Genomic DNA, 144179 nt, shown 5'->3' with positions numbered 1-144179 from the left:
AACTGTATGTTTGTGTTGTCATTTGTGAGCGGAGCACCAAGGCACATTCCTTGTATATGCACATACTTGGCCAATAAACTTGTTCATTCATTCATTCATTCATTATTGACTATTCACACAGAATAATATCCCAAGATAATCAACAAGGATTATTTAAAATAAATCAAACCTCTGCAACCTTCCAATGTTTCTAGATATCAGAAAGCTTTTCAGTGTTAAATGAAATACATTTGAGATATGATCATTGCTGCAATACAGAGATGCCAGGCTATTACAAGATGTGCCTGTAAACAGCAAATAAGATAAATGTGCAGGTAATTGGCTCTGGAAATGTTGAAGAGTGTGATGGATATTTGGTTTCTTCTTCGAGATTGCAGCATGGGGCTTTTCACATACTGGTAAATAAAGCAGATACAGTCTAGGTTCAATGCCTCAGCAGACCTTCCAACAGAACCGCACTCTGACGTGGCACGTGGTGTAGACTAACTAGATCCTCACTAACATTTTACTTTTTGAAGATAGACATAAAATGCTGGAGTAACTCAGCGGGACAGGCAGCATCTCTGGAGAGAAGGAATAGGTGACCTTTCGGGTCAAAACCCGTCTTCAGACTGAGTCTGGGGAGGGAAGGAAACTCGAGGTAAGAAAAGGTTCAGAACAAGGTAGAAGGTTTAAAGTTGGCTCCTCTGGATCATTGTGGGCTCCATCTTTCCTTGGTCTTTTCTACAGAGATGCTGCCTGGCCCGCTGAGCTACAGCATTTAGTGTCTATCTTCGGTGTAAACCAGCATTTGCAGTTCCTTCCTACACACTTGGCTTCTGGGCCAGTTTGTATAGTTTCATCTGTCCTTTATGGTGCAGGGAATCACGAGCAAGGCCACCATTTCATGACCATCACTAATTTCCCTTTAACTAACTGGCCCGTGGGGCTATTTCAAAAGGAATTTAAGATAATCCCACATTGTTATAGGTCTGGAGTCACATGTAGGCCACACTGACAAGAACAACAGGTTTCCTCCCCTGAAAGACATTAGTAATTGTTTGGCTGTAGCATGTATGGCCTCCTCTAGACATGTCCTTTGTCCACATACAACAAGCCGACTCACTGCTGTTTGAATCTCAATTTGTGACAAATCCTATTGCTGATCTTTGAAACTTTCCCATCCAACAAAAACTCCAAAAAGAAACCCCCCACTAAGTGCTGGAGTAACTCAGTGGGACAAGCAACAACTCTTGAGGACATGGATAGGTATCATTTCAGGTCAGGACCCTTCTTTAGACTGATAGGACCTGACCTAAAACATCCTATTCATATCCTCCAGAAATGCTGCCTGACCCATTGAGTTTCGCCAGCACATGGTGTTTCTGATTATAAACCAGCATTTGCAGTTCCTTGTTTGAACAAAAGTCCCATCCTGGTTCAAGTCCCTCTGTGGTGTCAAGGCCCGCTACCTCTATAAACTCCACTGGCACTACATCCCACCGCAAATAGGTATACCCTCTTGGGAACTGTCGGGGCAGAAGACGTTTCCAGTCCGAGTGGCGGACCGGTTGGCAAGGATACTCGACAGGGGAGACCGAAGTCAGGAAGAGCCGTAGCGGTCGGTGACTCCATCGTCCGAGGGACGGACAGAAGATTCTGTGGCAGCAGGAGGGACTTGAGGATGGTCTGTTGCCTCCCTGGTGCCAGGGTTCAACACATCACGGACCGGCTTCTGAAAATCCTAGTGAGGGAAGGCGATCAATCTGAAGTCGTTGTGCACGTGGGCACGAATGACGTCGGGCGGAAGAAGAAGGAGGTGCTACAGCGGGAGTTTAGAGAGTTGGGAAAAGCACTGAGAAGTAGGACGTCGAAGGTGGTTATCTCTGGACTGCTACCGGTACCTCGTGCTGGTGAGGCCAGGAACAGAGAGATAGAGGGTATGAATTTATGGCTGAGGGGCTGGTGCAGAGAGCAGGGATTTAGATTTCTGGACCACTGGAATCTCTTCTGGGCTAGGGGTGACTTGTACAAAAGGGACGGGTTACATCTTAACAGCAGGGGGACAAACATTCTGGCAGGCAGGTTTGCTAGTGTGACACCTGTGGCTTTAAACTAAGTAGTGGGGGGGAGGGGTTAACAAATTGTGAATATGAAGATGAGGTAAAAGGGAATACAGGAGATATTGCAAAAGACTGTCGGAAGTATGGGAACAGAAGTTCTAGAGGGGAAAAGAAATTAAGGGCAGGGCCAATTGTGACCGATGTGAGAGGGGAGGTAAATACAGAAGTTAAAGTGTTGTACTTAAATGCGCGTAGTATAAAAAATAAAGTGGATGAGCTTGAGGCTCAGTTAGTCATGGGCAAGTATGATGTTGTAGGGATCACTGAGACATGGCTACAAGAGGACCAGGGCTGGGAACTAAATATTCAGGGGTACACAACGTATAGAAAAGACAGACAGGTAGGCAGAGGGGGTGGGGTTGCTCTGATGGTAAGGAATGATATTCATTCCCTTGCAAGGGGTGACATAGAATCAGGAGATGTTGAATCAGTATGGATAGAAATGAGAAATTGTAAGGGTAAAAAGATCCTAATGGGAGTTATCTATAGGCCCCCAAACAGTAGCCTCGACATAGGGTGCAAGTTGAATCAGGAGATAAAATTGGCGTGTCAAAAATGTAATGCTACGGTGGTTATGGGAGATTTCAACATGCAGGTAGACTGGGAAAATCAGGTTGGAAATGGACCCCAGGAAAGAGAGTTTGTAGAGTGCCTTCGAGATGGATTCTTAGAACAGCTTGTACTAGAGCCTACCAGGGAGAAGGCAATTCTGGATTTAGTGTTGTGTAATGATCCTGATCTGATAAGGGGACTAGAGGTAAAAGAGCCATTAGGAGGCAGTGATCACAACATGATAAGTTTTACTCTGCAAATGGAAAGGCAGAAGGGAAAATCGGAAGTGTCGGTATTACAGTATAGCAAAGGGGATTACGGAGGCATGAGGCAGGAGCTGGCCAAAATTGACTGGAAGGAGGCCCGAGCAGGGAAGACGGTAGAACAGCAATGGCAGGTATTCCTGGGAATAATGCAGAGGTTGCAGGATCAATTTATTCCAAAGAGGTGGAAAGACTCTAAGGGGAGTAAGAGACACCTGTGGCTGACAAGGGAAGTCAAGGACAGCATAAAAATTAAGGAGAGGAAGTATAACATGGCAAAGAGGAGTGGGAAGACAGAGGATTGGGACTCTTTTAAAGAGCAACAAAAGTTAACTAAAAAGGCAATACGGGGAGAAAAGATGAGGTACGAGGGTAAACTAGCCAATAATATAAAGGAGGATAGCAAAAGTTTTTTTAGGTACGTGAGGAGGAAAAAAATAGTCAAGGCAAATGTGGGTCCCTTGAAGACAGAAACGGGAATTTATTATGGGGAACAAAGAAATGGCAGACGAGTTAAACCGTTACTTTGGATCTGTCTTCACTGAGGAAGATACACACAATCTCCCAAATGTTCTAGGGGCCGGAGAACCTAGGGTGATGGAGGAACTGAAGGAAATCCACATTAGGCAGGAAATGGTTTTGGGTAGACTGATGGGACTGAAGGCTGATAAATCCCCAGGGCCTGATGGTCTGCATCCCAGGGTACTTAAGGAGGTGGCTCTAGAAATAGTGGAAGCATTGGAGATCATTTTTCAATGTTCTATAGATTCAGGATCAGTTCCTGTGGATTGGAGGATAGCAAATGTTATCCCACTTTTTAAGAAAGGAGGGAGAGAGAAAACGGGTAATTATAGACCAGTTAGTCTGACATCAGTGGTGGGGAAGATGATGGAGTCAATTATAAAAGACGAAATTGCTGAGCATTTGGATAGCAGTAGCGGGATCATTCCGAGTCAGCATGGATTTACGAAGGGGAAATCATGCTTGACAAATCTACTGGAATTTTTTGAGGATGTAACTAGGAAAATTGACAGGGGAGAGTCAGTGGATGTGGTGTACCTCGACTTTCAGAAAGCCTTCGACAAGATCCCACATAGGAGATTAGTGGGCAAAATTAGGGCACATGGTATTGGGGGTAGGGTACTGACATGGATAGAAAATTGGTTGACAGACAGAAAGCAAAGAGTGGGGATAAATGGGTCCCTTTTGGAATGGGAGGCAGTGACCAGTGGGGTACCGCAAGGTTCGGTGCTGGGACCCCAGCTATTTACGATATACATTAATGACTTAGACAAAGGGATTAAAAGTACCATTAGCAAATTTGCAGATGATACTAAGCTGGGGGGTAGTGTGAATTGTGAGGAAGATGCAATAAGGCTGCAGGGTGACTTGGACAGGTTGTGTGAGTGGGCGGATACATGGCAGATGCAGTTTAATGTAGATAAGTGCGAGGTTATTCACTTTGGAACTAAGAATAGAAAGGCAGATTATTATCTGAATGGTGTCAAGTTAGGAAGAGGGGATGTTCAACGAGATCTGGGTGTCCTAGTGCATCAGTCACTGAAAGGAAGCATGCAGGTACAGCAGGCAGTGAAGAAAGCCAATGGAATGTTGGCCTTCGTAACAAGAGGAGTTGAGTATAGGAGCAAAGAGGGCCTTCTACAGTTGTACCGGGCCCTGGTGAGACCGCACCTGGAGTACTGTGTGCAGTTTTGGTCTCCAAATTTGAGGAAGGATATTCTTGCTATGGAGGGCGTGCAGCGTAGGTTCACTAGGTTAATTCCCGGAATGGCGGGACTGTCGTATGTTGAAAGGCTGGAGCGATTGGGCTTGTATACACTGGAATTTAGAAGGATGAGGGGGGATCTTATTGAAACATATAAGATAATTAGGGGATTGGACACATTAGAGGCAGGAAACATGTTCCCAATGTTGGGGGAGTCCAGAACAAGGGGCCACAGTTTAAGAATAAGGGGTAGGCCATTTAGAACGGAGATGAGGAAGAACTTTTTCAGTCAGAGAGTGGTGAAGGTGTGGAATTCTCTGCCTCAGAAGGCAGTGGAGGCCAGTTCATTGGATGCTTTCAAGAGAGAGCTGGATAGAGCTCTTAGGGATAGCGGAGTGAGGGGGTATGGGGAGAAGGCAGGAACGGGGTACTGATTGAGAGTGATCAGCCGTGATCGCATTGAATGGCGGTGCTGGCTCGAAGGGCTGAATGGCCTACTCCTGCACCTATTGTCTATTGTCTAATATCTTCCATCCATCTCCACCCCCAAACGTGGACCTTCTGATTATCCTCAGATTTAATCACGCAACACTGGAAGCGCTGGCTTCAGATAGTTAGGATCTAAGCTCTGGAATTCTTTATTTGGATATCACCTCCTCTCCATCTCCTATAACATCCATGTGAAGCCACTAGGCCCAACCCTTCCTCTCAACAGCCCTCCCCGACTCCCTATCCCTCTCTCCTGGCTACACATTTGTACCAAAAATGTTAAGCTTCTAACCTTTCCCAGTTCTAATGGAAGGTCATTGAACTGATTTATCAAATTTTCTTGCTTCTTCCTACAAATGCTGAGTGCTGCTATCAATTCCTGTTTTTCATTCCAATAAGATAACCACTTATGAGGTGCTTACGCAGTAATCAACCAGAACCAGAACAGATCCCAACTGAGGAGAATATGCTTATGTTTCACAATGCTCCGGCTAATGGTTTTGTTCGTCTGGACTGCCTGTTCAACACTGCCATCTGCTGCCTACTTTGAGAAGAGCAGCTTTGGGAAACACAAAAGCAAAATGGTGGAAATTTGGGGGGACAAATTATTGACGATTAGAATTTATATTTACATAAGCTTCTTTTTACAAGCTTAGCACATCACAAGACACTGTGGTCAATGCAGTGAGTACTTTTGGAACATAGCAATTTGCTGAAATAAAGAAATAAATTATGCCCCCACTTGTAACAATTATAATAACTAAATAATTTATTTTAGACAAAAAATAAATATAGGCCAGGTCTCTGAGTAAATACAAAACTCTTTGTGCAACATAGAAAATTGCAACAGCTGATGATATTAAAGAACGCCTACTCCTCCAAAAAGAATTTGACCTACTAACTACACTAAAAGCGGAGAACCTCTTGGTGAGGACCCGCCATACTTACTATGAGCATGGCGATAAAACAGGGAGGAACCTTGCACACCAACTTCGCCAAAAAGCAGCAAGTCAGGCAATCCCTGAGATCCGGGATAAATCTGGTATGATCTGTATGGATCATTCTCTCACGCTTTATGAGGTTTAACCGTAACTTGTATTCATCTGAATCGCTGAAGGATGATCAATTAATTAAATCATTTGTTGAAAGTGTTGAGATCCCTCACATGGACCCTGTGTCAGCAGCCGAGCTAGAGTCTCCGTTTTCAACAGGGGAAATTGAGATGGCCATTAGGAGTATGCAGTGTGGAAAATCCCCTGGTCCAGACGGATATATATTTTTTAGATTTAGAAATACAGCGCGGAAACAGGCCCTTCGGCCCACCGGGTCCGCGCCGCCCAGTAATCCCCGCACATTAACACTATCCTACACACCCTAGGGTGAATTTTTACATTTGCCCAGCCAATTAACCTACATACCTGTACGTCTTTGGAGTATGGGAGGAAACCGAAGATCTCGGAGAAAACCCATGCAGGTCACGGGGAGAACGTACAAACTTCGTACGGAAGTGGCGGCGCCTAACGGCTGCGGCTCGCTAGCAGTCTGTTCGTCTTTTTTCCTTTTTTTTTGTTGTGTGTCGGTGTTGGGATGTTTTTTTGTTTTTTTTTGGTTGTGTATGTGTGGGGGGTGGTGGTGTGGGTGGGGGGGTGATGGTGTGGGTGGGGGGTGGGGGAAACCTTTCTCTTTTAGGTCTCTTCCTCACGGCGCGGGGTGCGGCTCGGCCGCGGAGCCTTCCATCGCCCGGTGCGGCTCGGCCGCAGGGCCTAACATCGCCCGGCGCGGCTCGGCCGCGGGACTTTTCATCGCTGGTGCGGCTCGGCCGCTGGACTTAACATCGCCCGGTGCGGCTCGGCCGCTGGACTTAACATCGCCCGGTGCAGCTTGGCCACGGGGCCTTCCATCACCCGGTGCGGCTCGGCCGCGGGACCTAACATCGCCCGGCACGGCTCGGCTGCGGGACTTAGCTGCGCACGGCTCGGCCGCGGGGCCTTCCATCGCCCGGCTCAGCCGCGAGACGTTTCAGCACCCGGTGCGACTCGGCCGCGGGGACTGTGCGGGTCGGTCGGGGACGAGCTGTCTGTCCGTGGGCGTGGGGAAGAGAGTGGAAGTTTTGTTGCCTCCATCACAGTGAGGGGGTGTTTGGAGTCACTGTGATGGACGTTTGTGTTGGGGTCATGTGTCTTGTGTTCTTTTTTTTTGTGTGACTGCTATGTAGTTTCGTTCGGTACCTTGGTACCGAATGACAAATAAAGCTCTGTTGACTCTGTTGACTGTACAGACGGCGCCTGTAGTCAGGATCGAACCTGAGTCTCCGGAGCTGCATTCGCTGTAAGGCAGCAACTCTACCGCTGCGCCACCGATATCCAACAGAATTCTTTAAGAAATTTTCTAATCAATTGGCTCCCATTTTAAAATCTGTGTATAATGACTCCTTGTCAGTTGGCTCACTGCCTGAAACATTGCACAAGCTACCATTTCACTTATTCTGAAAAAGAACAAAAATCAACGGGAATGTGGCTCCTATCGTCCTATCTCTTTGCCCAATGTGGACAGCAACATTTTTGCAAAAATGATCGCTCGCCATCTTGAAATAATCCTTCCAACAATAATCTCACCAGACCAGACGGGCTTCATAAAAAGTCGGCAATCCTCCTTCAACGTTAGGCGCCTGTATAACATAATTTATAGCCCTTCTCCACGGAAGTGGTTGTATGTCTAGATGCTGAAAAGGCTTTTGATCGGGTGGAGTGGGACTATTTATTTCATACTCTTGAAAGATTTGGATTTGGACCAATTTTTTTTATCATGGATCAAAATTCTATATAGCTCGCCAATGGCGGCAGTACGTACTGATAATAATATATCACCTTATTTTTCACTGACTCGAGGGACAAGACAGGGTTGTCCATTGTCCCCCCCTCCCTTTTGCGATTACAATTGAGCCGTTGGCTATAGCCTTACGTAGCAATAACGATATTAAAGGTATTACAAGGGCAGGGTTGGAACATTAAGTCTCGCTATATGCAGACGATATGTTACTTTATTTGTCTGATCCATCCTCATCTCTGCCAAATTTACTTAAGAGATTAAGAACTGCAGGAAAAATCTCTGGCTACAAAGTTAACACACAAAAAAGTGAATTGATGCCCTTAAATCTGGTGGCAAGAGAATCCCTGTTTATATGTATGGTGCCGTTTAAAGTGTGCATGGACAAAATAAAATATCTTGGTATCTGGGTCACACATAAATTTAATTACCTTTTCTCAGCAAATTTCCCCCCTCTCCAGCCCTCTATTAAAGAAGATATTGACCGTTGGTATCTGTTACTTCTATCTCTGGCAGGTAGGATTAACACAATAAAAATGAACATATTGCCCAAGCTTCTTTATATGTTTCAGTGTATACCAGTTTTTTTAACTAAAACGTTCTTCATTTCTCTGGATAGAAAGCTCTCTTCCTTTATTTGGAATAAAAAGATTCCACGTATACGCAAAGCTATACTACAGAGACCTCACCAGCAGGGAGGGCTTGGACTGCCAAACTTTCAGTTCTACTATTGGGCAGCAAATATTAAAAGTATTTCTTATTGGATGGAAAGAAATGTATTAACCACTGTACCTGACTGGCTAATTCTAGAGAGAGACTCTTGTAAGAACACTTCATTAGCCGCCTTATTATGTTCAGGTCTGCCATATCCAGAGCCTATTACCAAATACACTTCCAACCCAGTTGTTATTAATTCTTTAAAAATATGGAAGCAATTCAGACAATCCTTTGATATCTGTAAATTCTCAATACTCGCTCCCATTGTAAAGAACCATGCATTCCTGCCACCTTCGACAGATGCTTCATTCAGTGCTTGGCTCAGTCATGGGGTCTGTTCATTTAAAGACATGTTTATAAATGGTTTGTTTGCATCTTTTGCGCAGATTGTTCAGGAATTCAATATCTCTAGGTCACACTTCTTGAGGTATATGCAAATTCGCAGTTTCATATCACTCAATTCCCTTCACAGCCCTCAGACACACTCCTAGACTCAATCAATGACATCACATCATTCACAAAGGGAAAGATAGGTGACATATATTCTTTATTAACGAGAGAAAACATGACAAGTCTTAACTCCCTAAAAGAGCAGTGGGAAGGGGATCTGGGTATGAAAATTTCAGACTCCATCTGGTCAAAGATGATTGGGGGTATATACACATCTTCGATATGCAGGAAGCATACTGTTATGCAGTTTAAGATTTTCCACCGACTACACTGGACCAATGGTAAGCTAGCCCAATTCACATCCAATATAGACCCCATGTGTGACCGCTGCAGGCAGAACCAAGCCACTTTAATTCATATGTTTTGGGATTGTCCTAAGTTATCTAATTTTTGGCAATTAATACTCGATATGCTCTCCCAAACTACTAATGAATCCTTAGAACAATCAGCTTCCCTTGCTTTATTCGGTGTGGTAACACAAAATCTTGCATTAAATAATAATAAACTACATCTTTTGTCTTTTGCCACGCTGGTGGCCAGACAACAAATCTTAATCAGATGGAAAGATTGTAACCCTCCAACATTTGCACAGTGGATTAGGGATATGTTGTATTTTATTAAATTGGAGAAGATTATGTGTACTGTTAGGGAATGAGCTGACAGGTTTACATTGATATGGCAACCTTTTCTTAGTTGTATTGATGCTTTAGGCTTTGATAATTTTATGGTTGAGTCGAGTCTTTGATATGTGTGTATGTAATTAAGAGTGGAATTGAAGTATTAGAATGGTTCCTGATATGTCGTAACATTCCAATTTTTCTGCTTCCCTCTTCTGTTTTTATGCGTGTTAGTGCCCTGGATAATATGGTATACTGCTTTAAACCTCTAACAATTTATCTTTTTTTTTAATTATTTTTTATCTATCTATCTATCTATCTATCTATCTATCTATCTATCTATCTATCTATCTATCTATCTATCTATCTATCTATCTATCTATCTATCTATTTGTCTATTTATCTATCTATCTATTTATCTGTTTATTTATATTATTTATTTTGTCTTTTTTTTTAATGCTTATGTTTATGTTTACATATTTTCCTTGCATATCTTAAGTTGTGTACCCTCTGAATGGTATTGTGAGTGGGGGGTGGTGGGTGGGGGGGATATCTATCAGCACTAATGTATTCATGCATTGAATTGTCAAAGCTGTATTAATAAAAAAATCAGAAATAAAATTTGTTCAAAAGAAAATTGCGGAGCATACTATCCTTCCAGCTGGATCTGTCTTTCAATAGGCCAATGCTGTTTCCATGCTGTACAACTCTATAGTTTTAGAGATACGGCACGGAAACAGGTCCTTCGGCCCAACTTGCCCACACTGACCAACAAGCTCCATCTACACTAGTCCCACCTGCCAGTGTTTGCCCCATATCCCTCTAAACCAGTCCCATCCATGTACCTGTCTAATTGTTTCTTAAATGTTGCAATAATCCCTGCCTCAACTAACGCCTCTGGGAGCTCGTTCCATATACCCACCACCCTTTTTGTGAAAAACATACCCTTCAGATTCCTATTACATCATTCCCCCTTCATCTTAAACCTATGTCCTCTGGTTCTGGATTCCCCTTCACTGGGCAAGAGACTGTGCATCTACCAGATCTAGTCCTCTCATGATTTGATACACCTCTATAAGATCACCCCTCATCCTCCTGCGCTCCAAGGAATGGAGTGCCAGCCTGCTCAGCCTCTCCCTATAGCTCAGATCCTCGAGTCCTGGCAACATCCTCGTATATCTTTCTGTACCCTTTCCAACTAGACAACATCTTTCCTGTAACATGGTGCCCAGAACTGAACACAATACTCTAAATGTGGCCTCACCAACAAGTCATAAAACTGTAACATGACCTTCCAACTTCTATAAATATTCTGACTGATGAAGGCCAATGTGCCAAAAGCCCTTTTAACCACCCTATCTACCTATGACACCACCTTCAAAGAACGATGTACCCGCACTCCTAGATCCCTCTGCTCTACAACACTCCCTAGAGCCCTACCATTCACTGTGTAGGTCCTGCCCATGTTAGACTTCGCAAAATGCAATATCTCATATTTCTCTCCATTAAATTCCATCAACCATTCCTCAGCTCACCTGCCCAACTTATCAAGATCCTGCTGCAACTTTTGACAACCATGTTCACTATCTGCAATAGCACTCACTTTTGTATCATCTGCAAACTTGCTAATCTTGCCATGTACGTTTTCATCCAAACTACTGTTATAGATGGCAAACGGTAATGGGCCCAGCATCGAACCCTGAAGCACATCACTAGTCACAGGCCTCCAGTACGAAAGACAACCTAACACCATCACCCTCTGCTTCCTTCCATGAAGCCAATTTTCTATCCAGTGACTGATGGACAGAACTGTGCCCACCACTCCCTTCATGTTCAGACAGTCAAGGGCAGAGCAGTTGCCATTCTAGGCTGAGATGCATCCAGTGCAGAGTGGATAGCCACAAGATCATATCTACTATAGATCTATTGTGGTGGTAGGCAAATTGTAATGCTTCCAGGTTCACGTTGAGATAAGTGTTGCTATGTGGTATAGCCAGCCTCACAAAGCACTTCATCATTACGGGTTAGTGCCACTGGTCAAACGTCATTGAGGCATGTCACCTTACTCTTCTTTGGCACCAGTATTATTGCTGCCAGTTGAAAGCAAGTAGGAACCTCAGACCTCATAATGAGAGTTTGAAGATGTCTGCAAACATTCATAGAAACATAGAAACATAGAAAATAGGTGCAGGAGTAGGCCTTTCGGCCCTTCGAGCCTGCACCGCCATTCAATATGATCATGGCTGATCATCCAACTCAGTATCCTGTACCTGCCTTCTCTCCATACCCCCTGATCCCTTTAGCCACAAGGGCCACATCTAACTCCCTCTTAAATATAGCCAATGAACTGGCCTCAACTACCTTCTGTGGCAGAGAATTCCACAGATTCACCACTCTGTGTGAAAAAAAACGTTCTCATCTCGGTCCTAAAAGACTTCCTCCTTATCATTAAACTGTGACCCCTGGTTCTGGACTTCCCCAACATCGGGAACAATCTTCCTGCATCTAGCCTGTCCAACCCCTTAAGAATTTTGTAAGTTTCTATAAGATCCCCCCTCAATCTTCTAAATTCCAGTGAGTACAAGCCGAGTCTATCCAGTCTTTCTTCATATGAAAGTCCTGCCATCCCAGGAATCAATCTGGTGAACCTTCTCTGTACTCCCTCTATGGCAAGAATGTCTTTCCTCAGATTAGGAGACCAAAACTGTACGCAATACTCCAGGTGTGGTCTCACCAATGCCCTGTACAACTGCAGCAGAACCTCCCTGCTCCTATACTCAAATCCCCTCGCTATGAATGCCAACATACCATTCGCTTTCTTCACTGCCTGCTGCACCTGCATGTCTACTTTCAATGACTGGTGTACCACGACACCCAGGTCTCATTGCATCTCCCCTTCTCCTAATCGGCCACCATTCAGATAATAGTTTGCTTTCCTGTTCTTGCCACCAAAGTGGATAACCTCACATTTATCCACATTATACTGCATCTGCCATGCATTTGCCCACTCACCTAACCTATCCATGTCACGTTGCAGCCTCCTAGCATCCTCCTCACAGCTAACACTGCCCCCCAGCTTCGTGTCATCCGCAAACTTGGAGATGTTGCATTCAATTCCCTCGTCCAAATCATTAATATATATTGTCAATAGCTGGGGTCCCAGCACTGAGCCTTGCGGTACCCCACTAGTCACTGCCTGCCATTCTGAAAAGGACCTGTTTATTCCTACTCTTTGCTTCCTGTCTGCCAGCCAGTTCTCTATCCACATCAATACTGAACCAACAATACCGTGTGCTTTAAGTTTGCATACTAATCTCTTATGTGGGACCTTGTTGAAAGCCTTCTGGAAGTCCAGATATAACACAACCACTGGTTCTCCCTTATCCACTCTACTAGTTACAGCCAGTTGGTACACGCAGGTTTTGAGAACATGACCAGGTACACCATCAGGTCCAGGTGCTTTCCAAGGGTTCACAAAGTGCTGGAGTAACATAGCAGGTCAGGCAGAATCTCTGGAGGACATGGACAGGCAACATTTCATGTCAGGACCCAATATATGTTGCCTATTGATGTCCTCTACAGATGCTGCTTGAATCCAGCACTTTGAGTTCTACCCATTCCCTGAGATTGTAAACACTTGTTCTAGATTCTTCAGACAAGGGAATTACCCTCCCTGCATTCAGTCAATAGTCAAATCAGAATGTTGTCATTTTCATAGAACATTCAACAGTACAGCACAAGAACAAGCCCTCCGGCCCACAATGTCTGTGCTGAACATGATGCCAAGACCATCGCATCGACCTGCACCTAGCCCATATGCTTCCATTTCCTGCATATCCAAATGCCTATCCAAAAGTCTTTTAAATACCACCAATGTACCTGCTTCAGTGACTATCCAAGGCACTCTCCACTTAACTTGCCCAGCACATCCCCTTTAAACTTTGCCCCTCTCACCGTACAGCATTGGAATTTTCCATCCTGGGAAAAATATTTTACTGTCTACCCAATCTATATTTCTCATAATTGTATATGCTTCCATCAGGTCTACCCACAACTGTCAGCATTCATGCAATCTAAGTCTATCCAACCTCTCCCTGTTGCTAATACCCCCTAATACAGGCATCATTCTAATTAAAAGGTAGGCACAAAATGCTGGAGTAACTCATCGGGACAGGCAGCATCTCTGGAGAGAAGGAATGGGTGAGGTTTCGGGTCGAGACCCTTCTTCAGACTGATGTCAGGGGAGTTCAAATAGCCCTTGCTTTCTTCCCTCTCTCTCCATCCCCTCGCCCTTCCCAGTTCTCCCACCAGTCTTACTGTCTCCGACTACATTCTATCTCTGTCCCGCCCACTCCCCTGACATCAGTCTGAAGAAGGGTCTCGACCCGAAACGTCACCCATTCCTTCTCTCCAGTGATGGTGCCTGTCCTGCTGAGCTATTCCAGCATTTTGCGTCTACCTTCGATTTAAACCAGCATCTGCAGTTCTTTCCTACTAATCATTTTAATAAACCTCTGCTGCACCCTTTCCAAAGCCTCCACATCTTCCCTGTGGTGGGGCGACCAGACTGTACATAATACTCCAAATGCAATCTAACCAAAGTCCTATAAGGCTGCATCATGACTTCCTGACTCTTACTGTATACTCAATGCCCTGACCAATGAAAGCCAGCATACCATATGCCTTCTGTCCATCAATTCCTCTACTTCCTTAGAAGATTGAGGAGATTCAGTATGCCAACGAATACTCTCCTGGGCTTCTACAGGTGTACATTGAGAGCAGATTGACTGCTTGACTGGTTCAGCAACTCAGACTGCAAAAAAAAAATGGTGAAAACTGCTCAGTCCATCACGGATACTGACCTCCCTACCATTGAAGGCATTATTGGAGTTGCTGCCTCAAAAAAGGCAGCTGGCATCATCAGAGAACCACACCACCCTGGCTTCTCTCTCATTTCACTTCTGCCAGTGGGAAGGGGATATAGGAGCATCCAAAAACAGCAGTGTCCAGGTTCAGGAGCACCTTCTTCCCTAGAATCATCAGGCTATCAAACACTACAACCTCCACACACACACACATATATATATATATATATATACACACACACACACACACACACACACACACATACACACAGACGCATATATGCGTGTACATACACGCACATATATACACGCGCATATATTATGCACACATTTTCTATGCACATATATATATACGCACGCATATATATAAACGCACACATACACCGATGAGCCAAAACATTATGGCCACTTACAGATGAAGTGAATAACATTGATTCACTTCAATCAATGTTACTTTGTAAAAAATAATGCAAATATTTGGTGCTATAGCACCTGTCAAGGGGTGGAATATATTAGGCAGAAAGTGAACAGGCAGTTCTTGAAGTTGATGTGTTGGATGCAGGAGAAATGGGCAGGAGTAAAGACCTGAGCAACTTTGACAAGGGCCAAATTGTTATGGCCAGACGACTGGGTCAGAGCATCTCTGAAACGGCAAGGCTTGTGGGGAGCTCCCGGTCAGCATTGGTGAGACAGTGGTCCGAGGAGGGACAAACCACAAACCGGCGACAGGGTGTTGGGCACCCAAGGCTCATTGATGCGCGAGGGTAACAAAGGCTGTGCCAGTCTGGTCCGAAGCGAGAGATGGTCTACTGTGGCACAAGTCACAGAAAATTTTAATGGTGGTCATGGGAGGAATGTGTCACAGTCCACAGTGCATCGCACCCTGTTGCGTATGGGGCTGCGTAGCCGCAGATCAGTCAGAGTGCCCATGATGACCCCTGTCCACTGTCGAAAGCACCTATATTAGGCACGCGAGCATCAGAACTGGACCTTGGAGCAGTGGAAGAAGGTCGCCTGGTCCGATGAGTCCCGTTTTCTTTGAGATCACGTGGATGGCCGTGTACGTGTGCACTGTTTACCTGGGGAAGTGATGGCACCAGGATGCACTGTGGGAAGACGACGAGCCGGTGGAGGGAGTGATGCTCTGGGCAATGTTCTGCTGGGAAACCCTGGGTCCGGCCATTCATGTGGATGTCAATTTGACACACGTCACCTACCTAAACATCATTGCAGACCAGGTACACACCCCTTCATGGCAATGGTATTCCCTGATGGCAGTGACCTCTTTCAGCAGGATAATGCACCCTGCCACACTGCACACATTGTTCGGGAATGGTTTGAGGAACATGATGAAGTGTTCACGGTGTTGCTCTGGCCTCCAAATTCTCCAGATCTCAATCTGATTGAGCATCTGTGGGATGTGCTGGATCGTCAAGTCCGATCCACAGCTGCTCCACCTCGCAATTTACAGGACTTGAAGGATCTGCTGCTAATGTTTTGGTGCCAGATACCACAGGACACCTTCAGGGGTCTTGTAGAGTCCATGCCTCGGTGGATCGGCATTGGTTTGGCGGCACACAGAGGACCAACAGCATATTAGGCAGGTGGTCATATTGTTTTGGTTCATCAGTGTATATATACGCATATATATATATATATATATATATATATATACACACTCACACATATATATATATACATACATACACGCACACACACACACACATCACACACACACGTATATATACACATATATATACACATATAGATGTGTGTATATTTACATATATATTGTTATACACACCCATACATATAAAAATATACACATAAATATATATATGCATATACATTGTTATATACACATATATATATATGCATAAATATACACAATTGTTAATAATAATCGTTTCATTTTGGGACATATTACAATAAAACACTCGACCTCTCAACACAGTAAACAAAATGATGTATGAGACAGGTGCAGGAGCAAATAGTTGGGTGTGTACACCTACGAACCTGAGAAGGTTGTTGATAGGCAAACAAGATTCTTAGCTCTCCACAAATAGAAGGCATACAAAGTAAGGAATAAATGCCAAATCATCATAGCTCATGGAACACATGTCAAGCCTTTATAGCTCATGGAACGTTGTCAAATCTTTACAGTTCACCAGAACTTATGCCAAACCTTTATAGCTCATTGGAATTGTTGGTAGATCTTTTGTACACACTGCAACTGCTGCCAAACCTTTATAGCTCACTGGAATCTTGCCAAGCCTTGATACCTCACCAGAATTTGCCAAAACTTTATAGCTCACTGGAATTTTGGCAAACCTTTAGAGCTCACTGGAATTATGACAAACCTTTATTCACCAGAATTTTGCCAAACCTTCAGAGCTCACTGGCTTTTTGCCAAAGCTATAGAGCTCAGCAGATCTAAGGAAAAATGCAACTTCAATGCAAAAATCAAGCAACAATTATAATACAGTATATACATGCATCTATATACTATATTGTTGTTTGTTTGTTTGTTTGTTTGTTCCTGAACTACAGCCAAAACGGTACATGATAGCGCAGCAATTTTAGTCCCACTTTACTCACCGTCATCCCTTTGGTGCTAATGGAAGAAGTTTCATTGAAACCGGTGTTACATTTTAAAAGTTATTCACATTTTAAAGTTTAAATCTATCTCCTTGGGAGGGAGGGGGGGGGGGGAGGGAGGATAAGGGGGGTTGAGGGGGGTGGAGTGGGAGGAGGGGAAGGGGTGTTGGAAGGAGGGGGTGGAGGGAGGGGATGGAGGGGGAGAGGGGGGAAGAAGGGAGAGGAGAGGGTGCAGGAGAGGTTTGGGCCCATTGGGTCCACGGTCTAGTCATACACTAAATCTCTATCTAAATTCACCCATTAAGATACAAGATTAATAACTATGAACAGATTTAAAATATTACACAAATGTGGTTAATTTATTTAAGTTTAGTTTAGTTAAGTGAATTGAATATCATGTTTGCTTGTAAATCACAGTACACAATCCCAGGGGCAACTGAGGGCCTGGCAGCTTTACTGTATGAGTGATAAAGTATTGTGGATTGTGGATTCTGTGTGCTGAGGTGGGATTTGAACTCTCCTTCAGATTTTTGGCTCAGAGACAAGTATGTCTAGAGGCAGCATTTTGCAGGTAATCTGCAACCAACTACCTTTTGTCTCATGTCACGCTTTTATCCTGAAGCCACACCTCCACTCAGTCCACCTAAACCTACCTGATCTCCCAGTTGCTAAACACTTTAACTCCTCCTCCAATTCCCATACTGACCTTTCTGTCCTGGGCCTCCTCCATTGTTAGAGTGAGGCCCAGCGCAATTTGGAGGATCAGCACCTCATATTTCACTTGGGCAGCTTACACCCCAGCGGTATGAACATTGACTCTCTAACTTCAAGTAACCCTTGCTTTCCCTCTGTCCATCCCTCCCCCTTCCCAGTTCTCCGGCCAGTCTTAATGTCTCCAACTACATTTTATTTCTGTTTGCATTGTTGTTACCTTCTCCCAGCTAACAATGATCTATTCTACATTTTCCTTGATCTCTATTCCCGTTGTCCTATTTTCACACCTTACACTTCCTTATCTATGTATCTCCCTCTCCTCTGATATCAGTCATTGACCCAAATCATCACCATTCCTTCTCTCCAGAGATGCTGCCTGTCCCGCTAGGTTACTCCAGCATTTTGGATCCATGTTCTGGAGGGAACAGTCACTTCTTGTATCCCGCCCAGCAAAGTAGTCACTTACCGTGAACCCTGGGTAAAAACATTAAATTCTTCTTGTTGCCACGCCCAAATGATCGCATCATGTTCTTTCTTAGATAAAGGAAAAATGTAAAAATATTAGGTGCATTAAACCTTAAACTCACTAATCTCATCCCTTTAATATGGCAGTGTCCCAAGGCAATCCATAGAAACACTCATCAACAAAAATCCAGAAATATTCATCTACTTGAGATAATAAAACCATCTGAAAGCAGAACAGAGGGGTAAAAGAGGTTAGGGAGGGAGTAACTAAGGATAAGTCATTGGCAGCTGAAAATACAGCCAACTATAGCTGTGTTGGGTAGAGAAGACTGCAAAGTCGGAGAAGTGCCGTGATCTCCAGTTATGTTTCACTTCTCACAGATGCGGCATAACCTACTGAGTATCTCCATATTTTCTGTTTTTTAGATTTGTATAAGTATTTGGATAGGAAAGGATTAGATGGATATTGGGCAAAAGCGTGCAAATTAGATTAGTAAACAAGCATTTTGATCAGCATCGAAGGTGTTTATTCACAAAATGCTGGAGTAACTCAGCAGGTCAGGCAGCATCTCAGGAGAGAAGGAATGGGTGACGTTTTGGGTCGAGACCCTTCTTCAGACTGACCTTCAGACTGACCTTCAGTCTAAAGAAGGGTCTTGACCCGAAACGTCACCCATTCCTTCTCTCCTGAGATGCTGCCTGACCTGCTGAGTTACTCCAGCATTTTGTGAATAAATACCTTCGATTTGTACCAGCATCTGCAGTTATTTTCTTATACTTTTGATCAGCATGGACGAGTTCGGCCAAAGGCTCTGTTTCCATGCTGCATAATTGTCTGAATCTCAGTGAAAGACAAAGCGTACTCAAGCCTCTGAGGTGGATTGTGAAGCTCAATCTTTCTGACTGAGGCAATCTTGTTTCAAGGGGCTGCAATCACCTTTATACATGGAAACTTCAGTTATTTTTTGAGGATATTCTGCCCAAAATAGTTAATACAAATAAACAGATCAGTCTGAAGAAGGGACTCGACCCGAAACGTCACCCATTTCTTCTCTCCAGAGATGCTGCCTGTCCTGCTGAGAGACTCCAGCATTTTGTGTCTATCTTTAATACAAATAAACATCGACCTAACATTATTGCTGCCAAGCAATTTCCTCTGAATACCACCAGGGGCCAGCAAACCCTTGTTAATGAAGAACACTAGTATCGGCACAACTCACTGACTGAAGCCTCACAACCCGAAATAGAGTCTGTCTATTTCCAGCTGAGTTCCTCCAAAGCTTTTTTCCTAGATTGCGGCATTTGCAGTATCATGTGTCTCTCACTGACAGTTTATCCATGTGTTAAGGTTAGGCCTTCCAGATTTGGAAGAACTAAGTATCACGGATTTGGAAGAGTTGCAACAGGGGGTGGTGAGGGTAGTGCCTCAGAGAATAAAGCCTGCAGTAAATAGCAGATGAAACCAAGAGAGCCGAGTGACTAGTATTCAAATCCTCTCTTGGCCAGCACCTCCATCTCCAATTACATGCAAATTCAAGAACAGGAAGTCCTAGCATGAACAATATGCTCCTTTAGAAGTAGTTGGCCCTGCCTGCCGTATCTGTTTAACCTTCACTAAATGTGCGTCGTGTAAGTCACCCATTTTCTCCGTGCTATTCATATTTCACATTTGGTACCACTGGAGAATACTGACCCCCAAGACAAAGGCCATTACTAGATAGAGCTCTTAAGGGTAGCGGAGTCAGGGGGTATGGGGAGAAGGCAGGAACGGGGTACTGATTGAGAATGATCAGCCATGATCACATTGAATGGCGGTGCTGGCTCAAAGGGCCGAATGGCCTACTACTGCACCTATTGTCTATTGTCTATTGTCAAGGAGTCATTTGACATCACTTTGCTTTAATGGAGATAAAGATCCCTCACCTGGAGGTACTGGTTCTGAACAGCTGGGCATGTGGCAAGAATTGGTTGGAAAATAGCCACGGCAAAACAAAAATTGGGACTGTGGGGAGCAACAGTGGGATTACTCTTGATGGCGGGCAAGAACTGGGTGCCAGGTTCTCGCTGTATTACTATATGTGGCATTGATGTGGCCCATACCGCTTGACCAATGGCACTCACACAAACAATTGTCTGTTTCATTGATATATCCAAGACTGAGCACACATTGTGCAAATTTCCAGCGAATAAGGGAAAAACTGTACCCAACGTCGGTCTTTTCCTGAAGAAAGACAAAATGTGCTGGAGTAATTCGACAGGTCAGGCACCTCTGGAGAAAAAGGTTGAGTGGTGTTTTGGGTCGGATCCCTTCTTCAGACTCTTGCCCTGATGGCTACATCCTGGTCTTCTCGTGATGGTTACATTTCTGTGTGGTTACCGCAAGCTGTGTGTGGAACCAAAGAATATATACACCAAATGCCATTACGTACAGGGGTTCTACCTGTCCTCGGTGTTGCAAAGAATGAGTCTGGCCGTGACCGGACCTTGCAGCATAACCCATCCTTCATAGAAAAGTTCCAGTGGAGAAACACCTTTGACCACAAGTCCATGAGGCAGCGGTCAACATGAATGTCCTGCAGAAGGACACAATGGATTCCCGTGGGATGGTTCCCTAAGCTGACTGCCAAGGCCTGGCTTGGTGGTGGTGCGAGGGATGTCCCCGCCACATCCTGCATGCACTGCCAGAGTCTCACGCCCAATGCATGCTGCCCTCGGAATGGCTGATGTGAAGATGAGATGATTGTCCACCTTAGTTAACCATGCTTTTACCAAGAAGGTCTGAAAAGGTGCCAAAGTCCTTGCATAACAGGACTCTCTGATTAACAGACTGTACCCATGGGCTCACACTGAAACAGGCATCAAGTGTTGCTGGAAGGTGTCACAAAATGCTGGAGTAACTCGGCAGGCCTGACCTGCTGAGTTACTCCAGCATTTTGTGATACCGATTTGTACCAGCATCTGCAGTTAGTTTCCTACACAAGTGTTGCTGGAAGGTTATCAAAGATGCACTTCCATCCATCTGAAACTTGTTGGACTTCCAGAGTCAGGAGATATCTGTAAGAGAATAGTGCTGACTGGCACATTCAAAGCTGCAGGAGTTCGTGCTGAGGGATGCACTGGAGCTTGGTGCAACCAATGCAAAGGCTTTGTGAGGAAGGACCACAGTTTAGGGTCCTGCTGCCACTGAAAATGTGGGGCTGGGTTCAGTGTGACAGCCTCTCAAACACTTGATTGAAGGAGGAAACACAAGCAACCGTGACACATCGTCGTAGAATGTACTGGTCTAATAGCGCAATGAATGTATGGATTTGATGATACCATGATGTAAAGATTTGATGATACCATGATGTACCCTCTCCTTCGACAAACACATCAAACACATCACCAAGACAGCCTTCTTCCACCTCAAAAACATCGCCCGTCTCCGTCCATCCCTCTCCTCCACAGCTGCAGAAACCCTCATCCACGCCTTCATCACCTTCCGTCTGGACTACTGCAACAGCCTCTTCTATGGCTCACCCTCAAAAATCATCAGTAAACTTCAATACATTCAAAACTCCGCTGCCCGTCTACTCACCCACTCCCCGATCCGTGACCATATCACCCCCGTCCTTTACAAGCTCCACTGGCTCCCCATCCCCCAGAGAATCCAGTACAAAATCCTCCTCATGACCTACAAAGCCCTCCATAACCTGGCCCCATCCTACCTGACTGACCTCCTCCACAGACACACTCCCATCTGCACCCTCCGCTCTGCTGCTGCCAACCTCCTGTCCCCCCCCCCCATCCGGACCAAACTCAGATCCTGGGGGGACAGGGCTTTCTCCATCGCTGCTCCCACCCTCTGGAACTCACTACCCCAAACCGTCAGAGACTCCTCCTCACTCACCACATTCAAAACATCACTGAAGTCTCACCTGTTCAGCACTGCCTTCAACCACTGACCGTCACCTCACCTTCTGTCTCCTTTTTCTGTTTGTTTACTTATTTATCTATTTATTTTCTTCTCTATGTTCTAGTAATCCCTGTAAAGCGTCTTTGAGTGTTTGAAAAGCGCTATATAAATGTAATGCATTATTATTATTATTATTATTATTAAAGAAAGAATTGTACTGATTGCATTGGAGATTTTGTACATATTTTTTATGAAATAAGTTTATTTTTGAAATTTTAAAAAAGCATTATAAAACCAATTTCTGGTGCCAGGCATAGAGATATTAGAGCAGGTGAGCAAATACTTAGACAAAGGGGTGGGTTCTAAGGACCATCTTAAAGTATGAAAAAGAGACAAAGGGTTTTAGAAAAGGAACTGAAGAGCTTAAATCAAGCCAGCCAGCAGACTACACCACAATAGTGGAGCTATTAATATCACAGATGATCAAAAGGCCAGAATTCGAGAAAGCTAGAGACCTCAGAGGTTGAAAGGACTGGAGGAATTTATGGAGATAGAGGATGGCAAGGCGATGTATGGGCTACAGGGAGACAGGGATGAAGTTTTGAAAATGGAATTATCAGCCTGGGTGTAAATGCAAATCTGGGATTGATGAGGGTGATTGGTGACAGGGATTTGGTGAGGGTGAGGATCTTTCAGATGAATTCAGGTTTGCAAATGGTGCAACACCAGTGAAGGGAAAGGAGAGCAACGGAATTGCCATTGCCTGCAATTGCATAGATTCAAACAGTTTACGTCCAACATCATCCCCAGAAGGAACTCTGAAGAAGGGTCTTGACCCAAAATGACACCCGTTCCTTTTCCCCAGAGATGCTGTCTGACCCGCTGAGTTACTCCAGCTTAATGCGTCTGCGCTCCCTGATGGCATCAGTCCAGAAGTTGCTGCTGGAAATTACACATGATTTCTTTGCTGAGTGGTTGTTAAGCTTTCTGAGGTCAAATAATGGTGTTGATAATAATCATTGAGGTCTGAGGTTGAATAAACTGACTTTCGTTAAAACAGAGCTCACCAGAGGATTCATCAGTGCCCCTGGTCATTAAATGATTTACTTTGATTGATAAGAACACTTGACAATCCAAACTGATCATTAATCAAACAAATTGATCTGACCTACTCAAAGCATAGAGCAAGAATATGTCTGCATGCTACACGTAAGGTACACATAGGATAGGGAATTAAATGCACAGGATCAATGCGTTAGGGGTTAGGATGAATCGATTCTTGATTAGTACAGGTGTCAGAGGTAATGGGGAAAAGGCAGGAGAATGGGGTTAGGAGGGAGAGATAGATCAGCCATGGCAGAGTAGACTTGATGGGCCGAATGGCTTCATTCTACTCCTATTCCTTATGACCTTATTTGTTCATTCGGCTGAGATGATAACATGCCTTTCTCTTGTTCTTTGTTTCACTGGCACAGCCTGTTGTGCGAGTCAGTATGCTCCTCATCCTGGATTCATTAAGTTGGCTTAGACTATACCTTACGCACTAGAAAAGTAGTGAAGAGCAATGATAGAAGCGTGAAGAGAAAATGTCTTTAGAGTGAAGAGTCAGATAGGAAGAAGTGAGAAATGAGAGCTGAACTCAGCCAACTTGGTAGGAAAGAAAACTGCAGATGCTGGTTCAAATCGAAGGTAGACACAAAATGCTGGAGTAATTCAGCGGGTCAAGCAGCATCTCTGGAGAGAAGGAATGGGTGACGTTTCGGGTCAAGACTCTTCTTCAGACTGATGTCAGGGGATGGGGCGGGACAAAGATAGGATGCAGTAGGAGACAGGATGTAGGAGGAGACAGGAAGACTGATGGGGAGGGGATAGAGAGGGAAAGCAGGGACTATCTGAAGTTAGAGAAGTCAATGTTGATACACCGGCACCTCCTCCAACCTCTCTCTGCATCCGCTGTTCCAGGTGTCAACTTCGTTACATCGGCAAGACCAAGCGCAGGCTCGGCGATCGCTTCGCTGAACATCTGCTCTCAGTCCGTCTTAACCAATCTGATTTCCCGGTGGCTCAGCACTTTAACTCCCCCTCCCATTCCCAATCTGACCTTTCTGTCCTGGGCCTCCTCCATTGTCAGAGTGAGGCCCAGCGCAAATTGGAGGAACAGCACCTCATATTTCACTTGGGTAGTTTACACCCCAGCGGCATGAACATTGACTTCTCCAACTTCAGATAGTCCCTGCTTTCTCTCTCTATCCCCTTCCCAGTTCTCCCACCAGTCTTCCAGTCTCCTACTGCATCCTATCTTTGTCCCGCCCCATACCCCGAGATCAGGCCGAAGAAGGGTTTTGACCCGAAACGTCACCCGTTCCTTCTCTATAGAGATGCTGTCTGGCCCGCTGAGTAACTCCAGCATTTTGTGTCCACCTTCAGCCAACTTGGTATTGTTCTTATTGGGGTTTAGTTTAGAGATGCAGAATTGAAACAGACCCTTTGGCCCACTGAATCCATGCCAACCACCGATAGATAACTCATTCACACCCATTCATTCATCCCATTTACGCATCCACTCCCTACACACTAGGGGCAATTTACAGAGGCCAATTAACCTACAAACCCGGACGTCTTCGGGATGTGGGAGGAAACAAGAGCACCCGGTGTAAAACCACACGGTCACAGGGAGAACGTGCAAACTCCACAAACACTCAATGTCAGAATCAAACCCAGGTCTCTGACGCTGTGAGGCAACAGCTCTACCCACTAGGCCACCATGCCACCCATAACAAGTATCATCTTAATCTATTCACTTAAAAGCTAATAAGACAATGTTAGATTTCATTTTAATCTTCAATAAGAAACGCTAAGTAAATTTACCCAGGCTGGTGATTAAAGCAATAGTTCATGTAAAGCCCCAACTAAATCCCATACATCAAAATCATGCTGCAAATGGCACTGTGATGATATCCTATCCTTACAGATAAGGCAATGACAATCTTATAGTCACTGACTAGCTACGGGCCACCTGATTAAAAAATCCCCCAGGGTCTTTCCCCTCTGCTCCCTTCTCCCACTCTCTCTGGAACCGCCTACACCACTCAAACCTGAGGGTTCTCCGGTCTCATCCAGTTCTGGCCTCCTGTGACTCTCTCGGAGAATATCACTATCAAAAGCTCTACATTTAGGTTTTGAGCATTTTTTTTCTCCTTCTCTATCTTGAAGTACCTTCGGGCGTTTTAACTACATTGAGTGTAAATAGTTGTGCTGTTTGGTCGAGGAGAGTTTGTTGCTCTTTTGGAGTTCTTATCTGACATTGCTAGTTGAGTTTGTAATTTCAAAGAGGAAACAAGCCAATGGCTAACTTTTATTTGAAGCAATGGTGATCATTCTGCCTGTCCCTAAGTACTCAGACTTCTCCGTGCTCTACATCAACTGTGGGTTCTTAAATGCACTCAGCATCTCCATTCCCCACTCTCCCTGCCACCCACTGTGTGGTGCTCGAGAGAACATACAGCACAGAAGGCCATTCAGCCCATTATTTCAGTCCTGAACAATTCGTTCCATTTCCCTGTACTGCAGCCCAAAGTTTCTCCTCATTTTGCATCCAGTTCCTCATTTCAAGTTGTTGTCAGGAGTGTTTCCAACCTTTCAGACAGTTCCAGATCATGACAATATCTCCATTGAATTATTAAGCCAATTATTTTTAATTGGCATTGACCGTGCTACTCTGAAACAGCTTTCCCTGATTACTCCATCTATTAAACTTCCCATTAACCTTCTTTGCTTTATGGGCATTCTAAGTTCTTTAGCCTCGTTATTTCCTCATCCCATACTACTTTAGTTAATCTCATTTTAAACCTCTGCACAGCTTTGACATCCTTCTCAAGATAAGGTGTCTAGAAATAGATACAATGCAGCAGTAAAGGTGCAATCAATGGGTCAGTAGAAACCTTGAATCAACTGCCTCCAGTCCTTTTCCTAGATCCCGTCATCTTAGTTAGAGTCGTACACCACAGCACTTCCATGCCGACCATTTTGTCCATCTACACTCATCCCTTTTTCCCACATTAGGTACATCTTCTGCTACGCTTTCCCCAGTTAAGCACCTGTCTAAATGTCCCTAAACGAGATGATTGTACCCGATTCTACCACGTCCACTGGCAGCTTATTCTAGAAATCAACCATTCTGTGTAAAAGAATCAGAATCCCTTTAAAACCTCTTCCCCTCACCTTAAATATCTCCCCTTCTGTCTTTGATATCACTACCATGTGAGAATGATTCTCAATATCTACCCTATCCATGTCAATCCTTGGCCACCACTGTACCAGGGAAAATAAGTGTAGCCTATCCAATCTCTCCCCATAACCAGTGTTCTTGAATCCAGGCAACATCCTGGTGAATCTCATTTACACTCTCCCCAGCACAACAGTCTTTCATTAATGTGGCGACCAGAACTGCATGCAATTCTCTAACTGCAACCTAACCGGCATCTTGCCGCATAACATCCTAGAGTTTATTTTCTATGCCCTGACCTATGAAGGTAAGCATGTCATATGCCTTTCTTCACCACCCTGTCGATCTGTGTTGCTACTTTCAGGAAACTATAGACCCGATTCCCAAGATCTCTCTGCTCATCAACATTCCTTGGTGCCCTATCATTTATTGTCCATGTCTTACCCTGTCAATGATTCCTCCCAACTTTCCATCTGACCCATATGCCAATGTAGTCCGGGACAATTTTGTCTGCTGATCACAACTCCACCAACACTCGTGTCATCACTAATGTAGGTGGTATTCATTGTACCTCCTACATTCACATCCAGGCTGCTAACGTATATCACAAGCAACAAAAGTCCCAGCACTGATCCCTGCAGAAAATCACTAATCACAGACTTCCAATCACAAAAGTATCATTTCACCATTTAGCCTTGAATCCAATGTGCCTCAACCTTCTAGACCAGCCTACCAGACAGGCCCTTGTCAAATACTTTACTAAAATTCATGTACATAACATCTATCACCATGCTTTCATTGATCTTTCTAGTCTTCTCTTCAAAAAGTTCCATCAAATTAGCGAATCAAGATTTTTCCTTCCCAAAGCCCCGCTTGCTATCTCTAATCAGTACCTGCCTTTCCAAATAAATCCTGTTCCTTCGAGCTTTCTTCAATAATTTCCCTACTGTGGGCGTAAAGCTCATTGGCCTGTAGATGCCTAGCTTCACCCTGCAGCCCTTCCGAAATAAAGGAACAACATCAGCTATCCCCCACTCTTGATGCACAGACAGTAATAGTAAATACACCACATTTATCTTTCATATTTAATGTACTTTCTCCACTGCATCTGCAGTAGATTAAAAGCATGACCAACATGAACCAAATTAAAAATCAAGTAATTACACCCATGAATGAGCAAATGGCTTGTTCTGCACAATATGCCAGGCTATACAGAGAATCCTTTATTTTTTACTATAAAACTGGTGCAGCAAAATTATTCTGCCTTTCCCAGATGCCTTCACTTACAAAGAGATAACGGGCTACTCCTACATTCCTGGGTGGGCATAGACAGGGTTTTCCTATTCCACGGTGCCTGTGGATCATTCCAAGCGCAAGTCCAAAAAAGCTCAGGACGCGAGGATGGTTGGCACTCAATATGTGAAATCGACAGTCGAGGCGATCACTGAGTCACCTTCATTTTGAGAAGACCAGAGCCAGTATTCCATCGGATTACAACCTTTTCCTCATAAACAGATATGAAGGAATCACTGTTTGTTAAAATGGTGGTCGGGTTTCCTCCAACAAGCTTCTGATCCTGTTTCCATGTGGGACCACCCTTAGGGATTGCACTATACTGGTGCAAAGGAGACCGTGTCTCTGTTGTTATTGTGGCTCCTACTTCTTCTCCAGCTTTAGAAGATCTCCAAGTTCTTTTTGCAGCCACCTGCGCCTCACAGGGGGCATCTCCTCGTACATGTCGAACCCTATGGATGACTCCACATTGGGTAGCTTGAAATGAAGTAGATGCCTTCTCAGCACCTGACCACGAGAGGGAAGGAGAAAAGAACTATGGTTATATCAGTAATTTTCATGAAGTTATTGCCTCAAAGCACTTTGCAGTCAACTCTAGAGTGTATTCACCACTGTAATGTTAAAAATGCCAAAGTACACTTTTCGCCCAACATCCTTGCACAAATAGCAATACAATAATGATCGTGTCAGTGAAACTGAGTGATGGATAAATTCTGGCTTGGATAAGGTGAGTAATCACAGTCTTTTCCCCAGGGTAGGGGAATCTAACACTAGATGCCAGAGGTTTTAGGTGAGAGGTGAACGATTGAAAAAGAACCTGAGGGTCGCCTTTTTTTATACATAGGGCGGTGCGTGTCTGGAACAGGCTGCCAGAGGAAGTGGTAGAAGTAGATATAAACACAACATTTAAAAGACACTTGGATAAGTACATGGATAACAAAGGTTTGGAGGGATATGGACCAGGCATAGGCAATTGGGATTAGCTCGTATAGACAATTTGGTCAGCATAGATGAGTTGGGCAGAACGGCCTGTTTCTGTGCTGTTTAGCTCTATGTCTCTGAGATATAACTTCCTTGTCCTTTCTATGAAAAATGCCAAGGGATCAGTACATTCACTGAGGGAGTACACTGGGCCTTGGTTTACCATCATACCTTCAATAGTGTGGCACTCCATCAGCGCTGCACTAAAATGTCAAATAAGTTGTTACATCAGGTCTTGCACTTGAATCTATAACCTGACTCACAAAATAAATCTAAAGGTCCTCGACCCGAAACGTCACCCATTCCTTCTCTCCAGAGATGCTGCCTGCCCCGTTGAATTCCTCCAGCATTTTGTGTCTGTCTTCACAAAATAAGTGTTATTGCTGAATCCAGCTAATTAGTAAGTGGTACATCGCAAAATACTCTCATCAATGCCCCATTAAGGATTCTTGAGGGCAGGCCTTTCTTGCATCCAGACCAAAGATCAAAAGCAGAGGCCTCACTCCATACAGTGGTCAGATATTCCACCCCGCTACGTGAGAGGATGGAGTTCGAACACACAAACACAAGGCAGCATTTACTGTGTAAACTGGCTCCAAACTCACGATTCTCTCAGATCTAATATAGAGCCATCTTTACGCAATTCACAAAATTGTGACACGCTGCTCCACTCCAAGCAGTTTAATTGGAGCAAGCTGCCTCTTCTCGTCATCATATCATGAACTCAGGAGCTTGAAAGTGCTGCTGTGCTCTCCACCCTTTCCCAAATTGCAGTATTGCCCACCTTGTGATGGAATCAGAACTGAACTAAGTTTCAGGACTAATTTCATTTGTACAAGGAGAAAATTATATCTATCAAGAAGAAATTCATTCCTCCCAACAGTTCTCCAATTACAGGCATAGCAGTTGAACTCAATTTAACAATACCAGTTTGAGGGCGGCACAATGGTGCAGCTGATAGAGCTGCTGCCTAACAGTACCAGAGACCCAGGTTCAATCCTGACCTCGGGTGCTGTCTGTGTGGATTTGGCACATTCTCCCTGTGACCACGTTGGTTTCCCCTGGGTGATGCGATTTCTTCCCACATCCCAAAGATGTGCTTATTTGTAGGCTGATTGGCCTCTGTAAATTGCCTCTAGTGCGTAGGGAGTTAATGCGAAAGTGGGATAAATAGAACTAGTGTGAACAGCTAATCGATGGCGTGGACTGAAGAGCCTGTTGACATGCTGTATTTTTCAACCAATTCAATCATAACCTTGTAGCTCATGGCAGTCAATACTCATGTCACCACTTCACACCTCGACCTCTACAAAAGCAATCTAGAATTCCAGTCTACTTTTCCTTTGCCTGCATGTCTATGGCTATTTGAGGCTCGCAAACCAAGATGGAAGCCCAGAACTTCCATCCTCTAACAACAGTTCTCTAGACAACCAAGTCCCAGGAGTCTTGTAGGGGAGCATGCACTTCTGCAGGTTTCTGAAGGGGAAATCTGCCTGACACATCCAGCAAATCCATTCGCTTGAATGGAAATGAATTGCTATAAAGGGAACGGGAAATGAAAAACTCAATTGATTTGACTGACATTATTAAACTGTGCTTAACTGTTTAACAGTGTATGGCCTTATAAAATGTCAGGAGTTATGTAAATTTTAGTAGTATTTTTAAATTTTAAATATTTGTGAATGTCAAAGGCAGGCAAGCTTGTGTTGCCAATTAAATGAATTATCCTGTACCTCATCTAACAGGTCAGCTGAGAACTGGCTTCAGAGAGTCCATGCCTGGTGACCCATTGCAGTAATCAGCAGATACCTGATGAGCAAGGCAGCTTGGAAATATCGAGAACAATGCATGTACTCATCACAGATCCCTTCTGTTTTATACTGGGATGAAGTACTGGGATTTATAGCCAGGGGGTGCATGTACATTTCATTAAACAGATACCAACTGCAACGTAAGCATCGTCCAGAGATGGGAAAAATATTCTGTGGAGACCATTTTGAAGAGGATTTTTCTCATCAAGTGCTGGGTAAACATGTCTGAATATCCATTTTGGGAAGTGTGTCCAACAGGATTTTTATTGCCCATTTGTAGATATCCTCAAAAGTTGTCTTGTTGCACTGCTAACAAATCACCGTGCTATTCCATGATCCCAGCCGGGAAAGGAAATTTACATTGACAAATCGGGATTGGGTGTTCCTGGGACATGGTGGCTCCAAGTGAATTCCGTAGGGAGAACAAAGGTTGGCAGGTAAAGGCTTAAGTCAGAGTCAGGCCGGGTAGTACATTTGCCAGTAGCCACAGGTGAACACACATCTGCAGGATTGGAGACGTAGGCATGAATAGTAACTTAGCAATTGGTAGATGAAGAACGGTTCACTTAGTTTGCTTTTGCCAGTATCCTAATTTTATTATATTATCCCTCTATTTTAATAGAAGAACCACAAATCCTGGTCAGGCATTCTTAAGAACCCTCAATCCTGATATTATCCCCAGTAATCTTTGCTGCCCCTTCCTCTGTGGTTCGAAACCCTACTCGTAAGATTCAAGTCACAATGACACAGTGCCCACATTTAGTCAAAGTCTTTGATTCCTCCCTAATCCCACCTGCAATTTTTTTCTGTTGAGGTTTTGGAACAGGCTTATATTTTTTACATCATCTAGTTGAAAGCATGCATTTTGAAGTTTACCATGGTTCAAGTCAAGTTTAATACAATCTTTTGATGAATACCTACCTTGTCTGCTAACAAGTACGATTTTCGCAGCATACTCCTCCTGGCAGCATCAAACTTCTGCAAAACGACAAGACATCAAAGAAAAGGTGGGAACCATTATTACGATGCATTCTGTTTTGATCTAATATTAAGCAACAGGTCTCCACTCAGAGTTGCATGGTGCAAACTACTTTCACTGTACCTACACACAGAAGTTTGTCATATTGAATTAAACTGCTGGTTTAATCAGACTTTAATATTCCTTGTGAACTGGCTAAGCCAACTTAATTTCATATTCAGTTCCGATAATGTAGCCCAGTGGTGTGGGTAATAGCTGGCAAATAATTGTATTGTAAAATGGATAGCAATTCCAGTGCAGCTTTTTTGCATTATAAACACATATGCTCTTGTTGGAGGGGCTAAACCGTAACCTCTTACCAAGCAGTGCACAAAATCTCAGTGGATCAGAACTGCATTTCTAACAAATCCCACAGAGAAACAACAAATCAGGCACTTTCCATAGAATCCAATGGAAATTTAAGTGAATCAAACCAAATTTCTGGTCCCTTATTTAGGATTTATTAACCATTTTATGGCGAAAGTAATGGTTTGCATACAATGCACAATTCAAAACAGGCATCTGGCCCAAAGAACAACTCCTTCCATTGCCTTTTCCCTTGTGTGGTTATCGTTTCTCTCCTTAGATGTCCATGCTTTAAGCTCAACTAATTCTTGCAATGGCAAGTTTCATATCCTCACCATTCTTTAAGTAGCTTTGTTTCTTCTAAATTCCTTTCTGTGTTTATCACAGGTTATTTCTGGTCCCAAACTGACCCGCTTCGAGCAACTTCACCCAAGTGGAAATACATTTTCTCTGCTGATAATTTGAATCCTTGACCTACCTGTGATATCTCCTCAAACCAAGGTGTATTTTACGAATTCAGGCAATTATAACAATCTCTACTTATTTCCCTGCCAACACTGGCAATGATAACCTCAAAGCTAGTCATAAAGCTCTGGAATGCTTTTTCTAAACTTTGCTGCCTCTTTTAAGGTACTGTTTTAAATCCATCTCTTTGAGCAAGTACCTTTTACACTTTACTGTACTCAAGGCTCTTTATAAGAGATGAGGTTGTGGTACTTGAACCCCATTAAGTGCCCTGAATTTTTCAAGAACCCTATTAATTATTTCTTATTTATCATGTAACACATATATATAGTTGGGAATGGAAAATATTCTGCTTCAAGATTCCAATCAACATTACTTCGCATTATGAAATCAAGCATCGTTAGATATAGGGAAAAGCTCTGTTAATATATCTAAATTCCAAATGCAACTCTGATGTACTGGTGTGATAATTCTCTAAGTCCATTGCCCTTTTAGGCTTCCTGAACAGTGTAGTCAATGAGACCACACTACTTCGTAAAATCTACCAGTTGAATTGAGACCTCACAAATGTATTTCATATTGTGTGTCCAAAGCTACCATTGCTGCACTGTTTCCTACTGCCACATTCATGAAGTTGGTCCCATTTTTGATGAGGTTGAGCCATGAGACTATGGCCATTGAGCTGAAGAATGGAGCGCTGCTGCATGGAACAATGTCAGGAGTGGACGTCAGTATGATCACACACCCGAAGGCAGTGAAGAGGACAATGAAAAACCTGTACAGGTTGAGACCCTCAATACTCGAGGAATCAAATTCTGTTACTTTGTTCTCCCACACAGCTTAGCATTCGACACATTCTTAGTGGATATTAAGCTAAAAGTCAAGTAAAAAAAGGGAGAAGGAATTGCTGATTGAGACTGGGCAAGAGTTTGAGGCAGAGAGCTGAACCAAGGTCTTGATATCCCCATGGAGCCAGATGCATTTTGATGTTTGTAAAAGTTTTGTTTACTCAAGAATTCGTGCATTATTTCTGTCTCTAATAAATTGGTTCACATCAAACAAAAAGCAAACACGACAGAAGATTTTCAACTACCAGTTCAAATCCAGGCATTGGAGGTGAAAAGGTGCCATCTACCTAATATTTCAAGGTGTTTTTCTTTTCAAGGGGGTGGTCAGTGAATTCACTCATTTCTATGGTACCAATGGTGAGGAAGTGAACATGGATCAAACAAGAAAGAACTGCACTTGTATCATGGTGATGCCAGAAACAAGAACAAGCATTTATATATCACCTTTCACAACTGAAGATGTCCAAAAGAGTGTTCCAGCCAATACAGTATTATTGAAGTGCAACTGCTTTTATAACCGACTAGACCAGGTGGACCCGTTGGGCCCAAACCTCTCCTGCATTGGTGCAGCACCCTCTCCTCCCCCCTCCCCCTCCCCTCTCCCCCCTCCCGTCCCTCACCCTCTCCCCTCCCCTCCACCCCTTCCCCCCTCCCTCCCTAAGAGATAGATTTAAACTTTAAAATGTGAATAACTTTAAAAATATACCACCAATTTCAATAAAGCTACCATTTTTATCATTAAAGCAACGACGCTGAGTGAGGTGGGCCTAAAATTGTCGCGCTGTCATGTACCGTTTTGGCAGAAGTTCAGTCACAAAGAAGATAACAAACGAGAGTTTTAGTATATAGATGGAAATGCAGCAGTTATTTTATGCACAGCAAGATCCCATTAAGTAATGAAACAATGGCCAAATAATCTATTTAATGGTGTGTGTAGAGGGACACATACTGTCCAAGGGACAGAATGAATTTTCATAACCAGTGTAAAACATCAACTGAAAAAATACCGACATCTCAAACATTCACAGTTGCATCTCATATGTGCTCAATATTCAGGAGTACAAGACACACATCTTTCTGATTCTGATAACATATCTACTGATTGAAAATGCCATCACACTCCATCAACTCCACAAGATCAAACCTTTAAATGGCAGCCCTAGTTCCGCATGACCAAGCGTCAGGGAGGAATTAAAATAATCTGTTGACCATCAGGGAAATTCTATTATTGACCTTCACCAATGGCATGGTATGGCTAAAGTGCTTTTGATTCATATCATTAAATTATTTTTAAAGTGACAATTACAGGAAAAGACCCAGACCTTGTGGTGTAGACATAATGTTAGAAAAGAAGAGGGATTAGTGCAAGGCAACTTGGATAGCTGTGGTTTGGTAAATGCCAAATTTTACTCCTGAAAGCTGATGGCACCCAAGGGATTGTGAGTACTAACTCTAGGCTATTTAAAAAGAATAGAGGATGAAAGGTGACATCCTATCAAAGTAGACTTGGAGTAGTAGCAAAATGCATTATGAAGAATACATGCATTGAAAGAGAGCAGATGAGTTAAATCAGGATGATCCAACATGAAACTTGGATTACAAAACAATAGTTTTCATTAATATACCACTTTTAATCCAGTAAAATGTTTTGAAATGCATCCAAATCAGACAAAAATCTGACCTAAGGCCAGGGAAACTGATCATAGTTCAGGTGATCAAAAACTTGTCTTCAGAGGTAAAACTTAATGAGAGATTTGATCAAGATGTAGAGGCTTACATAGGGAATTCCAGAACTGAGGACCGAGATGGATGAGATGTGGCCATGGCTATAACTGGTAGAGAAGCCCAGAACTTTGTGCTCCCATATAATTTAAGATTGCACACGCACCAGTGTTGCCCCAGATCCTTCAAAGATTAAAATCTAATCTCCAGGACAACCTTGTGAGTACTAGAAGATAATTCATTGTCTCCATGTGATGTTTTGTGTGATTTAAGGATGGTTGATTTGAGGATGGTTGCAACGGCAGCTCATGTATTGCTCACGTTGTTAGAAACATAGAAAATAGGTGCAGGAGTAGGCCATTCGGCCCTTCGAAAGTGGTTCTGTTCCCATTGAGAAATGGAAATGTTGCACAAATAGCAAAGAAATGAGGCATGTTTGATTCTTGAAAAATGTAAACAGTAGTGGTAGTCTCTGGTGCAACTTCACCCAGATCACCAAAGCAATCTTACCCAGACTAAAGCCTCCATATACATTAGCTGTGCCACCATGCCTCTCAAACTTCAGATAGTTCCTCTGTCTCTCTCTTTCCCCTCCCCGTTCCCAGTTCTCCCATTGTCTTCCTGTCTCCTACTACATCCTATCTTTGTCCCGCCCCCTCCCCTGACATCAGTCTGAAGAAGGGTCTCGACCCGAAACGTCACCCATTCCTTCTCTCCTGAGATGCTGCCTGACCCGCTGAGTTACTCCAGCATTTTGTGTCTACTCTCAAATACTCAAAGTGGGCTTGCACACCAGTTTCTATTGTATTTCTTTGCAGTTCTCATGACAGAGGGGACCAGTTGGGTCATTGTGCCTGTGCTTGTTCTCCAAAGCATTTTCATTCATTCCATTCCCCTGCTTATTGCCTGCAATCTATTCCTTCTCACTAGCCCATCTACTCCATCACAATTCTCCTACTATGCACACACCATTCGGGTAGAGTAATCAACCAGCATCCTTTGGAAATTGGATGGAAATCACAGCACCTGAGGGAGATGCGGTTGAAGGAAAAGCGGCAGATTCCCCGCAGACAGCACTAGAGACAAGGAATGGTCTCAGATCGCTGGACCTATGAGGCGGTATCACCCAGCTGCACCACTGTGAAGTTCAATGGCACTAACCGCTGCTAGTGCTGTGAGTCTCCAGCTAACAGTCACACACTGGTACCCTGCCCAACATTAATATTCACTTACCATTTGCCAGGCTTTGTCACGACCCACCTCTTTTCCACCTTTCTCCCCGCTATTACAATCAGTCTCAAAAAGAGTCCCTGCAGGAAATGATACCTATCCATTCCCTCCACGGATGCTGCCTGACCACTAAGTTACTCCAGCACTTTGTGTTTTGCTCAAGAGTCCAGCATCTGCAGTTCCATGTGTCTTCGTTAAGTCTCAGGTGGCTTTCGTCTCGCTCAAACATTATCTTTTTGCTCTCACATCAACAGTCACACCCTGTCCTGAAGAGCCTTAAATTTAAATTAATTGAATCTCACCGTTCGCTCAACCTTCCCTATTGTCCTGACACCCATCCATAACCACGGCACCTATCAAGATCTCTGCCCTTTTCCTTTTTTGCCTCCCCAGACTTCCTTCCCCTGACCACCCGCCCCCTGCCCTTATCTCTATTAGTGCCATGCATCCTGCTGCCAAATTGCTAGCGATGGAGTTCCCTCCATAAATCTTTCTACCTTGACCGTCCTCATTGACGTGATATTACAAACTGCTCCTTTAACAAGATATTTGATCACTGCCATGGGTATCTCTTTATGCTGCTTATCGTCAAATTATGCTGAGAAATTTTCATTAAGTTACATTAGTGATTATAGTTGTTGTTGACTGGGAAAAATCAATTGTAATCCTCATATCATTTCATATTTGGACTCTCCATAACAAAATCAGACCTTAGTCATGCTACCAGTTCCACTGCTCGCATCCTTGTATCCCTCGTGTTATCACACCTTCTCCAGATAACAATTGGCCGTATGGGCTGCACCCTTCCTGAGATCATCTATCGCCGGTCGATTTGTTCTGGCCTTTGCTCACCTCCAGTCCCCCCCCCACCCCTCCCCAACCTCTACTTTCAATCTGAAGAAGGGTTCTGACCCAAAACATCACGTATACTTTTACTCCAGAGATGCTGCCTGACCGTGATGAGTTAATCCTGCATTTTGGTCTATATTCGGTATAAACCAACATCTGCATTTCCTTCCTACTCATAATGTTACCCATTCAGCCAAAAATAGTACTGTTCACAAGTCTTGATTTGTTTCTTGGTATCGTTAGTATCACATCAAGGCCTGCTGAGCACGAGTTCAAAACAGGCCTATTGCTTCTGCCTTGCATCTGCCTTTGAATAATTGAAGGAGATGCATCCCAGGATACAGCAAGAAGAACTAATCAGGCAGGCGTTTAAGTGCACATGTGCAATCAGGATCAGCTCTGACAAGTCCTTAGGGTGTTTATAAGCAACTGTCAATCGCTCAGTTCAGAGCTTCAGCTCCTTGTGTGGAGTAGAGAAATGCCGGGCAAGCTTGCACTTGTAAGGCACTTCCCACAGGACATCACAAAGCCCTTCGTATTGAATGAAAGTTTTGAAATGCAGTTATTATAGTTTTGTGAGAAACACTACAGATTATTTGCATCAGGAAGATCTCACAAACAGCAATGTGACAATGACAACGTAATTTGTTTCCGTGCCGTTAGTCAGTACCAGACATTGGTCTGAACAAGTAGGTCAAGGCATTGGGGATGGGTTGGGGATGTGGAGAAAGAGCGTTGTGGCAGAAGAGTGACTTGATTTTCTTTTACAGTATGGTTGGGGGAATCCTTCAACCTAAGAGGGTATGTGACACTTTAGAAACATGCCATACAAATAATAATATAAATGCAAGTTATGTTTTCTTCCTGCTATCTTGTGAACAATTCTCCAACATGCCACTATCACCTATATAGTACATTTAGATAAAGCTGTGTATTTGTAACAAAAGGTGTGGGGAAAAATTAAAATTCCAAAAAATGTTTTGAAACAAACCCCCTTCAAATTTAGCTTCATTATGTCATTGCAACAAAAGTATGGCTTGGAATTTATTAAATTAAGATCATGAGGAGAATGGGGGGGGAGTTGAGATGAGCACACTGTTCAGTGTTTTCTGTCTTCACCCTGTCTGGCCAAAGTTGCTGTATCCTGACGTACAATAATAACCATTACCTTACTCAAGCGCCTGTCAACTATTCCACCGTGAGAACACTTGTGTAAAGTCACAGTTGTTGTTGTATCTCAGGGTACAGCAACTTTGGCCAGGTAAAACATAATCTCACTCTCCCAGTTTTTTTTCCCCTCCAGCAATAATATTTTGCCAAACACAATGCTTCTGGGATTACGCAATTGCACGTCAAAATTACAATCTCCTCACTCTGAACGTTGCAAAGCATTCTAATTGTGCGGTATATTATCTCCAATTCATTGTGGGGTAGAAGCTTACAAAGGGACATGCCATTCAGCCCTTGAATAGTCTGCATTCCAAGTGGATCAGCTATTTCCCCATCTCATTTCCTGCTTCGTTTCAAATTCCTCAATACCCTTGATGAGGTATTTATACAGAACAGTAATTATAAATTGGAAGCAGGATGCTAGTGCGAACTTTGCATGGTTTAAGTGAAGGGTTATGGAATTTAGGACAAGCTGAAGATTGCGGAGAAAGGGAAGCCTTGAGAGCTCAAAGACAAAGTCAAGTGCTCAGCATGAAAGAAGCTGAAACAAATAATAATCTATCCTTTCCACATTTGTGCTAATGGCAAGGAATTTTTAGCCAGAAAAAAAATTTGTACCTCATCAACAGCCACCTGAGAGAAGATGAAGCTGTTGACTTGAGCAACAGCCACCACATAGAGCACAGGACACCAACTGAGGCGTAGGGTGCAGGTCACCAAGGTCTTGAAATACTGGCGCAGAAGATCCAATGAAGTCTCCATGGGTTGGGTGTAGTGTTCCAAGGGGATCGGCAGCTGTTTCAAGACAGATAAGATTACAAGGTGTGAAAACTCCGGCAGAATATTTTCATCCTCAGTGACTTTAAGGGGTTTACCAATCACTTTAGATCTCAAGGACCTATCATGGATCTTGTGCAGGACCCCAATTTTCAAGTTTTCATGGTACTTTTCAACCCCTCCACATCCTTATCACTACAATCTCCATTCATTACTTTGTCCTATTCAATTTTGGATTTCTAGTGTAAGGCTGCCTGTAATTGCCTCATCTGTGTAACGACTCAGGCTACATGTTCTGGAATTCCATTATTAATCCTCCTTGTTTCTCTGTCTCTCGCATCTCCTGCATCAATCGTAAAAATTGCCTCATTTTCAAGTGTTTTCTCAACTGACCTGGTACATTTCCACATTGTTTGCTGTAAACTTTGTTGAATTACACTCCTGCGAAGGGCCTTGGGATATTTTATGCTTCAAAGGCATTATATAAATACATGTTGTTCTACCACTTTATATAGAATCACACAATATGGGAAGAAGCCATTCATCCCATTGTGCCAGTGCTTTGAAGTAGCTCTTCAATTAAACTCACACCTCTGTCTTTTCCTCACTGTCCAATACTTTTTCCCCTTCTAAACTCATAATTGATTCGGTTTTCAATCATTGGTGGTTGTGGAATAATGTTGATTCAAGAGAACAGCTAGTCATTTGGTCGGATGGAAATCATAAAAGAAAACATTGATGGAATGAGTTTAAAGACTACATAATTAAAGATGGTTTTAAACAAAAAAACAAGGAGAAATGGTATTGCAATAATCAAGGGAGTTTTTAATCTGTAAAACAATCAAATGTCAAAATAATTTGGAAGACTACTTCATAAAATGGATTTACCATGGTTTTCTGGAGCAGTATGCCATTGGACCAACTAGGGAATTAGTTTTTTCGAGTTTAACTCACAGAAAGAGATCCAATGTGAAAAATTATCAAAATGTGATCAATTTTGTGCAGAATTCAAGAGTGACAAAATAGTCTTTTGATTACCTCAAGCAGATGGACCAAGTTGACGAGACCAAAAGATTTGCCATGACATAAATAAAAAGATGTAGAGAAATATTGCATAACTGTGTAAGAATATTCATGCCATTGAGAAATACTAACTCCATACATTACAATGTGAAAGGTGTAGTGGTCTGCACAGAATTACACCGGATTAGTGGTGACCATTCTTTCATTCCTCAAAGGAGAGGTCTGGCTTTTTCTTACTTCCAGTTCCCTGCCGTATACTTTCAGGCTGAAGACGGGTCTCAAACCCAAACGTAACCCATCCTTTTTCTCCAGAGATGCTGCTTGACCCGTTGAGTTACTCCAGCACTTTGGGCCTATCTTCGGCATTTGCAGTTCCTTTCTACACATAGTTAAAATCTTGCTCCTCCCTCTGTTCTAACATCACCATTTATGGTTCAGTATCAGTGACTTGATAATGGTTCGATTGAGCACTTTCCTATGTTTTGCTACTTTAAATTCAAAGGGCTTGTGTGTAATATATCTGGACTTTCTAAAGTATTTAATAGGATGTTTATACCTTTTGGTCTGTCAAGAGCTCCTAGTGTTTGGTTATATTCGTAAATATTTATATATTAGTATATAATATTAGTTTATGGTTCGTAAACAGACATAGAATAAATGAGTTTTTAATTATTTTTAGGTTTGCAAATTGCTACCAGCCTCAGGGATCAGTCTCAGAATTTTAACAATTTATAATACATTTTAACAATGTAGATGACAGGGAGAAAGTTACCCGACCCAAGCGACCTGTGAAGAGGACACTAAAGTGTCTGCAACGAATATAGTGGACTGACTGAGAGAGTAAAAAAAAGAGCAGATTAAGGTTTTTTTTAAGATGATCTTCCCTTTTGCAATTTTTTAATGGTGATTTAAGTGATGAATAACAATTGGTAGCAGAAAGAATGTTCTTTGGGGTAAGAAAGATATCAGTAAAAATACACACATTCACACTAGTCCACTTTGCATCTGCCCCAGTCACCTCTGAATAACATTAAACGGTGTGTTGTAGTGTCATGCCCACTAGCATTCAGCATGAAGTTCTTCAAAATCATTTAACCTACATTCACAGCCAGCAGGTAGAATACTTCCATCTCTGTTTGGATTGCATTGGAGCTTCCTGGAGGATAGAGTCCAACCCACTAAGCTGTGTTGGCAAGTGAATCTAATCACTAACGATTTCAACACATGGTTAAGCTGTCGTTGGTTGTGTCATCAACCGACACTACTCATCTGGACCACACTGAGGATCCAAAATGAAAGCAGAAATCGCTGGAAACATTCAGTAGGTCAGGCGGCATTTGTGGAAAGAAAAACTCTCTAGGACCCTTCTCTAATTCTAATACAGGGACCCAATAGACAATAGACAATAGGTGCAGGAGGAGGCCATTCGCCCCTTCGAGCCAGCACCGCCAATCAATGTGATCATGGCTGATCATTCTCAATCAGTACCCCGTTCCTGCCTTCTCCCCATACCCCCTGATTCCGCTATCCTTAAGAGGTCTATCTATCTCTCTCTTGAAAGCATTCAGAGAATTGGCCTCCACTGCCTTCTGAGGCAGAGAATTCCACAGATTCACAACTCTCTGACTGAAAAAGTTTTTCCTCATCTCCGTTCTAAATGGCCTACCCCTTATTCTTAAACTGTGGCCCCTTGTTCTGGACTCCCCCAACATTGGGAACATGTTTCCTGCCTCTAACGTGTCCAACCCCTTAATAATCTTATATGTTTCGATAAGATCCCCTCTCATCCTTCTAAATTCCAGTGTATACAAGTCTAGTCGCTCCAGTCTTTCAACATATGACAGTCCCGCCATTCCGGGAATTAACCTAGTGAACCTACGCTGCACCCGGACCTGAAACGATAACACTCCTTCTTCCACAGATGTTGCCTGACCTGCTAAGTGTTTCCAGCCTTTGTTTCAGATTTCCAGCTTCAGCATGGTGGTGTATTTTCTTTTAGTGATGGCAAGTACTGGCTTGTGGAGGCTCCAGTATTTAAAGTGGTGTGAATGCTTGTGAGTACCTGCTTCAGCGGCACTCCCAGTGCCCGCAACACGCTAACATGCTCCCCAAAGACAGCCCGGCGCAGCTGGGCATCAAACCTCCTCTGCAAGGGCAGCAGGAGAAAGCTGCCAAAAAGTTGGTCCCCGAACGAGACGCTCTCGAACTGTTCCAGGAGGCTAATATACAGATCGTGAAAGGAGACCAGTCCTGGGAGTGGGGTGCTGAGGTCCAGGGAGTCCATCCTCTTCCGCTGGCAGTAGATGGACAGGAGGGCGGACAGGTTGTCACGGATGGCTGGCTCCAGGAACAGGTTGTTGCCGGTGAGGAACACACAGGAGAGCCGTGCAAACTTGGCAGCCAGGGGGAGCCCTTGCAGGAGTCCACCTCGCCACGTCTCCAGCAGCAGCACCCACTGGAGACTGCTGCTCACCATTTCCACAAGGTTCTCGGGAAGAGAGTCCACCGTCCTGCCCTTCATTTCCTCCCTGCTCACTTGGTCATACAAGTTGATCAGGGGCAGGAAGGCCCAATCAGCCGGCAGAAGAGGACCAGTCATTTCAGGGAGCTGCACAGATTGGGTCAGGTGGTTCTGGCCAGTGTAGAAGTTCCGGGACCGCAAGACGGACGTTTGGAGGTGAGCAAAGTGAGCAAGGTAACGGGCACGGATGGTGGGAAGCTGGTTGAAGGCTGCACCCAGCAGCGTACCACGTGTCGGGTTTGCACAGGCTTTCTCTGCAGTGTCCCTTGTGGCTCCCAGCTGGAGTATGTACAAAAGGTCTTCTGCTTCAGGCCCACCGAATTTGCCTTCCCTGTGAACGTAGAAAATAAATTAGTTTATCATATCATATCATATATATACAGCCGGAAACAGGCCTTTTCGGCCCACCAAGTCCATGCCACCCAGCGATCCCTGTACATTAACACTATCCTACACCCACTAGGGACAATTTTTTTTTTTTTTACATTTTTACCCAGCCAATTAACCTACATACCTGTACGTCTTTGGAGTGTGGGAGGAAACCGAAGATCTCAGAGAAAACCCACGCAGGTCACGGGGAGAACGTACAAATTCCTTACAGTGCAGCACCCGTAGTCAGGATCGAACCTGAGTCTCCGGCGCTGCATTCGCTGTAAAGCAGCAACTCTACCGCTGCGCTAACGTGCCGCCAAACCAAACCAAACCAAACCAAACCAAAATGAAACAAAGTATCATTGAATTGAAATATCAAAGCCCACAAGCAGTCCCACTCTAAATGCTAAGAACATTCACTACAGGTGCTCCTCAACCTACGATGGGGTTACGTTCTGACAAACCCAGCATAAACTGAAAATATCGTAGGTCGAACATGCATTCAATGCTCCTAGAAGCCTCCTCGCTAACCGGCGCATGCGCCCAGGAAGCCGTTTGCGTGACGCTGCTGCAGCCGCGGTGGCAGGTAAATGTTGATCCTGTGGCCGGGCTGAGGAGATAACGGGGCGGCTGCGGCGACGGAGGTCGGCGAGTCCGGGAAAAGATCAAAATTCAAAGTATGGTTTCTAATGAACGTGTACGAAAATTTTGCACCATCGTAAAGTCGAAATATCAGAAGTCGAAGCATCGTAAGTCGGGGAGCGTCTGTACTAACGTTGTCTGCAAGAGGAGGTTTTCAATGTGCAGCCCAGGTTTAGAAGCAAGTCAGTGAATAAAAAGAATGAGTCTTTTTGCACTGGATTACTTACGGTATCAACGCCTGGTTAAAGGCCACCCCAGACAGGAGATCGCGGGCCAAGAACTCACTTCCTGGTAGCAGCAGGCTTAGCAATGCCAGCACAACGTGGTGATAGAGAGGAGCTTGCTGTGCAACCTGAGGGTTCAGAGCAACCTGAAATCGATAAAAAGCATTAGATCTTTTTTCATTAAGGGATTCCGATTAATGTTATTGAAAGTGGTAAAGGGATGGGAAAGGGGAGAGGGAATTGGAGCATTTGGGCACTTTGGGGAAATGAAGGGGCATAAAAGTTGCGGTATGTCTTGAAACTCCATTAGGAAGCGAGTCTGGAAGAGGGAGGTGAGGGATAAAAAGTTGGAAGGAGCAAGGGCAAAGCGGCACTCGCTGCGAAAGACTTAGAGTGCAGCCTATATTATGGGGTCAGATCTCCATTCGAAGTCAGGATCATCTGCTGTCAGGGAAATGAAACACCGGGCAGCCTACAAATCCAGTGCCTGCAGTACTCATGAAGCAATGAACCTCCTGCTGGAGAACACCACTTACCGTCTTGGATGCCAATTTAAGCACAAAGTGCTGGAAGTGGAACTCATGTCGCAGCAACCAAGCGGACTTGTGGTTTATCGGCGGCCTCCTCTTGCAACTGTGGACCAAGTAATCCTTCAGACCTTTACTGTGTAAAATGGTAGAGCACTGCAATCAAAGCAGGCAAGGGAAAAAGATTAGTGGAAGTTCAGGTTAGGAACTGGTTAACAGGTCACTACTTATGGACATGAAGACATTCATGCCCTTGAGTCCAGTCCATCATTCAATTGTATCTTAACCCCAGATGTTTCCTAATTCCCAAGTGTCAGATCCTTATTCTATTATTTTGCATTCCTTGTTTAATTTTTGAGGATGGGAGGGCAGGATTAAGCCAGCTCTTCCACTCAGTGAGATGGAGTGTGATCTGTGGGCTAACTCCAAATACTTATCTTTTCTCTGTAATCCCTTAATACCTTTGGTTAGCAAAATGACAAAATAAGTATGTTCAGAGAAGCAAGTGAACGAAAACTGTCTGCAAACCAATATCAATTACCATATTGATCGTGCTGCTGCACAGTGGGGAGATTTGTCAAGTGGTGTCTCTTGATCTGATTGCAAATAGTTGCATTCATTAATAAATTATTATCACTGATGAAGCATAGTAAATTTAGAACCAAACTTTACTGAACGGTCAATAGATACAAAGAGTTGAAGGACAAACTGTGAAAAATCTGTGTGTGCAGGGGTGTGGGGGCTCTGGGTCTGGTGAACACTCCACAAAGGTGGGCCCATGCAACCCCTTTTTAGGAGTTCTTTGGCATGGCAGGTAAATACAGGGCACAAGACGACTGAAGCCATAGTTTGTTGTGATTGAAAGTGGTATTCCAAGAGATAAGTTGGCAGTATTTTCCTGTTGACATTTTGTTAAGTTGCTACCACATCTCCAAGCCAAAGGGCAGAAACTCAAATACAGATTGAAAATGCTGGAACAAGCTCAGCAGTCAATGTTTCAGTTTGAAGACCCTTCCTTAGACCCGTCTTCAAGCTGTAATGTTAACTCTGTTTTTCTCTCTCCACTAGATACTGCCTGACCTGCTGAATATTTCTGTTCTTGTTTCAGATTTCCAACAGACAATGCACACTTGCTTCCTTGTGAACACACTCCCAGTGTAATCATATCCTGGAGAGAAAGCTTCCATTCACCTTGTCTCACCAGAGGTTATATTGATTTCTCTCCTGAATGGTACAGGGGGGTTAATCTGCCACCCTTGTGGTTTTACTTGGTGTGTGTAATCACTTAATTGGCGATTATGTCAGCTAAGGTCTTGCAGGGCAGAATGAATTGCTTGGAAGAATTGAATATAGCTTTTTACTTGAGTAAAAAAAGTGCTGGAGAAACTCAATGCTATTGCAATCAATTCCCCTCTCCAATGTATACAGAACAAAGGTACAGTCATGCCTTTACCTGTGATGACAGCAGGTATTACAACCACTTTGATGGGACCACAATGGGGCCTTCATAGCACCAATGACTTAAATTGTATAGCACCTTTGAGATATTAAAGCAGCCCAAGGGAAACTTTTGAATCCCAAAGGGAGTCCTTTTGTGTAAACCAGCATCTGCAATTCCTTGTTTCTACCAGGGAAACAGAAGGGGTTATCAATAAAAATTTGACATCAAATCCAATACGATAATCTTCGGGCTGCTTGAGCCAAAGCGATTTCAAGGTGCATTTTAGTGGAAGAGCTAAAGATGAAATAGTTTAGGAGGGGATATCCTTTAGCTTGGGAAGTAGCTGAAGACACAGCTGTCAGATTGAATCCATGACGTACGGTATTATAGGGTAGTGGGAGCCATAGAATCATAGATGCCAAGAAAGACGAGGCCACAGAAGGATTGACAATAAGGACCAAGTGGAAAGAGTCAAACCCGGGTTTCTGGCACTGGAAGGCAGAAAGCTGGCCACTGTGGCACCCATTTTATAATCAGGCCTTTGCTGAAGGGAGGCAACAAAGGTGAAAGGAAATGGGACATGGTGCAAACTTCCCACAGAGACTGTTGGCGTCATTCTGACTGAACGCCTTTATCTCATATTGTCTTAAAGCACAGAAGGAGACTATTCAGCCCACCAAGTCCAAGCCAGCTTTCAGAGCGTTCCCATCCATCTCATTCCCCCCTCTTTCACAAGCCTATCACTCGCTCCTGATTCTCCAGCCTATCACTCAGCAACACTCGGGGAAATCTATAGTGGTAAAAATAACCTCCAATCCCACGTGAATCTTTGAGAAGTGGGAGAAAACCCATGCAGTCAAGAGGAGAACATGCAAACATGCAACATGCAACATGCAACATGCCTGTCCCCATTCCCTCGTCCCAACTGCAATCAGAAAGCAGAACATCCAAGGTTCAAATCCCTTGGTGACAAACCCCTTCAGTCATGAAAAAGGGCACTAGGTGAAGGGAAAAAAAATGCAGATGCTGGTTTAAATCGAAGGTAGACACAAAATACTGGAGTAATTCAGCGGGTCAGGCAGCATCTCTGGAGAGAAGGAATGGGTGACGTTTCGGATCGAGACCCGAAACATCACCCATTCCTTCTCTCCAGAGATGCTGCCTGACCTGCTGAGTTACTCCAGCATTTTGTGTCTACCTTTGCACTAGGTGAAGGTGCAGGAACAATTTAACATCTCAAACTCAGGGTAACAGCTGAAAGTCTCTCTTTCCTCTTTAAAAAAAATAGCCCCTCAAACCTATCTTGTCTATTTGCAAGGGACTTAAATAATTCTTTGTATAGGACAGCATATTGCAGATGCTGATTTATAGCGAAGATAGACACAAAATGATGGAGTAACTCAGCGGGTCAGGCAACTTCTCTGGAGAAAATGGATAGGTAAAGTTTCGGGTCGGGACCCTTCTTCAGACTGAGGAAGGGTTCCGACCCGAAACGTCACCTATTCCTTTCCTCCAGAGATGCTGCCTGACCCGTTGAGTTAATCCAGCATTTTGTGTCTATCTTAAATAATTCTTTGCTCTCTGAAGACAGTCACGCCAAACTCATGCATAAAAAAGCCTCACCTTTTCTGCTAACCCTTTGTGCATAATACAGATGGTGTCCAGTAAATAAACCAATGCAGTCAGGAAGGCGAAAGGGGATTTGGAGCCCGTCAGGCTGAGGGGAGGCACTTCTCCAACAAAGCCCAGAGATACCAGGCTGCGAGGTGTCTCAGGACCTAGGCAGCAGGACTTGGGGTTGCACAAGGCTGAGAAAGACCTGAGGAAAGAGACACAGCACAGAAAGATATTGAAGAAACCTGCATGTGACTTTTGTTAGTGTCAGCAGCCATCGCATACAAGCCACCACACAATCTGCTGGCAAAGGTACACCAAGATTCAGCCACCATCACACAGCTATTGAGAAATGAAGCCTTTTCATCCACCTGCTTTGCTGCTGAGGTCTTGGAGTTGGATCACTGTTTGGTGGTTCCTCTACTTTGTCCTTACAGCCATGGATGACCCTACCAGGAGTGCCAGACTGCAGGCAGCTCTGCATTCACTGCTGCAATAGAAGTTCTGTACCACGTCAAGTTTTTAATTCATTGAGAAATAAAGGACATATGATCATATTCCAACTGCATCAGCCCGACATCAATCAGTTACAAGATGGAGCTACTCAATAAAAACATACATTCACGATTGGCCTTAACTCCCCAAAACATCCTAGTCACTCCTTGGGTCATGAAGTTCAACCAGGAGATGTTGGAGAGGATCTTAACTGAGCATTCTGCACAAGTTAACTTGAAGCCTGAATGCTCGACCAGCTGCAACAAACCAGGAGGATGACTTCTTTGAGAAGGTCCCCTTTGGAGACAGCAATGTCCAATAAACACACATAGCAGCTTTCTTTATAGCAGTCTGGACCTGTTCTGCAAACAGTTTTCCTCAACCCTTTGTTGTGAATGGTAAATCATCATCGTCGTCGTGGCTATCCCTCGAGGTTCGAGGATGATGGTGAACGTTCCGTTGTGGCGATTGAATCAAGTATTCACCGCTTCCGTGCCGGTTCTTGGCTAGGAGCTTCCAGCCATCACGTAGCCTGCTCCCGTCCCCCTTCCCCCATCGCCTAAAGTCTTAAGTAAAGTTTTGTGCTGCTCACAGAATGAAGACGCCTGTGCGTGTGTTTGTTTAACGTGTACTTGATGTTGCACTCCAAGAAGCACACGGTCCTTCACAAATCAATCAACTAATTCCAATGGCAAGGAAACCAAGACGATTGGAGCTGATAGATCTGTTGCAGCCTTCATCCGCCTTCACAGCCGTTGAGTTCAAGATAACTTTGTCCGCCTGGTCCGCCATTGAGGTCTTGTAGGTTGGATCGTTCTTAGTCTGGACCCTCATCATCAACCGTACCGCCATGGGTGGCCCTACCAGAAGCTAGTGCTTCCGATGGCATCGCTCTCGGAATCATGGGGACACGCAAGCCTCTTCACCACAACAAGGTGAACGATCCGATCCGATTATGATGAACACCCAAGGACAAAAGCCACTGAATGAAATATTTTACCAAAGAAACCACTGAGTTTCAAATCTTGCATGAAGTTACACAGACAATTACTGTACTTCTATACATACAGTTCATAGTTTCAGTAATCAGAAGCTCACCTGAGGTCCTCAAACATCTTCTCCAATGTAGGCTGATTAAGCAGCGGGAACAAGAACTCCAAGCAGAACTGCTCCAATTCTTCTAAGCACTCAATAGGCCTATATGAAGGCTGCAGCAAAGTCAAACAGAGTTAGTTTTAGATGGATGTGGTCAGAGCAACTGACTGTGTGCCAGAGTGACACACAGGGACAGGTACACAAATGCACACAAACAAGGACCAAGGTAGGATATTAGTTTGTACCTGTTGGATGAGTTTGCTGTAGTATGTTGCCAAATAGATGATGTATGTTGTAGTTAGCTGCCTCACTGTATTCCAGGTTGGACAGCTGATTTCCTTAAAGCATCTTTTCACACAGCCCTCCAAGAATGGCTTGATACCTGCCACGTGGCTCCAGTCTAATGGAGGAGGTGGAATATGTTCCTCCTGGTCCTTCGCACTAAAGGACATAAATGGAGGTTACTGAATGCTTTGGTTCATTGGACAGAAAGCACATTTGAGAAAAGAGAGCTCCTCAGGTTGTTCGACTTCATTAGCTGGCACTTGCAAACTACACACCCATTCCAATTACTGCCAGGAAATACAAATGTTCAGCAGCATGGAATAACACCACACAGGTGGTGGCCCATTGTACCTGTGCCAGCTCTTTCAACTAGCCAATTAGTCCTACTCTACTTTTCTGCCATACATTCCTACAGTGCAGATCCAGTTACCTATCTGAAAGCCATTACTGCATCTGCTTTGATTCCAACATAATTTCAGCCTGCGAATGCTAGAACATATTTTGTGCAAAACCAAAAAATCACCTCATTGACACCACAGTTCTTTTACAATAGTTAAATCTGTGGATAGTTCCCCATTCACCAGTAAAAAGTTTCTTCATATTTACCTGATCAAGATCTTTCATTTACAAAGACTCCAATTATCCCAGAGCACTTGCAGTTAAATAAGTACTTCTGAAGCATAGTTATTGAGAAAATCAAGTGATTTAGCAGACAATCAAGGAGAAAACGGGGAGATAGGAGCAGGAGTAGGCCATTCGGCCCCTAACGCTGCCCCACCATTAACATTGCTGATATGTCCTGGTCCTCATCTGTTCTTCTCTGCAAGTTCCCCATTGCCTTCAATCCTCTGATCCTTCAAAAAAAATTCCACTCCCTCTTTAAATAACCCGAATGATCAGCCTGAACAATCCCCCAGAGAAGAGAATTCCAGAGGTTCACCATTCTCTGTGAGAAGTGCAAAAAATATTCCAATACAAAAATAACTGGATAACACGACAGCAAAAATAGCAAGCAACTGATCATTTAAAATAAAAACTAAAAATGTTGGAGTATTCAACAGGTCAGCCAGTATTTATGGAAAGAGATTCAGATTAGTTTAGTTTAGTTTAGTTTAGTTTAGTTTAGTTTAGTTTAGTTTAGTTTAGAGATGCAGCGCAGAAGCAGGCCCTTTCGGCCCACCGGGTCCGCGCCGACCAGCGATTCCCGCATATTAACACCCACTAGGGACAATTTCTTTTTACTTTTACCAAGCCAATTAACCTACAAACTTGTAGGTCTTTGGAGTGTGGGAGGAAACCGAAGATCTCGGAGAAAACCCACGCAGGTCACGGGGAAAACGTACAAACTCCGTACAGACAACACCTGTAGTCGGGATCGAACCCGGGACTCATTCCCTGTAAGGCAGCAACTCTACCACTGCGCCACCGTTAGTTTATTAGTTTATTCTCATTTATTCCAGGGTGCAATTAAATTTTTTATTCACATGAAGCTCACAGTTTTCATACAGTAATGTGAGATGCAACAAGAAATAAACAACGAGTAACTGGTGCAAAGATTGGTGTTCAATCTGAAAGTAGTGGCAACTGATGGAAACATTGTGTAGGAAGGAAATGCAGATCCCGGTTTGAAGGAGGGTCTCAACCCGAAACGTCACCCATTCCTTCCTTCCAGAGATGCTGCCTGTCTCGCTGAGTCACTCCAGTATTTTGTGTCTCTCTTTGATGGAAAAATTGGCTACTTCATAATAAAATATTTTCTATTAACTGAAGCTGGATGAATGATAAACATTGGCCAAGACAGAAGGAGAGAAGGTCACTCCATTTCTACAAAATAACAGTGACAATTTTTACTCTCACAGAAACATAGAAAATAGGTGCAGGAGCAGGCCATTCAGCCCTTCGAGCCAGCACCGCCATTCAATATGCTCATGGCTGATCATCCAAAATCAGTACCCTGTTCCCGCTTTCTCCCCATATCCCTTCATTTTGAAAAGAAAACATCTCTGACAGTGGATATGTCCAGTGAGCATATTGAATGGCGGTGCTGGCTCGAAGGGCTGAATGGCCTGCTCCTAAGGTTAGATAGCCTGGGTACTAAGGTTAGATAGCCTAGAGACTTTTTTTTTGTTGCTAAGGACTTGAACCTATCACCTGCTGCACTGTAGACACAAGCACAACTAAGTACAGCAGCCAGCGTGAATCTTTCAGTGGAGTCTAAATGACAGCAAGCATCGCCTTATGACAATATGCAGCTGTGGTAACCGTGGCAACGGTCCAGTGACAAGCTCCGAGAATACACGAGGGAATTGTTGCATTGTGAGACACCGAAGCCCAGTGCGGTGTTTCACCATTGATCTAATATGACTGATGAATACGTTCTCTGCCATAACTAGCAATCCCATACTGACATTTAATCAGTACCTTTGAGCCTCCCTACATTTCACAGGATAAAATGGAGCGTCCATCAAAATGGCAATCACTGTCTTAAAGACCATCAGTTCGGAATGAAAGCTATCAAAAATACAAAGCATTAATTCAAAACTGGTTGGCTGTGGGAAACAAAATCAGTCTTTGTATTTGTGTTGCCTAGCAACGGCCACCAATTCAACTGCCTCTCCTCCACTCTAGTCTCCCAGCATCAATCTGCAATCACTCATATGGGTCCAAGACCTGCTTTAATCACAAACGGAGGCATCAGGTCTCCAGGAGCATCCACTGCGCTGTGGCATGAAAATGGTACAAGATGAGCGACCGGTTGTGATCATCACACAGTTACAGCGTGCTCACAGAGCCCTGCTAAAGACACGGGTGCTTCACTGGTGGAGGGATTCCCCAACTTGCTGCAGAATTAGCAGGGAATGATAAAGGGTAGGTTGAAGAAAGGCTTTCAGAAATTACACAGAATTAACGGCATTCAGACCAACACCACTATGTCTTGGTTCAAAATGAGATACCTCCAACCTACTACAATTCAGCCCAATGATTACGTATTTAATCCTCTGAAATGTTATTCTCAGCAAGTTCCACATTCTACCATTCACTGATAAAAGAGTAATTCAGCACAGTAACAGGCTCTACAGCCAATCACATCAATGCCAACTACCAAGTACCTATCTAAACTAGTCTCATTTACCAGCACTTGGTCCATGGCCTAATGTGCCTTGGAGATTCAAGTATTCATCCAGAGCCTTCTTAACTCTTGAGTCCCTGCCTCCACCACCCCTCAGGCAGTGCATTCCAGACTGCAACTGGTGAAAAAAAATAGTTGGTAGATCCCCTCAAAACCTCTTAATCCTCACCTTGTTTTCAGACACCTCTACGTTGGGGACATGATTATTACTATCTATCCTTACCTATACCTCTCATAATTTTGTATAATACTATTAGGTTCCTCCTCACTCCCATCAGCTTAATCTGCTCCAAGGAAAACAAACCCACCTCATCTCGCCTCTCTTTGTAACTAAAATATCCAGGTAAATCTCCGAATATTTTCCTGTGTTGCAACCAGAACGGTACATCATATTCCAGCTGAAGCTTAATCTGTTTTAGAAGATTGTACCAAGAACACCCTGATCTTAAACTCCATGCCCTGGCTAATGAAGCCCAACATCCTGAATGTCTTCTTCACCAACCCATCTACCTGTGTAGCCGCCTCCAGGAATCTTTGAACTTAAGCAACAGCGTCCCATTGCGCCTTGTACTCCTTAGAGGATTACCATTGATGGTATAGGTCCTACTTTTATCAGATCACCATCAGAACATGGATCATCTCAGGATACTTATCAGGATTAATATCTATCAGGATTAAATTCCATTTATAATTGCTCAGCCCAATTTGTCAACTGATCAACGTCATTCTGTACAGGAAGGAACTTCAGATGCTGATTTATACGTTGATTTCTCTAATTTCCCCCCCACCACTCTGCCTTCCTCCACCATCCTAGTCATCCTACCAGTTCTACTGTTCAAGTCAAGTCAAGTCAAGTCAATTTTATTTGTATAGCACATTTAAAAACAACCCACGTTGACCAAAGTGCTGTACATCTGATTAGGTACTAAGGAAAAAAATGAAACATACAGTAGCACGCAAACATAACAGCACATACAAAACAGTTCACAGCGCCTCCTCAATGAGCCTCAAACGCTAGGGAGTAGAAATAGGTTTTGAGCCTGGACTTAAAGGAGTCGATGGAGGGGGCAGTTCTGATGGGGAGAGGGATGCTGTTCCACAGTCTAGGAGCTGCAACCGCAAAAGCGCGGTCACCCCTGAGCTTAAGCCTAGACCGCGGGATAGTGAGTAGCCCCAAGTCGGCCGACCTGAGGGACCTGGAGTTAGAGAGGTGGGTTAGAAGATTTTTGATGTAGGGAGGGGAATGTCCATTTAGGGCTTTATATGTGAATAGGAGGAGCTTGAAGTTGATTCTGTACTGTACAGGGAGCCAGTGGAGAGAGGCCAGAATCGGCGTGATGTGGTCCCTTTTACGGGTACCCGTCAGGAGTCTCGCTGAGGCGTTTTGGACCAGTTGCAGGCGGGACAGGGAAGATTGGCTGATCCCAGTGTATAGGGAGTTGCAGTAGTCTAGGCGGGAGGAAATGAAAGCGTGAATGATTTTTTCAGTGTCGTCGAATTGGAGGAAAGGTTTGATTTTAGCTATGGTACGAAGTTGGAAGAAGCTGGCTTTTACCACAGCGTTGACTTGCTTGTCAAATTTTAATGCAGAGTCAAATATCACGCCGAGGTTTTTGACATGCGGTTTGACTAGGCAGGATAGGCTTCCAAGACTGCCTGTTATCGATTTGATGGAGTCGGGGGGGCCGAATAGGATGACCTCAGACTTGCTCTCGTTTAATTGGAGGAAGTTCTGTGCCATCCAACATTTTATGTCCTCAAGGCAGTGTAAGAGGCTGTTTAAATTTGACTGGTTGTTGGGTTTCAGAGGGAGGTAAAGCTGAGTGTCATCGGCATAGCAGTGGAAAAAAATGCCGTGCCTTTGAATGATTTGGCCAAGGGGGAGCATGTATAGAGAGAAGAGAATGGGGCCTAGGATGGAGCCTTGTGGAACTCCGCAGGAGAGGCTAGCTGGAGCAGAGGAATAACTGCCTATGTTGATGGCGAAACTCCTATCTTTGAGGTAGGAAACGAACCAGCTCAGGGCAGTGCCATCAATGCCAACTGCGTACCGGAGACGGTCACATCCATGTATTCCTCGCATTAGCACATCTTCCCCAGACAACAATGGGCCATTATGGACTCCACCCTTCCTGAGGTTGTCTGTTGCCAGCACTGCCTTTTCTCACCTCCAATCATCGACCTGAAATGCCAAATCTGTTTCCTGTCCACGGATACTGCCTGGCTTGCTTAGTTTTTCAAGCATTCTCTATTTTTGTTGGTTAATTAACTGGTTTGAAATCTGGTCGAAGTTCTCCTACATCAGGGTAGTAAGGAACAGCAATGTATTCGGAAATACTCAGTCTGAAGAAGGGTCTCGATCCGAAACGTCACCCATTCCTTCTCTCCGAGATGCTGCCTGACCTGCCGAGTTACTCCAGCATTTTGTGGTACCTTCAGAAATACTCAATGCACAAATTCATATAGATACTCCTAGGAGTAGGCTAGATGTTCACAGTTAAATTAATGATTTTGATGAGAATGTAGATGGCATGATTAGTAAATTTGCAGATTGGTGATGTGGTGGACAGTGCAGAAGATTGTCCAAGGTTACAACAGGATCTAGATCATCTGGGAAAGTGGGCAAAGGAATGGCTGATTAAATTTAAATCAGATAAGTGCAAAAGTACAGGTATGTAAGTTAATTGGCTGGGTAAATGTAAAAATTGTCCCTAGTGGGTGTAGGATAGTGTTAATGTGCGGGGATCACTGGGCGGCACGGACTTGGAGGGCCGAAAAGGCCTGTTTCCGGCTGTATATGATATATATGAAAATGATGCAATTTGAGAAATTAAACCAGGGCAGGTCTCACACAGGGAAAGACAGACACCTTGGGAGTGTGTAGAACAGAGAGACATCGAGATGCAAGTACACAAGTGACAACACAAGTAGACTAGGTTGTAAAGGTGGTGTTTGGCATGCTTGACAAGAGTTGGATGAGGTATTGAGGACAAGAGTTGGGAAATCATGCTCCAGTTGTACAAAATGTTGCACCCAGAATATTGTGCACAGTTCTGGTCACCGTACTACAGGAAGGATAAAGCCAGGGGGTTGCAGAGATTTTTTTTTTTTTTCAGGAATGGTTTAAGAGGGTTATAGGTCATGCAAATGGCAAATGGGAACATGGTTGTCCTGCCCTGTTTCCGTGCGGTAGAGCTCTAGAACTATGAAGGAAATTTTGATTCGGGACCACAAAGCATTTCCTGCATTGCTACAGTCCTTTTGTTGATACATGATAAGTTTATACTCATTCAAGTTAATCCTGGCTAACCTGTGTCTGAATTCCATTTAAGTCGGCTTCCATTATCCATGGTAATGGAAAGGAGTGTTTCCACACGTATTGCAAAAATACAAATAATGAAAAGGAGAATATGAGACACATTAAAAACCATCAAACATCCCACACAGACGTTACTTTGTTGTTCGCTGATTAGTCAACCAAATCGAAAGAGATTTCTCAACTGAGATATGTCGAGCAGCTGAGCAAATACTGTGATTACATTTGCTTCGGCCAGCAAGGGTAAATGTCTTTCTACGGTTCCAGCTCAATGTCCACTGGTCCACTCTGGAGCTCCTGCCAGCAAAGTGGGGATTGTAGGCCAGGTCAAGCATGTGTATGCACTCAAGGGGAGAGGGGAGGTCTTTGGACCAGTACAGCTCGTCTGAAAACCAGATAAACAGCTTGTGGATAACCAGGAATTATCCAAACTCGTTTCAGTCATACGGACTCACAATCTTTAAGGAGACAATAGACAATAGGTGCAGGAGTAGGCCATTCAGCCCTTCGAGCCAGCACCACCATTCAATGTGATCATGGCTGATCATTCTCAATCAGTACCCCGTTTCTGCCTTCTCCCCATACCCCATGGGTTTTTGGCGCTTTTTGACACCAAGTCTCTTTTATTCTCAGTATATTCCCATCATCCTCACCACCTCTGCCAGACTCCAATATGCTAGAGACAACTTTTGATGGTCAATTAACTTACCAACCCACAAACTTTTGGCTCACAGTAGGAAGTCAGAAGATCCCCAAGAAATGCATAAGGTGCAAACTCCACGAAAACAGCACCTTGGGTCAGGATCGAACCTAGGTAGCTAAGACTGTGAAGAGCTGGAGCGTCATCCACACCCACGTACATTTTCATCAGCCAAAGTTCTACCTGTGCAATCTCTTAGTGACCTTTTGTAATTTTCTCTTCACAGCAACATTGCTTACTGTAAGTGTTAATAACATAATATTTTTTAATTAAGCCCCAATTTTAATGTTTGCAGATGAGTTCCAAATTTTCATTGTGCTTTGCATGATACGCTTACCCATATTCTAAAGTTTATATTTCATGGTCACCCTCCCTTAGGAACATCATTGAAGCCGATCTCTCTGAACACCAGAATCTATCAGTCTCACACCCGAATATTCCCCGAAATGCTTAATTTCACATCTCCGCAAGGTGGCACAGTGATGGAGTTGCTGCCTTACTGTGCCAGACCCGGGTTCAATCCTGACTACCCGTGCTGTTTGTATGTTCTCCCTGTGGTTCCGAGTAGGTTTTCTCCAGGTGCTCTGGTTTCCTCCCAAGACACACAGGTTTGTAGGTTAATTGGCTTCGGTAAAATTGTAAATTGCCCCTAGTGTGTTGGATAGTACTGATCGGGGTATGGGGTGATCGCTGGTTGACGCGGACTCGGTGGTACGAAGGGCCTATTTCTCTCTAAAGCCTAAAGTCACATTATACCCTTCTGCCATCTTTATTCACCCAATTCATTATATTCCATTGTAGACTTTGCTCTCTTATTTGTTCTGAACCTCCCCAGCAAACCTATTGAGCATCCTCAGCATTTAATTCTTTCAGCTCTGCAGCACTTCCTCAATATTTTCCAGGTCTTTTACTCAAATCAGAATACAGTGCCCAGATCCAACCAGAGTTCAGCAGAGTTAAAAGCAACTTCCAACACTTGGTTCTCCAGCCCTTTGGAAAGAAAGGCTTACTTGCCACTAAACCTTTTAATTACTCATCTGTTCTTTTTCAGCTTGAGTGATTAGTACCCATAGCATTATAAATCGTTGCTCTTCTCTTCTCACTGTTCTTACATTCTCAACATTTATAAAATAGCTTGATTTGAGTTTCTTAGATCCAAAATAGATAACTTCGGTCTCACCCACATAATTCTTCATCAGCCATAATTCTGCCTACTTAATCTCTCTGCACCTCTTACTTCTTTTGCTCCCAATTGTTTCACTAGTATAGGTGCCATATATGGTTATATAATTCCCCATTCCTTCATCGATTGATGAGACTGAACTCAGGGTATCAAACTGTGGGACAAAGTTACAGTCATCACAAGTGTGTGACTGGATGGGGGTTGGGGGAGAAAGCATAAAGGTCATCAGATCCAATGGATTCAATGAGAGCTTCAGCTTCGACCATGGGCTTTGCCACTATGTTCTGATGGGAATGGAAGCCAGCTTCAGGCAAGTTTATTGTCATATACATCAGGGTGGAATGAAACTCCATTTTCCACGTGAAGTGTACCGAGTAAACAGAGATACAGCAATGGATAAAACAACAAATGCAAAACAGCAGAATGGGGCAAAGATTGTAGTGCAATCTGAAGCAGTGCAAAATATTACATTAAAGTGCAATAACAGAATAACCAGATAAGGTAGATTTAAGAGTAAAGAGTAAAGATTTAAGAGTATGTAACAGCACCTCCAGGAAGGGGGTGTGAACAAGGTAGACACAAGGAATCTTGAGCAAAAAACATACAGTGCTGGAGTAACTTAACAGGTTAGGCAGCATCTGTGGAGGACATGAATAGGTAATGTTTCAGGTCGGGCTCCTTTTTCAGACTCCATTGCAGATGGAAGCCCCAAAGCCAAGTCTAGAAGTTTAGGGATGAGCTAATTTGGTATTATGGTGTTGGAGGCTGAGCAGTAGTCGCTAAATAGCATCCTGACATCAAGGTGATCCAGGACTGATTGTAGTGCAAGGGAGATGCCATTCTCTGTTGACCCATTTTTCCTGTACACAAATTGTAAGGGGCCTACATAGTCAGGCACAGATGTGGGCCATTATTAATCTTTCAATGTAATTCATTATGATCGATGTTGGAGCTACTGGACAGTAGTCATTGAAACTGGTCACTTAACTTTTCTTGGAGTGATGGGGTTTCCTTGAAGCAGATGAAGACAGGACACTGTTGAACTGAGAAGTGAAGATGTTGGCAAAGACTGTGGTCTGCTGGTTTGCACAATGTTTCACAACTCCTTTAAAGGACTCCATCCAGGCTGGCCACTTTCCCTAGAGTTTACCTTTGTGAAATTAGATCGGACTTCTACCACCCAGATGTATGGGACAGGGCCAGCTGGAGATGAGATGAGATGACGTCACTTAGGGGGTACTTAGTTTGCCTGTTCCAAGCAGATGTAAAAGGCAATGAGTTCATTCGAAGGTCGCAGGCAAATATCGCCCCTTATTTCAGCTTCTAACCCATGATAGTTTTCAGGCCCTTCCACTGTCGCCTCGCATCCGCTTGGTTGAATTGGGGCTCTCGTTTGTTTTGGAATTCTATTATGGATCACTGACAGACTTGTGGAGATCATACTTAGCCTTCTTGAGCAGTATGGGTCATCCTTCTTAATAGTCTTTGATCGGGACTTTAGCAGAGAGCGAATCTCCCTTTTCATCCAAGGATTCTGGTTAGGAGAGATGCAATCTGTCTTTGTCAGAACGCAGTTACCAACGTATTTATTGATGAAAACAATGACAATTAAGATGAACCTTGGGTTGGATGAACGGTCTTTGAACGTTCTAGCCCAACAACTCAAGGCAGTTCTGAAGTAGGATTCAACCTCTTCAGATCACAGCTGTATCACTCTTTTTGTTGATCCCTTGCACTTCAATCTCTGTCTGTTATCCCGCGGGAGCAGCAATAACAGACTGCCAAAATGAGGGCAAGGGATGGATCCAAAGACATACTTGATCGTGGTGTAGCAATGGTCTAGAGTATTAACACCCTACGTGGTGCAGGAGACAAGCTGATGGCATTTGGAAGGTGATTGATGAAGCAGCCATAGATAGTTGGAACTCGGATACCTCTTCAAGGAGAGTGGAGGATGCTTCAAAGAACCAGGGAACTATTCCCTCTACCCTGGCAAATAATCATCCCGTATCCAACATTCAACCAACAGTTCTGATACAAGGTCACAGACCTAAAACATTAACAGTTAGTCTCTCTTCAGATGCTGCCCAACCTGTTAAGTATTTCCAGCTTTTAATGATTTATATCATTAAATAATCTGTTTATTGAGGTATTTCCTTTTGTAGCAAAGCTGGCTGGTGCATTTGTCTATGGCTTGTGAAGTTCCAGGTTATAAAATATGCTAAATGATCTCAAGTCCTGTGTAGCACACCTAGTGATACACAGAAAAGAAACAGTCTGAAGAAGGGTCTCGACCCGAAACGTCACCCATTCCTTCTCTCAAGAGATGCTGCCTGACCGCTGAGTTACTCCAGCTTTTTGTGTCTACCCAGAAACACAAAAGCTCTACAGGAAGGTGAATAATGAGAAATTGGGGAAACAGACACAGAAGGGAGCAGAAGGGAGCTCTCATCCAAAAGAGAGTTAGATAAAGCTCTTAGGGCCAGCGGAATCAAGGGGTATGGGGAGAACGCAGAAACGGGGTACTGATGATCAGCCATGATCACATTGAATAGTGGTGCTGGCTCGAAGGGCCGAATGGCCTGCTCCTGCACCTATTGTCTATGTATCTTGCGATGTAATTAGCCTTAGTGGGCTTGGTACTTTAAATTGGAGATTCTTTGAAGACAGAGATGAGTTTTCACACAAATCACAGACACATAGTTAACTAAAGTCGACAACTGGACACTCAAAAGTGTGAAAGGATTGATCTAGGCAATAGATCTGGAATGATATTATAGAAAATTGAACTTGACCCAAATTGGATGAGGGCAAAAGGGGGAGAGCAAAGAGGTACCTGGAGGTGAACTGGGCCTGCAGTTCAAAAGCACACCCTGCAGTGTGAGTGACATTGATAAGGAGGCAAACCAACGTCTCGGCTCTCTGTAAGGAATAATCAAATGAAGGGTCCTCTTTTTTCGGCTGGGACACGAGATTTGGTAGGGTCTGGAGAATCTTCATCAGTACAGGATAGAAGTCCCTGGGGATGGTAAAAGGAGAAATCAGCAATTATCACATTATTATTTAAGGGATTTTATTGAATGCATATCCACACTAAAGATATTCAGGACATTCCGAGGTCAGGAAAGGCATTTTTGCTAAACACAATCAATGAAAATGATGGCCCAGAAAAGACCCACAAGTCTCAAACATCATGATGAAATACCGAAGATAAACACAAAATGATGCAGTAACTCAGTGAGTCAGGTCGCATTTCTGGGGAAAAGGAATTGGTGACGCTTAAGGTCGCGACCCTTCTTCAGACGGAGAGTCAGGGAAGAAGGAAACCAATGGCCATGGAGCTCACAATGGTTTATTGTTGACCACGGAGGAGGTGATAACGCAGGGATATGAATGGTGAAACTAGCAGGACGACTAGGGTGGGGGAGGGAAGGAGAGAGAGGGGATGTAAGGGTTAATTGAGAGTAGAGAAATGAATATTCACTGGGTTGTAAGCTGTCCAAGCAAAATATGAGGTGCTGTTCCCCCAACAGTGGAGGAGGCCCAGGACAGAAAGGTTAGTATGGGATGGGAAGGGGAGTTAAAATGTTTGGCAACCAGGAGATCGCGTAGGCCAAGGCGGATTGAGCATAGGTGTTCAGCGAAACAATCACCCAGTCTGCACTTGGTCTCGCTGTTTTAAAGCAGTCCACACCAAAAACAATGGATACAGTAGATGAAGTTGGAGGAGGCGCAAGTGAACCTCTGCCCCACCTGAAAGGACTATCGGGGTCCTTAGATGGAGGCAAGTTGGGAAGTATAGGGAAGGTGTTGCATCTCCTGTGGTTGCAGGGGAAAGTACCTGGGAAGGGGGTGGTTTGGGTGGAAGGGATGAGTGAGCCAGTGAGTGGTGGAGGGAAGGGTCTCTGCAGAAAGCAGAAAGGAATAGAAATGGAAAGATGCGACCAGTGGTGGGATCGTGTTGGAGGTGGCGAAAATGTCAGAGGATTATGTGCTGTATGCGACAGCTGCTAGAGTGAAAGGTGAAGACTAGGGGCACTCTGTCCCTGTTGGGATTGGAGGGAGGAGGAGCAAGAGCGGAGCTACAGGATACCGAGGAGACACATGTGAGGGCCTCATCTAAGGAAGAAGAGACGACCCCCCCCCCCACCCCACCCCACCCCATTCTCTAAAGACTGAGGACATCTCGGATGTCCTGGTATGGAACACCTTGAGTGGAGAAGCGGCGGAAACGGAGGAATTGGGAGAAGGCGATAGAGGCTTTGCAGGAAGCAGGGTGAGAAGTGTAGTCTAGATAGCTGTGGGAGTCAATAGGTTATAATATATATCAGTCAATAGTCTATCCCCTGTGATGGAGACAGTGAGATCAAGAAAGGGGAAGGTTGTGTCTGTGATGGACCAAGTGAATTTGAGTGCAGGATGGAAATTGGTAGTGATGTTAATGAAGTCCATGAGTTCTGCATGGGTGCAGGAGGCAGCCCCAATGCAGTCGTCAATGTAGCAGAGATAAAGTTCAGGGATAGGGCCAGTGTATGCCTGGAACAGTGATTGTTCGACATGCCCTACAAAGAGGCAGGCATAGCTGGGGCCCATGAGAGGGCCCATGGCAACACCTTTGATTTGGGGGAAGTGGGAGGAGTCGAAGGAGAAGTTGTTAAGAGGACCAGCTCCGCTCGGTGGAGGAGAGTGTTCGTAGAGGGAAATTGGCTGGTTCTGCGGGGAAGAATCGAAGCAGAAATGGAGGGCTTTAAGGCCTTCCTGGTGGGGATGGAGCCGTAGAGTGACTGAATGTCCACAGTAAAGATGAGGGAACGGGGGCTGGAGAACAGGTCATTAAAGAGACAAAGGGCGTGTGAGGTATCTTCGACAAAGGTCTGGAGGGATTGGACCTAGAATGGAGTCGAGATACATGGAAAGTATTTCAGTGGGGCAAGAGCACGCACAGATAAAGGATCTGCCAGGGCAGTTCTGTTTATAGATTTTAGGGAGAATGTAAAACCGGGCCGTGCGGGGCTGGGGAACGATGACAAAATACCACCCAAATCTCTCCTGGGGAAGATTAAAAAATCTCCTGGGCTAAAGCAAAAATTCCTGCCCTTCAATTATATACCATGCATGCTCCTGCCTTTAAACACACCAACCTCCTACTTTATCTGGTCACTTCATCATACACACAGCTCATTTCCCAATGCACTTCCCATATTCAGTCCATCCCAAATAAATGTACCCTTTGTGATCCCGCCCCTTGCCTTTCACTGCACACTCACTTGTACATGTCGCATGCTTGTCCATAGTTGGCTGCAACAGCCCACAGTCGCATGGCTTCGATGCTCAGTGCATGGGCTTCCTGCAGCTCCAAGGGCAGGTCGCCAGGATCTTGTGCTATGAGCCTCCCTATTCGCTCCTTCATATTGAATTTGTTTAACTGTTTAAAAATACAAGCAACAACACAGACCATTCATGTCATTAAGCCAGTCTGGTCAGTTTCTAGTGACCATAACAAAATATTCGAGCAAGGTAGGTGCACCTTAAAGTGCTCATAACAAAGGGCTACTTCCTACAAGGTAGGATTTATAGTTAGTGCTGATTGGAAGTCTGGAGTTCGTGCTGGCAAGTAGAGTACAGTTCCAATGATAATATCTTCCAATGACTTGCATATTTGGTGCAGTAGATTCAATTTAAACTACCAAACATTTCCCACACTTGGAACAGAATAAAACTACCTTCCTGATATAACACAAGATAGATGTGGAGTTAATTTCTATGTTCTGTTTCTTCTTCAAACCATAGTTGTGCATGACTCTTTATCTTTGTGCATGGGGAGAAGGCAGGAATGGGGTACTGATTTAGAATGATCAGCCATGATCACATTGAATGGCGGTGCTAGCTCGAAGGGCCGAATGGCCTACTCCTGCACCTATTGTCTATTGTCTATTTATAGGAAAGATGTCAAGCCTGAAAAGGTTTAGAAAAGATTTACGAGGATGTTGCCAGGACTAGAGGGTGTGAGCTATTGGGAGAGGTTGAGTAGGCTGGGTCTCTATTCCTTGGAGCTTAGGAAGATGAGGGGAGATCTTCTTGAGGTATACAAATCATGAGAGGAATAGATCAGGTAGATGCACAGTCTTTTACCCAGAGTAGGGGAATCGAGGACCAGAGGACATAGGTTCAGGGTGAAGGGGAAAAGATTTAATCTGTTTCCACACTGTTTTGTTCTATGACTCTTTGACTCACTATGGCAGTGGTCTTTTTAACTGATGATTCCTATACGTTGGTGAATTGGAAAAAATGGTTTTGAATTGGGAATGAAGATGCCTAAATCAGAAGAGTAGAATAATAAAATCAATGTTAAGTTGAACAGGCAAAGAACAAACCCAAGGAATATGGATGAAGAACTTCCATATAGAAACATAGAAAATAGGTGCAGGAGAAGGCCATTCAGCCCTTCGAGCCAACACCGCCATTCATTGTGATCATGGCTGATCGTCCACAATCAGTAACCCATGCCTGCCTTCTCCCCATATCCCTTGATTCCACTAGCCCCGAGAGCTCTATCGAACTTTCTGAAATCCATCCAGTGATTTGGCCTCCACTGCCCTCTGTGGAGAGAATTCCACAAATTCACAACTCTCTGGGTGAAAACGTTGCTTCTCACCTCAGTTTTAAATGGCCTCCCCTTTATTCTAAGACTGTGGCCCCTGATTCTGGACTCGCCCAACATTGGGAACATTTCTCCTGCATCTAACTTGTCCAGTCCTTTTATAATTTTATATGTTTCTATAAGATCCCCTCTCATCCTTCTAAACTCCAGTGAATACAAGTCTTTTCAATCCTTCCTCATATGACAGTCCCGCCAACCCAGGGATCAATCTCGTGAATCTCGTGAATATGTTCTAATGTAATTTTCCAGATTTTTGTTTGGAGTGATAAATTGTGCCAAGCAAGAGGAAGATGGAAATACATTGCTTAAAAGCAGGGACAGAGATAGAAATAAGCCAAAATGTCAATGCTAGTTTTAATTCGTCTTCTTAAATGACTTGACTCTAAAATATACACCGATGAGCCAAAACATTATGACCACCTGCCTAATATGCTGTTGGTCCTCTGTGTGCCACCAAAACAGCGCCGACCCGCCAAGGCATGGACTCTACAAGACCCCTGAAGGTGTCCTGTGGTATCTGGCACCAAAACATTAGCAGCAGATCTTTCAAGTCCTGTAAGTTGCGAGGTGGAGCCGCCGTGGATCGGACTTGACGATCCAGCACAATTTGGAGGGCAGGGCAACACCGTGAACACTTCATCATGTTCCTCAAACCATTCCCGAACAATGTGTGCAGTGTGGCAGGGCGCATTATCCTGCTGAAAGAGGCCATTGCCATCAGGGAATACCATTGCCATGAAGGGGTGTACCTGGTCTGCTACGATTTTTAGGTTGGTGACGTGTGTCAAATTGACGTCCACATGAATGGCCGGACCCAGGGTTTCCCAGCAGAACATTGCCCAGAGCATCACTCCCTCCACCGGCTCGTCTTCCCACAGTGCATCCTGGTGCCATCACTTCCCCAGGTAAACAGTGCACACGTACACGGCCATCCACGTGATCTAAAAGAAAACAGGACTCATCGGACCAGGCGACCTTCTTCCATTGCTCCAAGGTCCAGTTCCGATGCTCGTGTGCCCAATGTAGGCGGTTTCGACAGTGGACAGGGGTCATCATGGGCACTCTGACACTCTGCAGCCCCATGCACAGCAGGGTGTGATGCACTGTGACACATTCCTCCCGTGACCACCATTAAAATTTTCTGTGACTTGTGCCACAGTAGACCTGTCGGTTTGTACCAGACGGGATAGCCTTCGTAGCCCTCGTGCATTGATGACAACGCCCTGTTGCCGGTTTGTGGTTTGTCCCCCCTTGGACCACTGTCGGTAGGTACTCACCACTGCTGACCGGGAGCACCCCACAAACCTTGCCGTTTCAGAGATGCTCTGACCTAGTCGTATGGCCACAACAATTTGGCCCTTGTCAAAGTCGCTCAGGTCTTTACTCCTGCCCATTTCTCCTGCATCCAACACATCAACTTCAAGAACTGACTGTTCACTTGCTGCCTAATATATCCCACCCACAGGTTCCATTGTAACAAGATAACCAATGTTATTCACTTCACCTGTCAGTGGTCAGAATGTTTTGGCTCATCAGTGTATAAGCTGATCAGAATCACATAGCTGGATTTTTGTATCTCATTGTATAATGCTCATTTCATCAGTCACAGTTACAGTAACGTATAGAACAGAAACAGATCTTTACGGCCTACCTAATCCACGTCGTCTATCATACCTAACTACACCCTCCCAATTTGCCTGCAATAGGCCCAGATCCCTTGATTCCTTTCCTACCCAAGTACAGAATTGCCTAAAGCCACATTTAAAATTTCTTACACTGCCTAAAGCTTACATTCCATAAACCATTATAGATGTCAGATTTTATGTCGGAATCACCATAAAACAAAGAACTGCAGATGCTGATTAAAAGGACTTAAAAAGGACTTAAAGCCTCCGTTTCTTCTTCGACCGCAGAACCAGAAAAGGACACAAAAGGACAGGACACTCTCAGTCATCGTGGGGCTCCCAACCCTCTCACCAGCTGCCACTTCTTCCCGTCGGTCGACGATTTGTTCCCTCCCCCTCAACCGCCTCCACCTCCTCCTCCTTCTCACAAAGTCACCAACATCTTCCACCATGATGTCGGCGGCTCCAGGGAGTCGGAGGAGGAGGCGCCAGTGGTGGAGGGGGGAGTGACGGAGTGGACAAAGTGACAGGAGAAATGGCCTGAAACGTCACCTATCCACATTCCCCAGAGATGCGCCTGAGTTACTCCGGCACTCTGTGTCCTTTTGTGTATTAGCCAGCATCTGCAGTCCCTTGTTTCTCTATCCTTAACAGCACGTTGTCCGTTCATTCTCCTTATTCAACGGCAAAGTCTAACGAGCAAAGAATGAATTAGGCCTGGCTGATAGTTACCAAAATAGCCGACATATTCCTTCCGGTACATGCCAGAACACGAATTAACTTCATGGCAGCAGCAAGAGGCACGCCGTAGCTACTGGTCATCGGATCACCCCTGCTCAGAGTCTGAATCTTCCAGGTGGATGGTAGGAACTCAGAGACAATTGTCTCCACCAGCCGCGGGCACACTAGAATCTGAGTGAGAGAGACCAAAGATGCAATCTTATAACAATTATTATACTATTTTTAGATTCAACAATAACTATCTCTAGCAATCACCAGCACTCTGGCCTAAACCAATGGCCACCAAGCCATTCCAGTGTCCTTGCCCATGCATCCTCATCATCTTCTTTTGTTTGGTAGACTAAGATTGTGGATTTTATAGAATTAATAGGCAGAAAATGTTTCCATCAGCAAGAGAGTTGAGTAAATATAGATTAAAGAAAATTTGGGAAACCAGTGGGATTTTATTGACTGAATTTATTTTGTTTCTTTCAAATCCAATAGATCACGATAATTTAGAAAAGGGAATTAGAAACAAATACAATTGAAACTTTCCAAGATATATATCTAGAAAGGAAACATTTGCATAGCCTGGGTAAACAACACTGAGTATGATTAATCAGCCAGCTATTTCACAGAAATGCCATAACCTCGGTTCTTTAAGAGGGCGAGATTTATTCGCCCTCAGTAATTGAATGTTAAAGCCAAATCTTGAGATCTCTTCCCCTTTATGATCTGCATCGTCCTCACTTCTTGTTTATTTTTATGATCATTTTGTACAACCACATTGATTCCTGGGATGGCAACTCTGTTTATACAGCTCCCTTCACATAGTTTCTTTTGAGGATGTTGTCCAGGACAACATCTGTAATTGTCTCTCTTTGTGTACATCATTTTCGTGTTCCAGTGCAAGTCTTGGAACACTGGTAGCATGCTCATTTCTGGCATTTCTGGCTCTGAAGATTGCAGGTTCAATCTCTTCTGTTACTAATGCACCAGTATCGCATTGTTCTGTTCCATTGGGACATTAAATGGAGGCTCCAATTGATCTGCAAATGGATGCAGAAGATCTTACATCACTATTTGATGAACAGAAATGTTCTCTCCCGAATCCTGAGCAATATCTAGCCCTCAGCTAACACTGCCAAAGGGTCTTGACCAAAAATATCATCTGACCATTTCCCTCCTCACCCGCTGAGTTCCTCCACTATATTTTTGCTCAAGATTCCAGCATCTAGAGCCCCTTATGTCACCACTGAAGTGAATACCAACCATCACACTGCTATTTTTGGGGCTTTACCACCCACCAACTGGCTATTGCAATTCCGACATCACAGTACGTCGCTGACTGCATCAGATGGTAGTTACTGTCAGTAATACCTGATTACAAGCCTCAGAGGAATGTCTTGCAATTCGAATCAGAATCTCCAAAATGTCAAGGACGACCGACGGAGCAGGTCGGACAACTTCAAGGATGTAACGCAGACGGTGAAGCACTTTCATCTTCAGCAAACCCTGCAGTAATGAAATAAATGGGAAACACCAGAGATAATTAAGCATTAAGAATCAAAGGAGCTGATGGTTTTCCTCCTTCTATCCCCTCTTCTCTAGAATCAAGATTCAAGATATTATCACATGTACCAATTAAGGTATAGTGAAATTTGAGTTACCATACACCCATACTAAGTAAAAAGCAACAAGACACACAGCCATGTAAAATAACATTTAACATCAAGATCCACCACAGCGGATTCCACATTCCTCACTGTGATGGAAGGTCAAGTCAAGTCAAGTCAATTTTATTTGTATAGCACATTTAAAAACAACCCACGTTGACCAAAGTGCTGTACATCTGATTAGGTACTAAGGAAAAAAATGAAACATACAGTAGCACGCAAACAGTTCACAGCGCCTCCTCAATGAGCCTCAAACGCTAGGGAGTAGAAATAGGTTTTGAGCCTGGACTTAAAGGAGTCGATGGAGGGGGCAGTTCTGATGGGGAGAGGGATGCTGTTCCACTGTCTAGGAGCTGCAACCGCAAAAGCGCGGTCACCCCTGAGCTTAAGCCTAGACCGCGGGATAGTGAGTAGCCCCAAGTCGGCCGACCTGAGGGACCTGGAGTTAGAGAGGGGGGTTAGAAGATTTTTGATGTAGGGGGGGGGAATGTCCATTTAGGGCTTTATACGTTCAATCATCTTCCTCTTTGTTTGCCCGCGGTCGGGGTGTAGAACCATCTGTAGTCGCCCCTGCCGATGGTCCGATGTGCAAAGCCCTCGCGTCGATGAACAAAAAGAATTAGCCTTAAGTTTAGACCCAGGCCTTTCAGAAGTGATGCCAAACAGAAAGTATGACTAGTTTTTATTTCAATCTATTGAGATACACAGTACTTTGATTGTAGTATTGCCATTTTTGTCTCTATCCTTTGACTGTGATTCTCATCATTGAACTGACATTGTTTTTCATTTTCATGTGTCATATTTCTTAATAAAAATATAAATTTTAAAAAAAGAAGTGATGTCAAGAAGTACTTTTAGAGTTTAAAGTTGAGAGTTAATGTGGAAACAGGCCCTTCAGCCCACCAAGTCTGCATTGACCAGCAATCCCCATACACTAATTCTATCCTACACAGTAGGGACAATTTACAGTAGCCAATTAACCTACAACCTGCACGTCTTTGGAATGTGGGAGGAAACCGGAGCACCCGGAGAAAACCTACGTGGCAACAGGGAGAATGTGCATATTCCATTCAGGCAGCACCTGTCGTCAGAATCCCTGGGTCTCTGGCGCTGTAAGGTAGCAACTCTATCGCTGCACCACTGTGCCGCCCTCAAAATGATTTCCAAAAGGATTGGTGGAAATCTGGGACTCACTCACCCATGCAGCTACTAAGGCTGGCAGTTCAATACGAAATTTCAAAGGTGTGAATGCTACTTATTTATAAGGAATTTAAGATATTGTGCAATTAGGAAAAATAATTAAAGTTGAGATAGATCAGCATGCTCAAAATGAATGCCCTTTCATTTTAGGCTTCCTTCCTAAGCGATAGGGCAATGAATGCAATTCTACAACTTAGAAATCCATTGTCTGCTTTGACCTGTCGTTTTCACATCTTACCTTCCATATCTCTAGCCTCCCTCTCTGCTGATTCTCAGTCTGAGGAGTCCTGACTCAAAACATCTCTCATTCCTTCTCTCCAGAGATGCTACCTATCCTGCTGAATTACTCCAGCATTTTGTGTCCAACTTAGAAATGCAGTTCTTGTGAGGAGGCATTTGGTCTGAGATACCCAAAAGGAAATTTTTCTTTTTACATACCACAGGCTTATTCAGCTATGAAACTCTATTAATTTCCTAAATTAAAGCTGAGAAACCAAAGCTTCGAGACCGAATTCTGAGGCTTCATGATCATAAACAAGGGGGGGGGGGACCCTGGATGGACACAGCAACTTGGATTTATGTTATGCCTTTAATATTCTGAAATGTCTTGGATCATGCCCAGGAGAATTAGCACTGGCACCAGGTTAAAGGATTTGGCACTGAATTCAAGAATGAGTTATTTGGACATGATCAAAGATCTAGATTTTAAATATCAGCAACAGAAAGAAAGAGAGGGAGCGAACCTGAGGAATGGAACTCTTGAGGCTTGGACCGCAGTCTGCTGAAGGCACGAATATGATACAAATCAGAAGTGAGGGTGTAGAGACCATGGAGGATTGAAGAACGTTTTTTTTAAATGAAGAAAAACCACAATGGGAAATGTGGAAAACAAATTAGAATTTAAACAAAAATTAAACTGCATAGTGCAAAATTCAACTCTTAAGGGACAGCATTCAGCTTAATAGTACAACCAAGGGCATGAGCGTCGCTGATAACACTCTGATATTGTGACGGCTGAATTGTCTTGAATTGAATTGAATTGACTTGTGAAGCCGAGTTTAATTAATGGCAAATGGGCATTTATCAGACAGCAATCATGGCATAACTGAATTCAAAAGAGGCATCAAACCAGAAGTCAAGAAGAAGCCGACATCGATGTATCGTGAATGTGAATGAGAATGGCCACAGTAAACTGGCAAAATCAGCTAATGGGTACACCAACTGTGCAGCAGTTTATAATGTGATATGGAACCAATTTACACTCCAAGGACAAGAGCTTTACTTGCCAAAAATAGCAAACTTGAACCAAATCGAAAGTAAAAACACACATAAAGGCGAAAAACACAGAATCTGGTCATTGGAAGAAATACAACGCAAAAGGTGATAAAACACAACAAGATCTACAAAAAAATACATTAAAAACAATATTATTGCAAAAGATGTTTTACATTAAGAAAAGTGGTCAGGAAGCCAGTCTCTTCAAATGGAAAACAGTGCTTTGGAGATGGAAAAAAACCAGATGAATTCAAAATAGTCATAAGGCAAAAATAATAGCAGTAAAGAGGAACATAATGGCACAAAAGGATGACAAAGGTGGCACAGCGGTAGACTGCTATCTCACAGCGCTAGGGACCCGGGCTCGATCCTGTCTACGTTTGCTATCTGTGTGGAATTTGCACCTTCTCCCTGTGATTGTAGACACAAAATGCTGGAGTAACTCAGCGGGACAGGCAGCATCTCTGGAGAGAAGGAATGGGTGATGTTTCGGGTCGAGACCCTTCTTCAGACTGATCAGTCTATAAAAGGGTCTCGACCCGAAAAGTCACCCATTCCTTCTTTCCTGAGATGCTGCCTGTCCCGCTGAGTTACTCCAGCATTTTGTGTCTATCTTCGATTTAAACCAGCATCTTCAGTTCTTTCCTACACTCCCTGTGACTGTGTTGGTTTTCTCCGGTTTCCTCCTACATTCCAAAGACATGCAGGTATGTAGGTTAATTGGCCTCTGTAATTTGCCCCTAGTGTGTAGGACACAGAACTAGTATGTGGGTGATCAATGGATGGCATGGACTCAGTTGGCCGAATGGCCTGTTTCCATGCTGTATCTCTAAACTAAAAATCTCCAGGACCTGATATTTTCAATTTCAGCGTTCTGAAGTAGCTAAGAATATTGAATAAGGACCAGGAAAAGAACCAGCACAGATTTATCAAAATGATTCCTGGACCTCCAAGAGTTAAATGAGGGAAACAGAGTTGTATGCTCCAAAATTTAAATTATTAAACAAGGTTACTAAAATCCTAGTTTAGTTTAGTTTGTCACGTGTAGCTAGGGACAGTGAAAAGCTTTTGTTTGTGTGCTATCCAGTCAACGAAAAGAGTATGTATGAATGCAATCAAGACGACCACCATACTTAGAAAGAAACTATTTATGGTGGTCGTGAAGAGTAGGATTTGTAGAATAATTGGGGGTATGGAGTTTGGTCACAGATTTCATCAATTATTTTGATGAACGGTAGAACTGGTTTGAGATACAAGATGCCCTAATCCTGTTCCCATGTTCAGTCAAGTGCATGGCTTGGGTTTTCTCACACAGTCTGCCAGATGACAACAAGCGAAAGAACAACATCAAGTTAGAAGGGAATTGCAGACTTTTACTATTAAAAACACAGGAATAGCATTAGCTGCAATCTTTCCCACACTCTCTCTTGGGTGCCTTATGACAGCAAGTCGTCAATGAGGAAACATCCTGACTGACTGATCTTCTGACCTCATGACACTAAGCACTCATTGTCCTCAGAGATCAGCTCTCGGGGAGCAGATGCAGAAACAAAGGAGTTTTCATTTCACTAGACTACTGATGATGCCCCTATACCTTTCCCCCTTTCAACGAGGGTCAAGCAAATACCCAGCATCTGGACTTCATTGCATCTCCTTCATATATTGCATAAACATATACTTAGGAACTTCTTTAACTCATTCCAAAAATAAACACAAGCTCAACCTTGATTTGAAGGAAATTTTTAAAGAGTTAATTTCCAAAGGGATTGAGAACATTAATCTAATCTTGAAATTACTTTGCACTTTTTGCTCTGGGATATAAAAACAATCATTCCCCACTAAAGCATGCCCAAACTGATAAAGCAAAGATAGATTTCAAATGGACAAAACCACATCTGTCAGATGTGGCTCGACACTACACTTCTAAAGATAACCAGGAGAGTACGCATCAAAGTCCTGGCCACAATATAGCCCTCCACTAATAGCACTGAAACTGATTATCTGGTCATTTTCACTTTGCTAGATTGGGGGAGCCAGCTCTGCATATATCGCTTGCAGTTTTTTCTAGCTTTCAATGTAGACTGCAGTTCAGAACTTACTGTTCAATATTGTTTCTAGGCTATGCTTACTCGAGGGTTATCCTATTTATGCAAGCATAACATAAACACATAATGCCTTTAATTAAAAGGTGCCCAGAAATTATCCTGGCTTTTCCCACAAGGGTGCCAGCTTTCTTGCATGTTAGCCTTTATGTGCCCGACTGAAGGGGAAATGGTTTATATCGTGCAAACCTGTTTCATTCCCTCCCCTACAGCCTGCAGTCTAACTCCATTGCCTCACCTACAGCCTGTGGTCCAAATCTTGGCAGTGACCCACCCCTGCACATTCCAACATGAAAAATAAAACAGAAAATGCTGGAAACATCAGGCAGCCTCTGTGGAGAGAGAAACAGTTAATAATTCAAGATCAGGACCCTTGTTCAGAACTGGGAATGAAAAAAAAGCTCATTCATTTCAATTGCGGAGGAGGTGGAGGGAATAGCTAGAGCAAAATAAATATCATTGGTAGGATACATTAAGGCAACAGTTAGAATAGCAGTAAAAGTACATTCTGCTCAGACAAAGCAGAACATGCATTGAGCTGCTACAGTAACCTATTTGGACTCACCCTATCAGAGATATTTCCCATTTCTCTCTCACCTTGGCTGCAATGAAAAGCTATCTAGTTGTCCCTCTTGCCAGTTTAGATGAAGGGTCTCAGACCTAAAATGTTAACCATTTTTCTTTCCACAGATGCTGCCTGACTTAAGGAGTGTTTCTAGGATTTTCTGTTTTTTATTTCAGATTTGGAACATTAGTAATTTTTTGATTTATCACCCAACATGATACTGTTTATGGATCTCGGAGTACCATAAAAGCTTAAACGCATACGCTGGCACAATCAACAACTGTGGATGAAAAAAGAGACATGAATGAGAAAGCAACGGGCCCAGAACATGGTCCAGGAGGAGAGGATGTAGAGGTATTTGTCAATAATATATTAAATATGTAAACATTACTGCAAGCAAAGACTTATTCTGACACGTTACTTTGATAGCATCAATGCGGGCAACATCTGGATCAGCTTTCTTATCTTCCTTGGCTTTCTCGCTTTGTTTAATTTTTGGTTCCTCCTCGTCATCGTCATCGTCGTCCTCCTCCTCTTCTATTTCATTCGGCCGAAGGGGGAACACTGACGATCCCAGGTACCAGGAGAAGGTCCTGTCGAGACATTCCTGCAGGAAAGAAGCGCCACTTTTACTAGCAGTCTTTCTGCAATACAAGGAAGATTGAACAGTACAGGACAGTAACAGGCCCTTCAGCCCACAATGCCCATGCCAAACATGCTGCCAAGATAAACTAGTCTTCTCTGCCTGTGTGTGATCCATATTCCTCCATTCCCTGCATTCCCATGTGCCTATCTAAAAGCCTTTTAAATACCTTACATCCTGTAATAGTTTGGAGAAACGGAATGTAAATTAAATCTGGTTGATAATCTTACTTCAGGCACCGACAGCTTCTCATGTTAACAGTAGTCTGGAAAGGTAAGTGAATGACGACTGTAAAAATACAGTGTAAGAAAAGAACTGCAGATGCTGGTACAAATCGAAGGTATTTATTTCACAAAATGCTGGAGTAACTCAGCAGGTCAGGCAGCATCTCAGGAGAGAAGGAATGGGAGACGTTTCGGGTCGAGACCCTTCTTCAGACTGTAAAAATACAAGTCACAGCAAAGGGAACTAGAAAGAGGCAATGCTGTCTCCCTTTAATTTCAAGGCCCTCACACATGTCATGGACCGTTCAGGATCAGCTGGTACAAGGAGCTGGTTAATCCACCATACAACCCACCACAATTTAACAATAAGAACAACTGTACAAAAAGAACATCTTGATAAAATATGATTGTTCTGAAACATCAACTCTTTCTCACCCTCCAAAAATGCTGGCTGACCTGTACTCATCTCCTGAGCTCATTTCAGATTCCCAGAAATAATAATATTTTGCATTTGGATGCAATTGCAGTTGGACACAGTGGAAAGCAAAAGAGAACTGCAGTGGCTGAAAATCTGAAAGTACTGGAGAATCTCAGCAGCACGAAGGAAAGAAATAGAATTAATGTTTCAGGTGGCGGAACTGGAGTTTTTCCTGAAGATTCGATCCTCCTCTCTCCACATCCCCACTAATGGCTTTGTCAGTCCATCCTTGCTGGGCCCTGCCATCCAACACCAATCAGAAAACTGCTTCCCACCACATCAGAGCATCCTCAACTATCAAGTTCCCCTGCCTAATACAAACAAAAGGCTGACGTAAGCTTATTTTTTAAACATGTTCTGATTTTTCTCAGCACAGTATGATGAGATTACTTTTTAGTTCCTGGGGACTTCAGGGCATCCCTGGAGGATTTGCAGCACAATAGTCAACCAGCTGTGTGACACCGGATAGAAGCAGCATTTTCCAAGCAGCACGAAGGAGTGTACTTCTATGTACACATTCCGACCTTTCAAAACTGAAATCTGCAGCCTTACCTACAGCAGTATGTAGATGGGTTTTAAGCTTTTTTAAAGCTCTTACAATCACACAATGGACCTGAGAGATTCAGCAGACCAGTCTCTCTACAATACAAGCACTGCACCTGGAAGCCTTTTAAAATTGAAACCTGCAGCCACAACTACAGCAGTAAGTATCGTGTTTTTAAGCCACCTAAATGGATTAATAACCTCAAGAATGCCCAATGGATGTAACAGATCCGATCCTGCGGATTGCAAGTACGGCACCTGGAAGCACAGTGGAGATCCCGTTCGTGTAAGAAAACATGGCTGCCGGGGAGGCCATCGGGTAAAACTGAAGCATCCTTCTAGCAAATGTACAGTACAGCTGGAAAACCAGGAAGAAGACTAGCAAGAGTACTGTATCAGAGGGACATGAGAGAGTGCTGTATACTGTTTTATAGAGACATGGCTCACCCCCAACTCTCCAAACATGGTGCTCAAACTCAAGGTATGGAACAGGGGCAGCGTCAATAAAAGTTTAGTTTAGTTTAGTTTATTGTCATGTCAACCAAGATACGGTGAAAAGCTTTTGTTGAGTGGTAACCAGTCAGCAGAAAGACAATACAAGATTAAAAGGAAGAGGTAGCAGCATTAGCTTCATGATAAACTCATCGTGGTGCTCAGATGAGGTGATTATGTGGCATTCCTGCTCCCCCGACCTGGAATATCTGACAGTCAAGTGCCGACCTTTCCATCTATCCGAGGAAGTTCTCCGCCGTCATTCCAACCGCAATCTACATTCTGCCCCGGGAAAATACCAAGCTTATAGTTGAGAAATTGGGCGCCATGATCAACAGACATGAAATAGCATCGACAGGTGCCTTCTGCATCGTCACTGGGGACCTCAACCAGGCTGGTTTGAAGAAATATCTGCCGAACTATCATCAACATATCACCTTCAACACCAGAGGGACACTACACACTTGACCATTGCTGTACTGCCATCTGCAATGCCCATCACTCCATCCATCATCTGCACTTTGGAAAATCTGACCATAGAAACATAGAAACATGGAAAATAGGTGCAGGAGTTGGCCATTCGGCCCTTCGAGCCTGCACCGCCATTCAATATGATCATGGCTGATCATCCAACTCAGTAACCTGTACCTGCCTTCTCTCCATACCCCCTGATCCCTTTAGCCACAAGGGCCACATCTAACTCCCTCTTAAATATAGCCAATGAACTGGCCTCAACTACCTTCTGTGGCAGAGAATTCCACAGATTCACCACTCTCTGTGTGAAAAAAAACTTCTCATCTCGGTCCAAAAAGACTTCCCCCTTATCCTTAAACTGTGACCCCTTGTTCTGGACTTCCCCAACATCGGGAACAATCTTCCTGCATCTAGCCTGTCCAACCCCTTAAGAATTTTGTAAGTTTCTATAAGATCCCCCCTCAATCTTCTAAATTCCAGCGAGTACAAGCCGAGTCTATCCACTTACCTGTGCTGTTTGTCCCTACCCACAGACAGAGACTGAAGAGTGTGGTACCAGTGAATAGGACTAAGAAGTGCTGGTCAGAGGTAACAGAGGAGTGATTACTCGACTGCTTCAAGTCGGTGTGGACTGGGCCATATTCAAAGATTCATCAGCAGACTGGAATGAATAGACCAATGTTGTTATCATAAAGAAATGTGTGGACAAGTGTCCAACAATATTCTGAGACTTCCCCAACCAGAAGCCCTGAATGAACTGTGACATAATCTGCTGAGGGCTAAATCTGTGGCATTTAAGATTGGCAATCCAGTATCATACAAGAAGTCCAGGTATGACTTCCGGAAGGCAATTTTGAGCAAAGCTGGAGTCAAAGACAAATGTTCTTCAGCTATGCAGGCTTTGCATGCCATGACCTCTGACAAGGTGAGACTGGGTAGCATAAATGGTAACAGTGAATAACTTCCAAATGAGCTCATCGCCTTCAATCCACGTTTTGAAAGGGAGAGCAATGACACACCTCTACGAGTCTCTATAGTCCCTGATGATCCTGCAACCTCAATCTCCGAGGCTGATGTCAGAGCGTCCTTCATGAGGGTGAATCCACAATAAGCATCTGGCCCCAGCAGCGCACCTGGCCGAATACTAAATACCAGTGCAGACCAACTGGCCGGAGAATTCAAGGATGTCTTCAACCTCTCACTTCTGCAGTCTGAGGTTTTCACCTGCTTCAAAAGGGCATCTATTGTACCGGTGGACAAGAAGGGCACAATGACCTGCCCCAATGACTACAGTCATTAAGGTGCCTCAAAAGGGTGGTTATGATGCAAATTAACTGCTGCCTCAGAAATGAACTGGATCCCCTTCAATTTGCCTATCGCCACAACAGGTAAACAGCAGATGCCACCTCACTGGCTCACCACTCTGCTCTGGAATATCTAGATAACAGGAACACATATGTCAGGTTGCTATTCACTGACTACAGCTCAGCATTCAAAATTATTACGCCTCCAAAGGCATCACCCAGCTCCGGCCGAGGCCTCTGTACCTCCTTTGCAAATGGGTCCTTGATTTCCTCATTGCCAAATATGCAGATCGATGATAATGGATCAGCATAGGTGCACCTCAAGGCTGCGTGCTTAGCCCCCTGTTCTGCTCCTTTACATCCATGACTGATTGGCTAAAAATAGCTCTACTGCCTTCTATAAATTTGCCACTGACAGCAATGTGGTTGGCCAAATCGCAGGTGGTAATGTGTCATTGTGTACAGGAGAGAGATAGAGCATATGGTTGAGTGGTGCCACATCATCAACTTCGTGCTCAACGTCAACATGACCAAGGAACTAATCAATGAATTCAGAAAGGTGAGTCGGGAGGTTACAAGCCAGTTTTTATTGGTTGGGTCAGTGGTGGAGAGAGTTAGCATCTTCAAATCCCTGGGAATTAACATCTTGGATGACCTGTCCTGGGCCAAGCACCTCTGCTTTGTTGGAAGTTTAAAGAGATTCGACATGTCTCCAAATATACCAACAAATAGCCCTTGTTATTGAGGGCGTGCAGCGCAGGTTTACTAGGTTAATTCCCAGAATGGCGGGACTGTCGTATGTTGAAAGGCTGGAGCGACTAGGCTTGTATACACTGGAATTTAGAAGGATGAGAGGGGATCTTATCGAAACATATAAGATTATTAAGGGGTTGGACACATTAGAGGCAGGAAACATGTTCCCAATGTTGGGGGAGTCCAGAACCAGGGGCCACAGTTTAAGAATAAGGGGTTAGGCCATTTAGAACGGAGATGAGGAATAGCCTTTTCAGTCAGGGAGTTGTAAATCTGTGGAATTCTCTGCCTCAGAAGGCAGTGGAGGCCAATTCTCTGAATGCATTCAACAGAGAGCTAGATAGAGCTCTTAAGGATAGCGGAGTCAGGGGGTATGGGGAGAAGGCAGGAACAGGGTACTGATTGAGAATGATCAGCCATGATCACATTGAATGGCGGTGCTGGCTCGAAGGGCCGAATGGCCTACTCCTGCACCTATTGTCTATTGTCTAAACCTTTACAGATGTTGAAGGTATTCTGACTGGTTGCATCACGGCCTGGTTCAGCAATTCGAATGCGTTGGAACTCAAGAGGCTGCAGAGAATGGAGGATACAGCCCAGTCCATCATGGGCACTGCCCTACCCTCCATCAAAAACATCCACGAGGCGCTGCATCAAGACAGCATCTGTCATCCCTCACATTCACCATCCCTCAACGGTGTGGTGCCGTTCCATTGGCTAAAGGCCAGTTCATTGGCTATATTTAAGAGGGAGTTAGATGTGGCCCTTGTGGCTAAAGGGATCAGGGGGTATGGAGAGAAGGCAGGTACAGGTTACTGAGCTGGATGCTCAGCCATGATCATATTGAATGGCGGTGCAGGCTCAAAGGGCCGAATGGCCTACTCCTGCACCTATTTTCTATGTTTCTATGTTTCTATGTTCCCTCTTCTCACTGCCACCATCGTCAGGAGGTACAGGAGCCTCAAGTCCCACACCACAAGGTTCAGCAACAACTACTTCCTTACAACTATCAATGCTTTGAACCAACCTACACAATCCTAATCCTACCACATCAATGGAATTTCACAGCCCACCTCCTGCCTTACTATGGACTTGTTTTTTTTCTAATTATGTATTTGCAGAGCCTTATTCTTTGTAGAATGTTATGTGTAATTTATACATAATTTTGTTTTTGTATGGTTGATTCTGGGTGCCTGTAATGATACGAGCAAGATTTATCATTGTACTTAAACCCAGGGATGCAGTGCTGCCGGAGCTCACCGGAGTGTCGCTCTGGCTCCACTGTAAAAAAAAGACAAAATAAACAGCGGGGAAATTTAACTAGCGGGGAATTGAACAGCGGCCGCTCCAGCACCTGTGACAGCTCTGGCACCTAAAACATTAGCACTGCAACACTGCTTATACCTCACCATACTTATACATGACAATAAACCTGGACTTGATTATAGACAATAGACAATAGACAATAGGTGCAGGAGTAGGCCATTCAGCCCTTCGAGCCAGCACCGCCATTCAATGCGATCATGGCTGATCACTCTCAATCAGTACCCCGTTCCTGCCTTCTCCCCATACCCCCTATCCTTAAGAGCTCTATCCAGCTCTCTCTTGAAAGCATCCAACGAACTGGCCTCCACTGCCTTCTGAGGCAGAGAATTCCACACCTTCACCACTCTCTCACTGAAAAAGTTCTTCCTCATCTCCGTTCTAAATGGCCTACCCCTTATTCTTAAACTGTGGCCCCTTGTTCTGGACTCCCCCAACATTGGGAACATGTTTCCTGCCTCTACTGTATGTTTCTTTTTTTTTTCCTAATCAGATGTGCAGCACTTTGGTCAACGTGGGTTGTTTTTAAATATGCTATACAAATAAAATTGACTTGACTTGACTGTGTCCAATCCCCTAATTATCTTATATGTTTCAATAAGATCCCCCCTCATCCTTCTAAATTCCAGTGTACATGTGGTACATGTGTAAGTGATGGGGCTCAGTACTGGCTTCAGAGACCTCCTCCAGATCACTATTTTGTGCCAAATCTCCAGATATGCTGGCCTGCTGGTCAGAGACAATAAAGTGGCTGCTATTCCAGGAGCCTGCACTTGTCAGGTGTGAGATAGCGGTTCAGCAAAAGAAAAACTTATTAGCTGTGCAGTGAGAGTGGCACAGAATGACAAGAAGGGAGGATGGAGCATTAAGCCAGCAATGGAGGCATTCAGGGCTGGGGGATGCTGAGGATCTACAAAGTGTGAAAGTGGATTTAATCGCCCTGGCTGGCTAATACACAATCAGCCAGAGAAACTGCAGCATTCTGCAATTCAGAGAAGGAGATCAGAGGAAAGTGGAAACGAAATCACCGTGCCAGTTGAGAGAGGCGAGTGAAGATGCCTGAAAGCCGTGCCACCATTGAGAAGGCAGGGGTTGATTGTGATGTTTATAAGCCTCTGCTTGAGGAGCTCAGAACTATCCGGGGACTAACACCTGAGGGACAATGACAATAATATATATGTGTGAGCCAGTGACCATGCAGCTAATAACTTGGTGAGGTGGGGTTTGGGGAAACTCGGTCAGTAGCCATGTGACAAATATCTGGGAAGGAGTTAGCAGCCATAGGATCAAGTACAGGGGAGCAGTAAATGTGATCCTACTATCAGTGATTGGAGCATTGTAATGTTTTAATGATTCTATCTTGCCATTCAGCTCATCTTGTCTGTGCAGCCAGAAAAGAGCTACCCACCTAATCCAACCTTCCAGCATTTGGCCTGAAGGTCCTAACTCTCCAAGTACACCTCCAGGTATAGATCCTACAAAGTTTACAAACACATATGTACAACCCTTACATGTTCATGAACGTACATGAACATGGTAGGGAGACCGGAGGGATGGATAGGCCGGCTACTGGTGACAGATGTTGACATGAGCTAGAATTTTGCCACATGAAACCCAAAAAGTATATATTCCAGTTAAAGGACTCACGTCCATTTTGCGAATCCTATCGAGATACGCCACCCAGGCCAGCAGCATAGTCTGTTTATAAACCACTAATAGCATTATCAATAGCATTTAAAACTTATTAGCCTGAAACGTGCTTGGGCTGAATTTGTTACCGCCAGCTTTATTATATAGAATGGGCAAACTAGATTTAAGCCATTTCTCTAGACTTTCTATTCCTATGGACACCCCACCTCTGCAGACATCTTCTGCCATGTGGGAACTTGGTGTGTGGTCGCATTACTGATTTGTGTTCGGATTACGAAGCATTCTCAGTACAGGATCGTCTAAGTGCAATGAAAGTTTCTGCCTCCATTCCACCCTCCCATGCCAAACGCCCCCGGGTGAAAAGATTTTACCCCATTCATCTCATGCTTCTATCAGCTTCTGGCTTCTGGTATTTGAACGCTCAGCTAAAAGCAGTGGATCCTTCCTACTTGCTCCATTTAAGTCTCAGTTAAGTCTGCCCTGTTGCGAAGTTCAAAAACAAAACAGCTTACCCAATGTTTCCTCATAATTACAACTTTCCACAACCAGCACTTCTTGTCATGACAATCTCTGGCTCAAAACCCAAGAACTATTCATCTCAATCATAAATGACAATGATCTGAAACCCAATAATCTTCATTGGCCATAAACCTGCCAATTGGTCAAATCTTTACCCAGTAAAAAATACATTTATTTAATCAAAGTAAACAGCAGTGTTCTCAAACACCCATTTCCTCTCTCCAGTGATGCTGCCTTTCCCGCTGAGTTACTCCAGCATTTTGTGCCTATCTTCAATGTAAACCAGCATCTGCAGTTCCTCCCTAAATATTTGAAGGGTCAGGTGACATACCTCATCAGAGGTGGAGACTAAGAGCGCCTTCAGGGACTGGACACAGGCAGCAATTACGTTCTCGACGTGATCATCCAGGGAATAGCGAAGGAGGAAGAGAAACCCAGCGTCCAGCAGCATTCGCACAACGCTGTGCTTGAGGGAGGAGGAGAAATCGCCAGCTTTTGCCTAGTAATGAACAACAGGAAAACAACTCAATTTATGTGCACCACACATTTCATAATTAACATGAAGCACCTGTTTATTGGAAGTACTGAAACACGCCAAACCACGGTCAAGGAAGCCAACCTCTCCATTACTTTCTTCAATCGTTGTCCAAGAACACTGATTATGCTGCAGTCCATGTTCCTTCCCATGGAGCCATTTAGGAAATTTGGTCATCTATATCAGTGTAGCATTTGATCACCAGATTTTACGTCTGCATAAATAGGTTCTCTCAAAATCTCCCAAATTGCTTCTTTTGGAATCTTACGACATACAAGGTAACGGTCGTATTACCTTTTATCACATCCATTGAACCTTCTCTCTAATCTAATGTGACAACTTCAAATTGAAAAAGAAACAGAGCTTATGCAAAAGGGTAGGAAAAGCAACAGAGACAAAAGGCTGAAAATTAAGGATGGGGGGAGAAAAGAAAGACCAAGAGAGAAGGCATGACAGGAAAGGTCAGAGGGGTAAGGGGGAAATTCATGCAAGTTGCTGTTCAAAACACAGGGATGAATAGGGAGCAGATAGTCTGGCAAGTATTGGGAAAAGAGGAAAAGTCAATGTTGGCAATGGAGCTCATAGATCAGGATGTCGGAGAAAAGGAAAGGAAAAACTCAAGTCTTGTGACTAGCTACCTATTATACCAGTGAAGGTTCTTTGCAGCCACAAAAATACCTGACTTGAATTCCTATTAACAGGTTGTTCTGGAATTAAAGCAATGATGGTATTTTCTCTGAATCTTGTCAAAATAGCACATTTTCAAATAATTATCTCGTCTGTTCAGCTGTTGAAAATTCCATCTAGTTGTTTCTGCTGCTGTTTAGCCTCACCCCTAATATTCATCTTGTCCACCAGGCCGACCCAAAACTTCACCTATTCATGTACTCCAGAGATGCTGCCTGACCCACTAAGTTACTCCAGCACTTTGTGTGTGTTTTTTATTGTCTGATGCAAACTTTGACATGTCCAACCAAAGCAAAGCATCCTTCTCCCTCAGCTTGAAGGTGCCACTCTTATCTCTCAGATCACAAGTAGCGAATCTTTAGCAAAAGCAGCTCTATCCTACATTGTTACTTCTGGAGCGTGCAGGAATTTCTCTCTGGTTCCATTTGCAATCACCTTGGCAACGCCAACAGGAATGGAGTCAGCATTCACATGTTCTCTGACAACATTGAGCTCAGTCTATCAACCATCTGTCTTGCCTCCTCTACTGCCTCGGTATCATCATTAGTACTCATTCCTTCAAGAATCACCACCTTTAGTGTCCACCAAAAACATAGCCTGTTTGCCATCGATCACATCTCTCTTTTAGGCTGCCTGGAGCTCTTCTTAATTTTAACATCTTACTTGACCCTGAAATATGTTTCTGACCCCTACATTTGCTCCATCACAAAGTTCACAAGCGTCAGTCTCCATCTGACTCAGTTCATCAACAGTGAAGTCCTACATCATGCCTTTTGACTAGCTCAAAGCTCTCCTGCCCAGCATCCAAACTATCCTCAACCAAAATCCTATCCAGATCTTAAACTGGACAAAATCTTACACACACCTTTGCTCACTTACAAATCCCCTCAAAACACTTATTTAGAACTCTTACTTTTGCTGCTCTGTTCACCTATCACCTCGAGTGCTACAACATTCCCCTGTCGCTCATTCCCCTATCAGCTTTTGCATGTAAATTATTTTCTTCACCACACCATTTCTGGGTGTGCATTCAGCCATCTAAGCTTTGCATCCTAAAATTACTCATTCATTAAAATAAACTAAAATGAACTCAATTCAGACTGGAATTGCTGTCCTGTTGAGCTAAATTATTAAAGCAGTAGGTAGGTCTACAAATTAATCAGGTAGTGGATGAGAGTCCACTGAATTAATTTAAGTCTACAGTAATGGATCTGGATTGTTGACCATAGAAGTGATTTGGGCAACATCAAGTAGATTGCAAACAAATGTGTAAAAAGTAAAAATTAATGGTTCTCTGTCTAAGTGCATAAAGCGCAAATGTGTACTCGTTATTTTCTACGTACGAAGGTGCTTAACAAATGGCATAAATAGAAACAAATGGTCTAGTAGTTATTCCAGACCAACTCTGGAATTAAATAATCTAGGGTAGCTTGTTCACAAAAAAAGGCAAGCAAAATTAAAAAAGGAATTGGCATTATTCTGAAAATAAAGGTGGAGAAGAAAGTAGCAGCCTGGAAAAATCAGGTGCAAAAAGCTGGAACTGTAAATAAAGTTAGAAAATTAGAAAAGACTGGAATTCTTTGCCAGAGGCTGTGGAGGCCAAGTCAATGCATATTTTTTTCACGCAGAGATAGATTCTTGATTAGTACAGGTGTCGTGGGTTATGGAGAGAAGGCAGGAGAATGGGGTTAGGAGGGAGAGATAGATCAGCCGTGATTGAATGGCGAAGTAGACTTGAATGGCCTAATTCTGCTCCTGTCACTTATGACCTTATGAACACAAAAATTAACATTGGATACACCACAAATCAGGAAATTAGAGTAGAAGGGGAACAAGAGTATTTGACTGATCTCACTGTCTCCATCACAGGAGACAGACTATTGACTTCACTTGGACCATCTCTGACATCTCCCGACCGTTTCTAGATCTCACCGTCTCCATCACAGCAGACAGACTATTGACTCTCCGACAAGAGTATTTGAATAGTCACGAGGGACTTTTATATTCATATATACTGACCAATCTGAAGAAGGGTCTCGACCCGAAACGTCTCTCCAGAGATGCTGCCTGACCCGCTGAGTTACTCCAGCATTTTGTGTCTACCCAATTTAGCAAAAGTAGATGGAAGGAAGCATTCATAGAATACGTTCAAGATTGCTTCTTCGAACAGCATGTTAAGAAACCAACCAAATAACAGGTCCTATGAGGTTTAGAATTGCACTATCATACAGTGCTAATTAATAATCTTACAGTAAAGGATCGGCTAGGGAAAAGTCTTTCCAATATGATAAAATTTCATATTAAGTTTGAAAGCAAAATGGCTAAATCTCCAATCAAAGTCTTTAAACAAATTTACTTAGATGAAGTGTAAGTTGGCTAAAATAAATTAGGCAAATTAATTAAAGAGAATGACACTGGCTGACGTGGGAATACAAAATAGAGAGCAGGAGTTAGCAGGAATGGAAGGATGTAATTATTGGAAGGCTGCAAAGTCCTTGGGCTTCAGGGGTTTCATATTAGAAGAGATGATCAAGAATAACATATCCAAGTTTCACACTAATAGTGAGAAAGTATGCTGCAAGAATGATGCAGTGATTGTATAAAGACTCATAAATTAATTGGATAGATTAAAGATGGATTATAATCTTCCTATTTAAGGTAATAATGTGGGGAAACTCCAATAGTGTAATATTATTAACTACAGTAGGAAGAATTTAATAAAATAAAATAAAAGATGAAAGCTGGCTGAGATACCAGGATATCAGTGGTTCCTTGTGCGAGAAAATTAACAGGAAACAACAGGAAATTGGGAAGGCAAGTTGCCTTTACTCGATGGAGATGGCAGTATAAAAGGAAGACTCACTACACCAATAGAGGGCTTCTGTGAGATGTTATCTGCAGTATTGTGCTCAGTTTAGGAGCTCTTTACATTAGGATGGATTTTTTTTAAGAGAAACCAGTCCTGAGCACAAAGGGCGGTCCTATAAAAAATGCAATAGGCCTTTTATTCACTGGTCTTTGAAAGAACAAAAGGTGATCACAGAGAAATATATCAGATTTGTGTTTGATATGGTTAGCACAGCGACACCTGAATTAAAGATTTAGCACCACGGTACAATACCAGGTAAAGGGATCACACCAGTCAGACCATAGAAAATGGCGTTGTGATGGGTTAGGATTGTGAATCTTTCAAATTTTCTACTTTCATAGGCTACTGATGTCATCTCAGTATATTCTGACATAGAAACAGAAAGGTTTGTTTATTCAACAGGTCGGAGTTAATGTTTTGTATCAAGACCTGTCATCGGAAATTGGTCAAGAAATGTCCAGGCTTATCAGCTTGAAAATGCCAGCTTGTCAGAGTGCTAGCCCCATTGCACTAAAGTGGCGGAGAAAGGAAGAGAAATAAAAACATATTTTTTGCAAGAAGTTTGAAGACTGTCAGGAATCCCAAAGGACCGTGGAAATGTCTTTTACCTGAAACCTTAACTCTGTTTCGGTCTCTGCCAATGCTGCCTGACCAGCTGAACAACCCCAGCAATATGTGTTTCTGTCCAGATTTCTAACGTGTGTGGTTTTGTTTTAATTACTGGGTATATTCAGGAATGAGATGAGTTGGCTTTTGGAAACAAAGACAAACAAGGATTAGGGAGAATCTGATGTAGAATTTCACCTACTGAACAAGTTAAATTTACCTCTTAGGGCGAAAGGAATCAAGGGAAATGTGGGAAAGCAGGAACGGGGTACTGATTTTAGATGATCAGCCATGATCATATTGAATGGTGGTGCTGGCTCGAAGGCCTACCCTTGCACCTATTTGTCTATGTTTCTATGAAATGGGGCGGCATGGTGGCGCAGCGGTAGAGTTGCTGCCTTACAGTGAATGTAGCGCCGGAGACTCAGGTTAGATCCTGACTACGGGCGCCGTCTGTACGGAGTTTGTACATTCTCCCCGTGACCGAGATCTTCGGTTTCCTCCCACACTCCAAAGACGTACAGGTATGTAGGTTAATTGACTGGGTAAATGTAAAAATTGTCCCTAGTGTGTGTAGGATAGAGTTAATGTGCGGGGATCGCTGGGCGGCACGGGCTCGGTGGGCCGAAGGGCCTGTTTCCGCGCTGTATCTCTAAATCTAAAATCTAAAAAAAATCTAAATGCTCAAGAAGCATCAAGATCTACTGCTGCTCTTATTTCTATGATCTGAACACTGCGGCTCTGAAATCTATCTCTGTGTGGTTAACAATGGTGAGCAACGTTTTGTAAAATGTATTCTAAATTGTGCCAAACCCACCTTTTGAATGACATGTGCCAACGTCTGAAGTGCGAGAGTTCGCTGCTGAATTATCTGACTGCGTGATAAATGAAAGAGATCTTGCAGCGAATAACCAGCTTCCTACAAGAGACAAACCAGTTGTTAGAGAGAATAACAGCAACCAATGACCCAGAAACTTTAGTCTACCTGCCAATTACTCATTGGACACAAATTCTGCTCCACCAGATTGATGTACAAAGAAAGGAAATGACTAGTTTCTTTTACAGCACCTTTCATGACTGCAGGCCTACTCATTAGCTGGCGAGGTGCACCAAAGTGCAATCACCCCTTGTCATGGACGAAACGCAGCAGCCAATTTGCTCACAGTAAGCTTCATCAAGTAATAACGAGATGTATTGCGTAACTTGATTGGCTGCAAGTGATTATGTTCTCTTACTCAATCACAAGACTTCAGAATTAAAGCTGCAGGGAGTCCATAACTACTATTACTGTTCTCCGTAAAGCAATAAAAGATGAAGGGAGATCTGATTCAGGTTTCAACAGAGTAGCTGGCAAGAAACTTTCCACTGGCTGATGAGTAAATAAGCAGAGGGCATCGATGAAAGGGAAATGGAAGAGTCAGAACCAGAGAGATAAAGCACAAAACAGGCCGTTCGACCCACCGTGTTCACGTTGATCATCAACCATCCATTTACACGACTCCTACATTCATCCCATTTTATTCTCCCAACATTCCCATTATATTCCCTTCAGACACAACCATTCACCTACACACTCTGGGCAATTTACTGTGGCAAGCATAACCTTAGGATGTAGGAGGAAACGCTTGTAGTCACAGGGGGAATGCAAACTGCACACAGACAGCACCCAAGGCCAGGGCTCTTCAGCCCGATGATGAGGCAGAAAGACTAACTGTACCATTATGCCAGACTTTTTATTTCTCAAATTAGGCCGTGACAGGGAATAGACTGCTGGAAAGAGTCGTAAAAACCAAAGTCAATTACAACTTTACAAGAAAGTGAAGGAGTGGGAAATAGTGTAGGAGTGAGATGATTTAGGTAACATATCAAAGTTCTGTCACAGTCACATTGAGTCGACTGGACTTTTCTGCACTGAGTGATTCCACGTTTGTTCCATGTGCTTGCGCTTCTTGACTTTAAAATACAGAAGGATACAAACTATGGGAATTGCAATCCAAGTCCATTTTTTGTAAACAGCTAATCAAACACTCCATGAAATTGTTTTGACCAAATAAAGAGGGACCTCTATTTCAATGAGCAACTTTAAATCCGTCAACTTCTTCTAATTTAATAGAGTAAATACATGTGTATTGTTTGCCAATTTTTCTATTAAATCTGAAATAAAATTGCTGCTTCCGTTTGGAACTGCATTTGATAGTGCGCGCAGCCTTCTTTATCTCAGTCATGTGGATCACATGTCACAATCCAGTAAGCCAGAAAAAAAGTGGCAGGACTTTGACTTTGCTGCATGTATCTTCGCCTTCAGGAAAGTAACCAAGAAAAACAAGAGAGGAATCTGGAGTCATGGAGCATGGAATCAGGCCCTTTGGCCCATGTCAACCATGCAGCCCAAGATGCCCCTTCTAAGCTAGTCCCATTTGTCCAAGTTTGCCCCATATCCCTCTAAGCCTTCCCTATCCATGTACCTGTTCAAGTGTTGTTTAAATGCTTTTATAGTACATGCCTCAACTTCCTCCTGTGGCAGTTCATTCCATGTACCCACCACACTCTAAGTAAAGATAGTTGCCCCTCAGGTTCCTATTAAATCTATCCCCTCTCACATTAAACCTATCCCCTCTCACATTAAACCTGTCCTCTGGTTCTTAATTCCCCTACCCTGGGATAAAAGACTCTGTGCATTAATCCTATCTATCCCGCTCATGATTTTATACACCTCTATATGATCACCCCTCAGCCTTCTGTGCTCCAAGGAATAAAGTCCTAGCCTGCCCAATCTCTCCCTGTAACCCAAGCCCTTGATGCTGGCAACATCCTCATAAATCTTCTCTGCACTATTTGTAGCTTAATGACATCTGTCAAATAACAGGGAGATCAAACTGAACACTGCTCCAAATGTGGTCTCACCAACGTCTTGTCCAACTGTAACATAACGTCCCAACTTTTACACACATGGAGGAACATGCAGGAAGGCATAATCTTAAACGTTAATGTCAGCCTTTTGTGGGTGATCTCAGGAAGCGTTTTTTCACTCAAAGGATGGTGAAAGTAAAGGTCTCTCTCCTATAAAAGTGTATGGGCATAGTGTCAATTGAAAATTTAAAAACTGGGATTAGAAAATTTAGAATACATGGATACCATTTATGGTTAAGAGCCATCAATTTTAAATGTAAATAAGGAGACATTTCCTCACACAAAGGGATGCAGATCTTTGGGATTCTCTACCTTGAAAGGCTTGGACGCAGATATTTGGAGTTGTTACGAATCATCCAATGACAGATCGCCTTACGGGCAATTACTACGTTGCTATGAGATGATATGAATCACCCAATGGCAAAGGAGGAGATAGACATGTTCCCATCACCTCCAGCTAGCTTAAAGCTGGATTCCAAGCCAGGAAATTGAACATTTTATTTTATTAGGAACACAAATCTGTTCATCACCATCTGGTTAGGTTGCACTAAGTTCCAGTCTCAGTGACATTTGGCGCATCAGGAGTTCATACTTACTCACAGCACAGCATGGCTCAGACTGTCAGAACCACGGAAGAGAATCTTTATAACGATTATTCTTGGACCCAAAGTTATAACCTACCAGGGAAACCTGAACAGAGATGGGCACAGCGGCAAGAGGTGACTGAGAAAGAACCAGATAGCAGATTCATTTTAGTTGACATGGAAAAAACGTATTCAGTCATGAAATCATAGCACCAGGACACATATCGTCTCAGGATAAAGTGGCAGTACAGTGGCACAGCTGCTGCTTCACAGCGCCCGAGACCTGGTTTCAATCCTGAGCTTGGGTGTTGTCTAGTTGGAGTTTGCAAGTTCTCCCGGTGACCGCGTGAGTTTCCTCCAGGAGCTCAGATTTCTTCCTACATCCCAAAGATATCTGGATTTGTAGATTAAATGGCCTTTTTAAATTGCCTCTAGTGTATCGGGAGTGGATGAGAAAGTGGGATAACATAGAACTAGTGTGAACAGGTGATCGATGGTTGGCGTGGACAGCAGACAAAGGGCCTGTTTCCATGCTGTATCAATTCAATCAATAAAGAGTAAGATTGAGATGAAAAGTAATTTCTTTACACAGACAGTTTTTCTTCATCTTGTTGGAATGTGGATGCTAAAATGTTGAATATATTCAACTGTGAGATTAACAGAATTTTGGGACACTAATGGTATCAGAAAACATGGGAATCAGATGACAAAGTGGATAAGGTACAGGAAAGTCATAACCTTACCAACTGACAGAGTAGGTCTTACTTTTCTCCCACTCAAATTTTTAGCTGACATGACTACATTAATTTTTTATCTAAATGCTTTTCGCGGACCCTACAATGTGGCATTTTTAAATTCATTTTCCGGACATATGCACTGGCAGGAATAGCATTCTTGCCCATTCCTAAATACCCTTGAGAGATGGTGGTGAGCCTTTCTCTTGAAGCACAGCTACCTTGCGTTTTAGGCATGTTTGATTTATGCGGTTTTGGAATAACGTGCTTGTTTAATCAATACCAAAGCATAATTTATACGCTTGTATTTTTGAAATAACGCGCTCAGATTTGGAAAAAGATTCCACACTCCATGTCCGGAAAATATTCACCTGCCTCATCTGGGGAGCCTAAAGATAAAAAAGACACAATAAGCAATCACAATTGATGTAAAATTAGATGTGGTCAACCGCCTTCAGGGAGGGGAGCATGTATCTTGTGTATAGTCGCCAATGTAAGTTTTAGCATTTACATTGAGAAAGAGATTTAAATACATATAATGGGAATACTGTAGTATTAGTGTTAATGTATAATGTTAGTGGGTACTTGATGGTTGGTGTGGACTCAGTGGGCTTAAGGTTTTTTTCCATGTTGTATGACTCTATAAGCTCTTAAGCTTTCTGCTCAAAAAAATATATGACTTTGCAATAGATCCTCTAGTTAACCCATTCAACCAAAACATTACTTTGGTAATTGGCAGAGTATGTCCTTCAAACCCAGTGAATATTTCTGAAGTGAGGAGCCCAGATCTCTCACAATATTCACTTTGGAGTTTAACAAGCTTCCATCTCCTTGCATTAAAGCTCTTGCTTTAATGAATGTGGAACAACAAAGGTATACTGACGTAAAAGGAAATATGTTAATAATAAGTCTAACCTCTGGCTGTTCTCCATGATGGTGCAGTCCCAGGTGAGTTGGAACATCGTCACCTGGAGGTATTAAGTCGCCTTGGAAATTGAACCTTGCTTGCATCTGCTGAATGTGAAAAAAAACAAATAAATATCATTAATATAATCACCTTTTGTAAGAAAAGTGATGTCATATTGTTATTCAGCGTGCATTATACATTCCTGTATATAATGCTTGGTAGGTTTTCGGATTTGAGCTTAATGGTGGAAACTTTGACTGTCTGGAAACATTTGCGTTAGTTTCACTAAACCTTCCTGATAAATTCATTCAGTCTTAGGCCAACCATCTTCTCTTCAGGACAGTGGCCCGTCAGTCCCACAAGTCTACTTGATCTCATAGTTTCTCTCTATTCCGTAACAATCCATGGCCTCTCACTGTATACTGAATGGGTGAGTAACTTCAGCACGTTCTCACTGTTGTGTAACAGGGCTACTCAATCTCCGAGGGGCTCGCTGCTCCCTGACAGGTCACTCAGTCCCCTTGGTCCACCGAAGGACAACTTGGTCTCAGATCTGCCAGATCTGCAGACTTTGATCTATGCTCTGCGAAGGATCCACTCAGAGTTATAGTCATACAGTATGGAAATAGTCCCTTCGGCCGAACTTGGCCACGCCCACCAACATGCCCCATCTACACCTTAACCCTCTAAACCTATCCTATTCATGTATCTGTTCAAATGTCCCTTAAACGTTATGATAGTACCAGCCTCAATTACCTCCTCTGGCAGGTCGTTCCATATACCTAGCACCCTTTGTGTAAAAAAGTTACCCCTCAGCTTCCTATTAAATTTTTCCCTCCTCACCTTAAAGCTATGTCCTCTTGTTCTTGATTCCCCTTCTCTGGGCAAAAGACTGTGCATTTACCCGATCTATTCCTCTCATGAGCGTCTATACCTCTATAAGATCACCCCTCATCCTCCTACGCTCCAAGGTATAAAGCCCTAGCCTGTTCAGCCTCTCCCTATAGCTCAGGCTCTTGGGTCCTTGGAACATTCTCACCAATCTTCTCTGCACCATTTCAAACTTGATAACATCTTTCCTATAACATGGTGACCAAAACTGAACACAATACTCTAAATGTGGCCTCACCAATATCTTATACAACTGTAACATGACCCCCCCAACCTCTATACTCAATACTCTGATGAAGGGCAATGTACTGAAAGCCTTATTGACCACCCTATCTGCCTGTGATGTCACTTTCAAGGAACTATGTACCTGCACTCCTAGATCCCTCTGCTCTACAACACTCCAGAGTCCTGCCATTCACAGTGTAGGTCCTGAACTTGTTAGACTGCCCAAGATGCAACACCTCGTATTTCTCTGTATTAAATTCCATCAACCATTCCTCAGCACAACTGATCAAGATCTTGCTGCAATCTTTGACAACCATCTTCACCATCTACAATACCGCCCACTTTATTGTCATCTGCAAACTTGCTAATCATGCCTTGTATGTTCCACCCACTCCCTTGCTTCTCTGGACCTCGACAACTGGGACAACACAATCGCACAGTCTATCTGTTTCACATGAGGACCAGTCGTGGAGAGATGCAGACCCTTCAGTTCTCCGAGTCCGGATTGACCACAACTCACCCATTCAGTACCAGTCTCTCTGTTCCATAAGTTTTTTAGTGCTCTAATCTCTCTTTGTTCATTCACAAATTTCCCAGAACTAAGACCATCATAGAACCACTCAATTGCACAATCTCTCTGTTGCTTCACACATCTCATATCCCGTCTCTCCCTCCCTCCCTCCTTCACCCATATCCTACATCTCCACCACAGGACTGTCCGGCTTCAGACTGACTGTTCCATTACCGAGGACTCCTCGGTCCCAGCATTCCATGGCCGGTACATTCGGTCTCTCTTTCTCACCTCGCTCACTTGGCCTCTCATGAAGTACAACTCCATGTCAAGAATGCTTGTACTGTTCATCCACAGAGCTCTTCAATCCAAAAGATTCCTATAGCTCCAAATGACAGGCCTATACAATCTGTCTCTCATTGCTCCATGAAGGGCTGCCCAGTCCCAGTGTCTCGAAGGGAGGAAGGCCCTATTATAGTCCCCACATTGCCATGCGTTACCTTGTTGGTCTTCCGCCGTCTGGGTTTGGGCAGGTCTTTCATCCATTCCAGCTTCTCGTACTCCAGTACATCCATGTGGACCCATCCTTTCTCAGGTTTCAGTGGAATATCAGGTTCTGTGAAAATGTAGTAATAACACAATGAGAGTTTCTCTAAAAAAGTATTGTCCAGTGGCAGAAGGGTTGGTAACCAAAATTTCAGATTTAAGGCTTGCCAAAAACATCGAACAAGAGGAGAAATCTTCTTCCCCAAAACACTAAAGTTCTTGTCATCTAGAATACATTTCCAAAAATCTAGTGGAAGCAAGTTCAAACAGAACTAGATAATTCTTGAATGAGTATAAGAAAATAACTGCAGATGCTGGTACAAATCGATGGTATTTATTCACAAAATGCTGGAGTAACTCAGCAGGTCAGGCAGCATCTCAGGAGAGAAGGAATAGTTGCAAGATAAGGATCAGTCATTTAAAACAGAGATGGATCAAAATTTCCTTTCGCAGAAGGTGGTCAATCTCTGGAATTCTCTGCCAAATTGAGTTGAAATTGCGAGATCACTAAAAACATTTAGGATGAGCGTAGATACATTTTTGAAAGAAAGAGGAATTAAGGGTTACAGGGGACAGGCACAGAAGAGTTTTGAGGGCAACGTTTATCAGCCACAGTCACATTGGAGCAGATTTAAGGAACCTGATGAGACCTACTTTCTAGTTACTTATGAAAGGAAGCAACTGCAGGTGACGTGTTAAAAGAAGCGATCAGGTACAAAGTCCATACAAAGTATTAATGTGGGCAAAATAAACCAAATAACTCTTCATGCTCTGTAAAATTCTTTACTTTAGTCAATATTTAGATTTTTAGAGATACAGCGCAGAAACAGGCCCTTCGGCCCACCGGGTCCGCGCCGCCCAGCGATCCCCGCACACTAACACTATCCTACACCCACTAGGGACAATTTTTACATTTGCCCAGCCAATTAACCTACATACCTGTACGTCTTTGGAGTGTGGGAGGAAACCGAAGATCTCGGAAAAAACCCACACAGGTCACGGGGAGAACGTACAAACTCCGTACAGACAGCGCCCATAGTCAGGATCGAACCAGAGTCTCCGGCACTGCATTCGCTGTAAGGCAGCAACTCTACCGCTGCGCCACCGTGCCGCCTAAATATGGTATTACTGGATGCTGTAATGTTGAGCAAAAAAAACAAAGTGCTGAAGGAACTCAGCAGATCAGGCAACATCTGCGGGGGGAATAAACTAATGAAGTTTCGGGTCAGGAGACCTTTTTCCTTCCTCTGTCTGAAGAAAGATCCCAACCTGAAATGCTTTCTGGCCGTTTGCCTTCATAGATACCAATATGACTTCAGCACTTTGTTTTTTTGCTCGCAATTATAGTTGTTGGACTCACTCTTTTTAATAGGTTCCTAAGTAATTTTAATTATATGTGAATGGCAAAGACCTCCTTAAACATTCAGGTAGAGTGATAATGAACGACCCTGTGCGTGGGGCAAGTGTGCCATCAGCATAGAAAGCCACGTACACAGGGAGAGGCCCACCCACACAGCCCATGCTGATAGGCTGGGCAAAGCACCACACTGCAAGAAACAGCTTGGTCCAAGGCAAAAGGACCAATGATGTTCCTGCAGAGTAAGATTTGTCTATTGTTCAATGTCAGCAAAAAAATTGAGGTATTACATTGCAAATACGAGATACAATACAACACAGTGATAGAGTGAATCGTGACACCAAGCAGCTGCTGTTAAAATGTGAATGTATAGTCTCCGCTGCAGTCAGGCAGCAGAGTTACAGCAGTGACACCACTGTATATCCCAAACCCTTTGGGGAGCACCCAACAGCTGATGGCACACTGCCACCACTGCACAGCTCAGAATCAATCAATGCTATCAGTAGAGTGTGCTTGTGTCTGGTCAAAGCCAAAGATTTGAAACTGAAGGATCACATTGCAGCACTCAACTCGCTTTTCAATTATAAAAGTGACTTCCATGCAACATCATCTGTTCTGTACTGAAATGGATGCCTCTTCCTTGGACCTACTTGAGTTGACTTACGAAGAGAGCCATGGGGGTCATAGAGTCACAACAGCTCTTCGGCCTATCAAATTCTTGCTGACTTGCACTAATCCCGCTTTATTCTCTTGACATTGCCATTAACTCTCCCATCACTCAACCTACACACAAGGGGAAAACTGTAGTGGCTAATTAATCTCCTTACCAACCTGCACATTTTAGGATGGGAGAGGCAGCTCACATAGAATTTAGAATAAAAGGATGTTCTTTTAGGAAGGAGACGAGGAGAAATTTCTTTAGTTAGAGGGTGGTGAATCTGTGGAATTCTTTGCCACAGAAGGCTGTGGAGGCCAAGTCAGTGGATATTTTTAAGGCAGAGTTAGATACGTTCTTGATTAGTACAGGTGTCAGGGGTTATGGGGAGAAGGCAGGAGAATGGGGTTAGGAGGGAGAGATATATCAGCCATGATTGAATGGCGGAGTAGACGGGATGGGCTGAATGGCCTAATTCTGCTCCTATCAGTTATAGTCAATAGAGAATAGAATTGTCAATTCTGCTCCTATCAGAACATAGTCAACCGGATAACGGGTAACACCACGTGGTCAGCACCAGAGGTCAGATTTGAACCCAATCGCTGGACTATGGCACATCGGCTCTATCAGTGCGCAATGGTGCTGCCGGGAATAATATCCATTCCGACACACCATATCTCTAATCTCTCTCTCCGCTGACTCGCAGTCTGAAGAAGGGTCTCGACCTGAAACCTGTCCCGCTGAGTTACTCCAGCATTTTGTGTCCATCTTCGGTGTAAACCAGCTTCTGCAGTTCCTTCCTGCACACCTCAATCTGCACACATTGATCAATGCTCTGGAAATGAAGAAGGAACCATACCTGTCATGCAATGCTCCTGCTGCTAACAGCCGCATTAATCCAAAGATGCCATTTGCAATATAGATGTCAATGGGGTAGAAATTGGCGCATTACCCATTATTCTTGTTCTTCTGCACAACCAAATAATCTCAAGAAACGTTTTATCTTACAGAGACGCTGCCAAAGTAAAATCTAATAGGTTGGCAACACTTAGCTGACCCATCAAGCTTGCTCTGCTTGGTCAATTGGGGTTGGCATTGGCACTTAGATACACATGCATGGGATCCTCTGCTATATCTGGGACACTGCAGTAAATTATGCAGCTTGTTTACATAAGCGCCATTTATTCCTTGAAAACTGCAGACTGAGGTTTGATCTGTTCAAATATTTAAAGGATTCGAATGCTGCAAGCTCAGAGATTCCAGTTTTCACATCAGACCTTGTGTCTGCTTAATGGAATGGAACAGAACCTCATCACTAATAGAAAGTGTGTGGGGCGTGCCCCATGTTCTGACCAATACTCTTGCCCCAATCAGTGCTGTCAACATAGATTAAATGACTATTTAATTTTTATTTGTATCAGCTGTTTGCTCAGTTTCCTACATTGTAACAGAAACTGCACTTTTGCAATGTGCTGCGGTCATAGAAAATGATTATTAAATGTAAGTATTTCCTTTCCTTTGGAACGTCTAATATCATGGGAGAAACTGGCGGATTTTATTAGTGCTGTTCTACAAAGCCATTCTGTTTAACTCTGATGTGAGTACGTGAGAGGTTTGGGGCGCCTGGAGTGTGAAAAGGAAGGTCTCCCCTGCAGTAAAGGGTCGAGATGTTTTACCTGGCACCCACAGCATGCCGGGAGCAAGCCAGCGGTGAACCGTCCCTGGAGTACCGTGTGCAGTTTTGGTCTCCAAATTTGAGGAAGGATATTCTTGCTATTGAGGGCGTGCAGCGTAGGTTTACTAGGTTAATTCCCGGAATGGCGGGACTATCATATGTTGAAAGACTGGAGCAACTAGGCTTGTATACACTGGAATTTAGAAGGATGAGAGGGGATCTTATCGAAACATATAAGATTATTAAGGGGTTGGACACGTTAGAGGCAGGAAACATGTTCCCAATGTTGGGGGAGTCCAGAACCAGGGGCCACAGTTTAAGAATAAGGGGTAGGCCATTTAGAACTGAGATGAGGAAAAACTTTTTCAGTCAGAGAGTTGTGAATCTGTGGAATTCTCTGCCTCAGAAGGCAGTGGAAGCCAATTCTCTGAATGCATTCAAGAGAGAGCTAGATAGAGCTCTTAAGGATAGCGGAGTCAGGGGGTATGGGGAGAAGGCAGGAACGGGGTACTGATTGAGAATGATCAGCAATGATCACATTGAATGGCGGTGCTGGCTCAAAGGGCCGAATGGCCTCCTCCTGCACCTATTGTCTATTGTCCCATATCTGTACCATGATTTTCTCAGAGACGTCCATCCCACATCAGTGAAACATTAAGGCGGCTGTCAGCAAGCTCTCAATCAAATGCTGGGGAATTGTCCACCATAAGTCATTTGCTTGCACTGGCACAAGGATTGGTGAATTCTGTGGGACAACAACATTCAGATAAGATTCCACCGTCTTCTCTGCATGCAGATGGGGAAGTGATAGTATGCAATTGAGAAACTATTACTTAAAGGGATCCTCTGATATCCAAGCTTCCAGTTATAACCAAGAACTGGTTATTAGTCCATTTCCCCCACAACCATTGCTTGTTGACTGGTGTTTCCCAAATACAAAATACCTTGTTTTCCAGGATACCCGTGGAGACTCATTGCACTGAAGAAATCAATAGGTGTTATGGAAATTCGGGAAATCAAGAGGTAAAAGATGAGACCTGAACTTGCGGAGTGAATGGCTTAATGATCTATCACTGTGGCAAAGTTGGCGGCACGGTGGCACGGTGGTAGAGTTGCTGCCTTACAGCGCCAGAGACCCTGGTTCAATCCTGACTACGAGTGCTGTCCGTATGGTCAATAGTCAATAGTCAGTGTATTTATCACATACACATAAATGTGCAGTGAAATGAAAGATTACCCGCAGTTCAACAATAAGACCAATAAAAATAAGCAATAAAAATATGCAATAACACACAATCATAAACCAACACCAAACAATAGAAACATCCATCACAGTGAGTCTCCTCCAGTCACCTCCTCACTGTGATGGAAGGCCAGAATGTCTTTTTCTCTTCCCCTGCCGTCTTCTCCCGCGGTCAGGCTGTTGGAGTTGCCCCGTCGGGGCGGTCGGGGCTCCCGACATTGAAGCGCCGCGCCGGACGGTGAAAGGTCCGCGGCGGGCCGACCCAAGTATGGAGTTTGTACGTTCTCCCCGTGACCGCATGTGTTTTCTCCGGGTGCTCTGGTTTCCTCCCACACTCCAAAGACGTACAGGTTTGTAAGTTGATTGGCTTTGGTAAAGTTGTAGATTGTCCCTGGTGTGTGGGATAGTGGTGGTGTACAGGGATCACTGGTCGGCGCAGACTCGGTGGGCCAAAGGGCCTGTTTTCACGATGCATCTCTAAACTAAAACTATAACCAAAAACTCTGCTTCGTTGTCAGCAAAATGAAGGATCTGGTCATTGACTTCAGCAAGCAGGGTGGAGTGTATACCTCAATGTGTATTAGATTCAAGATTCAAGATTCAAGATAGCTTTATTGTCATCCAAATTGGACGAAATTCAGTCACCCACAGTCCAACAACAAAAGCATCAAAATAGGCATTAAAATTACACAACCCCAAAACACACAAAAGAAGAAACATCCATCAAGAAAACATCCATCACAGTGAGTCTCCTCCAGTCCTCTCCTCACTGTGATGGAAGGCCACAATGTCTTTTCCCTTCTCCTGCCGTCCTCTCCCGCGGTCGGGTTGTTGTGGTTGCAGGCCGCGCCGGACGGTCCGCAGCGGGCCGAGCCGAAGGCGAGTCGCAGCCGCTCCCGCAGCCTCCGAAGACGGCCGGCTCCGCCGACGATAAGTCCGATCCGGGGCGGGCGAACACGCTGTCGCTGCCGCTGTTGCTGCACGTCGGGGCGGTCGTGGCTCCCGACATTGAAGCCCCCGCCCAGCAGAGAAATATCCCGTGGCCTATCTTAGGCCGCGCCGGACGGTGAAATGTCCGCGACCCAAGCCCCGCGATCCGGGGCGGGCAAACACGCTGCCGCTGCCGGAGCTCCCGATGTCGGCATCCACGCGGCCCGAGCCTAAGGCGAGTCGCAGCTGCTCTCGCAGCCTCCGAAGACGGCCAGCTCCGATGATGGTAAGTCCGGTCCGCGGGCTCTGCGAACCGGAGCCCTGGAGGCCGACAGCTCCAGGAGTTGGGCCGATGGTAGGCCGCAGCAGGAACGGAGACAACACCCAGAAAACAAAGGTCGGGTCTCCGTTCGGAAGGGACACCTATTTACAATTTTACAGTTCCCCCCCCCCCCCCCCCCCCACATACACACATAGTACACAAACACAAAAACACGACATCACAACTACAATTAAGACAAAAAAACAACAAAAACACAAAGACAAATGGACCGCAGGTAAGCCGCAGCTGCTATGGCAGTGCCGCCATTTTGGATAGTTGAAGTGGAGACAGGTAGGAGTTTCCTGTTCCTAAAACTTTAAACTGAGACCATTAACGTCCCTCTCAGATGGATGTGGACACTCCTGCCACACTATTCAAATGGTAACACCAGAGAATATTCCCAGTGCCCTGATCAAAACGCATCCCTCAAACAACATCGGCAGTCATAATCACACTGCTGTTTGTGGCAAAATGCCACGTTCAAATTGGTTGCTATGCTCCCAACATTATAACATTGACTACACTTCAAATAATACTTCATTGGCTGCAGAAACAACCAAAGGACATGAAAGGCATTCTTTGTTCCTTCATAACTGTGATTAAGCCTATTCCAACACTCCTAGTGTCTTGGATCGTTGTGGCACCAGGAGATATGCTGTCCATCAATTTAGTGGCTGCCATAGATCGGAGACCGTGGAATGATTTTCGATCTTTCGGGTTGATAATCATATAGTGCCTTTCTGGCAATACTTCAAACAATCTAAAGAAGAATTGGAACGAAAATGGCTCCAAAACAAAGAGCACTCTCCAATATGAGGTAACATTATAAAATGGAGTACAAGACTGCAGGCTCAGCTGCCAGATGTCAAATTGTCAGGATGTTGAGGAGCATTTTTACTCAGCATTTAAACCCCTCAGCAACATTCTTCATCTTTACTGGTATTAGCAAGACCGACCCAATCAATACCTGTCAGCATCACAGCATCTCAGCATCAGCATTTCACGAGCAGCCACAGGGGGATTTTGTATTGATCTAATTGATAATAACCGTTGTTAAAAAAATGTTTTGTCCCCAAATGTTGGTGCGTGAGGAGCTGCCTGAAAATACCCTGTTGACCATTTCCGGAGTAGGAGAGACAATCTGAGATGTAGAACCACCCAAAGAGAGATTGGGAAATATGATCAACCCGTTGGGGAGGGAGAGAGAGGGGGAGGGAGAGAGAGGGGGAGGGAGAGAGAGGGGGAGGGAGAGAGAGAGGGGGAGGGACAGAGAGAGGGGGAGGGAGAGAGAGAGGGGGAGGGAGAGAGAGAGGGGGAGGGAGAGAGAGGGGAGGGAGAGAGAGGGGAGGGAGAGAGAGGGGAGGGAGAGAGAGGGGGAGGGAGAGAGAGGGGGAGGGAGAGAGAGGGGGAGGGAGAGAGAGGGGGAGGAAGAGAGAGGGGGAGGGAGAGAGAGGGGGAGGGAGAGAGAGGGGGAGGGAGAGAGAGGGGGAGGGAGAGAGAGGGGGAGGGAGAGAGAGGGGGAGGGAGAGAGAGGGGGAGGGAGAGAGAGGGGAGGGAGAGAGAGGGGGAGGAGAGAGAGGGGGAGGGAGAGAGAGGGGGAGGGAGAGAGAGGGGGAGGGAGAGAGAGGGGGAGGGAGAGAGAGGGGGAGGGAGAGAGAGGGGGAGGGAGAGAGAGGGGGAGGGAGAGAGAGGGGGAGGGAGAGAGAGGGGGAGGGAGAGAGAGGGGGAGGGAGAGAGAGGGGGAGGGAGAGAGAGGGGGAGGGAGAGAGAGGGGGAGGGAGAGAGAGGGGGGAGGGAGAGAGAGGGGGAGGGAGAGAGAGGGGAGGGAGATAGAGGGGGAGGAGAGAGAGAGGGGGAGGGAGAGAGAGAGGGGGAGGGAGAGAGAGAGGGGGAGGGAGAGAGAGGGGGAGGGAGAGAGAGAGGGGAGGGAGAGAGAGGGGAGGGAGAGAGAGGGGGAGGGAGAGAGAGGGGGAGGGAGAGAGAGGGGGAGGGAGAGAGAGGGGAGGGAGAGAGAGGGGGAGGGAGAGAGAGGGGGAGGGAGAGAGAGGGGGAGGGAGAGAGAGGGGGAGGGAGAGAGAGGGGGGAGGGAGAGAGAGGGGGAGGGAGAGAGAGGGGGAGGGAGAGAGAGGGGGGAGGGAGAGGGGGAGGGAGAGAGAGGGGGAGGGAGAGAGAGGGGAGGGAGAGAGAGGGGGAGGGATAGAGAGGGGGAGGGAGAGAGAGGGGGAGGGAGAGAGGGGGAGAGGGAGAGAGGGGGGAGGGAGAGAGGGGGGAGGGAGAGAGGGGGGGAGGGAGAGAGGGGGGAGGGAGAGAGAGGGGGAGGGAGAGAGGGGGGAGGGAGAGAGAGGGGGAGGGAGAGAGAGGGGAGGGAGAGAGAGGGGGAGGGAGAGAGAGGGGGAGGGAGAGAGAGGGGGAGGGAGAGAGAGGGGGAGGGAGAGAGAGGGGGAGGGAGAGAGAGGGGGGAGGGAGAGAGAGGGGGAGGGAGAGAGAGGGGGAGGGAGAGAGAGGGGGAGGGAGAGAGAGGGGGAGGGAGAGAGGGGGAGGGAGAGAGAGGGGAGGGAGAGAGAGGGGGGAGGGAGAGAGAGGGGGAGGGAGAGAGAGGGGAGGGAGAGAGAGGGGGAGGGATAGAGAGGGGGAGGGAGAGAGAGGGGGAGGGAGAGAGAGGGGAGGGAGAGAGGGGGAGAGGGAGAGAGGGGGGGAGGGAGAGAGGGGGGAGGGGAGAGAGGGGGGAGGGAGAGAGAGGGGGAGGGAGAGAGGGGGGAGGGGAGAGAGGGGGGGAGGGAGAGAGAGGGGGAGGGAGAGAGGGGGGAGGGAGAGAGGGGGGAGGGAGAGAGGGGGGGGAGGGAGAGAGAGGGGGAGGGAGAGAGAGAGGAAGGGAGAGAGAGAGAGAGAGGAAGAGAGAGAGAGAGAGGAAGGGGGAGAGAGAGAGGAAGGGGGAGAGAGAGAGGAAGGGGGAGAGAGAGAGGGGAGGGAAGGGGAGAGAGAGGGAGGGAAGGGGAGAGAGAGGGAGGGAGGGAGAGAGGGAGGGAGGGGGAGAGAGGGGGTGGGAGAGGGGGGGGAGAGAGGGGGGGAGAGACAGAGAAAGAAAGTGTGTGTGAGAGTGATAGTGAGCGAGTGATGATCAAAAAGGGTGGGGAGGGTCAGGTACAAAAGGTCACCTGGCAGGAAGGAGCAAGTGGGTAAGGACAAAGGAGGCTGGAGGGGGGGCGGCCAAGGAGGTAAAGAGGTAAAAAGAAAAGATGTGTAAAAAGTGAGGAAAGGCGTTAAAAACGGAGGGAGGAAGAGAAAGAGAAACTGAATGCAATGGTGAAGCAATGAAAATTGAGATTGAGAAAGATGCCAGAAGTCAAAGAACAGAGCCAGAGCTCTAAAGTGGCTCAGTTACGGAGGGATGAAAGATGGAGGGAAATGAGCATAGAGTCGAGAACATTAGATTCTAGGTTAATGTACAGGTCAATAGAGTGATGGATGAACATGACACGAGTTGGTGCGATGACAGCCGAGTTTTATACGTGCTTGTGTTTATGGAGTTTGAACGGGATAGATATCAAGCTAAAAGATGGACACAAAATGCTGGAGTAACTCAGAGATGCTGCCTGTCCCACTGAGTTACTCCATTATCTTGTGTCGATCTTTGGTGTAACCCAACATCTGCAATTCCTTCCTGCACATAAGACGTTAAGCAAGTTTTGTATGTGAGAAAAGAAACAGGTTAACATTTCAGTGCTGGACATTTTATTCAGTGCCAGTTGCCTTTAAAGATTCCTTCTGAAAACACTAATATTTTTCTTTCCACAGATGTTGCTGGAGTCGTAGAAAATGCTGGCAAAGCACTGCAGCCATTGCAGACTCACAGTTTTCTTTTTATTTCACGTGAAAGCTTTCAGAGAGTCTTACAGAATTGCAAAATTACAGTGAGGGCAGAAGGTTGTATCTCTGAGGAAAGAGGTCTTATATCTTTGTCATTCTAATCTTATCTTCCCCGTACAGCCCTATTCATAAGTAGATTCAGTATTGTGCCCTTGAAGGGCAGAACTGAACCATCCTACAACTGAAAGCATTCGGATGGGTTCACTTGCTTCAGATAAATAGCTGAAAATTGTGAATAAAATGGGCTGTTAGATGGAACCTATTTTATTTATAAATGCAATGGGTAAAAGCTATCAGCTCTAAATTGGCAGAGCAGCTTAAAATTGCTGAGGAAGGACATTTATATGAAAAGGCTTGTTAATGTAAAAGTTACCAGGAAACCTTAAATAGTAAAAAAAGGACCCTGATATAAGCATTAGAAGGGAATGAAGACCCAAAGTTATTTGGTAGATTGGTTGATAGAATGCATTGGGGACAGTTTTCTGGAGCAGTAAGTCAGGGAACTGAAGAACAAGTCTCCCTAAAACCATACCATATGTAAAAAAAACACGGTCGATTAGTATTCTCACAGTAAGAGATCCTCTGGGGAAATTTATATAGTCACTTTTTTTTTGCATTTCAAAAGGGATACAGATTAGTCAGAAACTAGATCAAATAAACCCAACCATCTAGACATGAGGCAGTAAAGAAATGTAAAAATTTGCCAGCAGGGTTTTAAGAGAATATTTTTTAATTCCCTGCTCTATAAGTACAGAATTCTGCAAAGTCCAACATTTTACAACTACCAGGAAACGTGGATGTTTCAGAACTTGATTATATTATGCTACTGTGAAATAAAAACTCCACAAGACCTATCCATCCAAAGCTATTGCAAGAGATTGAGGATAATATATTACCTTTAAAGATGATTCTTATACTGTTGCCCTAAGATTAGTAACACTGGGGATTGGGAGAGTTTTAGAATCCAGCACCAAACGAAAAATAAAAATTGATAAAAGGGGAGAAAATAAATTATGAAAGTCAATTAGAAATTAATATAAAGAAACAATTGTACTATATCCTATAATTGCGAAAAGAAACGTCCCAATCAGGAGACCATTTCGCCCATCAGATCTGTACTAGCCCTTATCAGTCCGTTTGTTCCTTTTAGTTCTCTGAAATCCTACAACTTATTCTCTTGCACATGCCCACCAACTGAAGAATTAACAGATCTTTGTGATATGGGAGGGAATCAGAACACTCAGAGGAAACCGACACAGTAACAGGGGGAAACATTTAAAATCCATAAAGATGGCAACAGAGGTCAGGATCACACCAATATGCCACCCTGAGAAACCAAATTAAATGTAAGACCCGGACAAAGAAAGCAGAAAAGATAACAGAGAGTAAAAGGGAGCCCCGGACACCAAACATTGTTTTTTAAAATCTATATTCACAATCAATGGCCCACAGCGAGCCTGTCACTTGCTCTGCTTACAGGCCTCCAAGCACAATCTCTCATTGGGAGGACGCCTACCAGTTGACTGGCAAGGCCCACTGCAGCACAGGGGCCTTCCAATCAACATTGGCACCCTCCATCCACAGAATTTCTTTGAGAGCTGACTGAACCCAGCCACTGTCTTGGTGGCTGCCAAAGATTCAGAGGTATTCAATGTGAGCAGGGATTTTATGACTATCTGACATTCATAAACTTTCTGAGATTCCTCAAAGTTACACATATTATCGCTAAACAAAAATATAAACTTCTCAAAATAACAGGAAACAATTACAATAATTAAACAGATTTAAATCACAAGAAGAAAACAAGCTTTACTTATCCTTCTCCTCCAAGCAACCGTTTTTCTCCCATTACACCCAATGGGCCCCACTGGACTCCCCAGGCCCAGCAAGCAGGTTTCCAGGCCTTAGTGCTGGGAAATCAGCAGAAGTTTGGACTACCGTACCGGACATGGTGAGGCCCTGATACCTTGAGTGCAAATCAAATGAACAGAAGCTTTGGGAGTCTGCATTCACTCTGCTTCTCACAGCACGTAGCCCCATCGGCAAAATCACTTTTAGTCATAAGACTCATGTCATTAAAAGTACCATCAATGGAGGGGAACCACTGGTCTATGGACAGAGAAGGCCTTTGATGTAATTAAGATCAGTACGGAGAAAACTGGAGAAATTGAAGGGACGACGAATGAAATCTGGAACATAACCTGCATACCGAGATTCTAAATGAAGCAGCTGCAAAGATAGTTTAGTTTAGTTCAGTTTAGTTTAGAGATACAGAGCAGAAACAGGCCCTTTGACCCACTGGGTCTGTGCCGACCAGCGATCCCCGCATATTAACACTATCCTACACCCACTAGGGATAATTTTACATTCACCCAGCCAATTAAACCTCAAACCTGTACGTCTTTGAATTGTGGGAGGAAACCGAAGATCTTGGAGAAAACCCACGCAGGTCACGGGGAGAACGTACAAACTCCGTACAGACAGCACCCGTAGTCGGGATCGAACCCGGGTCTCCGGCACTGCATTCGCTGTGAGGCAGCAACTCTACCGCTGCGCCACCGTGCCGGACACAGTGATGCATTAGCTGCAACTTTTATTATTACTTTGAACACTATCCAGCAAACTTACAGAGAGCAATTGTAATATTGCTTGTCAGGAAAGGATGGAGAAAAATGTAATGAACTGCAGACCATTTAGCCACAAATCTGACCGGAAGTCAGCAAAATGCTGAATCCATCATGAAGGACATAGTTATAAAACCATAATGTATTTTGATAGTCATAGTTTCACGATGGAAAAATAGTGTCTGACAAACCTGATAGAAATTTTATCCAAGGTAAGGAGTAATAGAGCAAGACATGCTAGAATCCGAGAGGAATTGAGAACGCAGATGAGGAAATTAGAGGCAGAGGTCATATTCTCAGGATGTTATCAGTGATTTAGGACAGAGGTAAAGATTATTTTTTTTACGCATAGGATCTCTGGAATTCTTAACTTAGCTTTCGACTATATTCAAGGATGAATGGATTTTTAGACAGCGAGGGAATTATGAGAAAATGGGAGTCAGGAAAGAGATGAGATCGAGAGATAGATTCTCATGGTTGAGATAGATTCAAGAGATAGATTCTTGAATAGTAAGGGTGTCAAAGGTTCCAGGGAGAAGGCAGGAGAGTGAAAAATAGATCGGCCATGATTGAATCGCAGAGTAGACTTGATGGGCTGAATGGCCTAATTCTGCTCCGATGTCATCTGATATGATCCAATGGAGGTACAATACTAGTGAAAACCAATAGTACAAGTGGATTCATTTTGAGAGGGAGGGAGGAGGGAGGAGGGAGGGAGGGAGAGAGCATGTGAGTGATTGTGAAAAATAACCTAGAAATTAAAACATCTAGATTAAATTAAGCAATGGTTAAATAGCAAGAAAAATATATAATTTGCATTAATATCAATTACAAAGTTGCCAGTGATAGGTGTCTTGTTCTACTTATCTGGAGTTCAAATGGTTTGAGGAGAGTGTTCCTGTACAGATATGGAGCATAGAAACAGGCACTCCACCGAATATAAAAGTAAAATTAAAGTGCATTTGGGTATTCATGAGAGAAGCATTCAATAGTCTGGAAAGTCTGCTTGACAGGCACTACCAGCTGGCGTTTAAAGACGTGGAGAAGCACGGGGTCGATATAGGGAATTCTGTCGCTCGTAGTCCAGCGGAGAAAGCTATCACATCCAAAGGTATGAACAAAGAAGAGATGTACCCATCAGGATGTTGTTGAACAGATATTTTCAGGTAAAGAAAGAGACTATGAGGGGATTTCAACTAAATTCTAACTGGTCTCTTTTGCTTCAATACTTTCAACTCATAAATAAAATCCACCAGACCTGCAAGCCCAAGGCAGCACATTGATCTAAGCAACTATTTGCATAACTTCACCACACACCCACTTCTCTCCTTATTGCATTGAAATTTGCACCAGGTATTTATCTGGACCCTTTTTGAAAATGACCCACTGAACTTGTTTATTCCACTTTATCAGGAAGCAATTATAAATCTAATTGACTTGCTACCGAAAGGAATTCTCATTTTTCTGGCTCCAGTGCCAATAACCTTGAAAGTATTTGCTGTTTTCCAACCTCTCAGCCAGATAAAACAACGTCTTCATTTTTTGTTCATTGGAAAGAACTCTTATGAGTTTGACCACTGCCATTACATCTTTCCTGCTGAATTTCTTACCTGTACTTTCTTGATCCATTGGATCATCGTTGGGCGAGTTGGACTGTTGTTCGGCCTCGAGGCGAGAATCCCTTTGCTTATCCTCATCATTGTTTTCTGCTTCTTGTGCCTTAGTTTTATTGCTGGAGGCTTCAGTGCAGCTTTTCCCTGATCTTCTTGACTTGAGAAAAGCGATCAAACTTGGGTCTAGTTAAAAAGGAAATTGGGAGGGGGTTGGGAGAGAAACAAAAAGTGTTAACATACTTGGTGGGAAGAACTAATTATTGTTAAATTTTGTAAAAGCATCACCTAAAATGTAATCAATCTGAAGCCAATCTTAATTGGATCAATCTTAAATCTGAAGATTTCTACCATTGTGCTAAAGCTCAGTAATAACAGCATATTAATAGACAAGGCCAATCGATGTAGTTGCGGAAATGTACATGTCAATTAATAAATTGCATCAGTCTGCAAAAAGCATCCAAAATAACATCTCACCAGTGTCCAATTCCAGCAATCAATATATGTCACCAATTTATAATGCCTATCCTTGGTTCCATCATCAACCTGCACTCATCATCACTAGAGCAGTTCTCAACACCACACATAGCCCATCTATGAATGTGCAACACCCATTGACACATTTTCTAAATCTTAGAACTTATCAACTATGAGAATTGCTACATTTAATAAAAACTTTGAGAAAACGAATACATTTTAACTTTTACTGGATTAACATTTTGTAAATGGACACTTGAAATCCTCAAACAAATATCTAAGTAACATCCCAATCAGTCTAAATTTTCCTTCACAGGCCTTGAGCAGTAGTCAGCTTTCACAAAACGTTGCAAATGTAAGCTCCACTCCCAAGGTATTTGAACCACATCAACTTCCTTGTATGCAGAGTAACCTGGGCAAAATCCAAATGTTAGATCCAAAAGCAATAGATGGAAGCCTCCACTCAGCTGAGATTAGATATCACTATTGTTACAGCCAAGTGAACAAATACCATGCATTTCAGTGCAGCAGCCTTGCCTCCAAATCAAGCCTTCGTGCACAGCTTGAGCACATTATCCAAGCTGCCACTTGGCACAACACTGGGTGAATCCTATACCGCCAGAGGTGTGAACAGAAGGTAAAGCACACGAAGAATGTTGTAGAACTAGACATCTGGAAGTACAGGTGCAAAGTTCCTTAAAAGTGGCAAATCAGGTGGACAGTGTGGTGAAGGCAGCATTTGGCATGGCTTGTCTTCATTGGGAAGGATATTGAGAACAAAGGTCGGGCATCATGATGCAGCTGTACATCCCAACAAGGGTCATTGGTGAGACCACACTTAGAGTACTGTGTGCAGTTCTGGTCGCCTAGTTGCAGGAAAAATTTCATTGAGTTAGAAAGGGTGGAGAAGAGATTCACCAGGGGGGTTACCTGGACTTGAGTTATAGGGAGAGGTTGGATACACTAGGACTTTTTTTCTAAGGAGCACGAGGCTAAGGGGTGTACAGGAACACGAGGTGCATGGTTAAAGAGAACGCTCACAGCCTTGTTCCCAGAGAAGAGGGGTCTAAAATTAGAGGGCAATGGTTTAAGGTGATTAAGCAGAGATTTATGAGAGAACTCTGGCAATTCTTTCACTCAGAGGCTGGTCCATATCTGGAATGAGCTGCTAGAGGAAGCTATAGAAGTGGATAACATTATGGCATTTAAAAGACATTTGGACAGATATAATAATGGTAATGGTTTAGAGGACTATGAGCCTATACAGAAAAAAAAATGGGACTAGCCCAATATGCCAACCTGGTCAGCATTGAGAAGGTGGGCCAAAGGGCCTGTTTCCATACTGTACAGATCTATGACTATCTTTCAGACAAACGTTATTAAACAGCAATATTCGTCTATTCCTATGACAATGTTTCAGGAAGCCTTTTCTCTGCCGTTCTGCCTAAAAACAAATTATCTTGTTGTAATCTCATTCCTGTTTTTGGAACCTTGCTGTGTGCAAATTAGTTGCTCTTTCCTGAAATTATAATAGTGATTGGGGTGCTGGTGCTATGTTTAAATTACAAATCAAGATATGGGTGAACAATGTGGACATCCAAGTTCAAATACTACCAAGACAGCAGTAGAGAAAGGTAGTTGAAGTTGTTGAAGATCAAACATCCGAGCCCCGGGTCATAGTTGCGAGGGTTCATGAAGGACAGTATCCCACACCCAACCATCTTCAGTCCTTCATCAACGAGCTCTCTTCCATCACAAATGATCAAGTGAGCAAGCTGCTGATGACTGCACAATGCTCGATTCCATTCACAACTCCTCAGCAAATGAAGCTCTCCACACCTGCATGCAACAAGACCTGGGCAACACTCAGGCAGAGACTGACCAGTGGCAAATAACTCTCACACCACTAATGCCAGTCAATGACAATCTCCAACAAGAGATAGCCTAAGCACCTACTCTTGACAATAAACAACCATCAAGACCCCCCCCACAATCAATATCCGGAGGTCGGCAACTCCAATGGACGAGCTGCATGAATACAGTGACATCAGAATCAGGTCAGAGATTGGGCATGCTGTAGTGAGACACTCACTGTTTGCCACCTCAAAGCCTTCCCATCATCTACAAGACACAAGAGGCTTAAAGGCGGCACAGTGGCGCGGCGGTAAAGTTGCTGCCTTACAATTCCAGAGACCCGGGTTCAATCCTGATCAAGGGTGCTGTCTATACCTTGTCCCTGTGACCGTGCGAGTTTCCTCTGGGTGCTCGGTTTTCTCCCTCACTCCAAAGAAGTACACGTCTGTAGGTTAATTGGCTTTGGTAAGAATTGTAAATTGTTCCTGGTGTGTAGGGTAGTGCTAGTGTACGGAAGTGAAGGCTGGTCAGCGTGGACTCGTGGACCGGAGGACTTGTTTCCATGCTGTATCTCTAAAGTCTAAAGTCAAGAGAACGATGGATTGCTCTCCAAGATGAGTGCAGCTCCAGCGACACTTAATTTCAACAACAGTGTAGAATAAAGCAGCCTGCTTGACAGGTAAGTCACCCAATACACAAAACATTCATTCCCTCCACTACCAGCACCACCCACAGAATAAAGTTACTCACCTTCACTAGTGTGATAGCACCACTCAAATTTACCATTTCTACCAAACAGGAATGGCAGGCAGACGGGAGCATCAGAACCATCTAAAGATCCTCCCCACATCCCAAGTCAAACACCATCCTGACTTGGAAATACATCACTGTTCCTTCATCACTGTTAGATCCAAATCCTGGAACTCGCTACCCAACAGCACTGTAAGGAGTACCTTCACCAGAAGGACTGCAGCAGTTCAAGAATACAGCTCACCTAAACCTCCTCAAGGGTAATTAGGGATAGGCAATAAATGCTGGCTTTGCCCCCAAAAAATCCAGAATCTCCAAAATGAATAAAAAGTATTCAAAAATATTCCATTGGCTGGAACAACCTCCGTCAGCGATCACGGTCGTTAAAAAGTAACTAACTCTGCACTAATTTCACTCCTGCATGAGACACTGAGAAACGTTACCATACAAATCACCCAGGATTATTTTTAAAAATCACTGTTTAAAGTTGTTCACATTTGTTAAGGCATCTCGCAAATGCAACTTACACTTACTATCTTTCAATTCTCAGAGGCAGGATCTACACACATTTGAAAAGGCAAGGATTGATTAGGGATAGTCAGCATGGCTTTATGCATGTGAAGTCATGGTTCACAAATTTGGCTGTGTCTTTTGTTAAAGAGGTGACAAAGAAGATTAATAAGGTCGATGCAGGAGACGTTGTCATCGCAGATTATAGCATGGCCTTTGACAAGGTACAGCATGGCAGGTTGGTCTGGAAGGCTGATCATGAGACTCAGGGTGAGCTGGCCAACTAGGCACAAAATACAAACCATGAGATTAGGGGGTGGTGGTAGAGTCTTATTTCTCACAATGGAGGCCTGTAGTAAGTGGTGTGCCACAAAAATCAGTGCTGGATCCACTGTTGTTCATTATTTATATTAACGATTTTGATGTGAATGTAGATGGAAACTTTAGTAAGTTTGCAGATGACTCGTAAATCGGTGGTATGGTGGACAGTGAAGAAAGTTACCTAAGATTACAATGGGATCTTGATCAACTGAGCCAATGGCAGGTGGAATTTAATAAAGATAAATGCGAGGTGTTCCATTTTGGTAAGACAAACCAAGGCAGAACTTACACAGTAAATGATAGGGTGCTGGGGAGTGTTGTAGAATAGAAGGTCCTCAGGATGCAGAAACATAGTTCCATGAAAGTGACAACAAAGGAATGAAGAAGGCACTCTTGCCTGCAATGATCAGTGTACTGAGTGCAGTAGGGACATTATGCAACAGCTATAAACTGTAAGATGTTGTTCCGGTCACATTTGAAATATTGTGTACAGTTCTGGTTTCACTACTGTAGGAAGGATGTAATTAGACTGGATTTTTTAGATTTAGAGATACAGCGCAGAAACAGGCCCTTCGGCCCACCGGGTCCGCGCTACCCAGTGATCCCCGTACATTAACACTATCCTACACCCACTGGGGACAATTTTTACATTTGCCCAGCCAATTAACCTACAAACCTTTACGTCTTTGGAGTGTGGGAGGAAACCGAAGATCTCGGAGAAAACCCACGCAGGTCACGGGGAGAACGTACAAACTCCGTATAGTACAGCACTACACTACACTACGGAAAGGGCACAAAAAAGATTTACAAGGATGTTACCAGGTCTGGTAGATTTGAATTATAAAGAGAGGCTGGATAGACTGAGTCTTTTCTCTCCTTGTGCATAGGTGGCTGAGGGTGACCTTGTAGAAGGATTTATAAAATAATGAGGGGTACAGATAAGATGAATAACCTATTTCCATGGGTTCAAGGAGTCCAGATCTAGAGACCCTAAGTTTAAAATGACAGGGGAAAGATTTATAAGGGACCCTGGAGGGCAACTTTATCCACACAGAGGGTGGTGTGTATATGGACCAAGCTGCAAATTGAGGAAGGATATTCTTGCTATGGAGGGTGTGCAGCGTAGGTTCACTAGGTTAATTCCCGGAATGGCGGGACTGTCGTATGTTGAAAGGCTGGAGCGATTGGGCTTCTATACACTGGAATTTAGAAGGATGAGGGGGGATCTTATTGAAACATATAAGATAATTAGGGGATTGGACACATTAGAGGCAGGAAACATGTTCCCAATGTTGGGGGAGTCCAGAACAAGGGGCCACAGTTAAAGAATAAGGGGTAGGTCATTTAGAACGGAGATGAGGAAGAACTTTTTCAGTCAGAGAGTGGTGAAGGTGTGGAATTCTCTGCCTCAGAAGGCAGTGGAGGCCAGTTCGTTGGATGCTTTCAAGAGAGAGCTGGATATAGCTCTTAAGGATAGCGGAGTGAGGGGGTATGGGGAGAAGGCAGGAACGGGGTACTGATTGAGAGTGATCAGCCATGATCGCATTGAATGGCGGTGCTGGCTCGAAGGGCTGAATGGCCTCCTCCTGCACCTATTGTCTATTGTCTATTGTCTATTGAAGCCAAGTTTGTACATTCCCCCTGTGACTGCTTGGGTTTTCTCGGAGTGCTCCAGTTTCCTCCCACACTCCAAAGACGCACAAGTTTGTCGGTTAATTAGTTAGTTAAGTAGTAACATTGTCTCTAATATGTAGGATAGTGCTAGTGTATGGGGTGATCGCTAGTGGGCACGGACTCAGTGGGCCGAAAGGCCTGTTTCCGCACTGTATCTCCAAACTAAACTAAATTTGCTACCTGTTCTCAGGGGGAAAAGCAGAAGCCGGAGGAAGAAAAACTAATAAAGAAAGCTAGACACTGGTTGCTGAATGCAGACAGCAGTGGCACCATCCCTCACCTAACCGGGCCACGAGATTATTGCATTCTTCCTCAATCTCTTCTTTAGACATAGCCTGCAGACTGGCTAAATTCTCTTCGTGAATCCTCTGAGCTTCTTGAGGGTCACTTTCTAAACCCAGCTTGCCTCCTGAAGTCGGTTTTCCAACATCTGTACCTGTGTGCCAATAAAGCAAATTAAAATTTAAGACATTAAAGGTGTGGAATTTAGCAAACAAATCTGAAATGGTGCAATAACAGACAGCAGACTTCATTCTGTTAGTCAGTTGGACCATGGATGATTTGTTTTGTGATATGAAGGATTACTCATGAGGTAACCTGCCCCTGACTTCATTAAAATTGAAAACCAAAAGAAACTGCAGATGCTGGCAATCTGAAATAAAAACAATAAAATAAAAATATGGGAAACTCTCAGCAGTTCAAACAGTATCTGGGTGGAGAAAAATAGAACTAAAGTTCCATATTGAAACTTTTCTAAATTTCATTTCTGTCCAAGGAGCTGCAATATGAAACATTGACTCTGTTTCTCTTTCCACAAATGCTGCCTGGCCTAGTAGCTTCTAGTAGCTTCTGTTTTTATTCCCATTGCTATTTATATTGGTGGCCCAACATTAACCAGGGACATTATTCCTGCTCTTCCCTCCTGTTGGTGAAGTTTAAGACACGCCTTAAAAGTCATATGGATGTCCAGACAATGGAAAGATGTCCTAGACTTGCATAGACCAGGCTACCATGCAGTTCCGGGAAACAACAGGAACCACCCGCACTATCCTGTTAATCTAGCAACACATCATGCGCAAAGAATAGGAATAAACGGGTCCTTTTCAGAATGGCAGGCAGTGACTAGTGGGGTACCGCAAGGCTCAGTGCTGGGACCCCAGCTATTTACAATATATATTAATGATTTGGACGAGGGAATTGAATGCAACATCTCCAAGTTTGCGGATGACACGAAGCTGGGGGGCAGTGTTAGCTGTGAGGAGGATGCTAGGAGGCTGCAACGTGATTTGGATGGCAGGTGAGTGGGCAAATTCATGGCAGATGCAGTATAATGTGGATAAATGTGAGGTTATCCACTTTGGTGGCAAGAACAGGAAAGCAGACTATTATCTGAATGGTGGCCGATTAGGAGAAGGGGAGATGCAACGAGACCTGGGTGGTACACCAGTCATTGAAAGTAGGCATGCAGGTGCAGCAGGCAGTGAAGAAAGCGAATGGTATGTTGGCATTCATAGCGAGGGGATTTGAGTATAGGAGCAGGGAGGTTCTGCTGCAGTTGTACAGGGCATTGGTGAGACCACACCTGGAGTATTGCGTACAGTTTTGGTCTCCTAATCTGAGGAAATACATTCTTGCCATAGAGGGAGTACAGAGAAGGTTCACCAGATTGATTCCTGGGATGGCAGGACTTTCATATGAAGAAAGACTGGATAGACTCGGCTTGTACTCGCTGGAATTTAGAAGATTGAGGGGGGATCTTATAGAAACTTACAAAATTCTTAAGGGGTTGGACAGGCTAGATGCAGGAAGATTGTTCCCGATGTTGGGGAAGTCCAGAACAAGGGGTCACAGTTTAAGGATAAGGGGGAAGTCTTTTAGGACCGAGATGAGAAAGGTTTTTTTCACACACAGAGTGGTGAATCTGTGGAATTCTCTGCCACAGAAGGTAGTTGAGGCCAGTTCATTGGTTATATTTAAGAGGGAGTTAGATGTGGCCCTTGTGGCTAAAGGGATCAGGGGGTATGGAGAGAAGGCAGGTACGGGATACTGAGTTGGATGATCAGCCATGATCATATTGAATGGCGGTGCAGGCTCGAAGGGCCGAATGGCCGACTCCTGCACTTATTTTCTATGTTTCTATGTCTATGATGGAAAAATGTTTAGCAAACCTTTGCTGCAAACTCTCCTATTTATTCACCTGGTGAGTGTTTCTTTTCCGACGTTTCTGCTGGCTGAGACTGAGCTGACCTTTGCGTCCCTGTGCACATAATCAATGGGCTGATTCCACGTTCAGAAGACGCCACCTGACATGATTCGGCTGCTTCGGCTGCTCTTTGTGCCTCAAGTTTCTGGGCAAAGATACTTTTCTTTCCTGAAATGGGCGTCAACGGCTACAAGAAAAGAAAAATGCACATTGCACGATTGAAAGGCATGCAAAATGAAACGAGTTATCTTGGATCATCCAAATACATCATCCAGATAGACCAAAAATAGTCATTGCAAAAAGATTTTTATGATAATAATAATAATAATAATAATAATACATTTCATTTGTATAGCGCTTTTCTGGAAACTCAAAGACACTTGAGTCTTGTGGTTGCTTCTCCTTTTCTCTACCATGGAGTCCATTCCATATAATGTTCACCCCTGTAGATTAGTGTAATGGTGTCACTGAATTTGGTCCTGACATACGCTGAGAGTTCTGTTCTGAAGAGAACAGAACATTTCCCATTTCTGATTCATAAGGACTACCAAAGTAAAGGCACCAGATGTTAGGGCATGGATCATCGGGTAATATTTCACTGGTGTCCAGGTAAACAGTGGAGTGTTCCGAACCACCTTCCACATCCCCCACAGACTCATCGGAACCACTGCCATGATTCAAGAAGATCATGGAAGATAAACACGCATCACTATCAGAGCCTGAGTGTGCATCTTGGAGTACACTGGATGACAGAGTGCTGTGAATGGCATCGTGCTGGGCATTGCAGAACAAAGCCTTTAAGTCAGCCCCAGTAAAGTATTCAGTCATGCTTGCAATTTGCTGGAAGTCAACATCATCTGCTGAAGGTAAAGCCTGGCTCAATGCCTTCAGAATCTCATAGCGTGCCACCTGATCAGGAGGCGGGCAGTACACAGATTTGTCGAGACGACCTGACCTTAGCAAAGCAGGATCAATCAAGTCTGGACGACTTGTGGCAGCCAAAACATAAACTCCTTGTAGACCTTCTACCCCATCCCGTTGCGTGAGCAGTTGATTAACAACCCTGTCAGTTATCCCAGTGTTGTCATGTCCATGGCGAGGTGCAAAGGAATCAAACTCATCAAAGAACAGAATGCAAGGTTTAGCTGCTCCGGAGAAAAACATCACATCAGTAAACATTTATTTCAGGGACATCGTCTAGCCATCAACAGCCATCAGTGGCATGACTGGTAGAGCCGCTGCCTTACAGCTCCAGCAATCTGGGTTCAATCCTGACCTCCAGTGCTGTCCATGTGGTGTTTGCACATTCTTGTGACCACATAGATTTTCTCCAGCTGATTTGGTTTCCTCCCACAACCCAAAGATGTGTGGGTTGATAGGTTAATTGACCACTGTAAATTCTTTAGGCATAGAAACATAGAAACATAGAAAATAGGTGCAGGAGTAGACCATTCGGCCCTTCGAGCCTGCACCGCCATTCATAATAATCATGGCTGATCATCCAACTCAGTATCCCGTACCTGCCTTCTCTCCATACCCCCTGATCCCTTTAGCCACAAGGGCCACATCTAACTCCCTCTTAAATATAGCCAATGAACTGGCCTCAACTACCTTCTGTGGCAGAGAATTCCACAGACTCACCACTCTCTGTGTGAAAAAAACTTTCTCATCTCGGTCCTAAAAGACTTCCCCCTTATCCTTAAACTGTGACCCCTTGTTCTGGACTTCCCCAACATCGGGAACAATCTTCCAGCATCTAGCCTGTCCAACCCCTTAAGGATTTTGTAAGTTTCTATAAGATGCCTCCTCAATCTTCTAAATTCCATCCAAGTGTTGGAATTTAGGAAGAGTTGATGGGAATGTGGGGACAATAACAGGATTCATATGAAAATGGATGGTCAGCATGGACTTGTGGGCTGAAGGGCTTGTTTCTGTGTAGCATCTCTCTATGACTCTATAACTAAACTTTTTGTGTTGCATATCCGAAAAGGAACAACTGCTGATTTCACTGGAGGCGCACGTGTAGTGTGGAAAGCAAATTGCACTATAGCCTAGGCTCGATTACAGAATAGATTCAGAATGTCCCAAGCCACTTTTCTGTGACTGAAGCATCTTTTTACGGCCTACATTCACCGTTCTTGTGTTAAACAATTGTCGCCAAATTGTGCCCCGCTTCATCCATCTATACTGCCCTCCTAAACAATGTTATTGTGTTGCGTGAGGGTTAACTCTTAATCAGGCTAGGAGAAAAAAGCAATCAAATCATATAGCACAGAAACAGGCCCTTCAGTCCACTACACCTCTGTAGACCATTGTACCTCTCTGTTTGCATCAATAATAATTCCATTTGAACTTTTACAATCATCGAGGAATTAGGGTCCATTGCCATTAAAACGTCCACAGCTCTAATAGTATAGTTCTCTCTTCAGTAATACAGTGAGATTTTATCCAGATCGTCTCCGCAACCACCTGGACTGGGATAAAAACAGAAAATGCCCGGAAACGCTTAACAATCCAGACAACACCTTCGGAAAGATAAACAGGGTCTGGGATCCTTCCGTACAACTGTCTGGATGGGACTTGAATACCGAACCTTCTGATTCTGAAACAAGAGCTCTATCCACTGTGCCATCGATGTCACAGGTACAAAGTATCAGGTAAGATAAGTATACTTTCTGCCTAAATCTTTAAAGGACAGTTAGTTAATGTGGATAGACACAAAAAGCTGGAGTAACTCAGCGGGACAGGCAGCATCTCTGGAGAGAAGGAAAGGGTGACGTTTCAGATCGAGACCCTTCTTCAGATATGTCTGATTTGGGGTAGGTAGTGGAGATTATAGTGTCATTCTGGGGTGATTTTAAGATTGTGGACTCATACATACTAGAACTGAACTGCGACTGCCCAAACTCACGTCATTTTACAGACTAGGCTGCATCAGAGATCTGGCCTCAGAATTAAAAGGCTAATTGCAACACCAAATCTTGCCATCGTCAGAATCCGTTGCTTTATTCGGTTTCTGCGAAATCACATCTAATTACACAAAAAAGACAACACAGAAACCAGCCCTTTCAGCCTAACGTGGCTCAGCCAATATTTACCTTCCCAGAGCTTGCAGGGAGTGTGCAGGAGAATGCAATGCTCGTGTGCTCAAAGAGGAACACCTACCCGGACGGTGGGAGGGATACAAAGTATAAATAGAGGAAAGAGGACAGGCAAGGTCGAAGGCCCTGTCATGCATGGTGGAGGTTAATCTGCTCATGTTGTGCAAAACCTGTCTTTTTACCTTCTCCCTTTCTACCAGAGGAGTTCCAAACACCCCTTCCAGGTGAAACAACAACCTACTTGGACTGTTTTTAGCTTCGTCAACTCGATTTACCACGATCAACGCAGTTCTTCACAATTGACGCATATTGAATGGAAATTAGGTGGCAAGTTTGTGAGACATTTCTGTCCACAACTGTAACTATCTGATACTTCCTCTAATTCCACTCGGATTTTTTTCTTCTGCTTATTATGCTATTTAAATTAAGAACATCATATGTTCAAAAAAAAGCACCATATCTTTTTAAGTGGGTAATGCCTTTTTTTACTTAATATCATTCAATAATTGGAAACAATACTTCCATCTTTTTTCCCCAGACAGTTGTTGATAAATGATTCAATTATTTTCCTATCTGTAGCTTCCTTAGACTCATCATTTACTTCATGTCCATTTCTCATTTCATTTGTCTTGCTCCATCATCTCATGTCATTTAATTTTACCTGCCTTCCGCCCTGACAACGACCTTGTCCTTATGAAAGGTTACCAACCTGAAACTTTCCCTTGGATTCACTTTCCATGTCTACTGTGTGATGTCGTGTATTTTGAGCATTTAGTGTTCTTATTCACACTTTCTCATTTCTTCCCACCCCTTTCTTTGCTTTTGGACCATCTTAAAATACATTAAATACATGAAATACCTAATTTTTCCCAAGCTCTGCTGAAAATCTATCGACTCTCATTATTAATTATACACCTCTCTGTACAGATGCTGCCAGACCAGCTGAATACTTCTGGAATTTTTTGAGTTTTTTTTCCTCTCTTTGGTTCTTGTGCCAGTTTGTGATTTATCTGTATAACTTCAGAGTTCCTCTTATCTGCAAAGCAAAACCAGGAAATTTACAATAGCTTACCTCGCTCTGTATCTCCGACCTGTGAAAGACCTTCGGGAAGGCAAGCCCTGTCGATATCGGAGGGTTTATAGGACTCGCTGACGTATCTCTCTCCTGAAGGACAATAACATAAAATAAATTGCTGAAACATTAATTTAGAGTTATAGAGTGATACATCGTGGAAACAGCCCTTCGGCCCAACTTGCCCACACCAGCCAATATGTCCCAGCTACATTAGTCCCACCTGCCTGCATTAGGTCCATATCCCTCGAAACCTGGAGGGTCTGAAGAAGGGTCTCGACCCGAAACGTCACCCATTCCTTCTCTCCAGAGATGCTGTCTGTCCCGCTGAGCTACTCCAGCATTTTGCATCTATCTTCGATTTAAACCGGTGTCTGCAGTTCTTTCCTACATATTCCCTCCAAATCTGTCCCATATCCCTCTAAACCAGTCCCATCCATGTACCTGCTTAATTGTTCCTTAAATATTGCAATAGTCCCTGCCTCAACTACCTCCTCTGGCAGCGTGTTCCAATCACCCACCACCCTTTCTGTGAAAAAGCTACGCCTCAGATTCCTAACCTCTAACCTTTCATATTTTCTTGCAGTAACAATAGATGCCTCTCCAATCAACAGGCAGAAATATGTTGAACAAGGGACCAGCAACATGAAACCATGCGTGGTTGGTCCGATAGGTGTGACAATGACTTAGCAACAAGGTGAGCCCTGTGCAACCGAAGGTCCCGGCGAGCCGCGGTCATACCTCAAAGGCAGGACTGGCTCGCCCCACATGGAACCAGGAGAGTGAAGACGCCGAGCCTGGGGCCTACTTGCCCCCGAGGACCATGAGCCAAAGAGGGTGGAGGGAGTCAGCGACAGCAGTAGATGCTGGACGAAGGACCAGTGTCTTACCTTCTGTGCCCTCAAATTCTGCTGTTGGAGGTGCCTCCACGGCACAAAGGCTGAAGGTAGCCGGGGAAGGAGTGGGACGCTGGCTTGCAAAGGAAGCGACGGCTGCCTGCATGCAGCTGCAGTGGGGACTTTGAAATGGCGCCAAACCTGGCGACTCTTACATATAGACTCAGTGGACGGTGTCAATGCATTCTGTACATAACCTGGGATTGTACTGATATATGGCAATAAGAATTCACTATTCCTTGGTAGGCGTGATCATAAAGAACCATTGAACCATTGATCCAAAGCCATCCAAAACCATTAGATGTACTGTGAGATACAAGCATTGCAGCAGAAGATAAGCACATTAAACTCTGATCATCTGGCATGATCAGAGCTTTGATGATGCCAGACTGACAGATTTTCCTGATTATTGAGTGCTATTTCACCAAATGCTCCAACACACATTTATTTCACTTTTTGCAGATGTTACCTAGCATTATAATAAATTCCCAGTGGACCACACAAGTTTAAGGAGGCCACAGGAACGGAACTGATGGGCGGGAAGGATGCACAGGGATGGGAGTCCAGGTGCGTGGAAATGGAGGTGGCAACCAGTGCCCCAATGTCAGGGCAAGGAGTGCAACAAACATCATCTGGTCAGTCAGATACTGAACCATACGGATAGTGGATTACTGTCCAACTATTGGACTTAGTGGATCAGAGTTTTACTGTATAAAGTCCAGAAACTTACAATAATCTTGGAAAGGACAGCTGTGATGTGTGTGTCCTGTAGATCCATCTGCTCCTCCCCATCATCCTCTTGGAATCTGACTCTTTCTGCTTCAACCTTGGACTTCTTGGGCGGGACTAGCATTAATGGTGGAGGAAGGCTAGGGAGACCTAGAACATAACAGATAAATTAGCCTTTTTAAACAGCAAAATCCCGCAATGACACTGTTACAATCATCATTTCATCTCTTTGAAGAAGGGTCTCGACCCAAAACGTCACCATTCCTTCTCTCCAGAGATGCTGCCTGTCCAGCTGAGTTACTCCAGCATTGTGTGCCTCTTTTCTTAACGTTGGGTGAGGGTCAACTTATGGCATTGGCACCAGAAACATGTTTTTTCTTCATTGAATAATGCAATGAGATAAAGAATATTCAACCAAGCTTCAGTTGGATGCTTTATCCAAGCTAAGGTATTATGTATTATGCCTGCGTTTAGTCTCGCCGATGTAGAGAAGTTGACACCTGGAACAGCGATACAGTAGATGAGCTTGGAGGAGGTGCAAGTGAACCTCTGCCTCACCTGGAAAGACAGTTTGGGTCCTTGGATGGAGTCGAGGGGGGAGGTAAAGGGACAGGTGTTGCATCTCCTGCAGTTGCAAGGGGACGTACCTGGGGAGCGGGTGGTTTGGGTGGGAAGGGACAAGTTGACCAGGGAGTTTCAGAGGGAACAGTCTCTGCGGAAAGCAGAAAGGGGTGGAGATGGGAAGATGTGGCCAGTAGTGGGATCCCGTTGGAGGTGGCGAAAATGTCGGAGGATTATATGCTGTATGCAACGGATGATGGGGTGGGAAGTGAGGACAAGGGGGACTCTGTCCTTGTTACGAACAGGGGGAGGGGAAGCAAAAGCGGAGCTGCGGGATTTCGATATCAACCAAGCACAGGCTCAGCGGTCGTTTCGCTGAACACCTCCGCTCAGTCCGTCTGAACCTACCTGATCTCCCGGTGGCTCAGCACTTCAACTCCGCCTCCCATTCCCAATCTGACCTTTCTGTCCTGGGCCTCCTCCATTGTCAGAGTGAGGCCCAGCGCAAATTGGAGGAACAGCCCCTCATATTTTGCTTGGTTAGTTTACACCCCAGCGGTATCAACATTGACTTATCTAACTTCAGATAGCCCTTGCTTTCTCTCTCTCTCTCCATCCCCTCCCCCTTCCCAGTTCTCCCACAAGTCTTACTGTCCGACTACATTCTATCTTTGTCCCGCCCCCTCCCCTGACATCAGTATGAAGAAGGGTCTTGACCCGAAACGTCAGCCATTCCTTCTCTCCAGAAATTCTGCCTGACCCGCTGAATTACTCTAGCATTTTGTGTCAACCTCCTATTTTCTGTGAGCTTCATGTGAACAAGGAACTTCACTGACCCTGGTGTATATAACGTTGAACTAATCTGAATCAAAGATAGCAGGAAGTTGAAATGTTCTACCTTTGACATTTATGGGTAGTCAGACAGAGGTTCCGGAACTGAAATAGCTAAAATTAGGTAAGATTATCCAGGATGTGGAACAATTTATTTTGCAATTTGTTAAGATATGATTGGATAGCAGAACAGACTTCAGGTGAATTGGCTTGGTCTTATTGTTCATTTCCAAAGATTACATCAATTAGTTAACTAAAACCAATCAACAATATCCTCATACCATATAGAGCCCAGTAAGAGGGGCACAAAGTTCCTCTTTACACTGTGCCCCACTCACAAGACCTAGCACTCTTACAGTAACATCTGATGGCAAAGAGTAATCCAAACCTTCCAAAGTAACCACATCTCTTAAATCTTCGCCTGCCTGACTTCCACCAGCACTTTTGAGTTCCACTTTCCTCTTGTCTGCCTTCTTTATGACTTTGGCAGCTGGAGATATTCCCGTGGCTAGGAACTTTTTCTGGAACAATAGGAGGTCATCCTCCGATTCTCCAGGTTTCGGTCTTCCCAACATTTTCCTTGGCGTCCTGTAAATGACAAAGCATCTGTCAACATTGCTGTGATTCCACGTTTATCCAAGATCATGGAATCTGTCATAGTTGTTTAATTTCTCTCCACTGCACTTTCTCCCCATACTGTTGTGAATTTCTCCTCCCAAGTATTATAAGGGAGTAAAACATCCCCCCCTCCCCCCCCATAATGATAGGTAAGAATCACACAGCGCAAGGGGCCAAATACCCAACAATGACTCTGTCTTCATTCACTATTACTGTTGCACATATACTGTGTAAGCCCGGGTCTTATAATGAACAACAAAGTAACAATAGATAGACACAAAAAGCTGGAGTAACTCAGCAGGACAGGCAGCATCTCTGGAGAGAAGGAACGTCCGGGTGACGGTTTGGCTCAAGACCCTTCTTCAGACTGGTTAGGGATAAGGGGAACGAGAGATATAGACAGTGATGTGGAGAGATAAAGAACAATGAATGAAAGATATGCAAAAAAGTAATGATGATAAAGGATACAGGGCATGGTACGCTGTTTGTCGGGTGAAAATGAGAAGCTGGTGTGACTTGGGTGGGGGAGGGATAGAGAAGTGAGAGAAATCAATATTCATACCACTGGGCTGTGAGCTGCCCAAGTGAAATATGAGATGCTCGTCCTCCAATTTGCATTTTGCCATACTCTGTCAATGGAGAAGACCGAGGACAGAAAGGAGAATTAAAGTGTCCAGCAACCGGGAGATCAGGTTGGTTCAGGCGGGCTGAGAGAAGGTGTTCTGCGAAACGATCGCCCAGTCTGCGTTTGGTCTCGCCGATGTATAAGAGTCCACATCTTGAATAATGGATATAGTAGATGAGGTTGGAGGAGGTGCAAGTGAACCTCTGCCTAATCTGAAAGGACTGTCGGGGTCCCTGGACAGAATCGAGGGAAGAGATATAGCGGCAGGTGTTGCATCTTCTGCGGTTGCAGGGGAAGGTACCTGGGGAGGGGGTGGTTTGGGTGGGAAGGGATGAGTTAACCAGGGAGTTGCGAAGGGAACGGTCTCTGCGGAAGGCGGAAAGGGGTGGAGATGGGAAAATGTGGCAACTGGTGGGATTGCATCTTCTACAGTTGCAAGGGAAGGTACAAAGTAGCAATGCCTGCCATTGACCTCGAAAAAAGGTGCCCACAAAGATCTAGTGACGCAATCTCCGACATTTCTAACATCAATTGCTGATAAGCATCAGTTCAATAGAATTGATTAGAGTCCAGCAATAAGGATATGATTAAGTTAGCCAAGTTGCCAATAACATTGAAGTTGCCAATAACATTACTAACATCGATAGTAAACCAAGGAAAAAATGCCATATGGAGATTTTTTAATATTTCATGACGTGTACATTAAAGACCAGATCAAAAACATAACAGATACTAAAGTATCATGCAAAACATTAAAATCTTTAAAAAATCCACTGCATTTTTGACACTTTACTGGGCAGTAGCTCTGGTTTAATAAACCATTCAAAACTTGCACATCCCTCATGAAATAAAGATTAACATTTTCCTGGTAGATTGCTATGAGAACAGCTTATACGAAGTTTGCAATGGTTCACGATTTCTGGATATGTTGTTGGAGAAGGCTGCAAAACAGCATAGCCTTTGGAAGAGCAAAGAATCACTGACAACAACCAAGTTCTGATGCTTCCTGCAAACGTACATACTCCAGACACTGCTGTCAATTCCACAATGGTGTGTTTAGCCATGGTTAGTACCTTAACAATAGGGTCAGTGTCACGTAATATTGAGTCTGCTTCCATCACTCCTTCACACATAGTCAAGAGAGTAAAAAACAACTCTTCTCTTGTTCCTTTGCCAATACCATAAATCTATGGTTAACAATGGAACAACTTATGGATCACTGTCTCCCCATTAATTCCATTACAATCCCTCACAATTTTCAACACTATTAAATTAACCTTTAAAGCACACTGCTGAAAGAAAATCAACCTTGTGTTCTCATGTCACTCTGGTGATGTCTGCCAGTTCTGGTACAAATCTAGTAACTTTCCTCCTCACATCAAGGCCCGAATAAGAAATGGGCAGCCACGGTGGCGCAGCGGTAGAGTTGCTGCCTTACAGCGAATGCAGCGCAGGAGACCCGGGTTCGATCCTGACTACCGGTGCCGTCTGTACGGAGTTTGTACGTTCTCCCCGTGACCTGCGTGGGTTTTCTCTGAGATCTTCAGTTTCCTCCCACACTCCAAAGACGTACAGGTTTGTAGGTTAATTGGCTTGATAAATGTAAAAATTGTCCCTAGTGGGTGCGGGATAGTGCTGATCCGCGATAACAAGGATCGCTGGTCGGCGCGGACCCGGTGGGCCAAAGGGCCTGTTTCCACGCTGTATCTCTAAACTGTCGCTGGTCGCCGCGGATCTTTCACCACCCGGTGGGGGCTTCAATGTCGGGAGCCCTGACCAACTCCAACAGCCTGACCACGGGAGAAGACGGCAGGGGAAGAGAAAAGACATTCTGGCCTTCCAACACAGTGAGGAGGTGACTGGAGGAGACTCACTGTGATGGATGTTTCTTTTGTTTGGTGTTAGTTTATGATTGTATGTGTTATTGTATTTTTATTGATTATTCTTATTGGTCTTATTGTTGAACTGCGGGTAATGTTTCATTTCACTACACATTTTTTTATGTGTATGTGACAAATAAACGACTATTGACTATTGATTGACTAAATTAGTTCAAGTTCAAGTTCAAGAACAGTTTATTTGTCCCAGTGGGGCAATTTACAAAGGCACGTAGAGTACAAAAACTATGGGGGGGGGGGGATTAGCAGGGTGAGCAGCAGGACAGGGGTGGTTGGGACTTGAGGAGCTGAACAGCCTTGGGGACAAAGGTTGTCCTTCTCCTCTGTGTCCTGCAGCCTGGGCAGTGAAGCCGGCGTCCTGAGGGAAGCCACTCAAACGCAGAGCACAGGACGTGTGAGGGGTCCTGTAAAATCCTGCCAGCTGACCTTAGCATCTGCTGGTCGCATAGGGTGGAGAGAGAGGGCTCTGACAGGGAGTCCAATAATTTTGGAACAGACTTTGGCTGTGCTCTGCAGGCGGTTTCTGTTCTGAAGGCTAATGGGGTGGAACCAGCAGGTGAAGGAGAACGTGATGACACTCTCAATGAAGGAGCAGTAAAACGGTATGAGGATGTCCTTACTGACCCCAAAAGAGTTGAGCTTCCTCAGGAGATACTGCCGCTGCTGGCATTTCCTGAGGATACCCTCTGTGTTGGAGGCAAATTTCAGCAGGTTGTCAAAGACTGTGCCCAGGTACTTGTATTCCTCGACAATCTCCACAGGCTCCCCGTGGATAGTGGTAATGACTGCCGCAACCAGTTCCCTCTGCTTGTTGGAGAAGGTCACTACCATCTCCTTGGTCTTGTTTGCATTTAGTTCAAGACAGGAGTTGTCGCAGCACTCCACGAACTCATGAAGAGCTGAGCTGTGGTGCTGTGAGGGGCCTGAGAGCAGAGATAGGAGAACTGTGTCATCAGCGTACTTGACCAAATGACAGCTTGGCTGGGTGGACCTGCAGTCATCAGTGTACAGAATGAAGAGCAGGGGTGAGAGGACACAGCCCTGCGGGGAGTCAGTTGATGTGTGTAGGAGGTTGGAGAAGGTGTCATTGACCAGCACTCTCTGTGACCTGTTGGTGAGAAAGTCCATTATCCACAGGGTTAGTCGGTCATCTAGGTGGAAACGGGTGGTGAGTTTCTCTGCAAGAATGTGTGGCTGCAGGGTGTTGAACGCAGAGGAGAAGTCAGCAAACAGGAGTCTGGCTGTCGTGTTGGGGAGTTCCAGATGTTTATGCACGGTGTCTGTAATGAATGCTTTTGTGTCGTCAACCCCTCTACCCGCACAGTGTGCAAACTGGAGTGGGTCCATCTGCGAGTCTCCTGCCTTAATGATTTGGTTTTTGATGACCGTCTCCATAGCCTTCATCACAAGAGAGGTGAGAGCCACAGGCCTGAGGTCATTCAGGACCTTGATAGTGCCAGTTTTTGGTATGGGAATAACTGTGGAGTGTTTCCACAGCTGGGGGACTATGCCACTGGCCATGGAGCTCTGGAACAGGAGCTGGAACACGCCCCCTAGCTGCTCAACACAGCACCTCAGGGTACGGCCACTGATGTTGTCTGGCCCAGATACTGAGTTCGCTTTGGTCTTTTCGAGGGCTCCTACCACATCCTCTGTGTTAATGATGAGGGCAGAGTCTCCAGGTTTGAGTGCGGAGATGGTTGCATCTAGCTGGGTGCTGTTGTCTGTCTTGAATCTGGTGCAGAAGGAATTGAGGTCATCAGGGAGTGATGCTGGGCTGCTGCCTGCAACCTGAATAAGCTTGCTGGTGGTAAAAGCCGTGTTCACAGCTGCCATGTTCTTGAGACCCTGCCAAGCTGAGCGGAGGTTCCCTTGTGTGAATGTTTGCTCCACTTTGTCTTTGTATTTCAGTTTAGCAGTTTTTATGGCATGCTTGGCCTGTCTGTTAACCTCCTTTTTCTCAGTCTCAGAGCCAGTGAGGAAGACTCTCTTTTTCTTATTGAGGATTTCCTCGAGTTCTTTAGTCACCCAGGGTTTATTGTTGGGGAAGAATGTAACCTTTTTGGTGGGAATGATATTGTCCACACAGAAGGGGAACTGTAGCCTTGCCTTCAATCAGCTAACTAAACTAAATATACACTGGCTGGTGCCAAAACAGTGGCTCGATAGTTCCATCTATCCCCACATATCGCAGAGACAAATCAGCAGCAGTCATACTGCTGGAGCCTTGATCTGGATGAACCACAGGTCCAGGCAGAACCAGCCCTCCAATCATATGCAAACACAGAGAGTGAGTGGAAGCGGAAGTGGAAGTTTTGACCAGGAGGTTCCATACCAAGATTGAGCATGTCCTCTTCAATTGTCTGGCAACACAAACTATCCAGCAAGGGCCAGTGGCCTGTAGTTGCACTGTGGGTGGGTTGAAGGGCAAAAGGAATCTGTCTGATTTCCCTTTTCCCCTTGTCCAGCCTCAGATAAAAAGGCCAACAACAGCCTTGCCTTAAATCAGCTAACTCACCACAGCTATGGGCCATCCAGTCAATGTGGCTCACACTCAACACTGCCTATCACAGCTATGGGCCATCCAGTCTATGTGGCTCACACTCAACACTGCCTACCACAGCTATGGGCCATCCAGTCGGTGTGGCTCACACTCAACACTGCCTACCACAGCTATGGGCCATCCAGTCGATGTGGCTCACACTCAACACTGCCTACCACAAGTATGGGCCATCCAGTCTATGTGGCTCACACTCAACACTGCCTACCACAACTATGGGCCATCCAGTCTATGTGGCTCACACTCAACTATCGAGCCACTATGGGCCTACCACGAAGCTTTCCAACTTTAATTCTAAAACAAATTACATCATGCCTTTTGCAACTTCAGGATGTCCCATGGCACTTAAAATCAATTTGGTACTCTTAAAGAGGAGGCACTACAGTAATATAGGAAACACAGCATCCTTGATCTCTCACAGCACGACCCCATAAACAGTAATGAGATGGATAATGACCAGACCATCTATTTTAGAGAGGTTGATTGAGTACAAATATTGGCCAGGGAACTAGAGACTCACTTCTTTCTTCAAAGTACATTCGTCTATGAGACAAAGCCTCAGCCAAAGGTCTAATTTCAAAAAAGGTATTCAATACAAAGCAGGTTATCAACAAATTAATGGATCAAACAAATATCCAAACTGTAGCAAATGGATTTCAAAGTAGACAAATGCAAGGTCATTAAGCATTCGGCCCGTCAAGTCTACTCCGCCATTCAATCATGGCTAATCTATCTTTCCCTCCTAACCCCATTCTCCTGCCTTCCCCCCGTAACCCCTGACACCAGTACCAATCAAGAATCTATCTATCTCTGCCTTAAAATTATCTATTGGCTTGACCTCCACAGCCTTCTGTGGCAAAGAATTTCAGATTCACCACCCTCTGACTAAAGAGATTCCTCCTCATCTCCTTCCAAAAGGAACCTCCTTAAATTCTGAGGCTATGACTTCTAGTCCTAGACTCACCCACGAGTCGAAACATTTTCTCCACATCCACTCCTTTCACTATTCTGTATGTTTCAGTGAGGTCCCCCCTCATCCTTCTAGACTCCAGCGAGTACAGGCCGTCAAACGCTCATATGTCAACCCACTCATTCCTGGGATCATTCTTGTAAACCTCCTCAGGACCCTCTCCAGAACCAGCCCATCCTTCCTCAGATATGGTGCCCAAAATTACTCACAATATTCCAAATGCGGCCTGACCAGCGCCTTATAGAACCTCACCATTTCATTCCTGTTTTTGTATTCTAGCCCTTGTGAAATAAACGCTAGCATTGCATTTGCCTTCCTTACCACAAATTCAACTGCGTTAACATTTTGGGAATCCTGCTCCAGCACTCCCAAGTCCCTATGCACCTCCGCAAGGAGCATTCACCTTGGATGCCCAAGGAATAGATCAGTGTACAAATGCTTAATGTTAAAACTCTTGAAACATTGAAAGTCTAAAGAAATCATTGGATATGATTAAAACGTTATAAAATGATCTGCAATGGAATACCCAAAATGGAGTTTGACTTCGATTTATTCAATCGCAGGATGTGGGCATTGCTAGCAAGGAAGCACCTTGATCTGCACCTCCAATTACCCCAGAAATGGTGGTAACCAGGCACCTTCATTAACCACTGCAGTTCTCGAGGACTTTCCACAGCGCTGTTACAAAGGCAATTCAAGGATTTTAACCTGGATTCCTATGAAACATACAGAAGCCATTGAAACATACAGAAGCCACTGAAACATACAGAAGCCACTGAAACATACAGAAGCCACTGAAACATACAGAAGCCACTGAAACATACAGAAGCCACTGAAACATACAGAAGCCACTGAAACATACAGAAGCCACTGAAACATACAGAAGCCACTGAAACATACAGAAGCCACTGAAACATACAGAAGCCACTGAAACATACAGAAGCCACTGAAACATACAGAAGCCACTGAAACATACAGAAGCCACTGAAACATACAGAAGCCACTGAAACATACAGAAGCCACTGAAACATACAGAAGCCACTGAAACATACAGAAGCCACTGAAACATACAGAAGCCACTGAAACATACAGAAGCCACTGAAACATACAGAAGCCACTGAAACATACAGAAGCCACTGAAACATACAGAAGCCACTGAAACATACAGAAGCCACTGAAACATACAGAAGCCACTGAAACATACAGAAGCCACTGAAACATACAGAAGCCACTGAAACATACAGAAGCCACTGAAACATACAGAAGCCACTGAAACATACAGAAGCCACTGAAACATACAGAAGCCACTGAAACATACAGAAGCCACTGAAACATACAGAAGCCACTGAAACATACAGAAGCCACTGAAACATACAGAAGCCACTGAAACATACAGAAGCCACTGAAACATACAGAAGCCACTGAAACATACAGAAGCCACTGAAACATACAGAAGCCACTGAAACATACAGAATAGAGAAAGGAGTGGATGTGGAGAGGATGTTTCCACTCATGGGTGAATCTAGGACTAGAGGTTATAGCCTCAGAATTTAAAGAAGGATGCCTATGCCGATGACTACCCTCGGTACAGTGAGCACTTGAAGAAGCCAGACCTAGAGTCAAGCTCAATAATGGATGTTCACCAGTAATTTATATTTAAACATGGCTGTTTGATGGAAATGTGTAGCTTGGTAGGCAGAGTCATGTCAACTATATTGCCGTAAGTCCCGATTTTCAACTGATTTTCTTTCCTGTTGGAAATGAGTGAAGTGCACATGTACTCTCTTGCGTACCATAACTATCGCTATCTTTTTATTCCACCTTTTTTTTTTTAACCTAATTTAAATTCCCAAATTGCCAAAATTGAGTTGGAACTTGCATCTCTGGGCCACTACTAATGACAATGCCAATAATGTAACCAACATACATCCATTCTTTGTGGAAGAAGGAACAGCAGATGCTGGTTTACTCTGAAGATAGACACAAAATGCTGGAGTTACTCAGCGGGTCAGGCAGCATCTTTGGAGAAAAGGAATAGATGATGTTTCGGATCGAGATCCTTCATCAGACTCCTTCTGATGAAAGGTCTCGACCCGAAACCGTCACCTATTCCTATTCTCCAAAGATGCTGCCTGAGCCACTGAGTTACTCCAGCATTTTGTGTCATGCTTCCATTCTTGTTATTCATTGAGGGAGGTCGAGAGGCATAAACAGGGTAGACAGATGAGGTGGGAACATATTGAAGGGGACAGTTGGAACCTTTTTCTGCAGGGTGGAAATATCAAATACTTGAGGCCAGAGCTTTAAGGTGAAAGGGGCAAAGTGTAAAGGAGATGTACGAGGAGAAACAAGCTTAAAGATACAAAGATTGATAATGAAGCAGAGAAATTCAGGGAGTTAATTGCAGGGCTCAGGACGATCGTAACTGTTGGGTGATTACATTTTGGAAAAATCAAAGACTCAAAGTAGAAGCACAATTGAATATTGCAGAGATTTTGTGCAGTTAGGTATTTGAAAGTAAATATGAGAATTTTAAAAACAAGGTAAGTCAGAAAACACAGGAGTAAACCAATGGTGCAAGTTAGTGCTTGGCCAGCAGAGTATTGGCTCACCTCAAATTTCTGAAAGGTAATACGAGAAAAGGCAGGCTGGTAGTGCATTGGAATAGTCACGACTGAAGGTAACAAAATCATGACGTTCAAGGACTTGGCAACGGACTTGAATGGAAATGCCACAGTTGTTTCCGATTTCATTATTAAATGAGTAGAGGAGTGTGCTCCCACCAAAATCATCTGAGTGTTGCCCAACCAGAAGCCCTGGATGAACCAGGAGCTCCGCAATCTACTGAGGACCAGATCTCGGGCATTCTAGTCTAGCGATGCAGGTTCATATAGGAAGTCCAGGGACAACCTCAATAAGGCCACCAGGCAGGCAAAGAGACATTTATGCTCCAAATTGGAGGTTGACACCGACGTTTACAGCAGTGGCAGAGCTAGCACAAGGCAAAAGCACGTGGCAGCTCAAATGACAGTGACAATCCCTCCTGGACGTGCCCGATGCATTCTATGCACACTTCAAAAGGGAAGAACACCAATGGGCCTCTCAGGCCCCCACAGCTCTGATGGCATTGTAATCTCAGTCACTGAGGCGGATGTCAGAAGATCCTTCATGAGGGTGAACCTGATGGTATATTGGGTCATGTTCTCAAAACCTGCACTGACTGGCTGGTGTTGTTGCGGACATCTTCAATCTCTCATTACTAAAGGTCCAAGGTTCTCACCCGCTCGAAAAGAAATCAGCAATATTGGTAGGAAAGAACTGCAGATGCTGATTTACACCGAAGGTATACACACAAAATGCTGGAGTAACAAAGTGGGACAGGAAGCATCTCTGGAGAGGAATGGATGACGTTTTGGGTCGAGACCCTTCTACCCGAAATGTTACCCATTCCTTCTCTCCAGAGATGCTCCCTGTCCCGCTGAGTTACTCCAGCATTTTGTGTCTTTCTTTAATAATACTGGTGCTCAAGAGTAACATGACATGCCTCAATGCCTACCGACCGAAGGCGCTAATAGAAACATAGAAACATAGAAAATAGGTGCAGGAGTAGGCCATTCAGCCCTTCGAGCCTGCACCGCCATTCAATATGATCATGGCTGATCATCCAGCTCAGTAACCTGTACCTGCCTTCTCTCCATACCCCCTGATCTCTTTAGCCACAAGGGCCACATCTAACTCCCTCTTAAATTTAGCCAATGAACTGGCCTCAACTACCTTCTGTGGCAGAGAATTCCACAGACTCACCACTCTCTGTGTGAAGAAATGTTTTCTCATCTCGGTCCTAAAAGACTTCCCCCTTATCCTTAAGCTGTGACCCCTGGTTCTGGACTTCCCCAACATCGGGAACAATCTTCCCGCATCTAGCCTGTCCAACCCCTTAAGAATTTTATATGTTTCTATAAGATCCCCCTAATGTCCGTGGTGATGAAGTGCTTTGGTTATGGCACTTGAAAGTTCCTGACTGAGCAAGAACCTGAACTCACAATGCACCTACTACCACAATAGATCATTGGGGGATGCGATCTCGCTGGCTCTCCACTCTACATCAGACCACTTGAATAATAAGAACATGTGTGTCAAGCTGTTGTTCTTCCAATACAGTTCGGAGTTCAAAACCATCACCCCCACCAAACTTGTTACCAAGTTCAGAGAACTTAGTCTCTGTGCATCCCTTTGCAACTGGACCTTCGACTTCCTCAACTTCAAACCACAATCAGTATGAATTGGCAACAACACTTCCTCCTTGATAACCATCAGCACAGGAGCACCTCAATGCTGTGTGCTCAGTCCCCTGCTCTACTCACTCTATACTCATGACTGTGTAGCCAGACACAGTTCCAACGCCATCTTTAAATTCACTAACGGTAAGTTGGAGCATAAGAGGGACATTGATAATCTGACTGAGTGGTGCCAGAACAACATCAGCAAGACCAAGGAGCCGATTGTTGAATTTAGAAGCCGAGGATCCTCAAGCCTGTCTTCATCGACAGGTCAGCAGTGGGTAGAGTCAACAACTTCATGTTCCTGGGTGTGTACATCTCTCCGATGATCTATCCTGGACCCAGCACATTGATGCAATCATAAAGAGAGCACATCAATGCTTCTACTTGTTGGTAAGATTGAGGAGATGTGGTATGTCGATGAATACTCTCTTGAAATTCCTCTTCTACGGTAGAGAGCACATTGACTGGTTGCATCTCTGCCTGGTTTGGCTATTCGAATGCCCAGGAACGAAGGAGACTGCAAAAAGTGGTGGACACTGCCCTGTCCATCATGGATACTGACCTCCCCACCATTAAAGGGATCTATAGAAGGCGCTGCCTCAAAAAGGCACTCAAAGGCATTCAATTGGTGGTGAATCTGTGGAATTCTTTGCCACAGAAGGCAGTGGAGGCCTAGTCACTGGATATATATATAAGGCAGCGATAGATAGATTCTTGATTAGTATAGGTCAGAGGTTATGGGGAGAGGGCAGGAGAATGGGGTTAGGAGGGTGAGATAGATCAGCCATGATTGAATGGCGGAGTAGACTTGATGGGCCACATGGCTTAATTCTGCTCCTATCACATGATCTTGTGAACACCATGCTGGCCACACTCTCATTTCATTCCTACCATCAGGAAGAAGACGTGGGAGTCTGAAAACTGTGACCTCCAGGTTCAAGAGCAGCTTGTACCCAACAATCAACAGGCTCTTGAAGATTACAAAATAACTAAACTATGAACTGTCCTGGTTGACCTAAGGATTTCTGGCTTTTTTTACACTATGTTAGGATTGTTAACTTATTGATTTTATTTTGTTTATTATATGTTATCTATAGTGTTTACAGGCCTGTTATGCTGCTGCAAGTAAGGATTTAATTGTTCTGTTGTCAGTACATATGACAATTAAACTCTTGACCACAATAGCCACGATAATACATGGAGTTGTGGTTACAGAGGTGGAAATAGGTAGCTTTGGAATGGCCTGAATCTCACCTTGTTTTTAAGTATCTCACCAAGTTTGCAAATACTCTGGTTCCTTTTTAAAATGGATGCTGTGGAGAGGGATGGAGTCAGTGATGAGGGAAGAGAGCTTGTTGTGAGAACCAATAACAATGGCTTTGGCTTCCTAATAAATAGTTGAAGGAACTTACTTCATTCACGGTGGCACAGTATTGCAGCTGCAGAGTTACTGCCTTACAGCAACAAAGACCCACGTTCGATCCTAAATACAGGTGCTTGTCAGTACGGAGTTTTGTACATTCTCCCCGTGACCTGCACGGTTGGCTCCGGGAGCTCCAGTTTCTTTCCACACTCCAAAGACGTACAGGTTTGTGGCTTGAAATAATTGTAAATTGTCCCTAGTGTATGTAGGATAGTGTTAATGTGCGAGGATCGCTGGTCGGCACGGACTCGGTAGGCCAAAGGGCCTGTTTCCGCGCTGTATCTCTAAACTAAACGATTTTTTTTGACAGTTTAGAGACAGTGCAGAAGGCTAGAAGGAAGGTGGTGAGTCAAGCTCGGTATCATGTCACACTCTTGGAAAAAGATAGTTGTGTACAGTTTTGCTGATGGGAATACACCATTAAGCTTTGCAAGAAAGATGCTGGGACTCAAGTGCCCGAGTTAGAGCGAGAGTTTGTACAGGCTCGGACAATTGCGACTAGCTTAGATGGACATCTTGGCCGACATGGACATGGTAGGCCAAGGGGCTGTCTCCGTGCTGTATGACAGCTTTGGAGGAAGTTGGCAAACATAGGAATGGTGGCGAAGAAGTAAAAATGGACAAGAGATAGGTCCTTAGGATCAGAGCCTCCAGAGGGGATGAATAAAATCAAGCCAAATACAATTCCACTCCAAATATACAACAAGCTGGAGAAGCATGACACGCAAAACACGTGAATTCTGCGTACAAGAAGGTTAAGGTAGGACAAAGAGCTGGAGGAACTCCAACTTTTTGTGATACCTTTGATTTGTACCAGCATCTGCAGTTATTTTCCGACACAAAAAGTTAAGGTAGGATGGATTATCCTAAGAATGGGTGTTGCATTGTCTGAAATTTTGTCTCGATTTTCAAGAAAGTTAATGTGAATGGGTGATCGATGGAGTCAATGGCCTTGACATAGAAAAATCATTTCTGTTCAATGGTGCATCCAAGACACATCACGTAAAAAAGATTATAGCCATGCTTTGAGAGGGCAAGGTAGAAATTGTCCGACTAGCAAAGGGATGATAGAAGATTAGAACTCACTTCCATAAGTGGTAATAAGATTGGATAAACTGTCAGTTTTAAAAGCAAAGTTTGATAGAATACTGTAAAGAAAAAACATTGAGGAATTTGGAACAAAATGCAGGTGTATAGGTCAGGTTAACATAATTTCAATGCATGGCAGATATTCTTGTTCTGGTTGCTCTCAATACTGCACCGGTGCATCAGCCCAAATGATGTACTCCAGTGTCAGGAGTAACCCTTAAATTCATGACTTCCAAATCCAAATTAAAATTATAACCAGGAAGCCACAGCCTCTTCTGTGTAATTGTTATTCAATAACAGAATACACTGGAACACCTGTTACCCTGTATCATTACACCGTTTTATGCTGGAAATCTGTGATAATAGCCATCTTGGAGAAACAATTTTAAATTGAGATTACCGAATCTGGAACCAGTCCATTCCTCTAATTAACCAATTGCTCACAACCTAGAACAAAACTCAAATCCGGTCAATTCCTCATCCAGAAAGGAATAGAAACGAACCCACCACACATTAAGACTCACCCAAACTTTAATAGATCTGCCTCCATCTTTCACCCAGGCCACAATTGGACAAAATAAATGATCCCAATTGTCGGGCCCAATTTCTTAATTCAAGCTCCTCTCCATGAATCTCCTCAATATATTTCTCTGACTTTGCCTTCCATCCTGACTACACTCAAATGTATTTCTCCCGATATTGTATCCATGCTTACATCTCCCCCACCCACCCACCCACCATCCAATATCACATATGCTCCTTGTAGTGTCCGTGCAGCAGCCTCTCATATCTCTCTGCCTGCTTCCCACCCTCCTATATCCGATATCAAGCCACATTGGAGCCTGCAGGGTGGTGCAGCGGTAGAGTTGCTGCCTTACAACGTTCCAGACTACGGGTGTTGTCTGTACGGAGTTTGTACGTTCTCCCCGTGACCTGCGTGGGTTTTCTCCGAGATCTCCTGGTTTCCTCCCACACTCCAAAGACGTACAGGTTTGAGGGTTAATTAGCTTGGTAAATGCAAAAATTGCCCCTAGTGTGTGTAGGATAGTGTGTGTGTGTGATGCGGGGATCGCTGGTCGGCGCGGACCCGGTGGGCCGAAGGGCCTGTTTCCGCGCTGTATCTCTAAACTAAAACTAAACTAAAGCTCCTCTCCATGAATCTTCTCAATAAATTTCTCTGACTTTGCCTTCCATCCTAAGATCATCCTCGTTTGTATTTCTCCCGATATTGTATCCATGCTTACATCTTTCCCCCAACAATATCACATATGCTCCTTGCAGTGTCCCATATCTCTCTCCCTCCTATCTGATATCAAGCCACATTAGAGCCTGAGGGGTCTCATCCGAAAGGTCACCCATTCCATCTCTCGAGATGCTGCCTGTCCCGCTTAGCTATTCCAGCATTTTATGCCTATCTTCGGTGTAAACCAGCATTTGCAGTTCCTTCCCACACATCAGTGTTTCTGCTCCCCCAAATGCCCACCTCTGGTCAATCTTTGGCATTCCCTGAGTAAGGCATCATTCCCTGAGTAAGGCATCATTCCCTGAGTAAGGCATCATTCCCTGAGTAAGGCATCATTCCCTGAGTAAGGCATCATTCCCTGAGTAAGACATCATTCCCTGGGTAAGGCATCATTCCCTGAGTAAGGCATCATTCCCTGAGTAAGGTATCATTCCCTGAGTAAGGCATCATTCCCTGAGTAGGGCATCATTCCCTGAGTAAGGCATCATTCCCTGAGTAGAAATATAGAAACATAGAAAATAGGTGCAGGAGTAGGCCATTCGGCCCTTCGAGCCTGCACCGCCATTCAATATGATCATGGCTGATCATCCAACTCAGTATCCCGTACCTGCCTTCTCTCCATACCCCCTGATCCCTTTAGCCACAAGGGCCACATCTAACTCCCTCTTAAATATAGCCAATGAACTGGCCTCAACTACCTTCTGTGGCAGAGAATTCCACAGATTCACCACTCTCTGTGTGAAAAAAAACTTTCTCATCTCGGTCCTAAAAGACTTCCCCTTATCCTTAAACTGTGACCCCTTGTCTGGACTTCCCCAACATTGGGAACAATCTTCCTGCATCTAGCCTGTCCAACCCCTTAAGAATTTTGTAAGTTTGTAAGTAAGGCATCATTCCCTGAGTAAGGCATAATTCCCTGAGTAAGGCATCATTCCCTGAGTAAGGCATCATTCCCTGAGTAAGGCATAATTCCCTGAGTAAGGCATCATTCCCTGAGTAAGGCATCATTCCCTGAGTAAGGCATCATTCCCTGAGTAAGGCATCATTCCCTGAGTAAGGCATCATTCCCTGAGTAAGGCATCATTCCCTGAGTAAGGCATCATTGTGTTCACTCAAAACAGAGATTGATAGATTTTTGGATATTATGCAAATTGAGTCTCACCAAGAAGATTGATCACCTCCCACCCTTGGCACCTGGGCCTATCCAGTCTAGTTCTCCTAACCCTCCTGCACACCCTCTGTAATGTCACCTTCCCTGGCCCTGCAGCTCTTGTTGTCTCACTCACCACTGTGAGTGAACCTCACTCTTCCTCTGCCCCATCCCTCTTCTCTCTCTCTTCCTCCCCATGTCTTCTGTCTCTGTTTATCTTCCCTCTACATCTTCTCCCCTTTTTGCACCGTTCCTCTTCCCACCCCCCAGTCCCACCGCCACTTACTCTCTCTCTCTCTGTCTGTCTGTCTGTTGGATCACCACCTGGCAGGCACACCGACAAACACTTCCGCTTGGTGTCTCACCAACAGCAGTCCCTCGCCGGGCCCGGCATAGACCTTATTCTCAGCGTGCACCAGTAACTCCGTCCCCCGAACCTCCGCCCGCCAATGATCCGTGCGGCGCAGACCCATTCAAAGTTTGGCAAAAACAAAGGACACACCAAGGCAATGTTGCTTTGGCAAATAAAGAAACATTCCCAGTCCAGCAATCTCAGTACCTAAAGGAAGTAGTCCAAGGCATTGAAGTACTCCAAGGCATTATAAGAAGATAACTGCAGAAACCCTCATCCACGCCTTCATCACCTCCCGTCTGGACTACTGCAACAGCCTCCTCTATGGCGCACCCTCAAAAATCATCAATAAACTTCAATACATTCAAAACTCCGCTGCCCGTCTACTCACACACACCTCGATCCGTGACCATATCACCCCCGTCCTTTATAAACTCCACTGGCTCCCCATCCCCCAGAGAATCCAGTACAAAATCCTCCTCATAACCTACAAAGCCCTCCATAACCTGGCCCCACCCTACCTGACCGACCTCCTCCACAGGCACACTCCCACCTGCACCCTCCGCTCTGCCGCTGCCAATCTCCTTTCCCCCCACATCCGGACTAAACTCAGATCCTGGGGGGACAGGGCTTTCTCCATCGCTGCTCCCACCCTATGGAACTCACTACCCCAAACCGTTAGAGACTCCCCCACACTCACCACATTCAAAACATCGCTGAAGTCTCACCTGTTCAGCACTGCCTTCAACCACTGAAGGTCACCTCACCTACTGTCTCCTTTCTCTGTTCATTTATTTATTTACTTATTTATCTATTTATTAATTTCCCTATGTTCTCAAAATCTCTGTAAAGCGTCTTTGAGTATATGAAAAGCGCTATATAAATAAAATGTATTATTATTATTATTATTAACTGCAGATGCTGGTACAAATCGAAGGTATTTATTCACAAAATGCTGGAGTAACTCAGCAGGTCAGGCAGCATCTCAGGAGAGAATGAATGGGTGACGTTTCGAAGGGTCTCGACCCGAAACGTCACCCATTCCTTCTCTCCCGAGATGCTGCCTGACCTGTTGAGTTAGTCCAAGGCATTGACTGAATGTTATTTTTAGGATATAGCATTTCGACATTAAGTGATAACAGTGTAAATAGCCCAGACGATTTCATTCCAGTTGCTGGGGACAGCCTATGGTTTCATGTTAAAGACCGCCCTTGAAGAGCAGGTTTCGCTTTGGAAATTTCATTAGCGGACGTCCCGCGGGAGCCTCGAATGGAATAGCTGGAATTAGTCTGTTGTTTTCATCACAGTTTCCACTCGGGAAACAATTCTAGCAATCCACTATGTCGTTGTAACGCGGAAATAGTGACACAGTCGTGAATTCTGGAGAGTTCTCGCTCTGGTTGCTGCCCAAAACGATAATCACCAGGAATCATATTCACCGAAAAAAGACAAAATGTTCCGGAGTAACTCGGCGCGTCAAGCAACATCTCTGGGGAACATGGATAGTTGACTTATTCAGTCTAAAGAAGGGTCCCGTCCAGAAGTGTCGCATATCCATGTTCTCCGGAGATGCTGCCAGACTCGTTGTGTTACTCCAGCACAATGTGTCTTTTTTTGTAAACCAGCATCTGCAGTTCCTTGTGTCTACATCATATTCACCGATCTTTATTAACCACACCGTTTGTGGGATCTTACGCTGCAGAAACCTTCCGCGACGTTTAACAACAAAGCAACAAATAATTAATTAACTGAGCAACAAATAATTAATTTTGAAGCCTGTTGAGATTATTTTGGGGAAGGAGGTATGAAAAGAACGTCATATACTGGGTCTCTACCCGAAACATGAATCAGCACATTGCCTCCCCTGATGCTGCTTGGCCCGCTGAGTTCTTCCAGCGGTTTATTTTCGTAAAAATAAAACATGCTGTAGAAATGCGATTAACCGAACAGAATCAGTGCAGGTATTTCGAGCATCTGCTGCACTTCATAAGGAAGATATGCACATGACAGGAATATCTACGGAGAAAAAAACTTGGAAATTCTCTGCAACCACCAAAGTTAATAGGTCAGTGTAAGAAAATAACTGCAGATGCTGGTCTGAATCAGGCTGATCAGTCTGAAGAAGGGTCTCGACCCGAAACGTCGCCCATTCCTTCTCTCCTGAGATGCTGGCTGACCTGCTGAGTTACTCCAGCATTTTGTGAATAAAGTTAATAGGTCAAGTTCAAAGAGATCTCAGTGACTGGGAGATGCGTGCACATGGACATACTGGAACTCACCAACCTTCCTGATGGAAATTAGACACAAAATGCTGGAGTAACTCGGCGGGTCAGACAGCATCTCTGGAATAAGGAATAGGTGACGTTTCGGGTCGAGACCCTTCCTGAAACGTCACCTATCTATTTTCTCCAGAGATGCTGTCTGTCCCGCTGAGTTATTCCAGAATTTGTGTCTACCTTCGGTTTATACCAGCATCTGCAATTCCTTCGTACACAACCTTCCTGATGGACATTGGCAACAAACATACACTCGCTGAAGCAGCAGATCACTTGTTCCACCCATGGATGATTTCACCCTATCTTCTGCGCACACGAACAAATAAACAGTTTAAATGTCTTGATTCCACCACATTCCGAAGCACGGTATAAGCAGTGAAGTACTTTTAAACTAAAACGGGAAATGCTGAAAATTCTCGGCGGGCCGGGCAGGATCTGTGGGAAAGAGGGACCGAGTTCAGATTTCAAGTCGAAGAGTAGAAACAGTAAATTGTAGATGCCGGTTCATACAAAAGGACACAAGGTGCTGGAGTCGCTCAGCGGGTCAGGCATCTCTGGAGAACATAGATATGTGACGTTTCGGTCGGGACCCTTCTGGTGAGGTTTCAGACGGAGGAAGATTCCCGACCCCAAACGTCACATATCCATGTTCTCCAGAGATGCTCCAGCGCTTTGTGTCCTTTCAGGTCGAAGACCCTTTTCGGAACACATCGTCAATCAATCAAATCCTTGGTGTATTTCAAATGGTAATCAGTCCTTAAGAAAGTAATTCCCACTTGGGTCCGCATTAGCACCAAACACAGGATGCAATGCAAATCTCAATGAAGATGAACTAAGAACATACCAGATACCAAATTCTATGGGGTTCAAATGGTGACAGACCCGATACCGAATCGTGGATAGACACAAAAAGCTGGAGTAACTCAGCGGGACAGGCAGCATCTCTGGAGAGAAGGAATGGGTGACGTTTCGGGTCGAGACCCTGAATCATGGGGATTATTATTGACATGTCACTAATCCATCTGCTCCAGGTAAGAATCACCAGTTTACAAAACTGATCCTTTTTGGTCCAATAGTAACCGCACTTAACACCTCGATCAATGAATAACTGGTATCTGTAATCAATCCAAGTGGAGATAAACCAGTAACTGGACCATACAGCTGCATATTTGGGAATCAACTCTTAGCAAGTCCCTCATATTGACCCTCCTCATGATGAATTGTCCTGATCTCGAATATCGATCTATTGGAAATTAAATCAGTGATTGCTCCCTCGGCAGTGGTATCCATGGGGATCGACTAATGATTGGTCTCTAGCACTCGTCCATTTAAAGACTGGTCAGTAAACAAATTCCTAATACTAATTCATGTAAGGATCAATAATTGTAGTTCAGATCAGTGGGATGAAAGCAATGCTCCTGACACCATTGTGAATAGACATTTCTATACCACGGTGTAATAGTCTCTCTCTGCATCATCCATTTATTCAGTTCCAGCCACATTAGCGTTTTCCAAACACCTTTCTTTCAAAGTCTCAAAATATCTAACTCTACAATTCCACTCTTTCTCCAAACTTGCACTTCCTTTCCCTCTTATGTTTTCATCCAAACTATATCCCATATTTATTCTTCACTCGCCTCATCCCCGCTCTTTTCTTGTTGTCCTGCCTCCCTCGTGCCCTGAATTGTCCCTCCAGCATGGTCCCCATGTGCTCTTTCCGATCTGTCCTTTTGCTCTTTCTATTCATCACCCATCCTCATTTCCCCGCATACCTCACGCAGTTCATCCCATTTGTACGTCTCTGTCTATCACTTGTCTCATTCTCCTCTTCCTCTGTACCTCTCTACCCTCTATCGCCTTTGTCTCCCAGTATCTGTACCTCATCCCACCACCCCTTGCCCTACCTATCCCTTCTCCTCTTTCTCTCAATTTGTGATCCTTCCCTTCTGCATTCTCCTCCAGATTCCCTCTGTACCCTCTGGTCAGTCTGCAGCCTCTGCCCCTCCCCTCCTCCCTCTGCAACCTCCGCCCCATACCCTCATCTCTCTGCACCCTCTGGTCAGTCTGCAGCCTCTACCCCTCCTCCCTCTGCAACCTCTGCCCCATACCCTCATCTCTCTGCACCCTCTGGTCAGTCTGCAGCCTCTACCCCTCCCATCCTCCCTCTGCAACCTCTGCCCCATACCCTCATCTCTCTGCACCCTCTGGTCAGTCTGCAGCCTCTACCCCTCCCCTCCTCCCTCTGCAACCTCTGTCCCATACCCTCCTCCCTCTGCACTACCCCTCCCTCTGCAACCTCTGCCCCATACCCTCCTCCCTCTGCACCCTCTACCCCTCCCCTCCCTCTGCAACCTCTGTCCCATACCCTCCTCCCTCTGCACTCTCTACCCCTCCCTCTGCAACCTTTGCCCCATACCCTCCTCCCTCTGCACCCTCTACCCCTCCCCTCCCTCTGCAACCTCTGCCCCATACCCTCCTCCCTCTGCACCCTCTACCCCTCCCCTCCCTCTGCAACCTCTGCCCCATACCCTCATCTCTCTGCACCCTCTACACCCACTCCCTCTGCAACCTCTGTCCTATACCCTCCTCCCTCAGGACCCTCCCCTCCTCCCTCTGTATTCACCACCTCCTTCCTTTACACTCTCTACCTCTTCCT

General features: G+C 44.4%; 1 protein-coding gene across 4 annotated transcripts; it reads right to left on the bottom strand.

The window, feature by feature from the left end:
- Positions 1 to 27640: 27640 nt before the first annotated feature.
- rpap1 (RNA polymerase II associated protein 1) lies at positions 27641 to 139244 on the bottom strand. 4 transcript variants are annotated; one of them, XM_078407103.1, is made up of 25 exons: positions 139182 to 139244; positions 123425 to 123624; positions 121646 to 121794; positions 120020 to 120112; positions 115841 to 116033; positions 113924 to 114079; positions 108058 to 108243; positions 93729 to 93844; positions 91610 to 91708; positions 87284 to 87385; positions 82101 to 82268; positions 73788 to 73973; positions 67929 to 68063; positions 66561 to 66740; positions 62810 to 62967; positions 60379 to 60561; positions 49174 to 49369; positions 48932 to 49041; positions 47348 to 47543; positions 44293 to 44439; positions 43760 to 43902; positions 42060 to 42849; positions 38816 to 38992; positions 31511 to 31567; positions 27641 to 28304 (listed from the first exon to the last, which is right to left on the bottom strand). In XM_078407103.1, exons 2-25 carry the CDS (start codon positions 123609 to 123611, stop codon positions 28161 to 28163), a joined length of 4251 nt encoding a protein of 1416 aa, XP_078263229.1. In that variant the 5' UTR covers positions 123612 to 123624; positions 139182 to 139244; the 3' UTR covers positions 27641 to 28160. The 4 variants fall into 4 exon arrangements, with proteins under 4 accessions (XP_078263229.1, XP_078263231.1, XP_078263230.1 ...); XM_078407105.1 differs by having other exon boundaries at positions 91610 to 91705; XM_078407104.1 differs by lacking the exon at positions 139182 to 139244 and adding an exon at positions 139032 to 139057.
- Between the last annotated feature and the right edge of the window lie 4935 nt (positions 139245 to 144179).

The sequence above is a fragment of the Rhinoraja longicauda genome, chromosome 10 (assembly GCF_053455715.1).
Source record: "Rhinoraja longicauda isolate Sanriku21f chromosome 10, sRhiLon1.1, whole genome shotgun sequence".
In the NCBI taxonomy this organism is placed as follows: Eukaryota; Metazoa; Chordata; class Chondrichthyes; order Rajiformes; family Arhynchobatidae; genus Rhinoraja; species Rhinoraja longicauda.
This window is presented reverse-complemented; position numbering and strand designations above follow the sequence as displayed.

Coding starts and splice junctions, on each gene's coding strand:
- rpap1 (XM_078407103.1), bottom strand. CDS start 123,611: ATGTTGGGAAGACCGAAACCTGGAGAATCGGAGGATGACCTCCTATTG. Junction 49,370..60,378: donor CAGGCCCAGTTCACCTCCAG/GTACCTCTTTGC, acceptor TATGTCCTTTAG/TGCGAAGGACCAGGAGGAAC. Junction 42,850..43,759: donor TTTAACCAGGCGTTGATACC/GTAAGTAATCCA, acceptor CTACGTTCACAG/GGAAGGCAAATTCGGTGGGC.